The following is a 144179-nucleotide window of genomic DNA, read 5'->3' on the forward strand; positions in this document are numbered from 1 at the left end:
AATATATTTTTAAAAAAATATTATATTATATTATATTATATTATATTATATTATATTATATTATATTATATTATATTATATTATATTATATTATATTATATTATATTATATTATAAGAGGTAAAGAAGCAAGTGCAGGTTGGAATGGGTGGAGAAAGGTTTCGGGAGTTCTGTGTGATAGAAAAATATCAGCGAGAATCAAGGGGAAGGTGTACAAGACAGTGGTGAGACCGGCCATGCTGTATGGTTTAGAGGCAGTGTCACTGAGGAAGAGACAGGAGTCAGAGCTGGAGGTAGCAGAGCTGAAGATGTTGAGGTTCTCTTTGGGAGTGACACGGTTGGACAGGATTAGGAACGAGTACATCAGAGGGACGGCTCATGTTGGACGTTTGGGGGACAGAGTTAGGGAGGCCAGATTAAGATGGTTTGGACATGTCCAGAGGAGGGAGAGTGAGTATATTGGTAGGAGAATGTTGGACATGGAGCTGCCAGGAAGGAGGCCAAAGAGGAGGTATATGGATGTAATAAATGAGGATATGATGCTAGTGTTGAGGATGCAGAAGATCGGGATAGATGGAGAGAGATGATTCGCTGTGGACACCCCAGAAGGGAAAAGCCAAAAGAAGAAGAAGAAGAAGATAAAGCTAGTGGGTGCAAGTGTTGAGGAGGCAGAAGATCCAAAAAACCAAAAATCTATAAAGTCTTAAATCCCTGAGTGTCTTTTGCACGAGTCACTAACCACCACTGTGGAGTGAGACATGACAAAGACATTCAAATGCTGAACACTGACACAACAAAACAGATGGAAAATCCATTTTTGGGCCTCTAATTATAAAAAAGTTATATAAAAAATACATAATTATTACAATTATTCTTATCCCAAATCTTAACATGGGGTAATGAGAATATCTTACAGCATGAGATTTTTTAATTCTACAGAAAAATTCTACAAAGAGAAAAAGTAAACGTTTTAGCAGTGGATTTATTCATAAAGCTGAGTATTTAGTTTCTCCCTCTTTAGTATTTTCAATGTTTCTTCTTATTAATACAGACAATTGTATAAACGTGTTGTGTGTACTATTTAATACATTTCAATCTGGGATTTTTTGTTTCTGTTACCTCATTGTTTTCCTATTTTCATGATTAGGATGAACTTTGATATAACTCTCATGTGATAAATAAAATAAAATAAAATAAAATAAAATAAAATAAAATGCCGTATGAAAAACATACAAACAAATAAACAACAACAACAACAACAACAATGATAATTCAGAATAAACGAACAAGTAAATTGATTTCCAGGCCCATGATAAAACTGGATGAAAAACTTGTTTGTTTTTTTGTTTCGTTTTTGATAGTCCGGAGCGAATACTCATGAAACATGAATTATAAGAACATGAAACCCCACTCAAGTCAACACGGTCTAATTATTTACAGACTGATGTCATACAGTACACTTCATGTAACTTGATGAGACTGTGACCCCTGACACACATCCTGAATCCAGAGTTATCCTGTCTTATGTCAGCAGGGGAAATAACAGGCGTAACGTTAGTGTGTTAAATATGTTCGGCGTGCCGCTGGGATGAAAAGTGCTCAAGGCCAGATTGTGCTGTAGGCTCACAGACGCTGCTGTAATTACCTGGGGACAAAAGGATGGCATCTGTGAAGCGGCTAGTGGGGGTGGGGGGGGGGGGGCGACGGCGACGACGACGCTGTGTCGCATCGTGGGAGGAGCGCACGCATCTGTTTACGTCGGCATGTAGGAGGATGAGTGCGTCTTCTTCCGCCACTCACCTGTTATGGGAACAGTGCGAGTTGAAATGCAGCAACACTATCCTCAAAAGACTCTCTTCTCTCTCTCTTTTTTTTTTTTTTTTTTAATCCCTGCTTTCTTTGTCACATCGTTTTGTCCTCACTTGCCTTCATGGCTGGGTTATTTTTATGAGCAAAATACATAGCTGTACTGTTAATGAAATGGATGAGTGTTCATAATAACAAGATAGGAGGAAAAAATCGAACCAGTCAGCTGCACAGTGATTCAAATGCCTAAGAACAATATTAGTCTTAGTTCGCTCGAGATAATCCCTGCTGACAGTCCTGTTTGCAAATGCGTATTGGCTCCTGACATTTTTTGACGGATATAACGGGTTCCTGCAGTAATATCAGCATGGACCGGTTGTATTGATCTAGCTAAAGCCATCGGACTAACACATGGAGTGCTTTTGTTATCGACAGACATTTGCAAGTGCAAACCTAAAAGGCTAAGAAGCCTCGTTTGGCTAAACGGCTAAGGAGCACGATGCTTTCCGTCGTGATGTTGCCCTTTAAGTCAATCAGACAACTTTGCATCCTTGTGTAACATTTGTCACAATGATGGCTCTACCATAAATATCACCCATAAAGCACTGTAATAAACATGTGAGGTCTCACATGGATCCGAGATAAGACAATGACTTCGACATGATCCTAGATTCTACCTGCAGTTGCTAAGCAACATCCGCCTCCGGCCTCTCGCCCGGCCTTATTGGACGCCGTTTCCGACACGTCGGCCTCCTCATTGGCTGAGACAAAGTTAATAAACTTTAGTGAAGACCTCCCTTTTTCTGGAAAAAAAAACAAAAAAAAAAAAACAAAAGAGCTTCAGTGAAGAGATTCTCATCAACGACTAAGTGTGACAGAGCGATAGAGAGCAGAGAGAAGAGAGATGTGTGAGTGCTGTTCGAGCCTTGAAGCAGATGCACTCTGATGCAAAAGACAAGTTGTGAGACTTGCATCAAAATGTTGATATTTTCACTGCAGTGCTCAGCTCTGGAGATCGGTGCTTGAATAGAGATGGAGAACTGGCAGGCACGTGCACAAATGCGTGTTTAACATCACTCTTTTCTGATGTTAGACAGCAGGAAAATAAAAAAAAGTGACCCAGGAGATCAGACCGACGAGATCACGTTACTGTTTTGTCTACAATTCAGACTCCAACTCCACCAACCGATCAATAGGAACAGTGACGAATGTTATGTACAGTGAAACAAATCCTTTACATTCCTCCGTACGGTCTCACTCAGCTGTCCATGATGTCTTTTTCATTTATTCCTAACAAGGAAAAAAAGGGTTTAACATAAAAATGTTCACAGTAAACATAAACTGCTTTGCCATTGAGCTGAATGCATGGTGAAACCATAGAAACCCTGCAGATCAGAACATGTAAACAAGCTGCTGGTCCTCTTTTGTGCTGGACTCCTTTACTTTCTTTTCCTCCTTCTTGATGATTTTCTAATGACTTCCTGGACTTATGCACAGAGCTGATGTTCTGGCTCGTGCAGGCTTTATGAACTCTCAGAAACAGTTGTCTGATATGTTCTCAATCTGATATACACCACCAGTCAAAAGTTTGGACACACCTTTTAGTTCAATGTTTTTTGTTTAGGGATTTATTTTCTACATTCTAGAACAATACTGGAGATTTCAGAACTATGAAATAACACACATGGACTTAAGTAATCCATATGTAATGACAACAAGAAACAACTGTCAGTTGTTATTTTAAGACACGAAGGTCAGGTGTTCTGGAATAGTTCTTGCAAGAACAGTATTGTCGAGTGCATTTGCAAAACCCATCAGGCACCATGATGAAACTGGCTCACATGAAGACCATCCCAGTAAAGCAAGACCAAAACTGACCTCTGCTGCAGAGGAGAAGTTCATTTAGAGTGACCAGCCTCAGAAATCACCAATTAACAGCACCTCAGATTAGAGCCGTTATGAAGGCTTTACAGAGCATCAGTAGCAGACATATCTCAATATCAACTGTTCAAAGGACATTATTGTGTATTTCGGCCTTCAGCATTGTTTTACAATGTAGAAAGAAATAAACATCAGGAAAGACCATGGAATTAGAAGGTGTGCCCAAACCTGGTCCGGTAGTGTGTGTGTGTATATATATATATTTACTCAGTGATCAGAACTAATATAAGAGTGTTTTAATAATGTAAGAGTGTTTTAGCGGATCCCATCCTGTCCTATCCTCTAGTTTCCTACTAACTCACAGGACAGAGGCTTGTGAATTCACAGGTCAGTTCACCTGGAAAAAATCTGGTGCAGGTATCTGCTACCTGAAGCAAATAAACTCCCACATCATGACTGCGTTCAGTGAATTCACTTTGCTCTTAGGTTCAATTTATTAGCTTGGTAAATGTAAGTAAATGTAAATAAAGTAAATGTTGGCATATTCGTATAAAGCCAGTGTAGCTTCATTCAACATGAGATGGAAAAAAAATGCCTCAATGATATTTATAGTAGGTTTTGTTTTCAAAATGTGCTGAAGATCCATCAAGAAATACTGTAGTCCATTTGACCGACAATACAGATGACCAAGTACAAACTTTTAACTGCAACACCTCCGAAGTTTTAACATTTACACACGGGATTCTTCGCACTGTAAGTGAATATATCTTGTTCTGAAACACTAATAGTTTTGGATTGTTAAAACATTTTCTACATCTCACACCATATCAGATTAAAATCTTTAAGATCCTGAATCTTGCTGCCAGAAATGTGTACACAATATATGGCCTGTTAGCAGATCATCTGAGGTTGAGACTAGTAAACACGTAACGGCGTTTCCGTTTGCGTGCTGTAAAAACCACACCCAGTCTGATTACACCCATTAAAAGGAAGTGTTTGGGCAGAAGAAACCTGGCACAACTGGATTTATTGACCACATCGGAGCTTTTTTTTTTTTTTAGCACAGTGTTTAAAGGTGCCAAATTTACTTCAGGACATTTTCTAAGGATCTAACATTTCAAGAATGCTCGAATATCAGAATTATTATTATTAGATCATTACAAGCACTTCAGCTTCGTTAGGATGCCATAAAAATGTCACTCTCAGTAATGTCATTAACAATAAGTGGAATAAGTCCTGTAGATTTATTTGTATCGTTTGATAGAATCATATTCATCATCGTGCATGATTGTGAGCCGCTATTCCAAAATAAATCGACTGCACACGCAGAAAAAGAGTCCAGAGATATTTATTCCAACGTCTTGCCTTACAGGGGAGCTTTAATTGTTTAAAAAGGACAGAAAACAACTAAGCATCAGGAACTAAGAACAAAAATCATGGCAGGTTTCGTTAATTTTACTTGACACTAGGTTAAAACATTCTTTGTACAAAGTGATAATATTGTTAAGAAGCTGTACATTTAAAACAAATTCACTACATCAACACAGTCAAGATTAAACCCTTAGGACGTCTCGTATCTCCAAAGCGAATCGCAATATCCATAAAGCAGACGTGTGAAAGAGAGAGAGAGAGAGAGAGGGGGAACAGTGCATGAGGCTTTTAGAAGACTTGTGTTTAAGTGGTTATTCTGGAGACATTTCACATCCTCTTCGTGACTTTCTTGAACAGGGCAGCGGGGCCCAGAAATGATGATTTGGTCTTCCGAGTGCCGAGCTGATGAAGGTTTCCCTCTGATATGCTGCGCACCACTCTCCTGCTTGGCTCGTTCTCGGATGGTGCTGAAGAGTGGAAGGACATCATGAAAAGAAAAATAGGAAAACAATCAAACTGCTGTTCGAGGGTTGTAAATAAAAATTTTTTTTTAAAAAAGTGAGAAAACGAGATGGATCGATAGTAAGAAGATAGAGAGAGAGAGAGAGAGAGAGAGAGACCTCGAGAAGACGTAAGAGTCAGAGCGATTGGGAGGAGCCCATTTTTTTTGGCTGAGAGTTTAACAGCTGTCAGGTGGCCTAGCCCTAGCACTTCATTAGCACTTCGACAAACATAATAGATTATATAAAGCCTTAAAAAACCCCACAAGGGATGATCGTGCTTCACTAAAAATAAGGACAGAGCCCAAAGGGGTGTTTTCTGGACAGCTGGAACCTAACTCAGATTAAATGAAGTTGTCAGTGATGGGATTTGGTTAAAGGAGAAGCGCATGGGAAAGAAGTTGCAGGAAAAGACCACGCTTACCTCCAAAGCGTCGCACACGCAGTGGCTTTGTGGTATCGGCGGGATCCCGTTTTATACGTTTGGGCACTGCAGCACCCTGGGTAACGTCTGGGCCTATCTCCTTTCCAAAGCTGGAGGAGGGCACAAGCATGCACATAGGACTGTAAGTATTCCCGGCTTATGTAGGAGGGGTGAACACATCACCGGTACAGGCACCAGGGAAAAGATTCCCGTCATCGTCTATTGATATTTTATTCGTAGTTAATTGGAGGACACATAGATTTAAGTATAACTGACGATACATATGGTATAAACCTGCTGCACTACACACATCATCAGCTGCTCCACGACACGGTGGACCGTGGAGTGGTCTTAGTTAGGAGGGTTAATTAGTTTTCACTGGTTATGGACGATCTTTTCAGAATCAGGTAAACTATCATAATGCGGATAAACAGAGAAAATAAAGACTCTAGCTAGTACAAATATTTACTTAGTCTTTCATTAGATTACGATATAGTTCACTTAGTTAGGTTACAAGGGAACCAAAACATAGCACTTGGTTAAGCACACTAGAGCTCACATGTCTGGTGAGCTAGCTAAGGAAATTCCTTCGATTGGGTTTCATTTAAATAAAAAGCTACATATATAAACACTATTGTTTGTAATGAGCCAGGCAATATTTTTAAACAAATATAATAAAAAAAAGCCATGTTATTTAGTGGGTAATGACTGAACACTCACCAGTTGAGCTTGCGTTTGCCCTGTGCTGCTGATGTCATGGCCATGTAGGATGGTTTGGATCTTCGCAGTTCGAGAAGAGATGGAATCTCCAACCTACAAACCAACCGAATGATATTAACCTCTGACTTTCACATGAAACTTTCACTTCTGATGCATTAATAGTGATTGAAACTTTTCTCTTTAACCCTGTGTGATCTTGTATTTTGCACTACATCGACATGCCAGTGCTTTGTCTAATGTTCAAGTGATTCTCGTTCTCTACAGTCTCCTACCTTTTCAGGGCATCGTTGGCATTATTGGCTCGCAGGACACGGAGTTGGCTCAGGCTTGTACCTCCAGGAGGCTCGGGTGATTTGGGAGACAGGATTATTGTGCTGTTAATCGGGCTCGTCTCCTCCCCTTGTTCGTCTACGCCCACATCAAAGGTGGAATCAGGGTGGATGGAGACTGGAGTGTTGGAGGGCTTTGTCTCGGGCGTGTAGGACAGCGGGCAAATGCCCTCATGACGCAGCACCTCCTGCAGACCTGGAGGACAGAGCGACGGAGCGGCACCTTCACATCCCGAGCCAGGCTTCACGGGAGAAATGGGCAGCTTCCTCCTGATTGGCATTTTAGGCACGGTTTCAGATTCCTGCTCCTCTCCAGTAGTAGGGCCTGAAACAGAAATAAAATTGTTAAGCTAAAACAAGCAGATTATGTTGATGTAAAAGGAAATTTAAAAGTGAAAGAAGCCTCGAAAGCAGAAGAAACCTAAGTATAAAGCAAAGTTAGCCAAAACAGGCTGAACTTTCACGGCAGCCCCTCAAGATGGATGTTTTAATAAAATTGTTAGGTTTGTTGATTAGGCTATTTACCACCGGAGAACATTCAGGTTTAGCTAAAGGCAGACAGCTATGCATTAACCCCCGGTCCTGGCCTTTCAAAGGACGGATGTGCATGCACTCCTGAGCTCGGTGGAAAAAGCTCAATTTAGGTTTAAATTAGGAGGAAAGAAAGTCTGCCATATCAGCCAGTTCCAGGTCTGTTGGAAACTGATTTCCTAGTTAATTTTTTTTCCTACTTTATTTCTTTTTGTCAATTACCTGATAAACAGGAGCTGCGTATTTTCAGTGCAGTCCTTGCTATTTTTCTATCAGTAGAGAAAACCGAACGGATATTTAACCTTAAGAAATGCAGTTTCTCTGTGCGTGTCATACTGTAGTTAAAGTTTGTAAGCCTTTCTTAATCATTCTATCCTATGCCAGTCTTATGCATGCGCACTTCCAAATCCATGCCAGCTGTGACACACATGACTTATGCCCTTCAAAATGCAAATCCCGTACGTCGTGCTCTGTTTTTATCCTCGGTGCTTGTCGAGCGACATAGAAAGTCATGTCAAGCAGCCACACGAGCTATACAGTCAACGTAATATAAAATAATATACCATACCAGTGTTACAGCTATGTGCAAACAGGGTACTGATATAAGCTAGGGATTTTTTTTTTTCCCCAGAGGTTTCTAGTCCTGTTTTCCTTATGCAGATGTGTCACTATGCGTCACATTTAGCGTGAACTCGACGTCAAATTCGGCGGATGAAAAAGGCGCTGACAGTTTGAAAGGAATCACACACAAAAATCCTGATCAAGTTCCTCTCCCTTCACTTCTTAAAACAGTACACGGAGTACAGGCACACACCGGTAACGGAGGATGACTCACACATTCATTCATGCTACTCCCAGTCCCTCTTCAACCACGCTAGCACTCTATATTCCATATGTTCGGGTTTATTCACAGAGCCGACGCTCCCATCCCGAGTAGTTCTATATGCATCCACTACTGAATAATTTAGCTATTTTCGTCACCTGGTCAGATGAGTCAGTAGCAGTGCACCTGAGTGGAGAGGAACGTGGGAGAGAGAAGGAGTGAAGCGCAGGGTAGAAAGAGAATGAGAAAGAGAGAGCAGAAAAGGAAAATGTGTGTAAAAAAAAAAAAAAAACACAAGCTAAAAAAATCAGAGAAAGTGTTGTCCGGGCAAAAATGTTTAACAAACCCATCTGCCGAGGCTTTCATGGGGTGTGTATGCATAGGGAGGCTTCAGGATGCTGGGCACTGTCGGAGAGGTCCGACACCGAGTATCGAGCGCTGAAGTATGCTGGAACACGTCGTGTTCCTGCTGCACACTGACTCATGGACAGAGTCGGGGGGTGGGGATGGAGAGAACATGTGCAGATATACAAAGAGGAACTGTGATTGATAAAGACAGCAGCTGTATCCTTTAAGAGCTACTGTCACTCTCTAGAAGTCGGACTGCCTGAGAGGACAGCATGTCGCCGTGATGGCTAACGAGTGCATGCGCCCTGATGGAGGGATGTAGAGAGGAAAAAAAAAAGTTTCAGTGAAAATATATCAGAGATGAGCTCTTTGGGAGCCGAGCCCTAGTGTGCCCTGTTGGACGTTTTCTGATAGAAAACAGCACTCGTCTACGTCACCGCTGGGGCTGAATGACAACAACACACACTGGTCTCTGTGAGCGTGATGCGCACTAACACAAACACACCCTGCAGGATGATGTGCGGGGAACGCGGTGTAATAACACACAGGGTTGAAAGAGTGATGTTTGGGGTTGTGTGTGTACACGCCAGAGTGCTCTGGATGCCGTATTTCTGGATGACGGGATTAATACATGCATGAAGTTCTATTTCTGGAGGAGAGAACGGCTCGGATTAGGGTCGCCTGGCTGCTGCCTCCCTCCCTCTCGCCATGCTGATGATCCGGCTGCGTTTCACATCGTACGTGACTGAGCCCCTCGGCTCGCCGCCTGTCCCCTCCCCTTCCGCTCGGCAGCGATTTTATGAATGAGACTAGGAGAAGAGCAGGGGGAGTGGGGTGGGGCCGCGAGGGGGGGGGGGTGAGAAAACGAGAGGGAGGGAGGGGTAGACCGAGAGCTTCATCTCACAGTAGAGGAAAATGAGACTGCAAAGAAGGATGGACAAAAGAGACAACAAGCGAGACGGCAAAATAAATCACCGGAAGAAACGAAGAATGCATAAGCACTGATGTAATTAAGAATTATGTAAACACTGCTTAATGAAATGAAAACGGAGCGGGAGAAAGACGCAGAGATTATGAGAAAAGAGATTGCATTCTCTTAAAGCACCGTCCAGAACCGGATTCAGTTCACATGTTAAAAAACGGCCGCACACACGAGAGGAAACGGTCAGAGTACGTTTTAAAGGGCTCAAGCTTTCTTCAACCTATTCCTTTGTGACCGATAAAGCGGATTTTTCTTTTTCTTTTTTACAGATCTGATATTTTGAAATCTGAGAAATGTGGCACAATGGGGCCTGGCCAAGAGCAAAGCCTATTGATTGGAACAGAATAAATCCATTGGCCAAGGATTATGATTTATTCCTAATGCACTATTTAGAAGTCAGGCATATAAGGAATTTAATAGGTCTCAGTGCTGGAGATTATTTCTTTTCAGCATCATTTCTCAGCCACACAGGCTTTATGCTTTTCCCTCTCACCCAATGCGGAACCCCAACTGGGACCTGGCGTGTTCCTATATTTCCCCACAATGCGTCTCAATCAAATGAGTAACACCTGTTCTGCAGCAAATATCATTATGGCCAATTTACTGAGCCATAACTCATGCCGTCTACTATTCCCCAGAAGGTTTCCTCCCCTCTTTCTCCTATTTTCTATATACACAAAACCCTCGGTGGGTGTCAATTTATTAAGTCAGCTGTGCAAAGAAACCACGTATCAAATCCTGGTCTTTTCTCGGTGCGGATATTTGAGCATCGTAATCTCAGTGCTTGCTCTTTCTCTTTTCATTCGCGGTGTATTTCTTCGGGCACAGATTTTCGACGTCAGAATGAACTTCTCTTCCATGTTGATTACAGATCCGGTACAGCTGAAACCGAATCTCTGTTTAAAAAAAAAAAAAAAGTTGTAAGCGCTCAGGAGTGACATGCGAAGGTACAATCAACAAAAGTGTTTGGCACTGTGATGGATCTGTCTCCCTCTCTCTTACTCAAATACACACATCCGCAAGCGACATGAGTGATGCTCGTGTCACTGGAGACTGGATTAATGACTGGAGCTGAAGCATGCTGAAGCGGACTGTGGGCAAAACGGACGAGAGGATTGAAGGGACAAAGACAGAGCTGTGACACACTGCAAAAGAATCTGACAAAAAAAAAAAAACAAGCAGCGGTATAATACACTTTTTACGCAGTGCCATTCATGTGGAATATATCAGCACCAACAAAAAAAAAAATATCCATGACCTTTTTTCAAGTTCCGAAAGGATGGAAGATAAAATTTACGAATAAAGATCTAAAATAAAAATAAATCACTGCTTCACTTTTGTATTAAAAGTCCAATATTTTTGTGATCAGTTTCCCCAGCAGTGACTGAACATAAAGCTTCCAAGATGAAGATGTGAATAAATAGCTAGGCTTGAAGTGAGGATGAATAATAAGAAGCAGCAGAGTGATGGCACACATGCACGTTTACCTTTCGGTGAGCGAGACAGTTTGAGTCGCTGTGAGACACGGCGTGTGGGTTTCTCTCCACCTGTAGAGGGTTGAGACAGGATCATCATCAGCTAAGAGCACTTCACACACACACACACACACACACACACACAAATAGACAAATCTACAATTACAGCACCGGTAAACTCAAAAATCTACACTAAATCAGTCATCTTTCTTACCCTGTTCGTTCATGTCCCTGGACATAACATGACTCCTCTGTATTAAAACTGATATTTTCTGATGAAAATTTAATGGATTTTGTCTGTCTCTGAATGATGCATTATTTTTTGATTTGGGGAAAAATATGTTGTTTTTGAGCGATCATCGTGCGTTTCTCTCAGACATTTATGGAAGACGTGTGATGCATTTTTGTCTTTAAATAACTGAACAAACACACAGATTCAATGCATACTGACTTTAATCAATCCTGAAGTGCTATAATAACTATGCTGTAGCTGGCCTACAGAGGTTTTTTGCCGTTCGGTGAGCGCAATGTAAGAAGGCCACTTTGCACCACTCACTGCATGGCGTATTCTGGTGAGTGATGAGGTGAGAGAAAGACAGGAAGGGCTGGAGAGAGGTGTGCTCAGTGCATTCATTTTGTTCTGCCTTCTCTTCTGCGTTCTCCTGGTCGGCCCACACCACGCCCCGCTCTCTCTGCACCAGGTGCTCCAGCTCCTCCTGCTCCGTGTCGTCTGTGGACATGCCCGCGGCCTTCAGGGCCAGCCTCTGGCGACGGTAGGCAGGAAGTAGGGCATGAACCAGTCTGAGAGAGAGAGAGAGAGAGAGAGAGAGAGAGAACGAGAGAGAGAACGAGAGAGAGTGAGCTGCAAGGTTTTTAGAATAACCTTAGCAAAATGATCCCATGCTATAAATCATGCTAGTGGCAAATATTTAAAGAAGCACACCTGTATTAAAGGAACTCATGATATATATGCAAGACAGAATGTTAATAAAAACTTGGGGTATGTGGTATGAAAGAAAAAGAAAAAAAAAAAAAAAAAATCACACTGATACTCTATAATAAACAAATATATATCACAATCTATACCTATTCAATACTTTTTTTATTCAAAAAAAGTTATAAAATACTGACTACTGCGATTTCTAATCACACATATATAAAAAAAATAAAGTTTATTGACAATTTCATCATACTGATGTGATACTACTACTGAAAAATGACAAACTCGAATTTAAGTACACAAATACAAGACAGTATCATTAACACTGTTCATAATATAATGCTTATAGTAAGATTCGTAATGACCCACTGGTGTGTATCCTGCTGTGTTCTACTCTGCGGGCTCGGATACATACTTGCGTGTGTGTTTGTTTTCCTGGTCCTGCAAACCGATGAGATGGCGCATGTGCTCAATGTGCTGCTGCAGGTCAGCCACCTGCAGCTTCAGCCTGTGGCACTGCAGTTCCTTTTTAAGCTCCTACACACACACACAAAACAGTATTAGTATTAAACAGTTTCAATTTAAGTAGCTGTAGGCTGTATAGATACACAAAGCAAATAAATTGGCACACTGCTGATGATGTTCTGGTTTAAAATGTTCAGTGAAGATATTACTGATGCTCTTGTGTAAGGACACGAGTTGTTGTGACATCACTACATGACGTCAACATTGACTATTGGGTCATACTGTGCATCACTATCCCTCCACTGATATTTAAAGGAGAAAATACTCAACAGTGACATCACTGAAAAAGCTAATAAAAAGTCCAATATATAAACAATGGTCTAATTTTAACCAATGATCTAAGCAAAGCATTCAGTTATGTTTAATTAACAAATCGCGATTAAAATGCAATTAACTGTGAGAATATACATCAGCAATATCAACACGAAGAAAACAAAAACAGCCCAAGCACTCCATGGTAAGTGAATGGAGAAAACAAACAGCAGTACAAGTGAAGAGGGGGTAGTGCACTGACGTGAGTGAGTGGCTCAGACAAGAACAAGGAGACAGCAGGAAGAGGTTTCTGGGCCTAGAAGGGATCAAACTGTACTAATCCCTCATCTATACCGGGAAACCAGTAGAGAGAAGCGCTGGCACACAAACAATAGCGGCAGGTCTCGGCTCCACTGATTTGTTTCGGTGCAGCCTTTGTTTTTCACTTGCTCTCTGAGAATGTGCTTTCTGAGGAATCTGTTACTATCCTCTGACGCAGGGAGACGGAAACGCAAGCAGATCATGGAACATTGGACTGGCAGGTGCATCGCTACTATGCTTTACTTCTAGGAAAAGAGAGAGAGAGAGAGAACGGCAGGTAGAGGAAAAACTAGAGTGAGAAGATATATAGATTCAGTGGCAGAGAGAGAGAGAGAGAGAGAGAGAGAGAGAGAGAGAGAGAGAGAGAGAAGCAATGTTTTTCAGAATAACCTTTCCAAAATGATCCCATGCTCTGAATCATGGTAGCTTTAACGATTCAAAGAAACACACCCGTATCAAAGGAAAAGGCAGGCAAAGGGTGAATCGATCTCGGTTTTCCTATTTTTACCGAGTTATCTTTTGGTTTCTACTTAAGCAATTCAGAAAACACTTCAGGTATAAACCACAAAACAAAAATAAAACCCCTTTTTGCTGTTTCTACACAAAAGCAGCAGATCCAGTAAATATTATCCCTCATCCTGATGTGTATTTAAGAACAAATACTAAACAAAACACACTACTAGGAATGAATTATTATGAAAGGCCATGCAACATGTGATCTCTGACCATGGAACTGACCTCTGGTGTGTGTCCATCATGCCCAAGCAGTTTCATTTCGTTTTCGAGGCGATGGAGCCAACCTTCATTCTCCTGGAACTGCTTCCCTCTGTCCCCCAGCCGCCTCTGTAGGTGCTGCCGATGAGACTGCAGAGACGCCAGCTTACGCTCGTACTTACAGGTGGCCTAACACACACACACACAATGCAGGTTTTCCAATCACAATGTGTACATCACATCAGTTGATCATATGAGACAACATCATAACCTGACCTGACCAATTGAAAAATTTGTCCATGTACACCCCCCCCCACCCCTAAGTGACCCAACCACACCACCCCCGAACCTGTGAAAAAAAGAAACATGACACACGGACGACAGCTTGAGCTAATCGTTTGAAAACCAGTGATAAATTGTACAAACACAACATGACCTCGGGCAACCTCGTTTTTGTGCTCGGCAGCGTGTGTTAAATGGTGGAACTGGTACCTTCTCTGCTTTGTCGTCTGGGAAGAATAGCAGGCCCTGCTGGTGCCACTCCTCCCTGTGACTGAGCCTTAGCTGGTTCTCCTTTAGCTGCTTCTCGATGTCCAACTGCTCCTTACGCAGGAGCAGCCGTGCGGCAAACGCGCTGCGCAGAGACTCGGACATTCTGCGCGCACAGACACAAACACTGTTTAACAAGGGCTTCGATGCGAAAGCCTACCACTACAATGTATATTTGTATAACTTGTTATAATTATCGCTTGGATGTTTATGTCATACTACAGGACCATGTGGTTATATAAACAATGCCAGCATACCAAACAATAATAGTATTGTTGCGAATCCAAAAATTGCAGGGCGAAGCAGCATACACAAAGAAAAGAAATGTAAAACCTCAGTTGTCCTTGAAAATGGCGAGAGTACAATAGAGCTAGTTTATTTGAAGTCAACAGCTAACTCCCACATGAAGAGGGTGTGGAAGCCTGTGTAAACTGGTAGCATAGACAAACAGCATCTGGAGAAGGGCCATGTCAGAAGGTTCGGCATGGATTTACACCAGTGATGAGCATCCACGGTGTCTCGGAGAAGCTGAATAAGCTGGATGGGTTCAACAACCGGGATCTTTCACGGAATACAAGTTACACTAAACTTCAATGCTGTATCTACAGCACAGACCATTCGCTCCCACCACCTGATGCGTTACACATATCGGATCTGGTTGAAGAAGGATCCGTTCTAGGGAGATGCAATGGCGTGCGGAGATGATTCAATCAGGAACCAAACATTACAAAAATTTAACAGAATTGACTAGATTCTGAACAAAGCCGGTCATATATATCACATTTCATATCGATCAGAGGCTACGAAATCATATTGTATTGCAGTCGATCCAGATATAATCAAATAGGGAATTGTTGGATTGAAGTGTGGAAGCCTGAGGTTTACATCCTTACTAGTTAAATGTTCTGTAACATTAACTACCAAAAAAGTTAAAAGCGTATAGTTTTTACTTGTGTGGCGCAGATAAACATATGAAGCTATTCATTAAGTAACATCTATAATCGCTACCACTGTGCCTACTGGTTGAATAAAAAATTCAAGTTGTTAATGAGGTTTGCTTTTATTTAGCTACAGCCTCTCTAAAGCCAGCAGCGTCATGAAGCCCTTGGAAAGCCAGCGAGCAGAAACACATTCTGAATGTCACATACAGATGGATTTTATGTTGCCAGGCGTGAACCAGCACACAGAGGGTGTTGTGTTCTATTGCACATTGTTTGGCCTATTGATTGGGGTTTTGTGTCGAACGATTTCTCTAACGCTGAGCTGTCGCTGTTTGAAAGGAGCCTTTAATAACAGGAACGTGATGAGGAAAAACGGCTAGAGGCATCCCGTCAAAATATTTGCCATCGCTGCGCATTCGGCTAAGTGTGTTGTTTCCGGCGGCCACAGACATTTTGTGGATACTCGGTGCGAGTTTTCAGCTACGGTTGAAGCTGTTGGAATTGGACTTCATTCAATGTGGCTCAGTTAACACATGAGTGAGTGCCCTCCTTCTATCCGCAAAACGTACACACAACCCACACAGTCACCGCAGGAAGGTATTGGCGCGTAGGTGGGAGTTGAGAGTGTTAGGGGGGAAAATAAATGCTTTAAATGCAATAGAGAAGAGAGAGAAAGAGCAAGAGAGGTCATCGACGGTGTGACGTAGGTGCGGTGGTGCCACCGGCGACCTTCTGTGTTTGGAGCATTTTCAATGCAGGCAGGAGTGTGCCGCCATTCCTTCCTGCTCAACCCCTCCCTCCTGTCTCCCTCTCCTTCCTCCCAGTTGTGAATTCTAATGCTGGTGAATGAAAATGCGTAGGAGTAAGACTCATTCATTCCTCCCTCGCCGCCTACTCTCACCCCTCCCTCACCCGCTTTTCCCCACCTCTCTTTCTATCGCTGTCTCGCGGATGGCGCTGCAGCACTTGCTGACGAGAGGCTCACGACGAAGCCGGACGGGGAGATGTGATTGGCGAGGGACGAGCCGCTACACTATGATGAATCCCCATCTCTGAATACGTAGCTGGAGGGAAATAATTAAACATAAAGAAAGAGCGATCTTCCGGTCCCGCCGGGTCTGATGAAAAATGTAGAGAAACGGAGACCTCCACCTGCAATGACCTCAAGTCTTGTTCTGTGTAGTCTTACTCATCAATTATTGATGCGCATTAAAAGTTTTAAAGAGAAGCTACACGTTACACATGGCATAAAATAAACAACTAAACAAACAAAAACACTGGGCTCAAACACACACACACACACACACACTGCTGCGTGCAAACTATGCTTGGCATGCCCGCGTGACGGCAAAGACGTGCATGCACATGCAGGCGTACGGCTTACTTCTCGAATTCAGCTCTTTTCTGGCTGGAGATTGGATTGAGGGCAGGAGCCTCTGCCTTCCGTTCCTCGTACTCTCGCAGTTTCTGTTTCAGCTCCGTGATCTGCAAACACACACATACGCACACTTAGCCTGGTCTCGACTAACATGCATTTCATTCTAATTATCTTACCCATCTCACCTGTCAAGAGAAACAGACCATATTTACACATGTACACAGTATGGGCAATGAGAGTCGCGCTATACGTATTGCACTCGCAGGACGCACGATAGAGAGCAATTATGAAATGTAAACACGACCCTTCAAGAAAACAAACACGAAAACCCTTACCTCAGCCTTCTGTTTCTCGCATATGACCGCATACTGTCCAACATGACTGTCCACACTCACAACGTTACTTTTCAGCTGCGTGAGAGATAAGAGAGAAGTACTTAATTATTACATTTCAGATACACCCACCAACCCTTGTAAAAGCACTATAAACACCTCCTAATTTATACAAGTATCCAGGGGTGGAGGGTGGAACATGAGCTCAGTGAACTTTACTAGTTGTTGAGGGCATAGCGGCTGGTTTGAGTATTTCAGAAACTGCTGCTGAAAATCTCCGGGGATTTTTACAAACACAACAAAATCTAATGCTTACACAGAATGGTATAAAATAAAAAAACCCCAAAAGCAACCAGTGAGAGGCAGTTCTGCAGGTGGAAATGCAATGTTAATGAGAGAGGTCAGAGGAGAACAGCCAGACTGGTTCGAGCTGACAGGAAGGCTACAGTAACTCAAATATCCGCTCTTTACCACCATGGTGAGCAGAAAAACATCTCAAAATGCACTACAGCAGTAGCAAGCACACCGGGTTCCGCTCCTGTCAGCCAAGGCTACAGCGGCCTTGAGAAACAACCAGGTGATGTTTTTCTATCTGGTTTTGGTGCACCCTGTGTGTAGGGTAGCCTCAGGAACCCGTCTTGTGTTGTTGATCTAAAGGTCTATTTTCATCGTACTTGCACTGGCAATGTTCAGTCTTTGCGTCATCAAAACAGTCTCTTATAATATTCTAAGTAATGACAAGTAACTTGTTGCTTATAGCTTGCCTCTTGTGGGCATGTAGTGTCTCAAAGTTGCATATATATATATACACAACATTTTGTTTAGTCCTAATGAAAACAAATGGCTTCTATAACTAAACAGCTGAAAAACAAACCAAACAATGCACTGATCAGTGTGAAAATTGGTTGTGTGATTCGAGTTGTGTTCGGTTTCGTAGTAGTTTTGTGAGCTCCATATAAGCGTGAGACAATATGTAATACGATAAGAAAAAGCCAAGGTTGCACTTAAAGCCTTACTTAAAAGTTTTGCAGTGGGAACTAAAGCTTTGAGTGGGGAAGTGAAGAAATGTTGAACATGGATTGATTCGATTCAGTCAATAGTTTCGGACCTTGCTGTGCTTCATACCCAATTTGCATAGAATTGTAATTTCAGGCTGCTGTTTTGTTGCTTGCCAATGAAATTGAGGCTCTGTGTTGGCCACAGACATACATCATCAATGGTGTGTGTGTGTGTAAGAGGGAGAGACATGATCTTACTGTGGACTTGATCTCCTTGGCCCGGTTAGCATACTTAAGTGTGTTGTGTGTGTCCTCGTACGATAGCGATGACGGGCTAATGTTTGCAATCATCACGGTTCTACAGTTCCCGCCCAGCGAGTCCTTTAGCAACCGCGTCAACTTGCTGTCTCTGTAAGGGATGTGAGTCTTCTTACTCTAAACCAGGAGAGAGAGAAAAAAAAAATCAATCAAGTAAGCAATCAGTTAATCTACAAACAATATTAGATTTACAAGATATGGCTTAACAGACGCCTTTGTAAATTAAAAGAGCACGATTTTCTTTTACACCGGGGCTCAGATTCCGACCGAAACAGGAGGCTTGACACACTCATTAAAAGTGCACTGCTGAACACAGCCACAGTGGCAGCCTATTGATTTGAGCTGGCTAGTGCTGTATTGTAATACACGCTTAGAAAGGAGGTACATGTCTTTTTTTTTTTCTTCTTCTTTCCCCTCTGTGCATCTACGCAGAAGTGAGTCACATTTCACAGCAGCTGACCCAAGGCAATCTCAGGTTCTAAAATGCCAAGTGAAATCCCACAGCTCGGTTGAAAACTCAACAAGCATGAAGCTTTATGACCAAATTACTGCACAGCTGGGTGTGTTAAGGAAGCTGTCGGCCCTGCACACATATGGCAGCAGCTCCAGGTGGAAGGACTGGGTGATTCCAGTTCACAGGGAACTGATTCGGTACAACTACATGCTGCGTCTGGGGCTGGTGTGCGAGTCGACGGGTGTGTAATAAGTGTATAGAAAGAGAGAGAGATTTTACAGTTTACGTTATTTTACAGCTAATTAAATTTTCGCTGCAATCAGGAAAACATCGGGCTATAATTAAAAGAAACAAATTAAGACCACATTTTTCTCTCTAAAGCATGTAATAGAAAATTCCATAAACCCTTTAAACGGTTAAATAATTAACCCTTTAATAATTTCCATGGAATGCCTCAGGACAGATATACACTATTTTTTATTTATTTTGATTTATCAAGGGTTGGATTAATCCGATTAAATACTACTGACCAGTCAAGCAGGCCAATAAAAAAAAAAATTATCTTTAGGGATGTGGTTGCTTAGACGTTAAGGTGATGGCTTACGGATCAGAAGGTTGTGGGTTTGAAGCCCAGGTCCAACAAGCTGCCACTGCTGTGCCCTTGAGCAAGGCCCTTAACCCTCAATTGCTCAGATGTATAAAAAGAGATAAAATGTAAATCCCCCTGGATAAGGGCGTCTGCCAAATGGCATAAATGTAATGTAACAGTGGTTTGTTATTTCCACCACTGCAGCAAAATTGGGGTCTCAGGCCCTACTGTGAGAATTACAGGTCTACAGTGTCTTTAAAAGAATACAGGACACATATAATAAACTGAGATTTTCCATAACATCATCTTCAATTGTTCCAAATGAACGACTCGTATATTTAAACGCTAAAAAGAGCGGCATATTTTGTCACTGGTCTAAAGGGATCAGGCCTGTTTCAGGCGTGGGTAAGACGAGACGTCTGTCTGACATGTTAATGTATGCGGATGGCATGAAAACAATCCCCACGAACCCACACTACAGTGAGGCCCAGAGACAGGGACAAACCTGCTCACCTTACTCCCCTCCACTACTAACACTAACACACATCCCCCCCCCCCCAAAAGCCACCCATATCCCACCCACCAAGAAATATTATTTACAGTTGTGAGTTGAACTTATTAGTACATGTTCACTACGAACACTTTTGTTACCTTTAAGGCCAACCATGGTTCCAGCGTAAGCCTTCTTGGGAAAAGCTTTTTCATAAACTAACCACGGTACTGGACAAAAACAAACACTCTGGATGGAAAAAAAAGAAAGAAAGAAAGAAAGAAAGAAAAAAAAAAAAAATCCCCAACACACCAGCTAAGATTATAAGCGAGCCTTACAAGGCTCTGTGCTGTTCAGACAAATAAACAAAGCGAACAAACAAGAGAAAATGACTTGGACGTCGGCTTGGGAAAGCAAACTCAGAACTTTCAAAAGTCCTTCAGCCCGGTCCTCCAGACTCACCTAGGAGTGGAAAATTCTTTTTTCTTTTGGGTACACGAACATCTCAAAGAGTTTACCTGCTGCTAAAACGTTTACCCCACCCGGGGCGAAACTGCACCTCGACTCTCCGGCTGCATGAATTAGACCTGGCAAACAGATCTCAGGCTGATACGTGGTTCTGATCATTTACGGTGTAAATGGAGGGATCACCTGCTCCACACACCCACAGCCCTCGTCATATACTCTTTACTCAAAAAGAACTAAACAAACAACACAAATAAATACCACAGGGCTGCTTCTAATTATTATCTCAAACCATGGGTAAAGGTCAGAGATCGGCTGGACCAGATCTAATTACCACCAACTGATTTTTACCCTAAAAATAAAAGAAACATGAATAAAACCAGGACAACAGGATTGGAACAAACAAAAGCAACGTGGGTGGATTTGATTCGATTTCTAATGAGCTACTTGGTTTGATGTCATATCGTGACCCAGACCTCACCTACCTCTTTCTCCTCACGCAAGAACAAATGACCTGAATCCAGGTTTTTACGTCCATGTTGATTAATTAATTACACGGTGCTCATGTTAATCCGTGTGTAGTCCACATACAGGGCTAATAATTGGCTTTGGCATGTTATTACTTTTGCACATTCCTATTGCACAATACAAATGGCAAAGCGAATCTTGTAAAGCATGAATAAAACAATTATCTCCGTAATGCTATTGAGAAAAGGGCAAAAGAAAAACAATGTGTACTCGAGCTGAGCTGTGGCAAGTCCTCTAAAACAAACAGAAAAGCAGTTTATCACAGTTAATGACATGAAACACTTACAGGCAGATTTAACAGCATTTTGTGAGACTACAATCTATAGCAGTCACGCGCTAATGGGATCGGATATAAATTACTCTCCATCCCTTTCGGCGCGGGAAAATCCGGATACGGCTGAACACAGAGTGTGTGGCGGCGGCGCGTTGGAGCCAAAAGCAGTGCGCAGACAGGGATCCCACACAAACATGCGCGCACACACACACACACACACACAAACAGAGGCCCCTGAGGAGAGGGATTAGTGTAGACAATAGAGGCAAGGCTAAGAGAGGTGTAGCTCTCCCAGGGCAGATAGCATCAGTTCAACCCGAAAGGAGAAGTGGAGAGTTGGAGACTGATATCCTGGGAGCGGATGCCAGGAAGAGCGTGCCGTACTGGGACACAAACTCGACTGACCCCGGCCACCTGGGTGCCAAGGAATGTTTAGAGTGGCACACGGGAGTTCAAGTCCATTGTCTATTCCTATCGAAGCTTATTTTTTAACTAAATCGCTTATTAAAGACATGCACAACATTTTCTTCAAATGATTCTTGATTAAGAATACGTTACTGAGGATTTTATAATGAGGATTTATGGGATTTATTATAATGAGGATTTTCTGAATAAATCTAAATATCATTCAAAGCACAACATTCTCTTAATATCTGATACCGGCTCATTACGACGAGGATTTCCGCATTATACATCATTGCTGTGAACATTTTTTTTTTTTTTTAACTTATATTAATGATTATTTTAGTGATGCTTGACAAATGAGCTGAAAAGTCAGGGGAATAGCTTGATAAGAAAACGCTGAGTAAAATCTGTGATACAACAGGAGCTATAATGTGTGGGTGAACGTATAGAGCATATGCTGGAAATAATAAATAAGTATATGTAGTGTTACTCTCCTTGGCTCCTGACTTTTCAGACAACCTTTAATTAAAAAAAATATCTATTTGTTTTTCATGACATTAAAAAGCACACAGTTAGTCTTTAGAGTGTTACTGCCATTCATAAAAGCAAGAGATAAACACGAACCCTGAAGCATACTCATATCCTTTATTAATAATAATAATTACTATTAAAAGACATTGTGATGATTGGGTTTGACTAAACAATAATTACTGATCGATATTTGGTCATTTGGAAACAAACCAAATTTCGGCACAGTGTGGCTCAGATACAATAAAGTGAGGAGACAAACAGTGTCAGGATACTACAGCTATTGTGTGTGTTTCTGTCTGATTGTTACCTTCGGGTCAGCGAGCGTGTTGATGACATTGGCCAGGGCGAGAAGAGAGCGGTTGATGTTGGCTCCTTCCCGAAGACGAGCTCCTTTAGCGTTGGTGGCGCTGGCCCTCTCTGAACCAGCTAGGTCAATCAGGCTCATCTTGGCCACACGCACATTTGGATTCAGACAGGCTGTCTTATCCTGCTGCCTCAGGTAGATCTGCCCAGGAAGACAAGCGGAAAAGGATGAATGAGCAAGGTCAACCTGTATGAAAGACCTCTGTGATGTAAGAGATAACACACTTCAGACAGTGCAAGGTTATACAAAAATAATGGAGGCAAAGGGGAGGGTGTGCTGGGTATGCTGATGCAGTGTCCAAATGAAGTGATGCTACTCCATTATTTTTTGGAGTGGGTTATTTCGCTTATACCACAGTGACTGCAATATTTATAGTTAGATTTAAATGGCATGAAAAGCCTGAGAACCAGAAGCCCTGGTTCTCACCTACGTTCTGGCTGAGATTATCATACTCCATATCATACTATCTCCCTCTCTTTATCTTTAATTAGATCAAATCTCTCTCCCTCTTTGTTTTTCTCTCGCAAATTAGCATCCGGTCATTTTAGCAAGAAGCCTAAAGAGAGAAAACTCCTTTGTCCTGCGCTAGGTAACTCTGACTTGTACAAAGCACTTCCTCCCGTAAATGTTAAATAAATATCTCCTCATATCAACAATAATAGATTTTAAACAAGTCGTTTTTATCCATCCGTTTATTATTAGTCTTTTGCAATACAAAGACCCTGTATATATGAGCTGTTACTATAGAAACACTAACGCAATAGAAGGAGCACGTTTACATAAACCTATTGCTCGCGTTACAGCCGAAACTACCGCGTGAGCTGTCCAACAATACCAAAATAACGCGTGCCTCCTGACCAATCAGATTCGAGCGTTGCAGTCGCACTGTGGTACGATAAAAAGTAGACTGTAACTGTGTAGATTTCTCAAATATGATTGGTCAGCTAGGACAGTAATGGCGTAAACTTTATATTAATGTGCTTGTTGTAATGCATTTCAACAATTAGGGCTAATTCACAGGGATGTTCCACATCATGCATGGAAGACGTTCTATATGTATATATATAATGTAACAAAGAAACTGTCTAATTAATCAATGTCACGTGCTGTTTTACTAAACATCAGCATGGCTGTATTTTTTGTTTTATTTGCTTTGATGAAATGAAAATGATTCCCAAAGACGGAGAGACAGCCCATAATAAGTGTCGTAACAATGTAATTAATGTAATGCGATCTTTCAAGGTAACAAACTGGTGCCCGAGTTGGAATTTTATGAAGCGAGCGGCGCGATGCGAACAGTGAAGCGCGTCCTTGTGCCGTTACACTAAAATATCTACGACTTTGTGCAACGCTGCATGTCCAATCAAATTAGTGGGCTGGAACTAACTGCTGTTTAATCAGCGATATGCATTAAACATTAAATGTAAAAGCTAATGGATAAAAAGGATGTGATGTCTTGCTCAATAATGAATGAAAATTGTAATTGTCAGCGAAACTGCTGCACTGCAAGAGGAATATGATTTTCTAAAATGAAGACGTTATTAACTCCGCTTCACGTTACGTTTTATTCCTTACAAAACAACCGCCATTAACATGGATGTGAAATGGAGATGAAAAATACAGTGTGTCAGAAATACCAGTTCAAAACCAGAGGGAGAGGACATGAACAGAGTATTAGCAGACATGAGCAAAAAGAAAAAGAAATGTAGGGATTTGGGAAAATAAATGGAACGAAAAGAGGACAGTGAACTCGTCATAAAAACTTTTCTGTTCCATTATGTGAATGTGTTTGGTCTGGCGCTGTGGCTAGACGGCCATTTACCTGAAATACGGCATGAGACCGGGAAGACGAGGCGTTCACGTCAGTGGGATGCTGTGTTCTATTTCTGTTACCGTAATCCAGAGCTTCAAGGATGTGCTCAGCGGATTTGGGCTACAAAGCAGAGAGATCAACACAAAACACACACACACACACACCCCCCCCTCATCAGTGGCTGCTCTTAGTGGTCTGTGGTTAAGTCAATCAAGGTGAGAGAGTAAGCGGGCACAAGTACACACACACACACACACAAAAAAACCCCCCAAAAATAAAACCCCATGAATGTAAACCCATCTTTCCTGTAAACAATTAAAACGTCACAAATCCCATAGGTATCAGAACATCTATAGCCAAAAGCCTAATTTTCCACACCTTCCTACGATTTCTGCACTCCAAGATGACATTTTTCACATTTTAATAAAGGACACTTTGCTTTGCAGTACTAATTCAAGAGTGGAGGTTCGGGGAGTAAGACTAGAAGATTATCGAGGGTTCGGAGACCGAGAGTTGGAGATTAGCAAAGATTCAGAAACTGAGAGTGGGAGATTAGTCTAAAGGTTAGGACTTGCACGGTCTCTCTCATTTAAATTCACTGATTGTTATTGCAATGACAAAGAAAAGAGTATCACATGCGAAAGGATAAACAGCAGGCAAGTATATTTAGTATAAATAACTTGAGTGTGTGTGTGTGTGGTGGGGGTATATAACAACTGTGAAGAAAACCACACCAGTCATTTAAAACAACACATTAACATTCCTGACTCATCACTAACATTACGTGCGAACTTTGCGATTCCTCCTGAATCACATGGGTTATGCCTCATATCCGCTCCTCTCAAGAATGAATGCAAACATCGTTCTTTGTGATGAGGTTTAATCATATATCTGCAGAATGGACTGGACTGTCCGGCACCTGCTGTTTACCCAGAACTATTCTCAAAACCAACAAGCCCAACCCTGCACGGAAAACCCCGACAGTTATCAATCCCAACACTATATTAAGCCCATAAATGAGCAGCTACTTTGATTCTTTTTTCCTTGTTCAGAGACCAGGTCTAAGACTTTGTATTAATACCACAGCCTGACATTTCAGTATTCTGATTGGTCAGAAAGTTGTTGATTCATTTTCTCTAACAGCAAGCAGCTCTGACTGTACTCCAGGCTACAGGGCAAATCCGAGGGTAATATTAGTGTGCTTGTTCTAATTAAGGTTCCTAAACAGGGACGAACAATTTTTTTACCGTTGTTAAACTGTCCAACTCTAACTAACTTGAGAAAAATGCCTGGTGAGGGAATGTCTGTTTATAGCTGCTATAACGCAAGTGTTAACTCATTTCATTACATTTAGCATAACTATCAATGGATAAAAAAAAAAGTGTTATAAGAGGAATAAAACACTTCAGGATGCGAAGAAGCTCATTCATTTCATCAAGTGATTAAACAGTGATTCCCACGTACCTGATGAAGGGTCAGGCCTTGCACCACCACTCCTTTTGCAGCATCTTCTCTCACGGCTAGAGGAGGGGAGTTCGCCAGGAGGTCCCGAATCTGTTCGTTATAAACCTGTTGATTGAGGGACAAAGAGTGTTTCAGTACGCGTATCGCTATATTAAGGGTCATCGAATCCATTTTTAATAAGACACTGACAGAAATGTATTACCCGCCCCTTTTTAAACGAGATTTTCCCGAAAATTTAATTAAAGCATGATTAATCAGTAATTGTGATTTTGGAAATAACAAGAAAATGAGAATTTTTAATAGAATTCTAGGCCAATGCTGACAATCAGTATGACCTTTATAGACTGCTTATACATTAGATAAACTCTCATACTGATAGCAATAATAATACATATTCACATTAAACAATCAAAACAATAAAAATAATCCAATCAAATAACACATATTTACAAGAACAATAAATAACTCTAACAGATAGCAACTTCACAATAATGAACAAATAAAATAAAAAACAAAATAGTAAAATAAATTAAAATAAATAAAAAAAGAGGAAATAACACTAATTTAAAAAATAATAATATTAATAAAATAATAATAATAATGCACAAATTAATATTAGTGCCCTTCTGCGAGTAGGTCCCCTGATTACCTCTAGATAGGAGAAAGCCAAATCAAAGACTTTCTCCTCCTTGATGAGGTCCATTCTTTCGAAGAGCTCTTTCATGGTGAGGTACATCACACCCGGGTTTTCACTGCAGCCCAGCATTGTGTGAGTCTTCCCTGCTCCTGTAGCTCCATACGCAAACACTACGCAGACACAATGAATCAGAATGAAGCGATAATATTTAATTTCACTTACATGATTTCTGATGTGAAGAAAACCATCATGACTCTTCCCTTAAAATAAACCAAGGAGCCCAGATTCCCACTATATTCCACTCATCGCATTAACAGGAAACATAACTACCGCTAATCTAGGAATGTGATGAATCTATCTAACAAATCCTACTACTTAAGATTCCTCTGATAAGATATTGCCCGACATTTTCCCCACTAAACCTGAGATAAAGAGCTGAACAGGAATGTGCAACACATCAGCATTCAGAACAATCCTTTCTGTAGTTTATTGCTTAGCATTTCGCTCCCTCCAGCTCGCATACGCATGTAACACATGAATCAATGAAAGGCTCAGACAAGTGGGCTATCCGCTTTTCTACAGGGATTCCCAGTTAACCACGAATACTAAAATTAGTCTGCTGGATCTCGATGCAGTGACGATGGCGATCAATTAATGCTTGTCGATACGTGCACATGTGTGTGTTATTAGTCTGAATAAAGATGTGCGGATGCCAGATACCTGGAGTTAGATCATTTAAAACAGGAAGTCTTTCAATTTTTCGACAGTTTCACCAAACTGTAATGAAACTCATTATTCAGTTATACCCATGAATGTGGATTACAACCAAGACCCAGATGAAAACTTGTGAATCGATGTCGTATGCAGGAATCTTATTAGACATGTGCGAGTAAGAAAGAAAGAAAGAAAGAAAGAAAGAAAGAAAGAAAGAAAGAAAGAAAGAAAGAAAGCAGGCAGAATCCGAAGCATTTTCCTTTCAGAGTGAAACTAATCATGTAACAGGCACCCGGCTTTCATTTCACTCACTGTTTACACAGAACTACACTCGGCCAATCGATAGATTTCAATTATGATTTGATTTACAGATAAACAGTCCGCCTTTAGGTCAATATGCTAACGTGATTAATCATTAAACAAAAGGCTAAATCCGAAATAGCCTTCCGTTCACTGTACACACATGCCGTGATGAGATTACAGGTTTTATTACCGTGACCTGATACCGAAATGCTTCGTGGGGGTTTGTTGTAGTTTCCGATCCGTTGACGTAGATCTTATGTCATAAAACTGTCCACAGAACAGCTCTTACACAAACAAAAACAGGACGTAAATGATTTTCGGCCCTATTCGGATGGCGTTAGTTTGATCAGGTGGACATCGGGTAATTTCCCTTTTTAATTTTGAACACAATAAAACCTTAATCAAAGTATATGAGAAGCATCTTTCATCAAGCATTTTTTAATTGCAGGAAGGGTTCAAAATTAGGTGAAGGGTCATTGATACATTTGCTGCAAGCAACAACAGTCGAAGATCTTTTTTCCAACACGAGGTGAGAAAATGCATCCGGATGAGACTTACACCAAAAACCTCTAACGTCTCACAGGAAGAATGAAATATCAGCACAGCAAATATTCCAGTGTAAGTAGGTTTCCTTTAAAAGCGTACTCTTATCACACCTTGCACTAAAGGAAACACTAGATCTGGATGCCGGATGCACCTCTATCTGATATCACACAACACTTCGAGCTCTGATATTACAGAAAGTATTTGGACTCTTGTGTTTCCCTGCCTAAAGAAATATCTGAAGCTTTGCTGATCAATATTCATTATCCTGGACAGAACATAGTGTACTGAGTGCAAGCTATGACCTCTGTGTTTCTAACTGACCACTCGAGCATCACCACATTACACAATATATCTTTTCTTTTCAGTCTCGAGCTGAACTGGCCTCACCTGTGCAGTTGTAGCCGTTCAGGACCCCGTCGACTACTCCCTTGGTAGTGTTTTCGAACACTTCCATCTGAGTCGAATCCTCCCCGAAGACATGGTCGAACACGAACTTCAGGTCTTTATTCGCTCGTTTCCTCACATCCCTTTTCCCTGCTTTTTGGCCACTGAAAAATGATACCTCCTGCTCCTTGGGGTCAAAGATGAGCATGTGGTTATCCACGACACGGACTATATTCTTTAAGTTTCCGTCTCTTTCCCTGGCGTTTAAAGGGCGGACACGGACCACCACTTTTACGTGGCTGCACACTTGTCCTTCTGACATGATGGCTTTGGCTCGGACGCCCGCTCACTTCAACACTGGAAAACAGAAAAAGGTTTTTGAGACCAATAACAATAACGACTGGACACGATGCATGCACATGTAGTGGACAATCCTCAGCTCATGATATGGATGCCATGTTTTATTATCAGATACACCTCTTGTGCATTCTTGCCAGCAAATCCTTTACATAAAGCCTAAATGGGGCGGCGTGCAAAAGTTTGTGCACCCCTGCTTTATGTTTTAAGGAGGAAAGGGGGGTGTGGGCAAACTTTTGCATTTGATTTTCATGCATTTCTCCCCAAATTGCAGGTATGAGAGATGAATATAATGAAAATGAAATCTGACTGAATAATAATTACAGGTGCAATAATGAATAATTACTATTCACGGCAGTACCACTGTGCAGTTAGCCAGTTTCAGTGTCGGCTTTATATGAAGCTGCACAGTACTAAAGTCACTATATTTTTGCCTGGCAAAATTAGGTATAGTTTTTTTGTTCATATATGAAGTTTAAAAAACCCTTCTCATTTTGTTATGTAGGAAACAGACGCTCGTTCTTTCAGCATGGCCATTTTAGCGAGCTAGCTTGCCTTAGCGTAGCTTTACCCGTAGCTGGCTTCTAAGCTAATACAGCCCTAATACACACACACACCTACCAGCTATTATTACACGTTTACAGAATAACGTAGTAATTTACCTCTCCAAACAATATATATATATATCCACAGGACAGCGCAGAACTGGCTATTTAATACAAAACATATCACTTTCTATATCATGGAGCCTTTCAGTTGCGGATATCAGCGCGAAGATTTTCAAACACAAGCCACACGGCGGACTCGGCATCTGATTGGTTGATTGAGAGGACAGGCACGTCACGTGACGCCGCCGGAGTTTAGCCTGCGTCCGGAGAACGTGACGTCAGAGGCAGGCTTAACGTCAGAACAAATTTTATGCAAAAAAAAAAAAAAAAAGAAGTAAAAATTAAAATAAAAAATGTTTTTTTTAATGAGAAGTACAAATATATTCCATACAAGAGTTGGATTTAAATATACCGTAGTTGCTAATATGCAGTTGGCTTCAATGAGAAGTGAATGGCTTTAGAGCCTGATTAGACATATATAGGAATGACCCGTATGAATGTGGCAAAAACTTGATATGTCATTTTCTGTGTCATTTTAAACCTCTATAAAATCACGATATGAGTCACGATATAAAGAATAAAATAAAAAAAAAAATTCGCGGATGCGGTCGGAACGCGAATTCGCTGCACGTTGCAGCCGAGAACAATTCGAAGGTGCACCCCGTCAAAACACATGCCGCTGCAGCTTGCCGAGTGGTATGTGCTCTTCTGCTCAATGTTATGTGTCCATGCTATAATAGCTGTTTAGCTAGTGATTGCTGAATAAACAGCGCTTTATTATTATTATTATTATTATTATCATTATATAGTGTATACGTGTTTAGATAAACACTCTACGCTTGAAGTTATATCATTGGTTATTCATCATCAAAACAAACAAATCTTCAGGGACGCAATTCGTCATTGCAGTACCTGGGAGTTGAGAGAAGGAATAGAGGATATGAAAAGTCAGGCATTGCTTCAATTAAAGTTAGTTAAAGTGCCCTTCGTTGTAAGTTTATAAAAGCCCATAAAATCAATATTAGTGCTTTACCACGTTCCTTAGTCTTCTGGACTTACACAGGAACACTAAAATAGCTCTGGAAATCCATTACTTCCAGAAAGATTTTTTTCCCCCGTGACTCAACCTGTACTAGTCATGCATTTCTCCAATTAAATTCTCTCTAGAATGTGTTTGTCCCCGCCTCCCAGGATTCGCGTGACAGTAGCAGCTTGTTAGCAGTAAACATGTTCACTTGATTGAGGGGAAAAACAAAAATGGATGGAGTTTGTTTATTTTATTGAGGGTGAAATTTGTGCAAACTGGTAGCAAGCACTTTTTGGAGGAGAGTTTTAACCGCTGGATCGAGAATGTGTTTTTGTCTCTACACTCATTAGTATGTGTTATTATTTTATCTAGTATTCAGAGGCATCAGATGCCTCCTGGTAATGATGTGGTCTTCTGTGATTTTCGGGACCGCTGGCGGTTGACCTCGGCTTAATTATGTACGCAGTGTCTCCTAAAACTCAAGATATCTTCGGTACAGTCTACGTGCACGGGTGACGGATGAAAATGTATGTATGTAGCTTGTAGTTTGCTGAGATACAGGCTACACCCCCCCCCCCCCTGATTTCGCAGCATGTGGCATATTTCTATCATTAGCTGTTGTCACTTTGACATCCTTTTTCAAAACCCATTTAATAGGGACTATAAATACATATAAAGAAGGTTATCATACCCAGTAGCCTATTCTTCTGTGTGTTCAGCTGTATTTTATTCCTTGTGAAACAAAGCTTTAAAGTTTTCTCCTAAGAATGCCAAACCTTAAGACGTTTAAATGTCATGGGTTTCACTGTCATCCAGTGAAATCTGGAGCAGTGAAGGTGTCAAAGCACCGCATGCCATGTGCCAAAATATCTCTTTCATATTTCAACAGTGACAAATATCACCAGTAACGTATTGGTGAAATTTTTTTACGTTCATGGAAATCGAGTCAGGCTGAATGATGCTACAGGTGACAGCTACATGCTTTATTAATATTAGCACTTTTTGTCAGAGCAGCACGACATCATCATGAACTCGGGCCGTGGATTATTCGACTGATAGGCTTTCAAAATACGTGGCTGTGATCTGTGATAGGGATAAATAGTAACTTAACTTTAAACTTCATCATTTCTTTCTGTACTTCTGTAAAGCTGCTTCGAGACAATGTCCAAGTGCTATACAAATAAATCGAATTGATTTGAGTTGAAGATATCCAACAGTTAGAAATGAGAAAGCAGCAAAAATATATATCCTTCAGGGTGCAGTTTGTGCTTAGAGGTTTGCTGGTATAAATAAGAAATCGGAAATGCCAGTCAGTCAGTAGTAATTTTTAAAAATTGTTTGTTTTTTTGTCTTATAAATGGTTGTCTATGTTTATTTATTTATTTTTCTTTTATTCTCATTTTCCAGTAGGTTCACAGAGAGAAATCCACTTTTGGTAATGAGTCTCATGTAAATGGTAGCATATGGAAGTATAACTCATTGCCATATTGCTTGGTTAATTACTTGGCTGTCTCTTTCATGCACTCCTCTGGGTAGTCTTTTTTTTTTCCCTACAGCTGACCCATCAGTGATTACAATGTGATTACACATTACAGTTACACAAGCAGTGATTCCACATTTGTGTAATTACAATTATATCCAGTGACATGAAAAGAGCTTGACACAGGAGCAGGACAGCAATATTTTTTTCCACACTGTTCTTTCCATTCACGGTATAAAATAAAGAGCAGTGTGAAATGTATATTGCGTAACGTTCAATCAAATAATCTCATTTACTGTTCAGGGTTTTTATTTGTTTCGGTGTTTAGTAATATCTCATGTATTAAACGTGGAATAAAGTCTACACTGTGTTCTTTTATCTGCTGTAAAATATTAAAATATCATACACCGATCAGGCATAACATTATGAGCACTGACAGGTGAAGGGAATAACACTGATGATCTCCTCATCATGGCACCTGTTAGTGGGTGGGATATATTAGGCAGCAAGTGAACATTTTGTCCTCAAAGTTGATGTTAGAAGCAGGAAAAATGGGCAAGTGTAAGGATTTGAGCGAGTTTGACAAGGGCCAAATTGTGATGGTTAGACCACTGGATCAGAGCATCTCCAAAACTGCAGCTCTTGTGGGGTGTTCCCGGTCTGCAGTGGTCAGTGTCTATCAAAAGTGGTCGAAGGAAGGAACAGTGGTGAACCGGTGACAGGGTCATGGGTGGCCAGGGCTCATTGATGTATAAAGAGGGACCAACACAATATTAGGCAGGTGGTCATAATGTTATGCCTGGTGGGTGTACATCTCGAGAAAAATAAGGCAAAGTTGATAGATAGATAGATAGATAGATAGATAGATAGATAGATAGATAGATAGATAGATAGATAGATAGATAGATAGATAGATATAATGAAGGTATTATTAAAGGTTGATATCAGCAGATAAATTTTCTCAAATGTTTATGATTAGATGTTATTTTGTCATTATGCTGTTATTATTATTATTGGTAGTAGTAGTAGTATAACTAATAACTAAATGGTATTTTATAGAAATCTACAATTATGCAGATGATAAATCCAAACTTTGGATCTTTATCCATTTTTCAGTTTCCAGATGACATCCTTCAGTCATGGCTTGTTCTTGTCCCTGCGCTTGGCTTGTCGTGGAACGCGGAGAACGCACAAATGTGCATATAGCACTTCCTGGAGGAAGCCAAACCAGATTCAGCGCTTTTGCTCCAGTTCTTCTCCTTTCACACCAGACTGCCAGAGCAGAAGCACGGAGCATTCGTCTTTGTCCGCTGACCAAGAACCACACACTCCGGTCCTGCTGAAAGAGGTCCTGCAGTTCACGGACATTAAACCAGGCCAGGTTAGGATCTTCTGTTGCTTCTTCGTCACAATTATTTCTTAGTATTCAGAGAATTTAAGTGATGTTTACATGGCAATAGGGTCTGATATTAAAGCAGTGATACAGCACAATTCTAATAACTTTGTGACAATAACGTGGTGCTTACATTGTGCACTGTGTGATCAGTTTATTTCTATTTAAGATTCAGTCACAGAAACCTGATTTCAGATCTTATCTTACTTGCTTGGTAGATCACTGTTAGGATGGGTATTTTGTCCATTTCATATTAGAATAGCGAATGCACTTATTCAGACACCTCTTCCCACATCAGTGTGACTTGAAGTTTAAGAAGCACCTGGTTTGATGGACTCCCATAAGGCAACTAGTTCACATTATTAAAATACAAATAGTAGCATTTTGTTTTGCTCTTTGCTTCTTTACGCGGGAAATAACACTAATTAATTGTTAAGGGGTTTAAATGTGAATTCATGCATGTGGTAACACCACAAGACCTAATAAAATTACCAGGTTATTATTATGTGTGAATAGAAACGGATCCAAGAAAGACACACTGACACCTTTTTGAGGCAGCGTATTTAAAGCATCGGCACAGTGAAGTGCCAACTGGAGGGAAATAAAGACATTAAAAAGATGAAGAACAGACAAAATGTCATTCAGAAATAAAAGATTTGTGCTGAGGATGAATTGCTTTGTCAAACGAACGGCATAGTGGCCAATGGGATGTGTCATTACTAGTGAATCACCAGCAGACACCATAAACTCACCAATTCCCTAGTTCTGTATGGAAATATGGTTCTGTGAACCCCTGATAATATCACGAGGAGGAGAATCTCCTCGTAGAGAGGCATGTCACAGTAGGGGGTGGGCGTTCAGCCCGTCTATTGGCTGAGGTAACGATGGTCCACCACCTAGTGGGCAAGCCTCTGCTTAGACATGGGAGTTCTTTGTGTCTTTTCTCCATGAGGGTTGAACAGTTGGACTGAGAATTGGATGGCTGATCTAAATAATATTGTAGGGTGTGAATTTGGCACAGCAAGACATACACTGCAAGCGGGCCCTCGGGTTAAGGCTGACAGATTGATTCACAAGGTTGAGTGATATTACCTTGGGCAGAAATCCCAGAGTCGACCACCAAGTCACCCAAGAGTCACCTGGCCAACAAGGCAATGCTTGAACACTTCAGATATTTTTGTGGGCACGATTGCTACCCCAGTGGGAGGCTTAAAGACTCCTGTTGCAAGTGGGCATCCCGCACAAGGGGGTAGTTCTACACAGGGCTCCTAGGGTACAGTGGCAAGTGGTGCTGCTTTGCCCTATTTAGAAAGGCAGTAATACACTCATGGGACCCAAGACAGATGCCACTCATGGTGCTGTCCAGTGGTGCGGTGCAATCGTAACCACATGGTTGCCACACAGTGTAGGACCCTATCTAGTCTTCCTTGATGAAAATTTAGGAATATTCCTCTCCATTGGGCCACTGACTTCCAGGACTAATAGATAGGGTCAAGTCCTCATCTACACTAAAAGTGTATGTGTGGCTTGCCATCACAGTGCACCCCTTACACCTAGGGACTTGAGCCTAGCCTCGAGATCTGGTAGACCCTGAGTAATTGTCAAGATCCTTGGAGTCTGTGGTGATTATCCAACCCCCAAGCAGACCCCCTTCAAGCTGGTACTTGTGTTCATTTTGCTGAGAAAAGGACAGGGTTCTGTCTGTAAAATTTGCTCGTGGCTGTAGACCAGTTTCCCACTGCGGTAAAAATAACTTGCCACCTCACACCCTGTGAAGTAGACAGGTGACCATGACACACCAACGAACCACACAAAGTTCAGGCAGGAAGTTCTGGAGAGCATAGCCACATGGCACTGAGATAAATTGGAAGAGAAAAAGTCAGGCTCACAAATAAAAGGACATACGGAGGAAAAAACTCAGCTGTCAGATTGTTTTGGATAATAGAGAATGACAAGATTTCAATAGTGAATTATCATCATCATCCTTTTAATAGGTTCAGATTGTTTAGCAAAGCTTGTAAATAGATATCTATTATAAGAGAAGAATACACCGAAATTTTCTTGGAAGAGTACATGATGCATAATAATTAGTGTAGTGTAAATAATATCTTGTCCGGGGTGTGATTTTGTACTTCTGTGTTTGTGTAATCGTGTGCGCACGTGGGAGAACTCGGAGGCGGCTTGTTGACTTGTCATCTCCTTTAGTAACCACATGCAGTCGTGCTGCAAGGGAACTTGTTCATCACCAAAACTTTAAAGGCTTTCCGATCCACTCGGGCGAGGTAGCGTGGTGCTAGCAGGGACCTTGGCGTGCTCTTAACGTGCTAGCAGGCCAGATGGGCATGAGTCAAAAGGCCTTCTGCTGTGGCGAGCGGCTCAGCAAGGAGTTCTCCGGGTCCTACGATTAGAAGCATCGTCGGTGCAGGTGGAGGCCTCGGGTCAGCGAGTGAGTCAAGCGCTCAGCTCCTGACTAAAGTTTGCATCTCTCAACTTGACCATCATCCGCCCATGGGCCAACTGGTGCAGACAGAGCTTGCCAAAAGTGCCTGGATATAATCAGGCAATTAAATAAAGCCTAACCAGGCAGCTCACGCTTTTTGCTTGGAACCTGCAGCGTCACAGATGTGGTGTTCGTGTTTTGCTTGTCGGGCCAAGCGGCTGAGTGATTTTACCTGCTCTCAGTTCTGTGCTTTGGGTTTAAAGTAGCCTATATTTCCAGAGACGTCCTCATGTGCCCAGACAGAGCATGTTTTTTTTCTTTCCAGGTCAGTTTGATGGAACATCCATGTGGAGTTGCTTTAGGGAAAAAATAGGACAAGGCAATCTCTGTTTAACAGTTTAACCAATAAGTAAAGTCCCTGATGCTTCTTGTATCAAAGTATCTGTAATGTGTTTAACCAACCTGCTTTAGTAAAATCAACACAGTTTTAGAATGGATTTAACTGAGATACGGAAGGTAAAGCCGAAGCGTAACCAATAAAGCTTATGCGTAACCACCGCTTGTATTCAGTTTGAGGCAATTTAATAATTTGGGTAATTGATAGTTTAGAGGGGAATCATTTCTTCAACAGCTCACTGCAGTTAATGATCTGGAATAAACAGACCATCATTACTTTCACTGCCATTACAATGGGCCTCTTTTTTTTTCCACTCTTCTATTCATTCAGCCTTCTGTGTGTGTGTGTGCTGCTTGACGGACAACTTAATGATAGTGTTAGTCAAACACACTCTATGATCCCTGAGAGGAATCACTCTAATATTTTGATCTGCTATTGTAAAGCAATCAACCCCTGCGCGGAGGCTCTCGTCAGGCGAGGCGAAGCGGCATGAATGGAGCACTTAGGCGGGCCGAGAGTAAACGCCGCAATTATGCCAAAGTGGGTAAATGTAGGCTTTCAGCGGTCGAGCGCCTCCCACGCAGGTATCCAGTGCATGGAGAGCAGCACAGGTGGAGGATTCGCTTCCTTTTTACCCATCAGCTCGCTACACTGCGCCTGCAGAAATAGGGGATTCCACAAATGCGTGTAAACAGATTACATTGCTCTAATCTGCTTCCTCCTCAGACATTGAGGCATGAATGGAGAGAGTAGAAAGGCTATTAAGGGTTGCATGCCTCCTGTTTTACACTTCTGTAAGAGCTCTGTGCTTGTTTACTTGAAGGGATCTTGGATGTGATGCAGGATTCAGCATTTTTTTTTTAATTCAAGTAGCTTGCAACAAGAGGGACCTGTTTTATTGACCGAGTAGTGACACACCATCGGAATACTTGGCAAATGATAAATTTTTCATCTTTTAAGTTATATATTTCTTGCTGGTTGCTTGGAGTCTCTTTTCTCTGTTAAGTTCACCCAACGGAGCTGTTTCTTATGAAGTCAGTGTTCAGGGACTGCTATTGGAGATAAAAAGGTATCTTGATTTTTAAAGTTTCTCGCCCAAATCCAAATAATCGTCCTCAGGTGAGGTCACACCAAACACACATTGTGAGATGACTGGATCTAGAAAGTTTATTGTGCCGTCTACACTTTGGTGCAAAGTAGCCTTTATTTGTCACATATATATTACTGAGCAGTGAAATTCTTTCTTCGCATATCCTATCCTTGGATGGTTGGGGACAGAGAACAGAGGTCAGCCATGATGGAGTGCCTTTGGAGCATGGGTGGTGGGGAGGTGGTTGGGGGCCTTGCTCAAGGGCCCAACGGCGGCATCTTGGCAGTGCTGGGGCTTGACCCCCGATCTTCCGATCAACATCCCAGAGCCTTAACCACTCAAGGTGCCAAGGTACAGGTGTCATATATGAGAGAATATAATGTGCAAATATATACAGCATTGGTTAGATTCATGTAAATGCTAAGTGTGACCAAGCTATAGGTGCGATACCTTGTAGCTTTGTAGCATACTGTGTCAAACCAGTGAAGTAAAGTAAAGGGGCTACCTAGACATTACATTGATCAGTGGTGGTAAGTTTTGTCAAAGGCAAACATATACAAAAAGTATATAAAAGTGTTGTTTAAGTACGTCCTCTGTCTAGAAATAGAGCTGTCTTGAACGCAGGCGTCATGCCTCTGAAACTTTTGAGTCAGCAGAGTTACTAAAGTGTGTCATTATGGGATCTGGGATATGGGATACAGGTACATTCAGAGCTTTAAAAAGTATGGTATTTAAAAAAAGTTGGGAAATCCTATCAGAATGTCTACAGAAAATGAATATCAGCTGGGAAACGTGAATGGAAGCACTGTGAGAATTCTGTTCTTGGGCCTCGCTGTAATCCATATGTGTTTATTTTCACAGAGAAAAGTCTTGACATGGACATATTACAGAACATAGAAGTGGAAACTGGGACTAGGTGTAATGAAGCCTAGGAGTCTCCAGCTGTCTGTTAGTGAACCCCGATTTCCTTTCCTCCTTTCCTCTTATTTGTTCTATTACAGGGTGATTGGGCTGTGGGTTTTGTGTCAGTAATTCTATGACTAGAAAAAGAGAGAGAGAGAGAGAAAGAGAGAGAGAGAGAGACCTGCTAGTCCTCAGACTGGCGTCTGTTACTTAACCTGCACCCATAAATTACCCAAACTACAGCAGCTTCATTAGCTGCCAAATTAGCCTGAGAAAGATTACATTTGCCACAACTGGATATTATTCTATTCACCTTGAATTGCAGATCCACTTGGCCAGTGTGGATAACCATTTTACTCTAATTATCTTAGCCATCAGGATGCGTTTGTAGCATTTGGCTAATTGAATAATGGGCAGTACGAGGCAGCGGGCCGACGGTTTGATTACAGTGGTGTTGTGTGGGAGGAAGCCAAAGAGGAGGAGGAGGCGACGAAGACAAGGAAGGGGGGAGAGTTCCACATCAGAGAGAAAAAATAAAAGCTCTCCGTCCTGCAACAGACCTACAACCCCATCCACTGATTGAGGAACACTGAACTCATCCGTAGCGAGACGCAACGCCCATCTTGCCGCCTGCTGTTTGTGAATTAGCTCGGTACCAGTGCAAGTGTCTCATTCAGCGGCAGCGTTGTTTGTGAAAGATTTGCGCTAAATGAAAATGTAGTGAGGCAGATTTCATTTGCGATGTCATTTCATTCTGTCCTGTTTCTTTTTTGGCCCAATCTCCAAGTGCAGATGGAGCCTAACTGAGCGGAACAGATTCATATGGGGGAAGTTCACAGGTTCAGGTTTTTTCATTCCTTGCTGTTTCGGCCGAGTCATGAAACCAGATGTGACACAGTGGCAGTAATTTTCTCTCTGCCTTGTGCGGCACTGCAGCCAGTGTGCCAAAGGTTTTCAGGATGCACAAGTTCCAGAAGATTTTTCTTAGTTATTAGTGCACAGTGGTCTTTGCGTCATTTGAGGTCACTGGCTAAGGATTCTTACAATATCATCGGCGTCATCAGCATAGTCATCTTACTTTACTGTGGTCAGGGATAAAGTGCATCAGCAGGACACTGGGTGCACCGACACATCCATATCCACCGACTGACTCGCACGTAGAGAAAATTGAGTGCATATAATCCACCTGTTGGTTTGTTTTTGGTTGGTGGAAGGAACCTGGTAGTAACCTATATAGTAGAGAAAATTCTACTCTGACAATACATCAAGCTCAGGATAGAACATTTGAGTCAATCCTGGCTTGCTGGCGTTTAATAGGTTGGCTGTTATGAATGCATATTTGCTGACAGGCTTCTGCAGTCGTTTGAATCCCTGAGTCATGGAGTTCACCGGCTTTAAAGCGGTTGATGTTAGACTTGGTTTAAGAAAGCATTATAAATTCTGCAAGTCCTGTTATCCCAGGCTAAATCCCCACTCCTGTCATGATTCCTCTGCCGAATGTTAATCAGAGCTTTGCTTGCGTAAGTACATAGAGCAAATCAAAGTTCACATGACTTTCCTGACTCGTTGCTGTCCGCTCTCATTGCGATTTGTGGATATGTGGATGCACTGACTCACTAGCTATTGACCTCACCTTTTCATTATCAGGCAAACGTCTCTTCCTGATGCTTCTTCCCTGAGACTTATGGGGTGCCTACGTTTGTAGTCTCACATCTCAGCCACAGAGCTGTTTTTCACCCTGGCAGGTTCACCCACGTTCAGACTTTCCCGCTGTGATGGATTCCTTACTGCCGGCATCCCCCTAAAGTCTGCCCACGGACGATTAAAGGCGGGTGAGGCATTTCTTTCTGGTCGCATCTCGTTTAGTGACCTCACTTTCATGCACATGCATTCCCGCATGGCGGAGACACACCCTGGTGGAAAGAGATTTGCTTTTCCTGTTGGAATCTCCGGGACCCTTTCCCCGTGCCAGTGTTTTGTTTCAAGCAGGTGGTCCAGCGGGCACGTACATGGACAAGCGTGAGGGAACCCTCAGCCACCGGTGCTGGCTACCAGGCGCAGTGATGATTAACGAGCTGTCAATGGATGGCATGCATTACTGATCTGACGTCAGTTTTTCTTAGAATGGTGAAAGGGTGGATATGAGAAAGGAGATTCTGCTATATCAATCTTAAAGGGCAATGTCGTTCTAGTGTGACATGCAGCCTGGATGAAGGTCATGATCATTAACCCTCCAGCCTCGGTGTCTGAATGGCCTCTGAATCCATTTACATAAGTCTCTCCTGCTTGAATTGTTAACATGCTATTAGGGTAAATATTCTTTTAGATTAATTCGCTCTTCTTTGACATTATACATACAAATGGGTTGTTTTACAGAACGTCCGGCATCATCTGCATAACTTAATAACGAGGAAAATATCTTGCCATGATATATTAGAAGCTCCAGCAATGGATTGCTAAACATAAAAACTGAATTAGCTAAAGATCGGGATTTGAAGCCGCAGAGAAAACTAGTATGACACTTGCACTTGTTTCTGACTGTAGTGTTTAAATGAATGTTTTATTACCATTAAATTGTAAGTGTTCGTTGTTTTTTTTTTTTTGGGCCTCATCTGTGATGCAAGTTTATCATGCATAATAACTGTGAAGCCAAGTCTTAAGTAGGATTTAGTAAAAGTATAAGATCAACAGATATTTCAAGTTTCACACAAGTATAAACTGCAAAATGAGTCATTTTTGTCTTGTTGTTTGGATTGCTTTATTAATTAAGGATAATTAACTGCAGTATTGAGAAGATTAGCTAAAATAATATAGATATTTCTTCACTTTTCCTTTCCCTGCCTTTCCTCTTCTTCTTCTTCTTCTTCTTCTTCTTCTTCTTCTTCTTCTACTACTACTACTTCTGATTTCTACTCCTCTTCTCTCAGATTTTAGCTGCTTTGGTGAAGCTCTTTGGGTGTTTATTTAACTCGTGTTTTATTGGTATGTTATAGCTTTATTTTTTGCTGTTGCAAACTCCTTCCTAAATATGTTTTCTTATTATTGGAAACTAGATTATTATTATTATTATTATTATTATTATTATTATTATCAATCTGTCTTTGATTGTCATACATCCTTGATGCAAGTCACTGTAAATTAATATAGAGCTGCGGTTATATAAAATTAATCTTTACCTTTTGACCAACAGTGCTGTAAGGTATATGACATGTTTAATTTTTACCAGTTGGTTAAATCATCATAATTTTTTATTCAAGTATTATCACTCTCTAGGATTGGAAAAATCTGGCTAACTTTCCGAGCACACTTTCAGTTTTACTCTAGCTTGTAGACTCTCTGGCTATAAGGACAAAGGTTTCCCTAAACTGGACCTAAGAGGCTCAAACCTGTTCCAGCATGAGATGACAATGCCCCTGTGCACAAAGCGAGCTCCATGATGATACGGTGTGTCAAGGATGGAGTGGAAGAACTCAAGTGTTCTGCACAGAACCCTGACCTCAACCCCAATTGGATGGGGTTTGACCTTTGGGATGAACTGGAATGCTGACTATGTCTTCTCACATGATATTAAAGCCTGATCTCACTAATGACCTTGTAGTTAAACAAACACTAATCCCCACAGCAGCACACCAAAGTCTTCCCAGAAGAGCAGAGGTTATTATAACAGCAGTGAGTTTAGAATTTTCGTCAACCCACGATATCAACATTTGCCTTCAGCATGCGTTCAAAGGCTACGTGATTTTTCGGGCGTTATTTTGTTGACAGATTGCTGGCGTGGGTGGTCTGTTCTATTTTTAGCTTGTGCTTGGTGGCACGACTTCCTGTGAGGACCCTTGACCCTTGGAAATTGGTAATATAATAATAGTAATATATTTGGGTGTCTGGAACGGATTATCTACATTTCCATGATTTCTTATGGGAAAATTCGTTTCGCAAAACGAATTTTCGCTTTAAGAACTCGCCTCCAGAATGAATGAAATTTCAATGTACATGTTTTAGTCATTTTTACCTAATTGGTTTAACATATTTTGCTACTGTTGCTTGCAGATATTTATAATAATTACAGGATGTGATTCTTTGCTTTCATTATTTCGTCCTGCATACTTTATATTCTGCATTGTTATATGGATGTGAAAACATCTGAAATCTATTTCCACATCAGTGTGAAATGTGAAATATATCTCAAGCATTATATTGCTAGACTCCCACCCCACAACAGGTGGTGTCGAACATTCTCTGTTGCATCTTATACACGGTGCATAAAGTATTTATGAACACCGAGGCCATGCACGAAAGCCCCAGTGACAGCGACGCCAGGTGTTATTTTTTAACAGGCGATGACGTCAACAGGCCATCGTCTAACTCAAGACCGTACACAAGATATTTTCTAGCGATAATGTTCGCAGAACTGGGGAATTACACTTCCTCATCTTCATTATCCTGTGGGGCAAAGGCGATTTATATAGATCTCTGTGGTGTAAAGCTTTCTCTCCCGGGGACGTGAGCCCCGCTCATGGCCCGGAGGCATCTGCTTCTGCTTCTGCTCCATCCCCTTTGGCCTGGTGCTGTGTTATTTTGGAGGATTGTGTCCTGCTGAAAGAGGAGGCTGGTTAATAATTGATCCCTGTAATTAAACACTCCGGCGAGGGACGGCGGAGCTGATTGACTGTCAGATATTAAGCTCAAGCCTCGTAAGGTTGTGAGTTTGGTGTGGGGTTATCAGTGGCCACAAACGCTGCTCTCTCTCTCTCTCTCTCTCTCTCTCTCTCTCTCTTACAGTCTCTCTCTGATCCCCACTTCTCATTACCCTCATGAATAGAAAATCGTCAACGGCGGTGGAGGTGCGGCATGAAACAGAGTCCACGAGTTCATTAGCCAAATGTATTGCGCTCGTACCAGGTGGCTGTTCTGGCACAGAGGGGACTGCCTCCTAGCGTGAGCTCAGCAGGAGCCCTCGAGCGTTCCACATGGTAACATTCCAATTTCTGACTTCTCCGGGAAAAGCTTTCAGCACCTCCTGTTTGCAAAGGTAGTTTCTGAATAGCTTTCGAACTTTGCCGTAAATTTAACAGGAGTGGCCCTTTTTCTTTGTTTATGTATTTATTTTGTGTTTATTTCCCCCTGTCTGTATAGCAACAGTGAGGCTGGATTTTTTTTTTTTTTCTGTACGGGAAGAGTATAATTCAGGTGATGATGATTGGGACTGGAAGTCATGCTAACAGGCTTTTTTGCTGCTTATTGACAAGGGAATGAAAATTATGATGAATATTCATTCATTCATTCGTTCATTCATTCATGTGTCAGTAAACCGTTGATACTGGTGAGGGTGAGAGAAGGCAATCCACTCTGGTTGAGACACATACACAGAAAAAACATTCAGAAATCCACATGCACAGCAACCCGAGCTCAGGATCGAACCTGGGACCTGGGAACCGCTTGGCAATGTTGTGGCATGCTGTACCATTCCACCCTAATATGAAATTAAATTCAACTTCCTCCGAAAAAGGTCATTATCCAACCTTTTGTCTCCAAGGTGCTGAGATTCTCAAAGTTCATTAGATTAATTTGGCGCAAAGCTACATGACCCACTTCTAAGGCAGATTTCCTATTTCATCTCAGTAAATGTGCTCTTCAATATGGAACATTTCAATCCTGCATGGTCCAAATGACCACTACATATAATAACCCTTGTTATGTTTTTTGTTTTTTTTTGGCGAGGCCTTTATCACCACTTTTCCATCCCAAATTTCTACCTCCTGGCTGAGTCTCGCATATTCTTTGCCAGATCCCAAATCTGTAGGATCAGGGATTACTCATCATTTCTTTCAGACTTTTAATGTTCTTCGAGACAACTCGATTTCTGCTCATGCAACATCAGAGGGCAGCTGAACATGCTTGGAGGAGAGCCTTAACTGCCATGTTCTTTATACATCCCACACAGAAATATCATCATTCTCACACACAGAGCAGAACCAGTTATACTCTCCTGGACTCCTGGCTATGATTAGCAACTTGCAATCACCTGACTCATCACCTCCCATGTACAGGACAAATATCTCCAGTAGTCCACTTCTGGACCGTTAGCTTCTAGTACTAGAAATAGAGACATCCACTTTTTTTTCAGTAACCTTTTAACCATTTCTTGTTATATGATGCTCTGTGTATGCCTGCTAGTCTGAATGTGAAGCAAAACACACTCCTTTGATGCAAGCTCAATGTGCAATGATGTGAAGGATAATTACGCTAATGATGCGAGTGACTCCTCAGCACGGAAAAGGAGTTGAATAACGGTTTCTGGGAAAGTGCATCTGATGTGCGGCTTTATTAACAGTTACTTGAGCGTGCGCTCTCCATTACCAAGTATTTCTAAAAGCAAGGGTCTCGGATAAATCAAGCGAAGACTCACCAAGACGGGAACGACGTTATTACGGAGGGTTTATAACAATATTTACATTTGCGCCTACCGCGTGAGCGTGGGCTTGCTAATCAGATGTATGCCCTATGGACAGCTGGATCAGGCAATGACTCATCGAGTTGGATAGAGTGATGGCCTTGATTGGGGTTTGTACAAAAGCTCAAAAACCGCAGGCATGTTGTTATTTGAATTATCATGCTTCATAATTTATTGCAGAAGATTTGTGCTGAAGGCTCACCAGGAGATGCTCATCTGCCGGGTTTATCATGGGCGGAATGTTGTTATCTTTGGGTCGGTGGGTGTATGGGTCAGGGCAGTCGAAGAGCAGTGATGTATAATGTTGTTGTTTTTTTCTTCCTTCACGTTGTGGTCAAAGCTATCGAATGCTTCCATGAGGGAGAAAAATAAAAACACATTTAAGATTTTATTTTGTCTTTTTTTTTTGTCTTATTTGACCAAAAAACAATTTTTTTTTTTAACCAAGCTTGAATAATATACAAATCTGCCAAATCAGGCTGGATCTGGCTTTCCAACAGGTCAGCATTTGTCTTTCAGGACATTTGCCGCTCTTCTCCCTTTATTGTCAGCATTGATCTGTTACAGGAATGCCAGGGATCCCTGTTTCCATCGTTTGTTTTTCTGGTCTCTTTCTCTCCCTCTTCATGGGCCGATCTGTTCAGAGAGAAATTGGAGTGAAGACGGTGAGAGTGAGAAAGCAAGAGAAAATAAGTTTTTTTTTTTTTTTGCTTTATGACTCAGCTTCCTGACTCAGAGCTTTCTTGACCATCCGTGGCCTGGGCTGACTAATTGGAAACTGCCTCCGGTTTAATTAAAGTGCCACAGTTGGCCTCGAGCACCCGATTGAGAACTCTTAAATACGAACCCCACTGCTTTGTTTGTTGTACATGAATGTCGGAGGCACAGAAATGTGGGTATTGTTGGCCTTTTTGGGACCCTGGCTCACGCTCGCTTATTCTCCGACTAAGTGACAAACTCTTGTTGATTCCATTACGGATGGATTTACTTGTTATGGGCGGCCATTGCGGCTTTATGTGACAGGAATTATAATGTATGACGGTTTATTCCGCCAATGTGAAGCAGGTGTCTTGGGCGGTTATGGGTATCTGAAAGAAGGGGGGAATCGAGTCAGGGATGGAGCAGTGACTCAGAGCCTGAGGCAAAGACTTTTTTTATGATGGACCGCTACAAATAAAAGGCAAAGAGCGTTTCCTTGTGATTCTGGGCTCATTGCTTGCAGGGTTTTATTACACCGGCTAATACCTTGTCTTGTCGTGATAACCTGAATGGGCATGCAGGAGTAACATTTAATTCGTTTGTACATTCTACTTCCAGCTGAAGGACCAAACAGGAATATTCGTAGCTCGTGTTCATTTCCAGATCAGCTAAAACATGCACAGACACCATGGCTATGTACATGTACGTTACTATGCTCTTTGTCCTTGAGACATTTTACGAAGCTGTGCTGGACTCTGTTTAATGGCGCACCACGTTTAGCTTAATAAAGGTGCTTCAGGGTCATTACACAAGACTTTTATTTCTCTTAAACCACAGTCTCCTCGAGACAAGTTAGTTCCTGTTGTCATGAACATTCTAGCAGCAGTAATTGTCTGTTTCCTCTTCGGTCTCTCTGTTTCAGCTTTTGATGTTTATATAGGGAGTTCAATTTGTGTCAACACGTATTCAGACAACAGAAATGCCATTTAACCGGGAATCTGTCATGAAGACTTTCCAGAGGCGGAAAACTTATTGTCCTTTACACAGCGCTTACACTGGAGACTTCTTCCATGAATGCTTCCTTATAGGAAGCTCAACCATATCAGCAGCTGTTAGTTTTTCTTTCTTAAATAGCATTTGTTTAGCTATTTATGATGCACAGTGTCTGCCGTTCACGTGAACACAGACTATCTGTGCTTCAGTGAAGGATAACACACAGTAAAGCATGCTGTTATATGAATATAGTGCGTTATTTATGCATATACTGTTATTTTTTGTCTATAACAGTAAAGTGTTATTCCTCTTACACCACAGAGAGTTGTCAACAAATTCAACAACACGTTGCTCATTTTAATGGTTTATAGTTGGACTTAATGTTGTGGAATGTCTGCAAGACAAGTTAGTTCTTGTTTTCACTTATGTTATAGCTGTAATAAAGTCTTTCCCTCACCACTCTCTCTCTCTCTCTCTCTCTCTCTCTCTCTCTTAAAAACCCAGAAGTCTAAACTCCTCTGTCTTGCAGCTTTTTCCATGCTGAGAAACTAAAGCGCTTACGACCGAGACTCCTTCTTCAAATGTAAAATAAACATCCCTGAAAAAACACACACCTCATCAAAGATTATACAGTTTTTATTTTTACACAACACTCACACAAAAATGAGTTATTATTAATCTTAAATTATGTGAAGTCCAGTTGTATGAACTGCTACAGTAGAAACAATAACATATTAGAACACGAGCGTTAATAATAAGCTGTTGTTCATGCTAGAGCTGTAACTAGTGTCTGAGTCTTTATATTAAAATAATGCATCAATTCTTACTGGTCATAATGTGGTGTATTTCAACCAATCAGATTTGAGCTTTTAAGTGATTCTCTTATATGTATACTGATGTAAATATTATTATTAAATACTACACCTAATTTAACTAATTTAATGTGTGTATTTAAATAAATAAATAAATAAATAAATTATATTATATATTTATAAATATGTTAAATTATATATATATTTTTGTGCATATATATATATATATATATATATATATATATATATATATATATATATATATATAAATGCATGCACGCACAAAAATAGACTAGGAAGATAGAAGAAAAAGTGTAAAAAATGTAAATTTTAAATATAAAAGAAATGAAAGAAAAATTTGTTATAGATAGATAATTATTTTATTTTGCATTTTTTACTTTTTTATATTTTTGTGTGTGCATGTTGTATCTTGTTACTGACTAAAAAGTATATCTGTTTGTCTATCTATCTATCTATCTATCTATCTATCTATCTATCTATCTATCTATCTATCTATCTATTAGGTTTAAGTAACACTGTGATTAAAAGAATGGCATCTTTTAAAGAAGCATTGTAAAGACATCATTAGTCAAAAGTATTAGTCACATGACGTTCAAAATGTATTCACTTATTACATAAAAGCATATATTCACGTCTACTAGAAAATTCAGCGAGCGCCTGAGACGAGGACCTGCGTAGACTGTATCAGTGAATCTTCTAGCTCAACTACATACCACACACAGACTGCTGGTGATATATAATGGGCGAGCGATGGCTTGTAGAGTTACGTTGGGGTGTAGCTCTATCTTCTGCTCTAGCTCTTATACAGGTGGTGGATTGGATGCATTACCCCAAGCTGTACTGGGTTACACATAGTGGACTTAAAGTGAGGTTGGGAACAAAAGGGAGACAAAGATACGAAAGGCCTTTGCCTTCCTTTACTTGGAAATGGCGTCATGGTGGTAGGTTTGATTAGATCGGCGTTTTTCAACAGACCCGAAAGAAAACGTGATACTTTTGAAATTTGATCGCTATCGAGGTGGGGTTCAGGTAGGGGGTGCCAAAAATATGGTGATAAGTCATTTACAACCAAAATCATATGCATCGTAATAACAGCGTATTAATAACAGCAGAGCTGTGTTAAGATGGACTTTTATTCTTTAATAAAAAAAAAAATTGACCGAAAAATGGAATTAATGGAAGGAAATTATTGGAAGGAAACACCTATACAGCTGTTTATGTTCATGGTTCTTACAAAAGTGTCATATCATGCTCCAATATCAATATATTGTCATATCACATGGCTCTGGTTTGAGGTAATATTTTTATCGCCCTTAGGTTAATAGCGCAGACCAGAAGAATACTAGAAAAACGCAAGTATAAAATTTCAAATCGTTTTAAATCCATTAGTTCTTATCTGGTGTGTTATTCCCACTCTCCATGTATATAATTCTCACTTAGGGATATTGTCTCATGATAAACATGGCTTAAACATGGTTTCAGGCTTCACCTTTTCCCAATTTAGTTACTTTTGGTGTTGGGTATCAAAGAGCTCTGCTAGCTGACGCTACAAAGACGCGGCCTTGGTGTCAGGACACAGGCTGAAGAGCAGGTGAAACATCAGATCTGTTTCATTTCTAAAGGTGCTGTACAAGTCTATTGTCATGGAGCACTTAAGGAAAAGAGACTCCCAAATCCCACTGATGACAAGATCTTCGGATCAGCAGTAGAGGGAAAAAATTTTCCCTGAGATATCTATCTAAGGCCTGTATGGGACGGAAGAGTGATGCAGAACTGGGTTTAGTAGCAGTGAGCAAAAAAAAGGTCACTTCCAGCTATCTAGAAATGACCTGATGTTCTTATAATTATTAAATGAAACGATTTCACATATTGTTTTCCACACATCTGTTTCATTTGTTTTTAGAGTGCTCTCTAGGGGTGGGATGATAAACTCCATCTAACTGGCTGTACTGCAGCAGCAGTTTCATTCTCAATCCCACTCTGCTCCAGTTGGATTTTACAATAAATAAACTGTATATTTTTTTAAATTCAGGTTTTTTATTGTTCACTAAATCTGTGTAGCTAAATTGTACTCTTAGAAAATGGCTCTGAAGCAGTTCTGTTTTATGGGAAATTGAAAAGCTCTGTTGGTAAGGATTCCCTTAAAAGAGCTAATCTGAAAAAATATATATGTACTAGATTATTCAAGCATGTCCAAGGAAAACTATAGCTATGGAGGTACACTATTGAAGTTGTTTAGTTTGTAGACGTTAAGGGTTAAGTTCGTTTCCTTCAGAAAGTCTCTGGATGAATGTAATTAAAAAAAAATATTCCTTTCTCCATCCACTAAGCAAGGACTGTTCCAAATAGAACAATCTTTTATGAAATCTAAGGGTGCTTTCCCTTGAGAAACTCTTTCACTGAGTGTAAATAATTTATTACTAATCACAAAATGTCTACTTTGTACTTTTAGAGTTTTTAGGAGTGATTTTTGTAAAGAATTAGATCACTTGTATGCACTAAACTGTGTTTTCTGGTTAATCCTTTACTTCACAGGAAATAAAAAGATAATCCAGCTGGAAAATCCGTCCTGCCCACTCCCAAAGCCATTCCGACTAATCCCGCCTTTTCCCACAAAATGTTCCACCAATCCCGTCCCTTATTACGCTTAAATCTGTTTGTTTCCGACCACAATCTCTTCTAATGAACGTAGTTGGTTCCATTTCCCAAAATATCAACAAATTTAAATTATGGTGACCCTGACCAAGATAAAATAGTTAATGAAGATGTATGAAAATAAAATCCCATGATAATCAATGTGCCTGTGTCCCATGATCTTCATAGGTTAAAAATTGCATGCCCCCTGCAAGAGTCCTCTTACATTTACATTTACGGCGTCTGGCAGATGCCCTTATCCAAAGCGACTTACTTTATTATCTCATTTTATCCAACTGAGCAATTGAGGGTTAAGGGCCTTGATCAGGGGCCAGCAGTGGCATCTTGCTGGACCTGTGAATTGAACTCACAGCCTGTCCACAGAACCTTTAAGGATACAGTGTTGCAAGCTTAATGATGATTTAGACTCTTTTAGCAGCTGCCCAGCTCATGCCACTGGTGTTGGATATACAAGTTAAGAACACAGGTTCAGCTCACTCACCACCAGTGTGTAAAATTGGACTGAGTTGCATGTGTATGAGCCTGTTTTCTGACCAATCACTGATCACCATTGTTCCTAATGACCAATTACTGATCACCATTGTTCTTAATCACCAATCACTGATCACCATTCTTCTTAATGACCAATCACTCATTACAATTTTTCCCAACAGCTAATCACTGGTCACCATTGTTTCTAATGACCACTCACTGAGCACCAGTGTTCCTAATGACCAATCACTGATCACTGGTGTTCCTAATGACCACTCACTGATCACCGGTGTTTCTAATGACCAATCACAGATCACCGGTGTTTCCTAATGGCCAACCACTGTTCGCCAGTGTTGCTAATGACCAATCACTGATTACCATTGTTCCTAATGACCAATCACTGATCACTATTGTTCCTAATGACCAATCACAGATCACCGGTGTTTCCTAATGACCAACCACTGACCACCGTTGTTCCTAATGACCACTCACTGATCACCATTGTTCCCAATGACTAATCACTGATCGCCAGTGTTCCTAATGACCAATCACTGATCACCATTGTTCCCAATGACCAATCACTGATCACATTGTTCCTAATGACCAATCACTGACCACCATTGTTCCTAATAACCAATCACTGATCACCATTGTTCCTAATGACCACTCACTGATCACTATTGTCCCTAATGACCAATCACAGATCACCGGTGTTTCCTAATGACCAACCACTGATCACCATTGGTACAAACCATAAATCACTAATCATCATTGTTCCCAATCACCAACACACATCACCATTGTCCTCATAAACAATCACTGAATTGTCTTCAGCAAATCTTCAAGTATTATGTTTTAATATGCAGTTTGTAATGACAATTGAATGAATAAGCAATTAATCTGTGATGTCATCTGGTGACTTCTAGTGACATTTTGAGTATACAGTAGCTACTTTCCCCTGAAAAGAGTTGGCAACAGTGTAAAGATGCTATTGTCTGTTAATGCAGAGAATCAAGTATATCACGTAAACATGACTGGAAGTGACCTTAGCTGACAGGAAGTGTGAAGACCATCTTGGTGACTGACGGTGTAGGGCTCAGACATGTTAGAGCACAAAATAAAAATACATTTCACCAATCCTGGTCCACTCCAAATCTCATTTTCAGTTAAGCCACTACCTCCAGATCCACCCAGCATTGGCTTTGCACAGGCTGTCTCTCAACAACAGGAGCTCGCAGGGTATTGTGGAGCAGCCAGGTCAACTGTTGACATTGTATTAGTGTCATGGTGTGCTTGAACTCTGATGATTTCAGTGCAAACACTCCCAGGTGAATGGCAGATATTTGCCTGTGGCTGCAGGCAGCAGGCTTTCCGCTGTCCCCTGTAGGTTAACACACCGTGTTATTGTGCGCTGAATGGGAGAACGTAGAAGAGATACAGGTGTGATGGCAAAGAGAAGCCAGCCACACACACTCGCACACTGAATAGCATTGTGCTGTTAGTTCTGCAGGTTACTATAATACATGGTCACGTGGAACACGTATAGTCTTGTGAAGATTACCTAGCAACTTTGAAATATATTCAGGTTCATTGGCGTTTAATGCTTGTGTGTTTTGGCAGATGATCTTACAAAGAGGGAATACAAAGAGCAATTCTATACAGCTTTGCTGCTAGGTTTGTTCCTAGTTCTGGAATGTTTTTGTTGTATATAAACATGCTTTTGAAAATTGTTCATAATAATCAGTGCAATGTATGGTTCTAGTGTTGTTTGTTATGTTTCTACACAGAACCATAATGATTTTCATAGTAGGACCAACTATGATTTGTGTATCCCTTTAAAGCTTTAGAGACATGTTCCAAAAAGTTGAAACTAGAATCGTAAAGCATTCTTCGGCTTGTTTTTCTGGAGGTTCTTGGCGACCATTACAGATTTAAAGAGGGTTGCCAGTCAACTGTTACTGAAAAACCCATCGGAGCGAAAAATTGTATGCATTTGTAAATGAATGTAAAAAGAACGGTCATATATATCAACATTGACAAATTAAGATGAGATCCCATACAATCTGTCCTCTTCTGCATACACAAGCTCACAGAAGCCCGTGATTGGCTCGTGGCACTGTGATTGACAGGGCAGAGAGAGTACTCCATCCCTCAGATACAGCCAGAGTACTGTCAGTTTTGTTCCCATGGCCCCTGGAGACAAATAATACTCTGGCACCACAAAAAGGAAGTTGTTGTGAGAACCCAAGCTGTTATCAGTCAGTGTAATAGTCAGTAAAAGTATACTACCGACAATGCTTGCAATATTGTGTGTCATTTACAAAAATATTGATATTATAGCGTATTTTTCCCCCTCCCCTGTGTTACTGGTGGATGATGTAAATGACCGTTTCCAATGCAAGATCTAGATAAACACTAAGTTGTGAAAGTAAAAATGTCCCACATCTCTTGCCCTGTTTCAACAATTCCTCACCAAGCAGTAAGCAATATCTCCTACGGAGAAGGAACACAATAGCTAAATATGTTTAGTATGCTAATGATTTCCCTCCTGCCCCTATTGTTCGCCTGTCAATGTCAAGAGTGCAGCCTTGTGTATTGGGCAAAGAAACAGTCTAACGCTTGTTTTACATGGTTTGCTACTGTCTTTAGAGGATGCCAGCATGTCATGGTAGAGGTGCTTGCCATAATTTATTTATATGGGCTGACGTGACATTAATGAAATAAACATAAAGGTTGTCGGTCGTTAAAAATGCGTCACATGGCTCCGTCTTGCCATTACACAACATAATTATCTGACATTAGTGCTATCCCTGTAATTGATTTGGCTGTCAAGAGCTAGTAAAGCTTCAGAAGTGTGTAGATATGCCTATTTGTTGGTGTCTTGTCTACTGGGGTGTCTGGGTTCAGGGTGGGAATGACAGGTTGACATAGTGTGACAGTTTGAGTCGTCTATCCCCAGCCTCCTCCTTCCTACGCGGGTGTTGTGCAGCCCCGTAAAGCGATACCAGGGGATACTGCTTACCTCCGAGACAAAGAGCCTTGTCGAAAACTGTCTGGCTCAGCCGCCCATCCTTTATCCACAACGGATCTGCCGTTGACCAAACACTCATCGCTGCGCCAATGTTTGCTCTTCTTCATAAAGCTAAAGCAGAGAAAGGTGCTCAAGGTTAGGTTTAGGGTTATCTGGACAGGACTATAGGTAGTAACTTCCAGCTGACCTGGTTAACTGAAAATTCTCATAGGCGTGATGCAGTGTTTGTTTTTAGGGGAACTCTAAGGCGTGTGAGTGTGTTGTTTATATATGTGCTTCTGGCCAGCTCAGTAAATAGGTTGCTTTGCTGTCCAGTGCCTTTCCCTCGTTCAGTGGGTTTTTCTGTATAAAATCCTCCATGAGTTGCTAATTCTATAGCGTTAAAGCATGGTGCCCAAGGCCTGCTTCAGACAAACCTCTTCTCCTCTACACCCCCACATGCTTTCTATCCATCCTTCGTTATCTATTCATCTATGTCTCTTTCTTTTATGTTCTGTTATTAAGCGACCGGAAGCAACTTCTCATCGTGACTTCTGCTTGGGGTTTCTGTCCCCCTTCTCTCTTTCTCTCTCTCTCTCTCTCTCTCTTTCTCTCTCTACCCATCATCACTCTGAAACAGGCATGTCTTCATTTAGCTCGGCTCTTTGTCACATCCTAATGGCCTAATCAGTAGCCACTTCTTTGTCCACATCTACTGACATGAAATTCCCTTCAGCAGGGGACATCCATGTTTTTTTTGTTTTTTTTCCCCTCTCTTTCTTTCTTCCCCCCTTTAAATTTCTGTATGTAGTTCAAGGCTTTAAAACACCCTCTCTCCCATCATTAGAGTTTAAATATAGAACGCATTGTTTACTGCAGGCGATAGCGTGGCACTACTTGCTCCTGCATAGCCTTTGAAAGGAGCCAGCAGTCGACCGTGTCCTGCTGAATAGATTGTGTTAGATCAGATTTGACCCTTTTTCTTTTGTTTGTTTGCATTAAAGTAGGATACGTGGCATGGGCAAGACTTGCTTTGAAACGTTACGGAGAGTATCCGGTATCAGGATGAAAGCATCGCTTGTCAATATCAGCTGCAGTACGTAGTATATTGGAAGACGCTAGTGATGCAAATCCCCATGTAAGCTGTTACTATAGAAATGATGTCGCATTCGAATTAAGCGCAGTAATACACATTTATTGCCTGGAAATTATTATTTGAGATAACAAAGCCGGTTAATTAAAAACCCCACAGGAAATGTATCATAAACCTTAGAGATTGGTCTGAAAGCTCATAAAAGACAGTAAACAATCTGTCACAGGAATCTGTGATTTCAGCGTCACAGGGTATTATTATCAGTATAGTGTTGAAACTGCTGCTCATGGTGCTTCACAGGGCAATGTAACACTCATGCAGGAAAGGACATCTGTCGTCTTCTGCATACACGAGCTCACAGATGCCTGCGATTGGCTTGTTTAACTGTTATTGACAGGGTAGAGAGTACTCCGTCCCTCAGATACAGCCAGAGTACTGTCAGTTTTGTTCCTTTGCCAGAGTACTGTCAGTTTGGCCCCTGGACACAAATAACAGCTTGTGATCTCACAACGACTTGCTTTCTGCTTTCGGGAACTTCAGTTTTTTCATTTTTGTTAAAGAACTGTTACCAAACCCTGATCCTAATCCAGTGTGTGTGTGTTAGTCTATAGCACATACATCCACAATGGTTATAATATCTATCTATCTATCTATCTATCTATCTATCTATCTATCTATCTATCTATCTATCTATCTATCTATCTATCTATCTATCTATCTATCTATCTATCTATCTATCTATAGTGTGTTATGTTTAAATTCTAAAACTGTTCATATTAATGCGTCATTGTTGCTATAGTAACAGCTTACCTCGTAAAAGCGTGTTGATATGGTAAAGCTTGTATGTTGATATTTTTCTATTGTTTTGTAACATTAAGAGTTTAAAGGTCTAAGTTTTCTGGTACAGGAAAATGCCCCCCCCCAATATGACAAGCTGGTATTTTTTTATTTTTTATTTTTATTTTATTTTATTTTTTGGTGAGAGTGGATTTTCCGCAATAACTATGCACAGGTAAAAATGTGACATGTATCCGTTTAGTGTTTGCGATTTGCTGGGGTATAAGAGGAATAAAACACTTTAGATTGTGCTGTTATTGGAAAATTGCAACTTTACTTGCTATATTTAACATAATTAATAACTCATTCACATTGTGATCTGTTATCTAAAACAATTATAATTATTTTTTAATTAAAAAAAAAAATTTGTTTTGCGTCTTACGTCTAATCCGACACCAATCCTGAGATATATTCGATAGTGACATTTTCTACAATATCAGAATGGCACACCCCCTAATATGCTGTAAACTACTATTATAATAGCTACTGATACCGATACGAATAAAATTAAATAAAGTTTCGATTTCTGATCCGAAGAAACAAACAAAATGGCATGAGAAGTCAGGAAAAATCTCCAAAACAATCTAAATCTTTTTAGGGAAAATAAGGAATTAGTTCAAGAATTATTTTTCAGAAAAGTATTATTAGTATTTCAGAAAATACATTTCTTTACATTTCAGATTTGACGCGCGTCGTCATCGTGGGTCGGCTGTTTGTCTTCCTAAACATGCGTTCTTCTTCGTTCCACGGTACGGATCCTTTCTTCCTTTTCAAACCGCAGAAGGCGCATACGCTCCCTAGCAAAAACACGACTACATGGTTAAACGCAGCGAGAAATTGTGGCTGCAGGGAATAACATTTAAATGCAGGGTATTATCTATTCAGGCACTGCTCCACGTTCTTGCCTCATTTTTGATGAAGATGATGACAAAGGATGGTACTGGCATGCCATGCTCATTATGGGTGCTTAGAAGAAGTTATTCGTGAGTTCCTACTCTGGAGAGGGAGAAAGTGAGAGCGGTGGAGTTATAATTCATGGGATGGGGATATGAGTTTCTTTCACTTCACCTTCATATCAAAACATCTCATTATCAGCCGTCATTCATCGCTGCCAGACAGGTCCACAACTGCACAGCTGCTTTAAAACTATTCAGCATTACCCAGTGTCACTCTGATGGCCTCAGGAAGGTGTGTGTTTGTGCTCGGATCCTCAGATCATTGCTTTATGTTTTACGTCTGGCTGTATTATCATGGTTATTGTCTGCAGGTATGTTTAGATGTTTTTCCTTTCACCGCATTGCTCTGGGAATACTATGACTCCGTGCATAAGAGGATTGCGGGTTTCAATCCCGGTTGACATGACTGACGTGTCGACGTCCTGAATGCCACCGCTTTGACCCCCCCCCCCTCTTTTAACATCGCAGTTGTGCCCCGGAACAAAGGTGTTTAAGCCTAGAACGCTCAAAGAATGCAACCAAATGCCATCCAGTCCCCGCTTTCCCGCAACCCCCTGAATAACCAAAAGAACTAATTTGTTTGCTCATATTTCTCAACATAATGCATAACCTTTCTAATGGTGCAGGCTAGAAGGCAAAGGTTTGCCGCTTTAGCAAACACAGACTCGTATTGTGTGCTCTATTTTGTGTCAAGGATCAATTTTATTTTTTTAAAAAGCATGACTCTATAATTATACTAAGCTTTTAGCCGGGTTCCGGGTCGTCGTGACGGTGCACGTGTAACAACCTGCGTGTTGCAGAGAAATTTTTGCCCCTGAAGGAAAGTTACAAGAGCGTATTATGTTAATTAGTGTCGACTCTAAGACGTACACGCATGCTCACATGCTGGCGTTCTCGGGCCTCTCACGCACACACACTTTTACAAATGAGGTCTCTCTTCCTTAAACATGCACTCGCACTTGAAGTCCAAATGAGATCTCTATCCTTTGTAGACACGCACCCTGACACACACACACACACACTCTCAATCCTGACTATGCTCTCTCGTCTATAGAGAACGTGTGTAGGTGAGCCAGTCCTCTCTGACAGGCCCTGACTTAGGACGGAGGTGGATACGCGCTGTAGATGTCATTGCTAACACCTGGTGACATGCGCGGGGGCGCCAACCCCAACATAAATCCCTTCCTCAGCCTTTCCTTACCTCCTCCTTTTTCTTCTACTCCTCCTCCTCCTCCTCCTCCTCCTCCTCTACTTCCTCTCTGTCTCTAAGGACAGGGCTATTCTTCAACCCGTCCTCCATCCCCCTGTCTCAACATTAGGCAGCAGCCTCCAGTTTATCAGCGTATGAGTGATCACAGGCCCTTAAAAAGAATTTACAGCCCTGACGAGGCAGTTAACCACCTGTGAAAACAAGACGGTCAATAGTGCCAATTTATTTTCGTTTTTAAGTTATGTCTTTCTGGCCTTCTGGAATCCTCTCTGTCTGATGTCCAAACCAAAACTAAACAATACACGCAGCTTGTACCAGAAACTTTCTATCTACACTTGCTGAGGAGAAATTGCTAGGCTGCTCCTGGGTTAGTTTTGATTTTCTGACAAAGTAAAACCCCTGTGCTGTGCTCTCTCTCTCTCTCTCTCTCTCTCTCTCTCTCTATACCTGAGAGTTACTAGAATATTCTTTCCCATATAAGTTTGAATAAGACGTGGCCTGCGAAAGCCAAGAGCACAGTGTTAGAGTTCCCTGGAGGAAGAAAAAAATAAAAATAAAAAAAATAAACAAACTACCATTTATTCATTTCTTCTTGCTGCTGATCATTTGGGTTGTGCCAAGTGGAATCAGACCAGCTTCTGTGTACCACATCACTCATTTATGGCCCTGAAGCTGCCAGGAAAAGATGAATACAGTCTAAAGCAGACAACAAACACATTCATGGACTCTACTTGGCTCTGTTTGAATGAAAGATAATTACAGCTCCAGTCTGAGGTTTTTATATAATGTGTATACATGGACAATGGAAACGTTTACCATTATGACAAAAATAAGGACAAAGAATAGTTATTTATAGCACCGAGACATTTCGTGTGTTCACAGATGTTCCCGTAGTGTGTAAGTTACCGCAATAAAAAATGATGTTTGAATTGATACAGATATTCTCTAGTAACTTAAATGACCCTCCTTTGCTTCTCTGTTATAGTAGGGTGTAATACAGTAGGGTAATACTGTAATACAGTAGGGTTTATACTGATATATCTGTTTGCACGTTAACAGATTCTGCAGCAAATCTTTTCTTTTTCTGTTTGTTAGAATTCTTCCAGATGTTATATACTGTCTTTGAATACAGCCACATATTTTTTTAAAATAACTAAATCTATAATTATTTTATTTTATTTTATTTTATTTTATTTTATTTTATTTTATTTTATTTTATTTTATTTTATTTTATTTTATTTTATTTTATTTATTTATTTATTTAATTTCCTTTCTGTCTTGCAGACTTTTGCACCGAATTGTCCACTGTACATTTGTCTCTGAACTGATTCATAATCCTGATCTCAGCCTTCTATTTCGATCGACTCCCCCCCCCCCCCCCCCGAATGGCTTACATGCTCCTAGAAACTTCTTAGTTATGGCAAAAAAAAAAAAAAAATGCTGCTCTTTCACAGAGTGTACCCAGTACAGTATCTGTCAAGACGTCCAACTGTGTCTAACAGCGGCTTCGTGAGTGCGAGGTGATCTGACACTCAGACTGGATGGACTCCAATGGATGGAAAGTTATAGGACCGCGTGTGTAGCAGGCAGCACACATTCACACCGCAGAAACTCAGGGCCGCACCTGGAAGTGATGACCGTCACAGGTGCCGCTTACGATTTTTTTATAGCCTTGTTAAGTTTTAGAGTCAAATGACCCCCTGTTTTCTTCCTGCTTGACTTGGAGCGAGCATGCACACACACGAACACACACACACGTACGTATATGCATACTGACATTCATTTGCATGCCACACGTAAAGTCACAAGTCAGTCTTCATTCACACCCACAGTGAGATGTTCTTCAAGCACAAGCATCTCTGCTGCCAGTCTTCAGCACGTGAAGGTGTTGTTTTGTCTGGAGCACCCGAGCCACGCTCTCCACAGGCTTAGTGTTCGCTGCGAGGGTTTTAGCCCTCTACATAGTGACTCACACGTCCATAACTGAGGAATGCGGTGCGTTTTGTCACCCCGTTATCACACAAAAGACTGAGCTGCTTGACTAAAAAAGCTTCACGACGGTAAAGCCGTTTTTTTTCTTTCTTGTAAGGATTTTTCAACAAATCCGTTACGCATGTAGTAATGGTGCCACGGTTCAGTCTTTCAGGAGTGAATATTAACCTCACTGGTGTTCGTCTGTAGAACTTCTCAGATCCCATCCAAACAAACGGTCAAGGGCAAGAGAGCACATGCTCCTTGGCGGCCTACATCAGTGGTTACAGTCAACAACACTATTACAACTTGGCAAAGCAATTGCCAGAAGCTTTTCCTGTATTTTGGCAGGCAAAACACCTTTTTGGCTGTCTAGCCTTCACTCTTTCTCTCTCTCTTTGACTCTATGTTTACAGAGTGCTACGTTTGGCAACCATCCAATTGCTAGCATTAAAGGTTTTTGGGTCAGGCTTTTGTGTGATTGAACATCGTCGCGATTGCGTACATCCACCTAGTTAACATTCATCAGTCAAATATTTCATCTGTCAAGCCTCTTTCTGGAGGCCATCTTGGATTCTGCTGGGACTTGTACAGCAATTGCATTGAAGAGGTAATGTTTTTTTTTTTGTTTGTTTTTTTTATGAATCATTCAATAAAATGAACTAATAAAAAGTAAATAAATCATTAAATATACAGAAGGTTTTTAGGTTGTGAATAAAATGCACTTGGGCCAGTGTGAATGCTCTTTTCCATGATGTTCAATTTTACTTTACACCACAGTACTGTTGAATTCTTAATTCTGATCAGTCAGAAGACATTTTCCAGGACAGCGTGCCTCGGACGTTATTTCGGACTTCAGGGTTTTCTGCTAACGTGCTTGTGGCACTGGCGTGGCTGAGCGTCAGCTGTGGATGGAGAGAAGACGTCTTAAGGTGTTTTTATTAGAGAGAGTTTAGTTGTATGTGTCTGTCTGTGCCTTTGAGGGAATGAGAGAAAGAGAGAGAGAGAATGAGAGCGAGAGAGAATGAGTAATAATTGAAAAAGTAATAAATTTTCAAAAAATGAATCCGTTAAGTTTGCCTCCCATCTCCTCATTCCCAACCCGATCCACTTCTATAGCAACAGCTTACATATGGACCCAAAAGACTGAATAAAACCCTGTGATTTAATAAAATTGGGATGATTTCTCTAAGGAGTCATTTATGAAAGGAGTCTCCAGTGTCAGGGTTCCAGTGTCACCTTGTCAGATTATAACGGAGGTCTTTGTGCCTTGACCAAAAATAAAAAAAAAACTGCAAGAGAAGTTAAGTGATAGAATGTAATGGTCTATAGCTGTTATATATGTAAGCGTTATCAGATACAAGTTTGTTTTAGAGATGTTTCACATCGTTAAATGTAAGGCAATTAATAACTAAAAAAAAAAACATGCATTGACGAATTGCTGAGGTTTAAAACACTTAGGAAAATATCCGAGCGGTAACAGACGGCGCCGCATCAAACCACCCTGTCATTCATTATTTTTCTATGACAGCACGCGCTGTCGCTTTGTATTCCTTAGTTGTTTCATTTATTTAGAAATTGATTGAGGACAGCTGTTTACAACAAGGCGCAATCACCAAACCTCAAATCAAATAACGCGCACTTTCACTAGCTAAACGCGACTCTGCCTCGTACCTGAAGGTACAGCGGTGTTATGTACTTCCTAAGAAACGTTTCCATCACACTCACTGGAGATGTAAACAGTAGACGAATGGAGATGAGCATCGATACGCTTCTTTGACTTTCATCACACATGATGTATATATCTGTCACCAGGCACTCCTTATTTCCCAGCAGTTTTGTTTTTGGCAAGAAATATCTTGCTCTACTAGTTGTTTTACTTGAGACGTTTACAAGCGTTATCTTTGGCATGAAGTACCAAGGCAAGCCATCTTGCTGTTTGCATTGAGAACCCCTTTCTCTTTTAACGCTTCTTCATGGTGAAGCACGCTTCCCTGTAAATGCCAGACTCTGAGCGACTATGCAACCGTAAATCTGCAACCATCACCCTCTGAATATAAACGAACGCTCTTTTACCACCAGTTTGCAAAACAGGCTTCCCGCGCACTATTGACACAGCTACACAATTACGCGTAAACTGAATAATGTGCTGAACTCCTAATGAGGATGGAAGAAAAAAAGGAACGAGGCACCCTTTCCACTCCTGTCCACTTTGTGCCATGGCAACCGAGTAACGAGGAAAAGCGATCTTGTTCCAGGCAATCTCTTTCCTTAATGGTGCGTTAGTTAGTGTAAGGAGATATTTTCTAAAGTCCCCCATTGACATTTTAGACCCCCACACTGTAACTGAACTGGACAGGAGAGCCACAGGTAGAAGTACTGTCTCTCATGTTCCCTACCTCCTTCGCTTATCGCTGTGTGCAAATGAGAGACGAGCGGATTAAAACATCTCCCTCTCATCCTCCCTCTCATCCTCCCTCTCCTTTTCTCTCTCTCCGTCTCAGTCTCTCTCTCTGTCTATCAAAAGGTCTTGTAATTGGCTTCAACACCAATGAAGGATTCTACCTTATCATGAGCTACAGTATCAAGGGACATTGATTTTTTTTTTTTTTGGCATGGCTTTCTTTTTGTTTAGGTTTTGCCATTTTGTTCTAAGCTGTAGAGCACCGAAGAGGTCAAGTTGGTACATGGAGGCTTTTTCATGTCTAGTGTTCATGCCGCCTGGTGAATGAGAGCCACTCCTGACTCTCCTGTTCCCTCTGCTGGTAAAGGCAGTAACTACAAACCAAAGAGGCCACAGTTCCTCATCTGAACCACGAGCGTTAAAATGCCTAAGTCACAACTGAACGCCAATGATTTTTGCCTTAAAATTGAATTATACTACATCTCTCGACGGCATACACAACGAGACATCTCCTGTCCTAAGACCGGAGGCATCCCAGTTTTCTGGTGGAATTTTTCTCCTCCCGCCTCTTGCTCACCTTTTCCCTGCTTTCTCTGCGCCGCATTGGTCCTGGAGGACCCAGGAAGCGCAGCTCCCAATGCCGCTCAGCATGAAATATCAATGCAGATGACTCACTTCGACTTCAGTGTAAATCACCATTGCAAATGCCAAGCCCATTATAGCCAAATCCTTCAGGGAGTTGTTACGTCCATCTCTGCCAGTAGAGAAAGGAGGTTTCTTAAAGGGCCAGAATGAGTTTTTAACAATGCCGCCTTAGGTTGCTACAGGAAGTGTTCATTTTTTTAATGTTTAGTGCAAAAAAAAAAAAAGAAGAAGAGAGAAACACTATGGGGAGCTGGTTTTATAAAGTAAGTCGATCCCATCCTTACTTCAAAAGGTGCTCCCATGAAACCGAGTTGCTATTTTGGGTCTGTTCAGTAATGTTGAGGCAGGCACAGGTTGTTGCGTTTGATGCTGTGATGTTGCCTTTCGTGTCACCATGGGTTGAAAAAAGGTACAAACTGTTTCAGACATCTCAAGGTTGTGTTAGAGGGTATTTCAGTTTGATACCGCACTGCAGAATCTCATTTCTCTTTAATCATCATACTTCTTTCTTTAGACTTGCTGGTTTGAATGGAAAATGCTGTGCCCTTCTTACTATTGTAGCATTTAGAGGCTAAAATAAAAGAGCTATTTGCAGAATATTACACAGACACAGGGGTGAAGGGATTTGCCCCTGGCCTCCAGGTTACTCCAGTGGAACATTGGTACATGGAAGAGTGCCTAGTCATGCTGAGAAGCTCAGGTATGGCTTGCCCAGGTGATGCAAGTGTAAGCAGATCTTTTCAAATGTGCCCCAGTGACATTTTAGACCTCAAGCTGTAATTGAACTCGGTTGGAGAGCCATGGGTAGAATTTATGCTGTCTCTCAGGTTCCCAGCCCTCCTTCATTTTACTGTGCACTCCTTCACAATGGAGATGATGGGTTGAAGCTGGTCGGATATTAATAGAATGCAGACCCACTATAAACTAACAAAAAAAACCTCACCAAAACCAGAAGCACTACAGAGTCGATGAGAAACCTTTTTCGTGTTTCCGACCATTGCAAGAACTGAACTCCACAGACTGACCCTAAAGGGATGTGTTAGCTTTGTGGTGATGGTGTTGGATTACTGTTCGGAAGGTTGTAAGTTTGAATCCCAGGTCCACCACTGCTAAGCCCTTGAGCAAGGCCCTTAACCCTCAATTGCTCAGTTGTATAAAATGAGTTCAAATTGTATAAGGGCGTCTGCCAAATGCCAGAAATGTAAACGCCTCTGTGTCCAGCTTCTGGTCAGTTTCATCCTAGATCAGATGGACATCACAAAGACTTTGGGTGGTGAGATTTACGTACGTGAAAGACGTTTTGATTGATACCAGCCACCCCAGATATCTTCATTAAAAAAGTAGAAAGAAAAACAATCTATTTCCTAAGGGTCTCTTCATCTTGCAGTCTGTTCGTCCGTCCGAGATTATCTTTAGCACAGTGTTTCAGAAACAGTTGGTCAAACGTCTGTAGGATTTGTCTGGGATTATCATTGTAACCAGCAGATGAAAATGTTTCCCCTTTACTTTGGTGGTCTGGAAAATTCAGGTACAAATCTGATTTCCTGCATTAAAATGTCTTTTGTATTAAGGATTGTATGTACATGAAAATCTGACCTTTTCTGAATCCCACCTGAGCTACGTTTATATGTTGTCCAAGATGGGATACATTTCTGTTAAGTGGCCATATGACATAAATGACAACTGTCAGATCTTTTGGCTTTTGTTGGCTTTTGTTGGCTTTTTCCCAACACACATGCGCATCACCATCATCCATCATCATCATCCAGGGTCAGCAAGGCGGCACAGCAGTGATTCACTAGCTATTTGATGATCAAGCAAAACTGGAAGGGACTGAAAGGGACCAATGTTTGAATTTCCCAAGAATATAGGATGGGAAGGGATCACCTGCAGTTATAAATGTAACCTATCAAAGATATTTACAATCTAAGCAAAAAAAATGCAAAGCAGCTTGTAATGTGAACCTAGACAAACTAGTCTGAGCAGTAGTGGTTCAGCAATTAATGCTCTGGGATATTGATCGGAAGGTTAGCGGTTCAGATCCTGGAGCTGCCACTGATGGATCCCTGAGCCAGACCCTTAACCTTGATCGGCTCAGCTCAATTGTAAGTCGATTTGGATAAAAGCGTCTGCTAAGTGTGTAAAAATAAACACGACTGTGAGAATCGAGGATTTCAACCAAGCATGTAGTTAGCCCTGTTTTGTATTATGGTTTTCTTATTTATCCCTTTTATCTTATATTCATATTCTTCTGTGGTATTGAATGGAGCGTCAGGCGTGCTGATGGCACTGGTTGTGACTCATCATGCTGGCCCACTCTCCCTCCCCATCTGCTGCCTGAGTCTCAGACACGAGAGGGAGACTCAGCCTGCCATCGATCACCTCCTCAACCAGCTTGCACACACACATGCACAAACACCACACACACACATGCGCACACACTTCTCCACCGACGTCACTATCGATCTCCATGCTTCTTAACATCTAGTTGCTAAAAGAAAAAACTTTAACTGTAGCAGTGTGGAAGATGGTGGAAGAAGCCAAAGTCACATTGTTGGTGTCTAAAGCGAAAAGATGAAAACATCCCTAAACCTGAATGTGCGTCATCTCTTCCATGGTGCAAAGACGTTTATTTTGATGTATTTCTTATGTGTAATGACACTTGAATCAACAGCCCTTAACTGAGTCATCAATTGGACAATAAGATTGTGGCATTCAAGCACAGACGGCACAGGCAGAAATTGTGTTATCAAAAAGCAGGCAGAGGAAAACTACTAGGAAATCTTTTCTAAAATCTTAGACCGGCCTACGATGTGCCAGTTATATTTTTAATCCATCCAGTCTTTTATAGATGTTTAGAGATTGATTGTAATTTCCTGTTGGCAAAGCATCAGAAATGATCATTCATCACTTTGTACGTCTGTCTATTCATCCATTCATTCATTAATTCATTTAGATCCGGAGCCAATCCTGGGAATTATGGCTGGGTGATATGATGATATAATATCAATATTGTGATAAATAAAATAAAATAAAATGAAAACATTTCAACATTAAATCATTGTATATATTTCTTTATAAATATACGTTTTAATAAATATTAAAAATAAAAGAATTGTATTTTTGTAGACATCATAAACAGGTACTTTTTAATGCAGCACTATTGAATTACTGGGAGTTCATTAGCAACCTGGATATCATGATACATATTGTGTATCATTCAAAAAAAAAAAATTCTTCAATACAATATCACCATCTCCTACTGGGAACACTGGAAACAACCCGAACGAGCTGCCGTTCCATTGCTGGGCAGCAGTTTTAAAGAAATATAATATAGAATGTTGAGCACTGTTGTTGTTTGAGTGACCACTTTGAGAGTCTTCATTAAAACTCCAAGTGTTTTGTTTAAAAGTCAAAAAAAAAGAAAAAAAGCTGTTCATAAAAATGTTCTGATGTGGTCATAACGAAGCGAGGCGAAGGGTGTGACAGCTTCATGGTTGCTATGGACACTGCGCTGTAAGGGCAGTCTGACCTCACGTAGGGAAGCATAATGAACAGCGGGCATGTTTACTGCATCATCCGGCTCTGAAAGTTAGTTCATTCGGGAGACGAGAGAAAAGTGGAGCAGGGATCAAGGAAACGAAATGAGGAACATCTATCAGAGCCGTATCCTCTGGTTTTCGAGTGCCAAGAATTTAACTTCCTCAGATGTTTGTTTAACAGCTGCAAATGAAAGCACGAGCAGCTCACACATACACACAGAGATGCAGACAAATTCGTACACACACGGCTCGGTTCACATCTTCCCCCGGAAAATTTTTTTTGAGTGCAATTAAATTAGAAGTCATGCCTCTTTTACAACGTCCCTGCAGTGTGTACACAACAATGTAAGGACATGTATCCATTAGAAGCGACTAATTACGCCGTCTTTGGAGTGGAACTCTGGGTCCGTGCCGGGCTGCCTGGAAGGATTTTACCCGTTTCAGAAATTAATCACCGTATGATTACGAGCGAGCTCAAAGATAGCTTTGTAGTTCTTGATTGTTTTCTCTGAACAGCAGCCCTGCTGAATGGAATCGCTGCTACAAGGGAAGTTAGCAGTTATTAGAATGTATTAATGGATTAAACGTCTGAATCCATAAAGAGCAGGAGATGGCTATCTTAGCAGGTGTTTGATACGGGGGGGGGGGGGTGTAGTTCACATCTCAGAAGAAGATGATTAGAACCTTTTCTAGGTTCTTTTACTCTAAAAGGGGGAAGTGCTATTTGATTGGGTGGACTGAAGGGTGTCATTTCTCTGCTTATGATATAATACTGATATTGGAGCTCTGAATATTGACAAATTCTGATCTGATCTTATCAGAAGCCGATTTTAGACGGACAAAGTAAACACAAACTCAAGTCTGATCTGGTATTAAATCTATTTAACCGACAAAATATCAGCGTCTATGATCTGCTGGATAGATGGATTTCCACCAGTTGTGTTCATGGGTCCTGAATGCAGTGATCCAGTTATTACTAGGGGTGTGTGCAGGTATTTGAATACCTACGTAACCACTTGTTTTCAAATACCAAAGCCATTATTTGGATATTCGTTATGGTCCAAGTCTGCAGGAAGTCAGAGAGAAAATATAAATATATATATAGGAGGAGTTGTGGATGATCTCACAGTCACACTTTAGTGGATAAGATCTTATATCTTTTACGAACTGCTGCTGTAATCATGAATAATGTCTTGTGCTCATCCCAGGACTCTTGCTCACAATGTACTCATACTGAACATGAACACATTTCAACACACTCGGTACCTTTTTGACTTTTTGACTGTACTGGTATATACAGACTTTGGAGTCTGGTTCCTTTTGAGGTTTCTTTCTCACGACTTCTCAGGCAGTTTTTCCTTCATATTGTTGCATCGGGCTTTTTCACTAGGGACTCAAATTCACATCTATATTTCTGTAAAGCTGCTTTTTGACAATAAAATTGAATTGAATTCAAATGTATGCTTTGATTAGCATTGTTGTGCTGGTCAAGGTGGTCAGATATGAAGCTTGGTGGACTCTCATGAAGATTGAATTTTAAGTGAAACTAATTTGAACTAAAAATGAACATTTAAAGGATTGATTTAGACCTCGATGCAAGAGCATTGAGTAGATTTATCTATCCAACAACTTGACCAGAGTGTGGGATTCATGTATGGAAATCTCACATATTTAGTTTTAGACATCTTTAAGCAATTGTTTTTTTTCCGACATGATTATTTAACTAGCTCCTTACCCAGCATGGCAGAAAGCTATAAAGTGGGAACTTTATTGTCATTCTAGACGGTTAGCACTGTTGCCTCACAGTTAGAAGGATCTGGGTTTGAATCCTGGGCTCGAACAGGCAGGGGCCTTTCTGTGTGGAGTTTGCATGTTCTCCCCGTGCCTGCGTGGGTTCACTCAAGGTACTCCGGTTTCCGCCCACAGTACATTAGGTTGATTGGTAATTCTAAATTGCCCATAGGAGTGAGCGTGAGTGCGTTTGGTTGTCTGACTATATGTGTGGCACTGTGATGGACTGGCGACCTGTCCAGGGTGTACCCCTGCCTTTCGCCCAATGTGTGCAAGTGGATCCAGTGCAATAATATGACATATACTATTATGGGTTCTTCCCCAAAGTGTCTTCCACAAAGAGCACAACTGTATTAAATGTCCTTGTATGCTGTAGTATTACATTTTCCCTGTTAACTTAAGAGTCAACTGTCATTTCAAACATATATAGCTGAAGCAGTACAAAGTGAAATGAGACAATGTTTTTTTCTAGGACAATGGTGCTACATAAAACAACACAGAACTACATAAAACAAAAAAAATAACACAGAGTTTAGGACCAAGTTGTCCTAACCATCTAAAGTCTGCACAAAGTGAGCTTCATGAAGACATGGTATGTTAAGGTTGATCTGGAAGGATTCGAGTGTCCTGCACAGATCCCTGACTCTGACTCAACCCCACTGAACACCTTTGGGATGTCCTAGAACACTGACTACACCCCAGACCTCCTCATAAAACATCAGTGCCTGATCTCACTTATACTCTTGTAGCTGAATTAACACAAATCCCCACAGCTACGCTCCAGCATCTAGTGGAAAACCTTCTCCGAAGTGTAGAGGTGATTATATGAGCAAAGGAGGACTCTCCTTACCCTAACCCTAACCCTAGGGGATGTTCAGCAAGCACATATGTTGTCCATATAGTTTTAACCATATTGTTATGTTTCAGACAGAATCAGTTCTTATGTCTTTATTGGGTGTTTGCCAGAATTCAGCCACAGCGACATCCAATGGGTTTTCCCAGACTGACACATGTGACAATAAAGGCTAAAGCTGACATTTACTTTAACCTTTGCAGTTCCCAATACTGCATACCAAACACATAACAACGTAGGCCATCAACAGGAACAAAATTTAATTGTAGTGGCACTTGATTGACTTTTTTCCCCCCTCCCTTTTCCCTCTCCTAGCAATTAATCCAGCTATTCATTAATTAACTCTTTCTCAAATATTAATAGTAGGCAGAAGGCACGTCCTTAGAGTGATTAACTACTACACATTAGATTTATTCGTTATTTGTTTGTTCTTAAATAACTCGTATTTGTTAGAGTAGTTTTAATCAGGATACATTCTTATGTTGCTTGAGTGAAGCTTTAATTTTGGGAAGGTTTGTGGCTACTCTACCCTGATTCCTGGCATTTCATCAGGACACATTAGTGTTCTCACTCCAGATGTTATGCGACCAATGCACGACCATCTCCGAAAACGGTTTGATTAATCTGATTACAGCGTGTCTCCAAGACACGTTTGACCCACGTTCACTTGCGCTAAGTGGCGTCCATCTGTATTTGGATCACTCAAGACAATTGTTATGATTTGAGCTTGGGACAGGGCTCTCTTGGAGCCACTGTTGCCAAGTTATGCAAAACATGATGCAAAATCGGCATGATGGCAGTGCATTTGGGACAATTTGTTCCCGTAGATTATCCCCAACGTGTCGGTCACTACCTGATGAGATCCGGACAACCTGACCAGGACCTCAGTTAAAGGCTTCGGTTACAGACACCTCACTAACCGATAAGCGCCTCAGTAATCAGCTCTCAGTCCAGGTTTAGCCAAGTGAGACATCAGGAGTCTGGAGAGCAACCGAGCCTATTGTAAATATTTGTTCCTCTGCAGGGATTTAACTTTTCAGTGTCATTATATTTGCTCGGAGCGTCTATGCGGTATGAGGCTTACGGGTAGTGCAAACGCATACAGGAGTATCTCTTAAAACCCACCGAAGCTTTTTCAGCAGGAGAGACCATGACTCATACATTGACTTTTTCGGAGGAGAAAAGAGGACAGCGTGTCTGGAGTGTTTGAGTGCTAGAGAAAAAGCGATAAAATGGGTAAATGCACAAATGCAGTTTGTAACCTTTTAGAGTGAGCTTTTCACACTGGTGTCCACAGCACCGAGCTAGTCATCTTCACATTTCAGATCAGTTGAGAGATCAGAGCGAGACACATCTCTGAAGAAGAACTTTGCCGATATTTCAACAAATTGCTAAATGATATTCAGTACTACAGACATTTCATATATTTTCAGTATTTCAATTCAGTCCTCATTTCACTTTCTTTGAGCATGATTACTCGCACAGAAGTTAACCAGTGGGGTTATGTCCACTTTACCAGAATGGAACTGACTAAATCAAATTCAAAATCAACACAGCGATCAATAAAAGCCAATAGCTATTAAAGACACTAAACACTCGGATTGCTTCCTCACTAATGACATGCCTTTGTCTGTGATACCTCTCAATCTATTCTCGGTGCCTGAAATATGGCTAGTTAATAGGCAACAAAGTGTGTTGGAGAGATACGCGAGTATTTGTCAGTAAGACAAGCTGTAAAGTAGGAGAAGGCACCTGGAGGAATGAGACAGCATTATTATTGCTGCATAATGCAATCTATACTGCACATCAGACAACCTCAAGATTTCATATATAGCTTATTATTTTAATGCACCAATTCTACTTTATGGATATGATACTGATACTGAGAGTGTCAGCTGATACTGACACTGACATCCTCAACGGAACTTTCTTCAAGCTTCTGTTACCAAAGTTGTGACAAGCCTCAGAAGCATAATCAAACATCTCATCTTTCTATACTATATGGCCAAATTATGTAGATGCTTGACCACTCATGAGTCTGGGTCCAAACCTAGCATGTCAGTGTCCCTGTGCACAAAGTGAACTTCAAGCAAGGATGGAAGAACATCAGTGGCCTGCTCAGAGCCCTGGCCTCAACCCCATTCAACACATTTGAAGAAGAAGAAGAACTGAAGGCAAGAAGCTTTTATTATCGCAACACATACATCACAGCACAGTGGAATGCTTTTCTTAACATATCCCAGCTGAGGAAGTTGTGGTCAGAGCACAGGGGCAGCCAGGATACAGTGCCCCTGGAGCAAGGAGGGTTAATCGCCTTGCTCATTTGCCCAACAGTGGAGCTTAGCTGTGCTGGGGCCTGATCCTGAATCCCGATCCTACGATCAACAACCCAGAGCCCCAACCACCTCTGCCCCATTTGTTTGGGATAAATTAAAATACTAACTGCACACCAGGTTTACTTGTGGTAGCTTAGTGGTTAAGGTGTTAGAAAACTGATTGAAAGGTTGTGTGTTCGAATCCCAGGTCCACCAAACTGCCACTGCTGGGCCCCTGAGTATGGCCCTTAACCCTCAATTGCTCAGATGTATTAGAAAGTTAGATGAATTGTAAGTCACTCTGGATAAGGGTGTCTGCCAAATGCCAGAAATGTAATGTAAATGTTGTCTTCCATCAGTATCTGATTTCATCAAAGCTATTCTGAGGGAATGCCCAAAAATCCTCATAGCCATGTTCCAAAATATACACCGATCAGGCATAATAATTATGAGCACTGCCAGGTGAAGTGAATAACACTGATGATCTCCTCTTCATGGCACCTGTTAGTGGGTGAGATATATTAGGCAGCAAGTGAACATTTTGTCCTCAAAGTTGATGTGTTAGAAGCAGGACAAATGGGCAAGCGTAAGGATTTGAGAGAGTTTGTTAAGGGCCAAATTGTGATGGCTAGACGACTGGATCGGAGCATCTCCAAAACTGCAGCTCTTGTGGGGTGTTCCCGGTCTGCAGTGGTCAGTATCTATCAAAAGTAGTCCAAGGAAGGAACAGTGGTGAACTGGCAACATGGTCATGGGCGGCCAAGGCTCAATGATGCACATGGGGAGCGAAGGCTGGCCCGTGTGATCCGATCCAACAGACAGTCTACTGTTGCTCAAATTGCTGAAGAAGTTAATGCTGGTTCTGATAGAAAGGTGTCAGAATACACAGTGCAGGACGGGTCACATGGTTGTTATGGATAGAGGTTAGGGTTAGAGAACTTCCGGTGATATAGTGTATGTTCATGTTGAAAGTCTTAGTCATTACATTCATATGCATTCAAAGCAGACCAGCACACCACAATAAAGTGATTTCTAAAAAAGATAAATGAATGTCATTGAACTGCAATGATGATTTGCATTCTACTTCCTGTTAAAGAAACACAATAAATATGTTGATATCAACCTTTTTGATGTCTTCGTTATTCTGTCGGCTGTATTATCATTATTCCTGTGTGATTAGTCTGGTTAGTAGCCTACACAGATTGCAAATGAGATGATGCTGATGGCGATATTAGCAGGATAGCTTTGGAAGCTGATCTGTTTGTGCACAGATGAGTAGGTAAGAGGGCTAGACAGACTAAAGGAATAAAGCCCTGCTGCATCACTCTCAGTAAGTCAAAATAAACCATTGTTCAGTTTTTATCACAGAAGTTTAAGTCACTGATTGATGATCATAGAGTTGGCCCTATCAATACTCCACATTACATTTCACTGATGATTTTCATTTCCTGGAAACAGGTCGTCTTAGATATGACGTTCGGTGGTGGAGGTCACAGCAAGGCCATCCTGAGGTCTGTGCCAGGTGTGACCTTGGTGGCTGTGGATCGTGATCCTGTGGCGTTCGGCTTTGCGCAGCAGCTTGCAGAGGAATACCCGTGAGTTCTATTTCTTTTCCTTCCTTTCTTTCTTTTTTTTTTTTTCCTTCCTCTCATTAAAAAGTTTTACTTGCCATCTTCTCTTATACTTTGGTGTCTTAATGAAGCTACAATGCCAATTTAAATGTCATCTTTTCGACAAATCTGTAATTTTTGCAGCAAACCGTATTGGGAATGGCCCTAATTATTAAATATTTCGTATCGATTGCGTTTCCCTTCGTTATATCCTTTCCGTGCTAAACAAATCACTAGGCTGCAAGATTGATAGCTTTAGATAATTCTGCTAGTTTGAGGCTGCTGAGGTCTTGATTAAAAGCAAAGCAGTAAGGACGGAGCTGCTGTTTGTGTATTCATCATTGGCATTGCATTTATCTTCTTTACCGAAGATAGACGGACCATAAGTCTTTTTCCTGTCTTCACACCCACCCAAAGTCTTCTTCCATCTTCTGTGTGTATCACTTAACTAGCAGCCAGGGTTGCTGTGTTTGCAGAGATTCAGAAACCCCACTCACACCCACGCTCGGCAGAGAAGCCCCGATGCCTCATTTGTCAATGTGGGCCTAAGGCTTCAGTGACAGGGAGAGACGCTGCCACCCACGCAGGTTCTCCCTGCTTTCAGCTCGGGGGAGAGGAGGAGGAGGATGATGAGAGAGAATGAGAAAGAGAAAGAGAGAGCGAGAGGATGGGAAGAGAGCTGGCAAGAGAGAAATAGTGGTTAATAAAGGGGAGACAAGAAAGGAAGGCGTTCAGCCTCGTGCGAGCGAGGGAGTATATGAGGGTGGATGGAAATGAGATGTTCCTGATTCTGCAGCGTGGGTAGAGAGCCTTCTCTTACGTCGATGCTGGGGAAACCTGTCTCAGGGGAACTGCTGCAGCTACAGGAACACGTGAAACAAGCATGAGGGAGGGGGAGAGATGAGAGAATATTATGACAAGGTGTTCCATCAGCAGCTATGTATACTGTGACAATTGGGCCTCAGACTCCCACTCATGCAAGAAGTGAGAGGAGCTGAAGAAAAGTAGCAACTAGCAAATGTACGCAGGCCTGTGTTACACAGCCCACACACCCCAGTCTTCTCTTCTCTTCTCTTCTCTTCTCTTCTCTTCTCTTCTCTTCTCTTCTCTTCTCTTCTCTTCTCTTCTCTTCTCTTCTCTTCTCTTCTCTTCTCTTCTCTTCTCTTCTCTTTCCACTTCTCCTCCGATTGCTTCCATTCTTATTCATTTTTCATTCTATTTCCTCTTGTCTTTCCCTTTCCTTTCCTTTCCTTTCCTTTCCTTTCCTTTCCTTTCCTACTCCCCCTGCACCTTCACATTCTTCCCTTTCTCAATGCTTTCCTTTCCTCTTTTTCACTGTTTCATGCATTTTTAGTTAGTTACACAGCCCACACACCCCAGTCTTCCCATCGTCTTCTCTTCTCTTCTCTTCTCTTCTCTTCTCTTCTCTTCTCTTCTCTTCTCTTCTCTTCTCTTCTCTTCTCTTCTCTTCTCTTCTCTTCTCTTCTCTTTCCACTTCTCCTCCGATTGCTTCCATTCTTATTCATTTTTCATTCTATTTCCTCTTGTCTTTCCCTTTCCTTTCCTTTCCTTTCCTTTCCTTTCCTTTCCTTTCCTTTCCTTTCCTTTCCTTTCCTTTCCTTTCCTACTCCCCCTGCACCTTCACATTCTTCCCTTTCTCATTGCTTTCCTTTCCTCTTTTTCACTGTTTCATGCATTTTCCCCCTTCTCTTCTCTTCTCTTCTCTTCTCTTCTCTTCTCTTCTCTTCTCTTCTCTTCTCTTCTCTTCTCTTCTCTTCTCTTCTCTTCTCTTCTCTTCTCTTCTCTTCTCTTCCCTTCCCTTCCCTTCCCTTCCCTTCCCTTCCCTTCCCTTCCCTTCCCTTCCCTTCCCTTCCCTTCCCTTCCCTTCCCTTCTCACTGATTTCCACTCTTCTCTTTCCACTGATTACTTCCATTCTTTTTCATCTTTCATTTTCTTTCCCTTTATCATTCTCTTCTCTTCTTTTCCTTTCCAACCTCCTCACATACCCTTTTATATTTTCCTTTCCTTTCCTTTCCTTTCCTACTCTCCCTGCACCTTCACATTCTTCCCTTTCTCATTCTTTCCTTTTTCCCCTCTTCTCTTCTCTTCTCTTCTCTTCTCTTCTCTTCTCTTCTCTTCTCTTCTCTTCTCTTCTCTTCTCTTCTCTTCTCTTCTCTTCTCTTCTCTTCTCTTCTCTTTCCACTTCTCTTCTGATTGCTTCCATTCTTTTTCATCTTTTGTTTTATTTCCGCTTTCCTCTTCTGTATCATTCTCTTCTCTTCTTTTCCTTTCCAACCTCTTCACATCATATTCCTTTCCTTTTCCTTTTCCTTTTCCTTTTCCTTTTCCTTTTCCTTTTCCTTTTCCTTTTCCTTTTCCTTTTCCTTTCCTACTCCCCCTACACCTTCACATCCTTCCCTTTCTTGTTTCTTTTCCCTTTCCCATTACTTTTCTTTCCTTTCCCTTTCCCACTTCCCTCCACTTTTCCTTCACCTTCCTCTTCTTCCCCATTTCATGCTTTTTCCCCTTTTCCTTTTTTCCCCCTCTTATCTTTCTCTTCCAATTTCCATTAGCTTGTTTTTTTTTTCCCTTTCCTTTTTGCCCCTTTTCCTTTTCTCTCCTTATTCATTTATATTTTTATTTGCATCATAATTTGGATTTGCTCTATACACAGCTTGCCACTTTTTTAAAACATCCTGTCAACTTAATTAGAATCAAAAACAGTACACACTCACATGCACACAGACACATATACTGGCACACGTCAACTAAAACAACCCACGTCAGAGATGACAGCAGTACCTTCTGTCCTGAGCCACTTCAGCAGTATATGTTTTTGTGTGTGTGTGTGTGTGCGCGCGTACTGAAGGGCCATGTAATGTTTTTATATGTGATAAATACCAAATGGTCCAAATCACATGGCACATGCACAACATATCATATGCAGCTTCCAAATAAATACAGCTACAAGGCTCATACAAGTGCTTTCTTGCCGTTCTACAAATAAAACCCTTTTTCCAGTAGCGCAGTTTTTCAAGGTCGGGAGGAAAAAAGAAAGAAAGAAACTTGTTAGAGTTTAATCTTCCAGTGGCAGACATGCTCTCTTTAAAGGCAGAGCACCCTATAGTCCTTTGTGTATGGCTTTGAGCGTGTGTGCTTGCTTGGGATTGTGTGTGTTGGGATTGTGTGTGTGTGCCTGACAGGACTTGTTCTGTAGTTATTTTTCGCCAGCATTCCCCTGTTGAAAGCAGTCAATCGGCATCTTGTCTTTGACCGCGGTGACGTAGGCCGGTGTCCGAACAGGGCTGGGGGAAGAGAGGCTTCATGCTTGATTTGCTTAGGGAACAGCACGTCTCTCACTCTCGACACACACACTAATGGATAAAGCTACATGGCACTATCTATCCAGCATGGCCGTTTGATAAGTTGCTACGGACAGCATCAGCGAGAGGGCAATTTCTACTTTTCAGTAGGATGCACATATTTTATTAATGAGTAATAATCCTACAGCAGGCTTGGTGCATGGAGTGTACACATAACATTTTCAGCATGTCCTCTACAAGCAAACATCTCTAATCCCTCTCTGTTTGGGATCTCTCGCTCACTGGCGGGCGAGATGAGAAATGAATTTGAGGACAACATTTATAGATTGGTGCTGTTGAGGCGGTCAGGGGTCACGTTATATTATGCTAGCAGGAAATTGTTGCTTTTCGATTATTCAGAGTGGACACTCAAGCATGCATCCGGCTTAACAGCTTACACGGAAAGGCTCCTGTCATTTATTTTTCATGCAAACCTGGACTTATTCTCAGGTTTGTTTCAGGCAACAAGTTACTCCTTTGAGGTGTGCATCTTTTATTTCCGCCAAAATTGTTCGTTAGCATTAATTCGACTCTAAATCACACCACTTTGCACATGTTTTTCCACAACTTTCGGCTAATAACAAGAAATTATGCTTTCTTTAAATAAATCTGACTTTACAGAAATGCAGAAATGTTTCCTTATATAATCATTTATCAAGAGGATACACTGAGTCCATTCTGATCACGCATTTTACAGCATGTGCTACTGACAGCAGGGAATATTGTATTTTATTTTATTTTTTTGACTTTGAGAACATACTATTTCTGAGCTAAGAGCATTTACACAATTGCTTGAGGTTGGGGGGGGGGGGGAATGGAAGCTCACAGTATGTTAGTGCATGTACGGATAAAAAAAAAGAAAAGCTCTCAGTTTCTGAAAAGTGCCCAGGAGAGGTATATGGTTACTGCTTCATTTATTCTAAAAGTGGATATATGACCTAGATCTGGGTCGTCAACTGGTCCAGATGCGGAAGGATTCTTAAAAATAATAGTGCAGAACCAATCGGCGTTTTATACACGTGAACCATTCAACCTATTGTAGCAGATTCTTTGTTGTTGAAGAAAGTAGAGAAATACTTTTGTTTAGTGTAGGCAGGAATCACAGTCGTAGTTTGATGTAAGACACATTGAAGAGTTTCCATGCAAGGAAAATCTGAATTTTGAACAAGGGAACAACAGGCTACAAACCGAAACGCAGAGAGATACAATGGAACTTCGACATACGAATGCCCTCCCTTATCAAATTTCGCCTTGAGAATTGAAATTTTGCAAGAAATTTGCATCGGCATGCGAAGCATTTTCGGCATACGAATTAACCGAACCGATATGTCCAGGAGCCGTTCAAAACTTGTTTGCGTCAATGGAAAGCCAAACGAAGCCAACTGAAGTGAGTTTACGAACTTTACTAATTTTTTTCAGTCAGCGAAAACTATTTTGTAAGAGTCAACCCACGATACCAACGTTGCCTTCGGCATGCATTCGAAAGCTAGATAATTTTTCAGCCATTTCTATGCTGACGGATTGGTGGCGTGGGTGAACTGTTTCTATTTGTAGCCCAAGCTTGGTGGCACGACTTCCTGTGAGGACCCTTGACATGGAATGCGTGGCATGGGTCAGTTCTTTGTAAGCAGCCGTGCAGCTTCGCAGTGGAAATACTGTTGTTGTTGTTCCTTTGGCTGCTTCCTGTTTGGGGTCTCCACAGTGGATCATTGGGTCTGCATGTTTCGATTTGGTTACAGGTTTTACGCCAGATGCCCTTCCTGACGCCCCCCTCCCATTTAATCCGGGCTTGGGACCGGCACTTAGAGTTAACTCTTCAGCCCCTATCCGGGAATCGAACCCAGGGCCACGGCAATGAGAGCATGGGATCCTGCAGCTGGACCACAAAGAAACATGCTTTGTATTGGTAATATTTTTGGGTGGCTGCAACGAATTATCTAGATTTACATTATTTCTTATGGGAAAATTTGTTTCGCAATACAAATTTTCGCCTCCAGAATGCCGAGGTTCCACTATGTAACCAGCGACTGAACTCTGTACAGGTGCACACATGTGGTAGAAGAACAAACCACTGATAAGGAACCAAAACAAATGCACCTGGCTATAACAAAGAAAACAATCGAGAGCCGTGTGATCTGCGCTTGCGAAGGAAATCCATGACTCTTACAGTCATATGCAATTATAGACCTGAATCAACCATAACAACCATACACAAACAGTGAAATGCATGGTCCATGACCAAAATACAAATAGAAAAAAAAAAAGAAAAAAGAAGGAGCATAGAATTTGCAGTCTAGAATTTACTTACTGTCTATAACCATATTTAATTTATCCATCTATGTATCTAGATGAATATTTTCACTACATTTTTCTATCCTTTAGATATTTTCTCGACATTTTTATATAGATAAAAAAATAAGAAAACCATGTGTTTAAGGATAAATGTTTGTTTAAAACATCACCAGTGTGAAACTAAATATACAGTAATACCTCGCAGATCCGCGTCTCACTGATCCGCGAAATTTTCTTTGGAACCTAACTAATTTGCGAAACGTCGCCGATATCACGTACATACTGTACAGCCATTACGACACAATATTGGCTGGAAAGCTTGGAAGTAGCCAATCACAAAGCATTAACAGTTTTACCTAGCTGCTGATTGGCTGGTAGCTATGATGCTTTGTATGCGTGATGTCGCAGTTCATCTCCCCGCCCCTTGTGCTTGGATCAACACGCGCGTATATTCCGTGAATAAGTGATCTCCGTGATTTTTTTCCTTGGTTTTTATACAGGCGATACTGTACTCTATTTTTATGTCAAACATTTTTGTTTTTTAAGGGTAATGTAACTTTTAAATGAAATTAAAGTGTTTTGGGAGCACGACTGGGGTCCTGTTTAGGGTTTAAACTCTAACAATAAGCATTTACAGAACAGTGTTAGCATTTTTAGTGACTCCACCGCACATCCGCAAAACCTCGTCATTCGCAATGGGTCCTGGAATGTAACCTCGCGGATGTGTGAGGTATTACTGTATTCATTTCAAATGCATGTTTTCTCTAAAGCCTCGAACTTATCACTACTGCACAGACAAGAAAAGGGAGCTGTTGACTCTTCAGTTCAAGTTTCTTTTCCGTCACCGTAACCAAGGAATTCACAAATTTTAGTCGAATTCTCCGAACCTGGGATATTACAGAAAAGTTAAATACGATTAAGAATACTGCACAGAAATAAGAACCACAAAAGCACAACACATACAAACAGGACCCTGTAAATCTGCTTATCATGTGCTTCTTGTTTTGAGTTTTCGCTGTGGGAAACTATTCTGCAATAATGTCACAGACTTCCAGTCCAGATCTCCTGAGACGCTCATACAGTTCAAATGGACGTTTCATACTCAGAGGTTCTAAACCTCCCAGATCCTAGGTCCCTTGATATTTACCGCAACCATTAGCCCCTTTAACTCTAGCGACGTTTTCCGGTGGAAAGTTTCTGAGAGAGAGCCAACTTGATCTCAGTCTGCAAAGACTCACTGCATTTTCTCTCGGCAGAACCGAGTGGGATCGAATCAGGCAAGATGCATGCTGTTCTTACAGCGCACCTTTTTCTTTAAATGACATCAGCATCGTGGGTTGCACAAATATAAATAGACCGGTCCTTTAAAGCAATTAAAAAGCTTTATTTGGAGCACATGTGCATGCATCGGCATATGTTCTGTCAAACATGTATTCTAGTCCTCCGGCGATACGTGCATGCTTACGTGAATCACTTAAATCAAGAAGTTTTTATGCAAGGGCTTTGCATATTTCTGACGGCCGTATGAATTACCAGGGCTGTAGACACGCTGGCGGTGAACCTGACACTGAGCGCGAGATAGAGAGAGAGAAAACGAAAAGAAAACAATTTAACTGTAGGAAAGCCGCAGAAGTATAGATGCTGAAAGGATTCTTAAGAGGCTTCAGTGACCTTTGCTTGTCGCACTATCAGTGACGCACGAGTTTTAATGTTGATAATAGATGCGTTCTGGATGAATGAAGTGAAAGTCATGCTCTAGAAGCCAGCAGGTTTGCTCCCGATGATTACATGTGCGTCATTTACTCATTCGGAGAGAGTTTCAGTCAGAGTTTGGGCTCGCAGGTGTTTTTGATGTTTGGGTAGCAGACAAAAGCGGCCATTGCCGTGCTGCCCACTCTCTCTGTACCACTGTGAGTTGTGACATGCTGCCTCCCACTCCTGCTGGGTTGCTAGGCACTCTTGTCATTCCCAGGTATTGCGCAAAGCATTGATACCCAACTGGATCTATAAAGAGCTGCAGGATCTGCACGTATATCTGTCAATGAGCTGACTTTCTCAATAAGAAGGCAGGAAGCTCCTGAAAACTCTCGGAAAGTTCTGCAGCGAGTCGTAGTAGTTCAACGCGCCAGCTACAGTGTCGGCTCGGATGAAGGCAAAACTTTTAACCGTGAAAGGATGGAAATGTAAATAATACTTATTCTAATAATATCTCCCGCAATCCCTGCTTTATGTCACATAAATAGATGAACGACTTTCAGCTTTTGAAGGCTCTCTGAGCCCCTAGATCTCAGTTTAATCCCTGATCACAATGTTGCAGCCCTAAGGGTGGATATGATGGAAGTCATGTAGGCTGTTATGCTGTTATTTACCTTCATATTATTCACTCAAATCTCAGCATGTTTCTATATTGTATTTGGAAAATGTAACAGGTTTTGAAGTTTTCTGTATTCAGAGTCAGGTGCTCTTCTCGTATTTTTGCGCCACAGCAACTTAAAATCACAGAATTGTCAGGTAGAAAATGCTGTGATTTTAATAGGTGCGTGGATATTGAGGGACAGATGTGCTGGTTTGAGTATTTCATAAGCTGCTGATCTCCTGGGAACTTCACAAACAATAGTCTCTAGAGTTTACACAGAAGGTTGCAAAAAAAATAAAAATAAAAATAACAAGCTAAAAGAAATGTGAGTGACAGTACTGTGGGTGGAATTTCTGTGGGCCAGATTTGTTTGAGCTGCCAGGAAGGATATAGTACCTCATATAGTCACTCTTTACAACCGTGCTGAGCAGGAAAGCATCTCAGCATGAACAAAACATCCAAAGTGAGCAGCAGAAGACCACATCAAGTTCCACTCCTGTCAGCCAAGAACAGGGATCTGAGGCTACTATGAGCACAGACACCGGACATAAAACTGTCTTATACAGGTATTCCTAATAAAGTGCACGGTTTGCATGCATGTGATCATTGATTTAAACGTTGCAGCTGAATATATTGTGGTGACATCCTATCCATAATTCTGTGATTTCAGATATCCTTCGCATCACGTTCATGTGTAAACACACCTGAATAAATCGGACATACTGAACTAATAATTTAAGAAATATCACACTACCTCGTCACATGTTGCCATGGTCACTAGGACAGTGAGAAATTCTGGGTTTTATGACTGCTGACTGTTATCATATGATGGTGTGTGTGTGTCCACGCATGCATATGTGCACGTTTCAGTGGCCTCTCACATTGTCAAATTAATTACTTCAAGCCATTTATCAAACATCTCACACGATATAATTTGACATAGTGCCCGCATAGATGTGTCATAAACACCAGGCTTTACCAGCCATGACAGTGTGTGTCACGACAAGCTGTGTCAGTGTCATCAGACATTTAGATACCGTCATCTCCGATCAGTGTTTTTAAGCCGGACAAACTTATTTGCTCTTCTAGTTTACTTTAAAATAACTCTCGCGTAGTACAGTGCAGAATTTCATCTCTAATGAACAATTTTTTTTTATTCAATTCAGTAATTAAATAAATTCTAGTTCATCAGTTTACGGTAATTGAGTTGTATGACCACTTGCGTGATACTTTTATCATTAGCGTGAATGTGTAGTGTTTATGAGGGAAAAGCTTAGAGACGGGTGCAAGCCGATGGGGCAGGATGCCCGTCCGGGGATTCTCTTTTTCTTCCAATTTAATCTGTGTGTGTGTGTGTGTGTGTGTGTGTGTGTTTTTTCCTCAGTTATTGATCGTCCAGTTGCACAGGTTTCCTTCCACATGTAAAATGAGCAATGCATGGCAGTTGATTTTTATGTGATTTATTTATTTCTCCACAACATCTTTCTTTCAACTTTCAGAGCACTGAAACAGACCTCTGGTGGAATATTTTTCTTTTGTTTACACGGAATAAGAGTTATTAGGTCTGAATAGTGCTTTAATATACAGATATTAGGTCTGAATAGTGCTTTAATATATAGATATTAGGTCTGAATAGTGCTTTAATATATAGATATTAGGTCTGAATAGTACTTTAATATATAGATATTAGGTCTGAATGGTGCTTTAATATACAGATATTAGGTCTGAATAGTGCTTTAATATATAGATATTAGGTCTGAATAGTACTTTAATATATAGATATTAGGTCTGAATAGTACTTTAATATATAGATATTAGGTCTGAATAGTGCTTTAATATATAGATATTAGGTCTGAATGGTGCTTTAATATACAGATATTAGGTCTGAATAGTGCTTTAATATATAGATATTAGGTCTGAATAGTACTTTAATATATAGATATTAGGTCTGAATAGTACTTTAATATATAGATATTAGGTCTGAATAGTGCTTTAATATATAGATATTAGGTCTGAATAGTGCTTTAATATATAGATATTAGGTCTGAATGGTGCTTTAATATACAGATATTAGGTCTGAATAGTGCTTTAATATATAGATATTAGGTCTGAATAGTGCTTTAATATACAGATATTAGGTCTGAATAGTGCTTTAATATACAGATATTAGGTCTGAATAGTGCTTTAATATATAGATATTAGGTCTGAATGATGCTTTAATATGCAGATATTTGGTCGAATAGTGCTTTAATATATAGATATTAGGTCTGAATGATGCTTTAATATGCAGATATTAGGTCTGAATGGTGCTTTAATATATAGATATTAGGTCTGAATAGTACTTTAATATACAGATATTAGGTCTGAATGGTGCTTTAATATATAGATATTAGGTCTGAATAGTGCTTTAATATATAGATATTCGGTCTGAATGGTGCTTTAATATATAGATATTAGGTCTGAATAGTACTTTAATATACAGATATTAGGTCTGAATAGTGCTTTAATATATAGATATTAGGTCTGAATAGTGCTTTAATATATAGATATTAGGTCTGAATGGTGCTTTAATATACAGATATTAGGTCTGAATGGTGCTTTAATATATAGATATTAGGTCTGAATAGTGCTTTAATATACAGATATTAGGTCTGAATGGTGCTTTAATATATAGATATTAGGTCTGAATAGTACTTTAATGTACAGATATTAGGTCTGAATGGTGCTTTAATATATAGATATTAGGTCTGAATAGTGCTTTAATATATAGATATTAGGTCTGAATGGTGCTTTAATATACAGATATTAGGTCTGAATAGTACTTTAATATACAGATATTAGGTCTGAATGGTGCTTTAATATATAGATATTAGGTCTGAATGGTGCTTTAATATACAGATATTAGGTCTGAATGGTGCTTTAATATATAGATATTAGGTCTGAATGGTGCTTTAATATATAGATATTAGGTCTGAATGGTGCTTTAATATATAGATATTAGGTCTGAATAGTGCTTTAATATATAGATATTAGGTCTGAATAGTGCTTTAATATATAGATATTAGGTCTGAATAGTGCTTTAATATATAGATATTAGGTCTGAATAGTGCTTTAATATATAGATATTAGGTCTGAATAGTGCTTTAATATGCAGATATTAGGTCTGAATAGTGCTTTAATATACAGATATTAGGTCTGAATAGTGCTTTAATATACAGATATTAGGTCTGAATAGTGCTTTAATATACAGATATTAGGTCTGAATAGTGCTTTAATATACAGATATTAGGTCTGAATAGTGCTTTAATATATAGATATTAGGTCTGAATGGTGCTTTAATATACAGATATTTGGTCGAATAGTGCTTTAATATATAGATATTAGGTCTGAATGGTGCTTTAATATACAGATATTTGGTCGAATAGTGCTTTAATATATAGATATTAGGTCTGAATGGTGCTTTAATATACAGATATTTGGTCGAATAGTGCTTTAATATATAGATATTAGGTCTGAATGGTGCTTTAATATACAGATATTTGGTCGAATAGTGCTTTAATATATAGATATTAGGTCTGAATAGTGCTTTAATATATAGATATTAGGTCTGAATGGTGCTTTAATATACAGATATTTGGTCGAATAGTGCTTTAATATATAGATATTAGGTCTGAATAGTGCTTTAATATATAGATATTAGGTCTGAATAGTGCTTTAATATATAGATATTAGGTCTGAATAGTACTTTAATATATAGATATTAGGTCTGAATAGTGCTTTAATATATAGATATTAGGTCTGAATAGTGCTTTAATATATAGATATTAGGTCTGAATAGTGCTTTAATATATAGATATTAGGTCTGAATAGTGCTTTAATATGCAGATATTAGGTCTGAATAGTGCTTTAATATGCAGATATTAGGTCTGAATAGTGCTTTAATATACAGATATTAGGTCTGAATAGTGCTTTAATATACAGATATTAGGTCTGAATGGTGCTTTAATATATAGATATTAGGTCTGAATAGTGCTTTAATATACAGATATTAGGTCTGAATGGTGCTTTAATATATAGATATTAGGTCTGAATAGTGCTTTAATATACAGATATTAGGTCTGAATAGTGCTTTAATATATAGATATTAGGTCTGAATAGTGCTTTAATATATAGATATTAGGTCTGAATAGTGCTTTAATATACAGATATTAGGTCTGAATGGTGCTTTAATATATAGATATTAGGTCTGAATAGTGCTTTAATTTACAGATATTAGGTCGAATAGTGCTTTAATATATAGATATTAGGTCTGAATAGTGCTTTAATATATAGATATTAGGTCTGAATAGTGCTTTAATATACAGATATTAGGTCTGAATGGTGCTTTAATATATAGATATTAGGTCTGAATAGTGCTTTAATATACAGATATTAGGTCGAATAGTGCTTTAATATATAGATATTAGGTCTGAATAGTGCTTTAATATACAGATATTAGGTCTGAATAGTGCTTTAATATACAGATATTAGGTCTGAATAGTGCTTTAATATATAGATATTAGGTCTGAATGTTGCTTTAATATACAGATATTTGGTCGAATAGTGCTTTAATATATAGATATTAGGTCTGAATGGTGCTTTAATATACAGATATTTGGTCGAATAGTGCTTTAATATATAGATATTAGGTCTGAATTTTGCTTTAATATACAGATATTTGGTCGAATAGTGCTTTAATATATAGATATTAGGTCTGAATGGTGCTTTAATATACAGATATTTGGTCGAATAGTGCTTTAATATATAGATATTAGGTCTGAATGGTGCTTTAATATACAGATATTTGGTCGAATAGTGCTTTAATATATAGATATTAGGTCTGAATAGTGCTTTAATATATAGATATTAGGTCTGAATGGTGCTTTAATATACAGATATTTGGTCGAATAGTGCTTTAATATATAGATATTAGGTCTGAATAGTGCTTTAATATATAGATATTAGGTCTGAATAGTGCTTTAATATATAGATATTAGGTCTGAATAGTGCTTTAATATATAGATATTAGGTCTGAATGGTGCTTTAATATACAGATATTTGGTCGAATAGTGCTTTAATATATAGATATTAGGTCTGAATAGTGCTTTAATATATAGATATTAGGTCTGAATGGTGCTTTAATATACAGATATTTGGTCGAATAGTGCTTTAATATATAGATATTAGGTCTGAATAGTGCTTTAATATATAGATATTAGGTCTGAATGGTGCTTTAATATATAGATATTAGGTCTGAATAGTGCTTTAATATATAGATATTAGGTCTGAATGGTGCTTTAATATACAGATATTAGGTCTGAATGGTACTTTAATATACAGATATTAGGTCGAATAGTGCTTTAATATATAGATATTCGGTCTGAATAGTGCTTTAATATATAGATATTAGGTCTGAATGGTGCTTTAATATACAGATATTTGGTCGAATAGTGCTTTAATATATAGATATTAGGTCTGAATAGTGCTTTAATATATAGATATTAGGTCTGAATGGTGCTTTAATATATAGATATTAGGTCTGAATAGTGCTTTAATATATAGATATTAGGTCTGAATGGTGCTTTAATATACAGATATTAGGTCTGAATGGTACTTTAATATACAGATATTTGGTCGAATAGTGCTTTAATATATAGATATTCGGTCTGAATAGTGCTTTAATATATAGATATTAGGTCTGAATAGTGCTTTAATATACAGATATTAGGTCTGAATAGTGCTTTAATATATAGATATTAGGTCTGAATAGTACTTTAATATATAGATATTAGGTCTGAATGGTGCTTTAATATACAGATATTTGGTCGAATAGTGCTTTAATATATAGATATTAGGTCTGAATAGTGCTTTAATATATAGATATTAGGTCTGAATAGTGCTTTAATATATAGATATTAGGTCTGAATAGTGCTTTAATATACAGATATTAGGTCTGAATGGTGCTTTAATATATAGATATTAGGTCTGAATAGTGCTTTAATATACAGATATTAGGTCTGAATGGTGCTTTAATATATAGATATTAGGTCTGAATAGTGCTTTAATATATAGATATTAGGTCTGAATAGTGCTTTAATATACAGATATTAGGTCTGAATGGTGCTTTAATATATAGATATTAGGTCTGAATAGTGCTTTAATATATAGATATTAGGTCTGAATAGTGCTTTAATATATAGATATTAGGTCTGAATAGTGCTTTAATATACAGATATTAGGTCTGAATAGTGCTTTAATATACAGATATTAGGTCTGAATAGTGCTTTAATATACAGATATTAGGTCTGAATGGTGCTTTAATATACAGATATTTGGTCGAATAGTGCTTTAATATATAGATATTAGGTCTGAATGGTGCTTTAATATACAGATATTTGGTCGAATAGTGCTTTAATATATAGATATTAGGTCTGAATGGTGCTTTAATATACAGATATTTGGTCGAATAGTGCTTTAATATATAGATATTAGGTCTGAATGGTGCTTTAATATACAGATATTAGGTCTGAATAGTGCTTTAATATACAGATATTAGGTCTGAATGGTGCTTTAATATACAGATATTTGGTCGAATAGTGCTTTAATATATAGATATTAGGTCTGAATAGTGCTTTAATATATAGATATTAGGTCTGAATAGTGCTTTAATATATAGATATTAGGTCTGAATAGTACTTTAATATATAGATATTAGGTCTGAATGGTGCTTTAATATACAGATATTTGGTCGAATAGTGCTTTAATATATAGATATTCGGTCTGAATAGTGCTTTAATATACAGATATTAGGTCTGAATAGTGCTTTAATATACAGATATTAGGTCTGAATAGTGCTTTAATATACAGATATTAGGTCTGAATAGTACTTTAATATACAGATATTAGGTCTGAATGGTGCTTTAATATACAGATATTTGGTCGAATAGTGCTTTAATATATAGATATTAGGTCTGAATAGTGCTTTAATATATAGATATTAGGTCTGAATAGTGCTTTAATATATAGATATTAGGTCTGAATAGTGCTTTAATATACAGATATTAGGTCTGAATGGTGCTTTAATATATAGATATTAGGTCTGAATAGTGCTTTAATATACAGATATTAGGTCTGAATGGTGCTTTAATATATAGATATTAGGTCTGAATAGTGCTTTAATATACAGATATTAGGTCTGAATGGTGCTTTAATATATAGATATTAGGTCTGAATGGTGCTTTAATATACAGATATTTGGTCGAATAGTGCTTTAATATATAGATATTAGGTCTGAATAGTGCTTTAATATATAGATATTAGGTCTGAATGGTGCTTTAATATACAGATATTTGGTCGAATAGTGCTTTAATATATAGATATTAGGTCTGAATGGTGCTTTAATATACAGATATTTGGTCGAATACTGCTTTAATATATAGATATTAGGTCTGAATGGTGCTTTAATATATAGATATTATGTCTGAATGGTGCTTTAATATATAGATATTAGGTCTGAATGGTGCTTTAATATATAGATATTAGGTCTGAATGGTGCTTTAATATATAGATATTAGGTCTGAATGGTGCTTAAATACACTATATTGCCAAAAGTATTCGCTCACCCATCCAAATAATCAGAATCAGGTGTTCCAATCACTTCCATGGCCACAGGTGTATAAAATCAAGCACCTAGGCATGCAGACTGTTTTTACAAACATTTGTGAAAGAATGGGTCGCTCTCAGGAGCTCGGTGAATTCCAGCGTGGAACTGTGATAGGATGCCACCTGTGCAACAAATCCAGTCGTGAAATTTCCTCGCTCCTAAATATTCCACAGTCAACTGTCAGCTGTATTATAAGAACGTGGAAGTGTTTGGGAACGACAGCAACTCAGCCACAAAGTGGTAGGCCACGTAAACTGACGGAGCGGGGTCAGAGGATGCTGAGGCGCATAGTGCGAAGAGGTCGCCAACTTTCTGCAGAGTCAATCGCTACAGACCTCCAAACTTCATGTGGCCTTCAGATTAGCTCAAGAACAGTGCGCAGAGAGCTTCATGGAATGGGTTTCCATGGCCGAACAGCTGCATCCAAGCCATACATCACCAAGTGCAATGCAAAGCTTCGGATGCAGTGGTGTAAAGCACGCCGCCACTGGACTCTAGAGCAGTGGAGACGCGTTCTCTGGAGTGACGAATCGCGCTTCTCCATCTGGCAATCTGATGGACGAGTCTGGGTTTGTCGGTTGCCAGGAGAACGGTACTTGTCTGACTGTATTGTGCCAAGTGTAAAGTTTGGTGGAGGGGGGATTATGGTGTGGGGTTGTTTTTCAGGAGCTGGGCTTGGCCCCTTAGTTCCAGTGAAAGGAACTCTGAATGCTTCAGCATACCAAGACATTTTGGACAATTCCATGCTCCCAACTTTGTGGGAACAGTTTGGAGCTGGCCCCTTCCTCTTCCAACATGACTGTGCACCAGTGCACAAAGCGAGGTCCATAAAGACATGGATGACAGAGTCTGGTGTGGAGGAACTTGACTGGCCTGCACAGAGTCCTGACCTCAACCCGATAGAACACCTTTGGGATGAATTAGAGCGGAGACTGAGAGCCAGGCCTTCTCGTCCAACATCAGTGTGTGACCTCACAAATGCGCTTCTGGAAGAATGGTCAAAAATTCCCATTAACACACTCCTAAACCTTGTGGACAGCCTTCCCAGAAGAGTTGAAGCTGTTATAGCTGCAAAGGGTGGACCGACGTCATATTGAACCCTATGGATTAGGAATGGGGTGTCACTTAAGTTCATATGCGAGTCAAGGCAGGTGAGCGAATACTTTTGGCAATATAGTGTATATAGATATTAGGTCTGAATGGTGCTTAAATATATAGATATTAGGTCTGAGTGCTTTAGTGTATAGTTATACTGCAAGGTTTGTTATATTTCCTGGTTTGACTTCAGAGTACTGTTAATGGACAGATGTGGGATCAAATCTGCCGTGACATGCGTTATGTAGAAATAGTTTTCCTAAAATGAACTTTGTTACAGACAGCACAAATTTCTGCATGGCTTGTATTAAATATTATTATTTATATTCATAGAAATATATACAGTGAGTGAGCCTAACATTTAAATATTAGTTATTATTTTAATATTACTATATAATAATAATAATAAGACGAATGACACAGATTAGAGATTCCAGGACAAGTATTTTCTTATAGAGAAATTGTGAAGAAAAACAACTAAACAAACTATGGCTAATTTGACAAACATGGCTTCAAACTAACCGTAGCTATTATTGATCGTTAATATACATCTCGGCGTCATGAAAACCCTTCTGCATTTAGTTGCAAATCCACTATCAGTTCTTATGTATTGCACAGATGTGTTTTTGAGGAGAACATCATAACGCTCTGTCAAACAAAGACAATGTGCTCAAATTGAAAAGTTGACTGTTTTTAGATTGCAGCACTACTGACGTGCCTGGCTTTGTCCACTGAGGCTTCAGAGTTTACATATCTATGATCAAAAACACCTAAAGTACCAGTCTGTGCTTTGTGCTTCAGATGGGGCACTACAGGTGTTTGGGTGATTACCAATTTGTATTAAGAAATGGAAATCTTTTAAATTTATTTCTTTTTTGTTTGAGCCGTTTGAAGTGGTCTGTCTGAAGGCATGCCACAATGCGTCCGTTTTCCAATAAATCGTTCAAGCAAAGCATTTGTAAAGGTTCCATTGCTCACTGACATTTTCAATCTATTATTATCAAAGTTCAAAGTTCTAGTAGGCTTCAAGAAAACCGCTACTGGTCTTCTGTTGTGTCATGCTGAAGTGATTACCCACTCCACATCATTTGAGAATTTTCCCAGACACCAGAAGCTATCTATCTAATAGAGGTTAGAACCTTGGGAGTCTTTTTGCTTCGACCTCAGGTCTTGGTGGAAATCCTAAAAACTGTATCATGATAATCTCATAACCCTCGTCACTGAAAGTAACGTCTAAGCCTAGCCTAGCCTCTTATTTTGTGACCACTTGTGGCTTTGTTTTACTCAAAGAGATAAAAACCTGGTGAAGAAAAAGCCATTAAAGCTATCAGATCTGCGGCTTAAGATGCAGGGAGAAGCTTGGCACCTCTGAGGCTTTAAATTGTCTGTGTATTGTCACTGAAAAGGGTAGAGGTGGCTGCCCAAACACTTGTTTTCTATCTCTCCAAACCCACTGATCCATGGTGGGTCCCGTCGTGAGCGTGTGTGGGCGAGCAGGAAAATGCCTCGCTATAGATTCTCTGACAAATTAATGAGAGAAATGGTGGGAGAGAGGAGCGAGGGAAGCCCTGGCTGTGGGTGTAGTTTGCCCTTGATCTTTCAAGCTGGCTCGTGGGCACAGGCGCTGTATGGCCTGATGGGTAGAGCCCCCAGATAAAGTGTGTGGGAGAGAAAGAGGACTTTTGCTCATGTAGAACAGGGAGCAGGTTTCTTTCCTCTGACAATTTCCACTTTTTCCCTGCGTTATGGTCGAACGTTTGGCAAGAAGGCAGAGGATCTCCTGATGTTTGTATGTGATGGGGAGCATAAAAACAAAAAACATATATAACAATATAAAAACATATTGGCCTTAAGGTAAGACATCATTCCTGCCCCATGACTAGTTTTGTATATAGATTCTTCTTCTGCTTGTCCTGCTTTGCTAATTTATGTGACCTGTAGCTGCTTACCTGGGTCATGCTTCATTTGCACACCAACCTACAAAAGGTCACATGAAAAATGTATGGCTCCTCATCAGTCGGGCAGGGCTTTGGCAAAAGGGAGTGACAGAGAAAGAGGAGGAGAAATCACAATGCAGCGAATATTGTGTCTTAGACGGCGAGACTCGGACCACTCGCTGGAGGATATTTCTTAATCAACCTGCTGGAAGTTCACAAGGAAGTAAGCAGAAGAAATTTGCACCATAACAGTCTGAATAATTAAAGATGCCTTCTAATTTATACACCTGCTTCAAAAATGAAAGCATTTCTGGCAACATTCATGTTAAAGTGTATACATGCATTGATGGATAATCTGACTGCGTGTTGGCGTGTGCCGAATTAACTTGGATGCTGCAGCAGTTCTCTTTCCCCACCCCATCTCTCTTTTTCTCAGTGTCTCCAAGGTGATAAACAAATGGAATGTTACCTTCCCTGTGGGATGCATATTATTTGGTTTTATTTGGTTTGGTATCTCTCTCTCTCTCTCTCTCCATAGTTTATGAACTGCAGTAGTCAGACGCCCACTAAGACCTTAGCAACTGGGTAACCATCTCCACACTATAGCAGAAGCACACTTGTCACAGTTTGATTTCCATCCTGACTCCATGAGACTGCAGGCAGCAGGAGGCGAGAGTTTCCCCTGAATTTAGTGCAGAGATCCGTAATAACAGAAATAAAAGTATAATATGCATAACAGCGAGGAACTCAGGTTAGCAGTCCCCTCAAAGAATAAAAAGAGGACAGACGAACACAAGACCAGCTGCAGAGGGTGCTTCTACATCAATATATAAGCAATTTTGAAAGAGCTGAGTCTTCAGTCATTTCAGGTTTGGGAGAGAATCTGCAGAGCAAACATGCAAAAGCTGGACAAGTTATTTCACCATTGTGGAGCTATGGTCCTAACTCTTTTAGGGAATTTTGATTAAGATTTTGATAAGGACTAGAAGTCATTAAGATGAAGAAGACCATAACTTGCACATTTTGCTCAGATCCACTGTTGCATCTTGGATCATTTGTCAAATTTAGCAGTGCAATTCCCTTGTTCAACCAGTCCTGAAATGTTGAGTGTCTGGACAAGGAAAGTTACTCCAAATCAAAAGGATCTTCCATATGTTTTTGTGAGAGCATTAGGTAGCTGGTTAACATGGCCTTAATTGATATCCTCTGAACTATGTTGTGACTGAGACTTTTTCATGAGCTACAGTACTGGTTGGTCTAGCCGGCCATCTTTGTAAGAAATAAAGAAATTTGAAGTGCTTTTTCTCAGCAATGTGTGGCTAGACTAAGGCATACTGTGGAGTTCTGAGGTGGGAAGGACAGGTGAAGTTGGATATCATCAACATACAAGTGGTAGAACTTGTTTAGTTCACTGGTCTCAGTGATGTGGTGTATGGTGTTAAGAGAGAGGGCCAAGTTGTTGCCTGAGGTGACTCTTTTCGCCTCCATGAAACCACACTGAAGGATCTTTGTGATGAGTAAGAATGCCATGGTTTCATTGAGTCAAAAGCTTGGGGATAGATCCAACAGAGTGCAAACTGATGACTTGCCAGCGGCTCTTGCACAATTCTGGGTGCCCACAAAAAAGTCCATAGAAGAGTTTTAGGGGAGTGGCTCCTATTAAAACCATTGGCTGGGGATCTAGCAGGTCATTGAGCACATTCAAGAGATCTTTGACTCATTTTGTTATTTTCTCTTTGAAGGGGCCAGGTCAAGCCTGTTCTTGGGCGTTTCAGTGAATTAAAGGACCTGCTCGTCGGGCTTGGACTGGGAAACAGAAGTGTGGATGCTGCCTTGTTGGATGCTGGCTGCTCATCAATGCAGATGGACATGGCAGAGAGGGGCTTTTCTCTCAGGAAGGATGGACCACTGGACATGAGAATGGATGGAGACAGGTGCTTTATTTATATATATATATATATATATATATATATATATATATATTCCATATTTCTACATTTCTGACTAGCAGTGTTTTATTTTAGTTTATGTGCTTTTCCTGTTACAGTTCCTACATCTGGCGTCTTTCCTGTTATTGAGAACAGTTTTTCTGGGTTCTAGGTTCCAAAGGGTTCTGAGGGAAATCTTACCTGTTGAATGTATATATGAAACCTTACAGCAGAGTATCCAAGGTTTCCGAGTCGAACCCTTTGAAGAACTTCTGACCATTCAACTGACCCTTTAGAAACCCTTAATAATTATTATAAGAATACTGCAAAGAATTTAATTGAACTTTATCGAAAGGGAAAGTTTTTCATCCGATTACATACAGTGCAAGATCATTACTTCTGTATATTTTCTACTTTTGCCTACATCTGTTTACTCCTGCCTCAAATCAGCAAAAAATTTTGCACAGGAAGGAATTAACTAATTAAATTTTGATGTGATACATAGATGACTAAGTACTCCAGAGAGACGTACTTAGGAACACAGGACTCTGGAGTCCTCGTGAGTTTGGCAGCTGTTCTTAATAACAGGATAGCACAAGGATTCAGGACTAGATAGAAATACCTGTTAAACCATGCATGAGAGACATTGCTAAGCCATTCGCTTTAAGGGCATCCCCTCGAGTACATAAGAAACGGGATAGGAGGAAGACGGGAAAGATAGGGATGCTGGGAGAAAGAGAAAGCGAGAGAGTGTGAAATGGGTATTTACAAGCTAGAGTGTGGGCGAGTAGGTGTGTGAGTATGATGGTAATCTCCCCTCATTTAAGCTGTAAGGCTGTTTCAAGATGAATCAGCCACCCACACGCTGGAAGCTTTCTCTAATGGAGAGATAACACCCTTACAAAAAAAAAAATGATCCCGACATTCTCAAGCTCCAGTCCTGAGAAAAAAACTGTTTATGCAAACATGAAGAGAAGCCAGAAGAATAGGATATAAGTCAACTTGATGAGCAACAAGTTTTTCCCAAGTACACAATCTAAAATTACCTCCTATGAGCATATCATTTTACATAATTTGGTGAAAAATGTGACTGTGTGAAAATGCGCCAGCTCAAAGCACCACGCTCTGTCTCCATGCATAGACAATGTTAAACCAGCTAAAATCTGCAAAGTAAAACCGTTTGCCATTGCTAATAGCAGCCATTTGCTTTGTTTACATGTGGGTTCTTTTACATGCCAGAATGAAAATCTATCCCCCCCCCCCATTATCTACCCATTTAATCTCCCCCTCGTCATTTTGAAAAATGGACACAACTTTGCAGAGAAGTTTGCCGCATGGTAATGAACTGGATAAAACACCCACTATGACTGAGTCTTGAATTATTCTTGGGGCAAGATGGAGTGGAGAGAGTGAGAGAAAGACAGGGAGATAGAGAGATACAAAGACAGCGAGAGAGAAAGAGAGCGAGAGAGAAGAAAAGTTTTGAGGCAGGTTGAGTGAAACCCAGCCCACAGAGTCTGTAAATGCTAATCCTTCTCTTCTCATCGCCCAACACTACCAACAGCAACTAAACTTTAAGGCCACGTGATGCACTCATTCAACTCCCACTGACCTTGAAAGGGAAGAAAAGGCGGTTTATGCTCTTTTCCCTTCACGTCTGAGTAATGCTTCCACCGCTATGTATTGTGCCCACGTAAGTAAAAAATAAAAAATAAAAAAAAACACATCACCACTAAAGCCACCGTAGATGTCCTCGTGTTCTGGGAAAGAAGAATCATGATTGGTTTTTGATAGCGAAAAGGCCAAGGCGGTGCCTACATCTCAAGGCCCCCCTGCCAATTACAGAAGAGTATTGTGTGACTGGCTTCCCCCCTCAAGGGACGTCTGTAGAGGATGAGCATTTTGCAGTGGACATTCAACATCTATATATAGGATTAGTGGAGTTCGGAGAGGTACGTTAAGCATTCTCGCCAAAAACGTGCAGGGGGAAAAAAAAAAAGGTTGTGTTTACCGTTTTTAGCTCGCCCACATGCTCACCTACTGTAATGCGCCACTTATGAGCACATAGTTTACATAATTTTGGTGTGCCTTCAAGTCATACACTCTGGTTCCATGCATAGCTGCCGGTGTTACGTCATGCCAAAGATTCACAAAGCGTTTGCTCGTTTAGTTCAATGAAGCAAATTCAGTTCCCAGTGCCGTTACCTCTGATTTCAGATTTGCTTCCCTGTTCACTCTGCAGGTGAAATTATTACATTAGATTGCATTAGGGGTCTCTTTTTCACCCCCTTGTGAAATGCTTTAAAATGCATCGATTATCTCTGTAATGGTGAATGATGTGAGCGAAAGGGGCGGAGCCTGAGAGCGAGCCTTCGTTTGGTTGTTAATTTCTTTTTTTGGTAAAGACTTGGCATTTTATTTTAATGATGTGGATATATGCTCTCTCTCTCTCTCTCTCTCTCTCTCTCTCTCTTCCTTCACTTGTTTCCCACAGTTTGGAGATGTAGGTGCCTTTCATGGAGAACTCCATCATTCATAGCTCAAAGACAAATGAATTGTGGGATTATTTTAGACATTGGGGTTGAGATCCATATATTTGCTATCTACCACCTCTTCTTTCCTTTCTCTCTCACGCACACACATACACACACATGCTCTTTTTATAGATCTTGAGCCCACATCTCCCAGAGTGGGAAGGGGAAGAAAAGAGGAGGAGGGAGTGAGGGAGGTGTTTTTTTTTTTTCTTCTTCTTCTTTCTTTCTTTCTTTCTTTGCGCTGTTGTCGAAGAGCCATCAGCCTTTGCTCCTGTCGGCGAGGAACTCGTGACGTCAAGTGGCTTAATTGGGCTCCTGTTTGTGCGTAGGTACCCCGGCATGCCCTGCGCGGCTGACGCCGTCAGCGCTTTAGATCAGCGGGCGCTTGCGTGTGTGCTGGCTGCGTACGGGGAGGAGCAACACGCCAAGAAAATCGCGGCGGCCATCGTGCAGGCACGCAGCCTGTATCCCATCAGCCGGACGCAGCAACTGGCCAGCATTGTCGCAGGTACCCCCCGAAAATTAATTCAACACACCATCTCGCTTAATTAAAAAAAACAAAAAAAACAACGATACACAAAGAGAGGCAGAGAAAGGGAAATATTAATCTGAAGTCTCCCTTAGGGATCTATTTATCCTGGATCGAGGGAGGCTGAGAGCAAGAAGTACAGAACAATGCCGGTTGTAATGCGAAATTCTTGTCCTCCTTCCAGTTGGCTCCTATTTGACTTTCTTATTAATAGAGTCTTATTAATAATAAAGGTGAGAGCATCATACAGATAGCGAGGCATAGATAAATCTGAATGGCGTTCTTTTTTTTTTTTCTTCTTTTTTTTTGGTATTTACACTTGCACCTCCCCTTCGTCTCCCCCTTTCTTTGTTCTCCATATTTTATATTTATGTCTGTTTTGTCCCTTTTCCCTCCTCTCATTTGTCTTTTGTTGCAACATGCCCCCCCCCCCCCCCCCGTACCCCACCCCCCCCCCCACCAGCTCATATAAGCCTCAACATGTACACAAACCACATTGCAGCAGCTTCATGACTATATTCGTATATTATATTTATCAACTTGCTTTAGTTGCGCCATCGCCGTTTTTATAGCCCTATACTGCTGGTAGGTAGGCGAAAAAAAAAAGAGGGAGGGAGTGAAAGAGAGAGAGAGAAAGAAGGGCGGTTCGGTGGATGACGGTGGTGTCGGAGCAAGCACGTGCGTCACAACGGGAGAACAGGTGTGAGTGAGGGCAGTTGTTTCATCTTTTTTAAAGTGCCGAATGAGTCAACACCAGTGTTTATTCCAATTAATCCAAAAGGTCCTGACTGCCATAGGTCCCTTGGGAGCCTCGCCAATGCCCAGGGAAGCAAGCACTGTGGTAGAGAGAGGAAAGGGAAAGAGGAAAGGATGCCACATCAACCATGATGATCGGTATCATGGGAGTTCTTGCTCTCTTCATTTTTGTTAACTTATGCAGATGAATCTACACAATGCCATAATGCCATTTTGCCCCTGCATTTGGGGTTCAGCCAGCCTCTGTATCCTCATACAAAAATTGGAATTAATTTTTTCCCCCCCGTCTTATCCAGCATCCCCCTCCCTTCCTCTCTCTCTCCCTTTCCCTCCTTCCCTCCCTCCCTCCTTCCTTCATACCAGAGATTGATCTCTGCTGTTGCTTGCAGTATGCAGCAGGTTTTTCATCGTCCCTTTCCCTCCTAATTGTTATCAGCCATGAAATTTCTAAACAAAGCTATGTATTTTTTCATGGTTTTTCTCTCTGGCAGGCCCATATACTTTTATTAGTATCTGCTACTGCTTAATGGAACATATCAGAGAGGAGCTAGGTCTACACAGCTTTAATATTCTCATCAATATGGGCCCAGCTGGTGTGACAGGAGATTACACACAGTCCCACCGGAGAGAGATCCCTCACCCCCTGAGCTCAGCTCCGTGGTTTTGTGCGTGTTGGCCCAGGCTGAATGATAATGAGCTCCAGCCCAAATGCTGGCTCTGGGCCCACAGCTTGTTCACACTCTCAGTGACACCAACCAATAGCAAATACCCCCCCCCCTCCAACCACCACCACAGACTTATATCTCATACCCTTCCCCCAAAATGCCCCGTTATCATTCATCTCAATCAATACACTTCTTGTTTTTGCTAATTGAATTTTGACACCTGTCATGTTAAAAAAAAATAATTTTATCTATCTATCTATCTATCTATCTATCTATCTATCTATCTATCTATCTAGATAATACATAGATAATACATAGAAACTTTTATAATTACATAGGAATTTTTGTCTATTATTATTATTATTATTATTATTATTATTATTATTATATTTTTATTTATTTATTTATTTATTTATTTAATTTTATTTTTTACGTTGAGTTCATAAAGCATTACTAGACAACACAAACTATCACAGACTACCTCACACATTTACAAGAAGCCCAGACTGGATGAATATGCAAATTAGGAACCCCCCCCCACTCCATTTGCACCAACTACCATCAATAATTAAGAGTGGACGATGTAACAAAAAAAAAAAAGGGTTTATCACAATTCTCGAAGACATTTCCACAGAACACGATACGCATCACATTGTATAGGTATGCTGATACATTTACCAGCACTAGAGTAATATTTCCTAAAGAAAATCCTGTTTTATAGTTTATTTTCAACGAAAAATACATATATTTGTATTTTTTACATTTAGAAATATTTTTATTGTATCTAAAGAGCCCTTGAGGAAATCGGTTCAAGTATATTTGTATGTATGACACAAATATATACGTAAGTTTTAACCAGAAATGATTAACAAAGTTATGACCAGTCATTTGACCTAAAGTTTTCTGGATTCAGAAATCAGACAAAAGGAAACGTTAATGTATGATTAAAATTATGATCTGATATATATATATATATATATATATATATATATATATATATATATATATATATATATATATATATATATATACTGTACTTGACGGCCTTATTCATAAACCTTATGCATCTGCGCTTTCCACTTTTCCACTTACACTGCAAAAAAATGTACAGTGGTCCAAAAACAAAAACCTAAAGCTGATTAATTTGGCAAGGGCTGGACCTTCCAGGCGAGTGGTTAGGAAAAGGTTTGGCTCTCCGCTCCTGTTAATATGAGTGTGGGACGCTAATCAGCACAGTATTGATCACTGGCTGGAGTGTAGCCTTGTTGTAATTCTGATGAAAATTGATCTTTCAACTTTCTCCCTCGATGTTTTTTTTGGCCCCTGGTTATTCTCACAGCCTGTGTAAGCAGAACCTTCTCCAAGACCATGCCTTTACCGGTGCGTTTGAAAAGAATCTTAATTTTGGGTTTGTATTGTTTTCTATTCCAGCTTCATCTTAAAAACTGCTGTCTAAAAAACTGCTCTGGTAATAAAATACAGAGCTGAATTATTGGTTTGTTTATTGGTAAGCTTGTGCAGGAATGTTTTTTCCCGGAGAGGTTTTGATTACTTTGGCTACCTTGGTGGCATTTAGCTCATCTTCTGTGGATCATTTGTGCAACATTAGCTGAAGAAAAAGCTTCATGGTGTTTAATCCACTTACACTTGCCCATCAAGATGACATACAAAAAAGCCCTGCTCCTTTGAGATTGGATCACCAGCGACAGCACGCATTCCCAGCTCTGGACAGTATTTCTAATGTACTGTGTTCCTACATGGCTAGTTGCATTTATAAAACGGGATTTATGAGCTAATAATGAAGTATTATTGCTCACCAACATTGTGCATAAAACTGCCTAATGCTTCTGCGACACATTGGCTGTGCCAGTCGGTAATGGTCCTTATAGGGTTTTCAAGGGAAGCGGTATCAATCGGAGCTGTCGAAAGTTATTAGATCCTCCATGTTCTGTCTCACAGGCAAAAGCCGGGCTCATCCCCGATTGGAAGATAATGTACAAATTTGAGCTAGCTGCACAGAGTAAATGAGAAGATGGAGGGCCTTCATTTTGTCGCTCTGTATCATTTTTCTTTTTTCATCCCCAGAGAGAAACCGGCAGAAATATGTTAGGTTTGTCCATGAGATGCAGTCAGCACAGATGGCTCATCAGTTTGTTGTCATAGCAAGGGATTCAGTCCTGCATTAAAAATATGCAGGCCTCCTATCGATGTCATTTCAAAACCGGAATGGACTAGACTTGTAGTTCAGTTTCCTCCGAATTCTTTTTTAAAGTTGACTCAAATAAGTGGTTTAAGTGATTTACTGGAAACGATTAGTCAAGACACTAATATGAAAGCATGCGTGCCTCAAAATGAAATGCTTGTTCCATCTCCGGCCCCCAAGGCATTTGGTGTCTTTTCTAGACTTATCTGGACATATGCTTCAGAATCCGGAAAGTAGAAATCTGTTGAAATTTGTGCTACTGTCCTCTGTATATGCAATTCCATGCACCAGTCTATGATGGGAAAACAGTTGAATAGACTTGAGATGAGTTTTCAGAGCAAGATATAATTGCTGAATTACCCCTGCCCTCCCCACACACACACCCCAATTAATAAAAATCCCAGACATTTCGTCCTTAGCCAGTAAAAGCTTGAAATCTGACTTGGAAGTCTTGCCTCTTGAAGTCTGGCCTGAAGTCTGGCCTGGAGTCTGGCCTGGAGTCTGGCCTACAAGAATGACTGACTCCAAATCTGACATCTGTACATTTAAAGTCCTGGAAAGATTCTGTTTATATATATCCTAAATAACTTAATTAGGACCATTTTAGACACCGTGACCCTGACCAGGCAGGCTCACTAAGGCTGAATGAAAGAATGCATCATTCGTTGTAATAAATGTGTAATAAATGTCAGTCCTGTAAGCTTTATCTGTCTCTTAACGTGAGAACTTCTAACAAAGTGTCTATTAAACGAAAAGAAAAGTCCATCTTCTGTTCGTATCTGTATTTGTATCTGTTTAAACACTGTTCATTCTGAATAACATACTCATATTCAGTTACAATCCCAAGTGTAGAAGAGTGCAAAGACTGTGGATTGTGTGTTATAACAGTCCCTCGGTGTAAGGCTGCTGAAATAGGATTACTTCCTGTCTAATGCATGTACAAGGAGGATCAGCGGCGTAACTCCGAGACTGTGGGATCTCGTTCCTGTAGCCCATCTACAGTAACACTGCTGTCTGTAGAAATAACAGGAACATTTGGACCCAGGATTAGCAGGTGGCTTTTATTCGTTCTCATTTTCAGTTTTGTAAATTTTATACTCGCTTATCCTCCCAAGCCATGTTTCAGTTTTTAACACATTTATGGGCCATAATGAATTTTCTTAATTGAAGAGACTTGATTTAAGAGCTTTATGATTTAAAGGGGCTTTTTTAAAGACTTTTTTTCCCCTCTCCTGTAAATCAAAATGACTTTATTATTTATTATTATTTTTTTCTCTCTCTGAAGCATTTAATGAAAGCCTATGAAAACTACAATCCTAATATTTTAAACCAGGAATTTCATGCTAGCAGTTGAACACAACAAGAACACAATCAGTTCAGCAACCTGATAATGTGTCCATGTGCACAAGCTCTAAGAACACAAGGCTAATTATGGCCACAGTAATGTAGCCTTGAATTTCAAATGGGCTTTTTGACTGTAGGGGCAAGAGGGGGCCATTAATAATAAAAGAGTATTACAAAAGGAAGGTCGTCATTCAGTCCACAGGTTCGATTAAGAATTAGCCTCCTATTCAGGCTAAAATGTGTGAGGGCAGAGCCTTGTTCAAGAGTGCCCTCTCTCTACGGGACAGGCGGGTGTCGCACAATATAAAGACAGCCTCAAGCTAGACGGAGTGCCAATTATCCAGTACTCAAGCAGCTGGGTGTTACCCGATAATCACTCTCTTCTTCCCCTCTCAATGAGGACAGCTCCATATAACTGACACGCTCCCTTACGCCTTTCTTCCTGTATCTCATGTGCAACCCCCAAGCAATAGAATTACCAGTCTAATATATATATATATATATATAAAATATATTATATATATATTTTTTTTTTTAATTGAAGAAGTACAATTTTGAAACTGAATGAATAAAGACATAAAATTTATGTAGAATTTATATAGAATAATGTATTTATACTTATAGATATATACACTATACAGGTGACTTTAAGTCACACATATATATATCAGAAAAATAACTCTTAAGATGACTCTTGAGTTAATGACTCTTAAGTTGTTCGGAGATTCTTGTAGAAGTTTTTGTAGATAACTCTCTCTGCAGGTAAAATCCCAGAAATCCTTGATGACCCCTGTTACCTAATGGTGTATTATTTGCTAAAATGCTAAATAAACAAACAAATAAGCAAATATATAAGTAAAATTAAAAGAAAGAAACAAAAAAAAAATAAATTTAATTAAATTGAAATGAAATAAATAAATAAATAAAGTTAATAAAATTTTTTCCTATACAGATGTACACTTAATTTAGGCATAAAATAAACAAGAAGTCTTCAGTGTCTTGCAGAGTACCATATACTGTACCTCACTGTATGAACCTGGATCACATTTTCTCTTCTTTATGTTTTACGTCTGTATGAATTATTAGAGGGGGGAAAAAATGTACATCACAAAATAAACCATGTTTTCATTACTTTGTCTGGGATTCTGCATATTATTCTGCTTTTGATATAGCGCTATAAACTATCCAGGAAAAAATAAAACCCTTCAAAACCTTTAGACTGAAACCTTACAGAATACACCACCACGAAATCATCGAATCACTCAAATCTTCTCGGGATTTCATTTAGAAAAAGATTTTCCCTTTCTGTTACTGGAAATTTCGTCTTGCACTACCGGATCTAAAAACGATGCCGTCACTGTCCTTTAACTAACTTTTTAGTGTACTTCACCGTTTAGTGTACTTCCGTGTTGTAGCATTGTTTGCCAAAGTTGAGCTTCTGTTTGTTTGTTTATTTGTTTGTGTACTCATGCCCATGTACTCTCTTTTGGTCACATTTGCAAGTTAGCACCATCTGTTCCAGCGTGGCATCCTCTGCTCCTACAGCTTTTTCTTTTCTTTTTTTTCTCCTCTCTTTCATTTTCATTCTTACCCACACCCTGTATCCTACGAGCCATTAACTAGTTCTTCGTTTTACACCTTTCACTCTTTCACACCCTTCCGGTCTGGATTATTCCTTTTACTCTCTCCATATGTTATGTTCATTCACCTGTTTTTCTTCGTCTTCACCCCCTCTCCCTTCTTTTCATCCTCTTTTCCTTTTTTTTTGTTAGTAAAAATAAGTCTAGAAGCTGTAGCTTGGGCTAGGGCATGTGCTTTTATTGATTGGTTCATGACTCACCCTTAAGGCCAGAAGTGTGAGACTTGAAAAAAGGTGATGCTAGATCTCTCGCTCCTTATTTGCCATTTCTCCTTTTATTTCTTTCCCTGGTGATAAAGTATCGTTTTTCGAAATGTATATTGATTGTGCCGTATATTAACAAGGTTGTGAAAAATTATAAAATTATAAATGTAAAATTATACAACAGTAGTACAGGCTTTTATTCCTTACACTTACGGAAAGACCTTTACCGGAAATCTTTATTTGAATGTTAAGGATAATTACACCCCAGCACTTTGCATTCTGATTGGTCAGAAAGGTGTTAATTAATTTCCTATAACAGCAGCTCTGACAGTAGCGTAGTGCCAGCTGTAATTCATATCACAGCTTTATATGAATGTTTTAATAAGCTGCTGTATCTATAGTAACGGCTCATTCACAGGGACTTCGAGAGCCAGATGCTTTACATAATCTAAGCTTTATAATAAACTGATGTGAAAAATGTACGCTCATTGATACGGTGAAGTTTTCTGTAAGGAGCCGTTTGAGTACCATTTACGGAAGGAGTCCCTAGTGTCGGCTCGGTTTTAGTGCGGATTTCACGTAACCAGATTTTCATGCGAGTTTCTGACTAAATGTGAAAGCACATTCTAGAATGAAAGCACCCTTAGCCTTCATCCTCACCAGCTGCTAGCTGGCATATGATAGGGAGAGCTGGCCAGTGGGTGGGAGCTGGCAGGTGACCAAATTGGTCAGAAAATGTTGAAAAACATTTTTTGTTGTTTTTACGACAAATCTTTCTTTCTTTCGAAAGAACTGAACCACGTTTGAGTTTATATACACCATTGCTCTCGGTTTGTACTTATTTTCTTAAATGTTGCCATGGGAAACATTGTGTTCTCAGTGTTTTGATTGACTCACCAAAGCTGAATTGTGCTTCAAGACCAGCAAGAAACTGACAACGTTGGAAATAAACCCTTTTTTTTTTTTTTTTTGCTCTGGTAGAGAGGCAGGGGGAAAAAAAAAGCCTCTGTAATCTTAAATCTAAAGCCTGTTGTGAGGCTTTGCTGTTGTTTGGAGGTTTATAGCATACGATGGCCTCTGAGCCATGCTCATTGTGCCTAAGCTTTGTGAGTACATCAGTCATCGTGTTTGCAGATTCGTGGCTGTATAACCCATGCTGAGCCGTGATAATACTGAAAATGTGCTCTCAGAAGTTCAGACTTGGATATGCACGGATTTTCTATTTGGCATTTTTAATATCTTAAGCCCTGATGGTTATAAATCATAGGCTTTCAAGCACATACTGTGCTGCTGTTAATGTCCATTAGTTCTGCTTTTATAGTAATAAGGTCCAAATGAGTGACAGTAGCCCTTAGCAAATAGACATCTGTTGCAGGAGATTAATCACGTTGCGTTTAAATGAGGTAAAGCTATTTATTTCCCGTATGATAAATGTTCAGGAAGTGTTGAGAAGTTGATCGGGGACAAGTGAATTAGAACCCAGTTTAGGGATTTATTTCTGTCATTTGTATGTAGGCTTAAGATCGAACAGACTCTTTTAAAAAGAAAAAAATCTCAACAGTATATCAACAATAAATCTAATGAAAGACATATTATTTATAATAAGCCGTTATTAAGCTTATTTCGATTTTTAGCATTTAAATGTAAAATTATTGGAAATATTTAGTAGGGCTCGCAGATTTAATAATATAATATTGATGATATGATAAATTGTTATGCTACGTTTTTTTAATTAAATATTGCAAGTATTGTTTTGACATGCTAAAACTTTTCAAATAAAATTAAAATAAAATGCAATAATGTGATGAAATACAATATGAAATGTTTTTAAAAAAATATAGAAATATAAAATAAAGTAATAACTTATACCTTTTTAATAAAACGTACACTTTAATAAAATAGCAAGAAATTATTTGAATTGTATTTATATGAGTTAAATGAATTGTAACGGTTTAGAATTTTCTAAACGTAATTTTACTTGGGGCTGGCAAATTTAATAATATAATATTGATATAGTGATAAAATTCTACTGTACCCTTTTTTAATGAATTGAACAGGTTTTTTGGACATACTTTTATGTCATAATTTTTACACTGAAACTTTAAAAGCGGTTAAAATAAAATAAACAAAATTCTAAATATGAGACAAAATATAACATATTTTATAAATGTTAGATACGTTAATAAATTGTAATTACTTTATAAAACTTAAAGTTAAATAAAATAGCATAAATTGTTTGAATTTTAACATTTTAGAATTTTCTAAAAGTAATAAGTAAATAAGTTATTTTAGTCATTTATCTTTAGTTTTGTATTTTTATATTTTCTATATGCCAACATGTATATATTGATTTTATTTTTATTACTTATTAAAATTTATTTTTATTTTTATTTATTTTTATTTTTTATTTTTATTTATTATTTTATGAGATATTGTAGACTTTACATTTATATCAAACAGAAAATCCTGAATTCATTCCTCAGGGTCAGGGTCCTGCTTGATCTTCCCACACAGTATGCATGTGACAGGAAAACCGCTGGGATGGGATGTCAGTCCATCTCAGAGCATCATGCATGCACTAATTCACACTTATGACCAATATAGAGCAGTCACTCAACCTCCTGGCATGTTTTCAGGGGGTGGGGGAAAACCAGAGAACCCAGAGGAAACCCAGAGGGACCCCAGTGACATCACAAACCCGGACCTCTCCGAAGCTGAATCTTGAGCTCTGAGATGGCGATGCTTCCTCCTGATACAGAAAGAAGGAAATATTTCATTGTCTACCACAGTTTGAGGTCCCTAGAAATTCTCTTCTACTTCGCGGCATTGGTTTGAGCAAGAAAGTGGGGTTGAGATGAAAAATACAGTTTGTAACCTGTAATATACATAAAGTGCCTAACTTCTGGTACCAGTTCCTGAATGTAGTTGGAGAATAGATTTTTCATTATCATTATAAGATATTTTTCATTCTTGCTCTCTTTCTCTGCAGGTGCGTTCCCAGCTAGCGCCCTTTACGCCCGCCGTGATCGCCTGCAGAGACCCTCGCATGTGGCCACTAAAACCTTCCAGGCGCTGCGTATTTTTGTGAACGACGAACTGAACGAGCTTGTAGCGGGACTCCAGGCGGCTCAGGACCTCCTCCGGCCTGGCGGTCGCCTCTGCGTCCTCACATTCCACTCGCTAGAGGACCGCATCGCTAAGCGCTTCCTCAGAGGAGAGGATCTCAGCGCCCCGCCTCGCCGCAGCATCCGCCAGAGGGCGCGCGCCCACCTCCAGAGGAAACTAGAGGAAGAGGATGACGACGATGCAGAGGAAGAGGAAGGAGGCAGGGAGAGCGTCCACTGGGTCAGACTGCAGAGGAAAGTCGTGCTTCCCAGTAAGGAGGAGGTCGAGGAGAATCCGAGAGGAAGATCGGCTAAGCTTAGAGCAGCCGTGAGGCGATAGGCAGAGCTTCTGATCCTGAACTTTGACAGAAAAGAGAGGCTTTCACTGAGATTACCATCAGTGATTATAGAGTACATAGAGTGCAGAGTACAAACTAGTCTGCTCTTGACAGCAGCCAAACTCTTCAAAGGTCTTCAGAGTGAAATGGATTTTTGCCTGGTAGAAAAATTCAATGGTTAAATAATTGTAATTTATGGTGAATTAGTGTGTTATGTAAATACAATTGACACTTTTTATAGTGTGTGTGGGGACGAAAGGTATGACGTGCTGAGCAGTAAGCTTTTATAAGACCTGCCATTATTGTAATTGCAGTAACATAGGTTCAGATCAAACACACTATATTCTTTTCAGCTCAATGCCATATTATATAAATGGATCTCTTTTGTCCAGGCGCAAGGGTAATTTGCTGATATAACACCTGTGTATTGCTTACTTGGCTCTGCGGTTATGCTTAGTTGCCTTTTTTCATTTGGTATTTCCAAATTGGACTCAGGACCCGGACTCACAGACTGCATTGCTGCACTCGGGCTTGTTTTCTACGTAACAAACACAAACAGGCTACCAAACGTGAACAAGGCGTACACTACGTGATGCGTCTGAATAGCAGCGGGTTATTTCTACCGCTAAATTATTGATGCGAGATCTATGATCGTATGTCATTATGGAGACGTCACTGTCCTGCGTGAGAGCGGTGATATGATGCACGCTCAGTTTGATAATGAATAAGAAGAGGGTATTCGATGCGAGGTCACAGCAGCACATCTAGGCATGTGCATGAGCGAAATGAAATTACCGTCACGAAAATACAGACGTGGACAACCTGCTCATTCATGTGGTCTTTGTGTTGGCACCAGAAACTGCTGATTCCATGTGTTTTTCAGGCACAACAGGTTCTAGAGTTCACACAGAGTAGAGGTCACATTCAGTGTTTTACAGGAATGCTATAGTAGCTCTATACAGCCGTGTTGAGCAGAAAAGCATCTCAGAATGCACAGCAAACCTTGAGGTAAACAGCAGAAGGACACCATCAGGTTCCACTCTCAGAAGCCCAAAACAGGAAACTGAGGCTGAGAGTGGACATATTTCCCGTCTGTAACTGTCCAGTTTGACCATTTTCTACATCAAATTGATGAAATATGTTCATGGCAAAATATATAGAACCCAATTTTGGCCATCTGTTTTCCTTTTTCTCATGTTTTCTACCCTATTACATCCCTCCCTTCAGTTCATTTCAGCATGACTAGGTGTTCCAGTCAAATTGATTCTCACACTTTTTTTTTTTTTTTTAATAAACAGGATCTTTCAATATCACTGTTGTCTATTTTTTTTTCCTCCCACACCATGGCTACACCCTTCACCACACTCTAATAAAACCCTACCAGGGGCATGTATATTTCAGGAAGAAGATTTGACGTCAATGATTTGCCCGAACGGTTATTTTTGTTATATATTTCTTTTCACATGTGAAAGTGATAGCAGCGCTTATGTGTGTGCGCTTGACAGAGCGAGACACACTAATCTGTGTTAAAAATCTAGGTGATGTTAGAGCATTATAATCTTATAGAGTTACTGCACCGTGAGCAAGAGTGAGTTTGTGAATGGGTGCGTGGCTGAGCGGTGCGTCCACGTTGGAAGTTGGCGGTATGACATGTGTCACACAGAGAGGAAGAGAGGAAGAGGAAGGAAGAGAGAGAGAGAGAGATGCGGAGATTGTGTCTGCGGCATCCTCTGTCTCTTTGTGGAGCTGATGGGTGAGTCACACACCTGCAGGACGCGGGTGGGACTTTGGCTGCCATGGTGATGCACTGCGCCTTGTGCACTGTACTCACTCTCTCGCTCTCACTCTCGCTCTCGTTCGCTCAAACTCTGAGTCACATCAGATCTGATTAACTTTGCATAAACACCGCATTTCAAGACACCAAACACCTCTCTGTTTGTGTGGAATAACAGCGAAATGAAAGTGCCATGATTAATATGAATATAATCCTTTTGGGCCCTGGTTAGATTTGGGCATTTGGGTTGTCGGCCAAGTTACATGACACACACACACACACACGTATTCCATAAATGCATTGTTTCCAAAAGTTATCAGAGTACAGATGTTCCAGATGTTATCGGTACTAATATAAAAAATCCGGTGTGATAAATCTGACTCTGATTCACTTGATTAGCCTCTCAGCTTTTCTGCCGTGTGCCAGGACTCAATTTGCCGCCTCCTCTTCAATCTGGTTAGCATTCGACGTCTGAAAAATACAATCTGCCAGAATCCTAACTAAGTAATAAACTCCGGATCAAATGTCCACTCGAGGGAGCTGACCGGCGCTATGTTCTTGTGACGTTCATGAGCTCTTCGCAAGTGCTAAGATGACATTTAGAAGTGGGAGAAGGAAGCAATAAAAAAATAAAATAAAAACACGTTGCCCGGCTTTGGTTCGTACTGTTCTGCTTGGCATGAATCAGTAGCGTGCCGATGCTTTAAATACTCAGTGACTCAAAACATGGCAGCGTCTCTGCAGGAGTCTGTGACTAGTGATGAGTGGTTTGCAAACAAATCGATTCTTTCCTAACAACTCTTTTAATTAGGTTGGACAGATTGATTCACGAGAAAGATCGAACACCAAAAAACTTGCCTCTGTTGGGCTTTGTTTTCGTCTCTATCAATCTTTGATTGTAAATGTGGCCATGCTCCTGGAGTCTCACAAACGAATGCGCTTTATTGGCTGTAAATATGAGCTGATAAATAAGCAGCGTTTCTGGATGGTGCTGTGTCAAAATGAATCGAAAGAGTCGATTCAGTAAAATGACTCAATGAACATCAGTATCTGCAAATTAGACTCTCCCTATGGTCTCGTCTCAGTCTCTGCTTCCTATTTGCACCATTTTTTTTGAATTTCTCCCACGCTATTTCTTTTTCTCACCTCCCCCCCCCCCACCGCCCATGTGTCCGCAGGCTCTAAAGCAGAGGTGCACGACTTAAGAAACCACCAAACTGTGCTGGACTGCATTTGGACACCCCTTGCTCCAAATATCCTTCGCCCCGTGGTTGCCATGGAAACTAAACACTACCAATAACATTGAACTTGATAGCATTTAAAAGTGTTTTTTTTTTTTATTTTTTATTATTTCTTCCCCCAATTTCAGGGGCCACTGTGATCTCCGGTGCCACAGCCCCTACCTTTCTTCTCACAACCACGCCCCTTATCCATCCCCCCTCCTCACTGACGTCACAGGCTCTCGCGCAAGCTGCCTGCATGCTAACAGGAGACTGGCACGAAGCGCTCGAGCCGCCGTTTTGAAATGCGAGCGTGATGCACGAGAGACACCCTGCACCACGGGAGTTCTGCTCATTTAAACGTTAATTCTATCTCATCTTGAACAACGTCCACCTTTTTTTTTGTCTGAGGGGATTCATTTGGATTAAGGAGACAAATAGCATATTATAGAAGGAGTTAAAGAGGTGGTTGTCAGATAGCTAACGTATGAGACGTGAAATGATGATGTGCAACATCATGCAATTATTTCATGCCAACGGATAATAACAATTCATATAACGATATATATAAATTCCTAATGGAAAATTTTCCCTCCTGTATGATTGATTGCTCTGGACCGTTTCTCTTAATTTTGTCTTCTAAAAAAATATTTGTGTTTATTTCAAATTACTTCAGTAATGCTATCAGAGGGAGAAAGAGAGACGCAGTGTGTGTGTGTGTGTGTGTGTGTTGGCTTGTTTCTTGGCACTGGTGCAGGTTTATTTCTGGCTCTGCCTCTCCTCATGGCGTGAGAGTTGGCTCTGTGTGGTAGTCATGTAAACGTGACTAACCAACAAAGTTTCTTATATTTCTGATGAATATTCTTAGCTCCTTGATGACTTAATCATCAGGTTTTACGCACTAAAAGCAAAAGCATTGCATCCAAAAAGAATATGCATCCTACTGCGTCTCATCCGGTTGTTCAAGCTCACTGCAGTTCCAAGAAAAAAAGAAAGTTGGACAATCGATCTTTTTTTTTTTTTTTTTTTTTTTTTTTTATCCGAGTCATGATGCTAGCAATTTCGGTTCGACTTCACAATTCCTCGTTCTCCTTACGAATCTGTTTTCGGACGTAATCCGAAACAGGTGTATGCCATTACGTGGGCGTGATGGATTCCCGTTGGTTTCTTCTCTAACGTTCGCTATGTAGACTGTTCTTCAAACCTCAATTAATATGGTCATCCCTACCCAGCACCACACTGGCTCCCTTGCCATGTACTAATTAAAAATATGAGTCAACAGAATCCTGGGGCAGGTAATGAGATCTACACTTGCATTCCTGCTAATTAGCTATAATTAAAGCCTTTTTTCATCCATTATGTGAAATCCACCTTGGACGGTGGGAAAGGCTTGCTCGGTAGGGGGTGTTGGCTGTTTGTGGAGGTGGAGTCACCTTGGAATAAGGGAGCTTCTGTTTGAAGTGTGAATGAGGCGTTTCGGAAAACCACCGGAGGAGCGTAGGAATAAATGATAAGGGATAAAAGACAATGGCTGCTGTTAGCGGCTAATAATAATACACGATGAGGTGGTGTGGTGCCACCCTGAAGCGATTTATTCCTCTTGTAGCACTGCAAATTGGAAGGTTTTTTAGAAAAGTATGCATTATTATTCGCTTATTTTTCAGCAGTTTTGCTTGGTTTTCTCTTTCTGTAAATTAAAAAAGAAAAAATTCATTTTTAAAAAATTTCTTTTACCTTTTCCAGCATTGACGCTGGAGACTCCATTCACAAATAAATAATTAAAATATATATATATTTTATAGAAAACCTCACTACTTATGTTGTTCTTTGTTAAATAACATTTTTAATTAATTAATTTATTTATTTATTTGAGTTACAGTATTAGCCTTGGATTATGTATATCGTTTGCCGTACAAGTAAAGGAGTTGTTACTATGGAAACACTACTGTACGACATGCGTATCGATTTATACCCGTGATTTTGAAACTACTGTCAGAGCCTCGTTTACAAGAAAACGAAGCCGCGACTTCTGATCAATCATATCCTGGAATTCAGGAGCGCTGTGGTATAATGGCAGTTAAACGGCACAGATAACGCGTTCAGGCGTAGAAACGACAACATCCATAAAATTCCCGTATTTCTTTCCGAACGTCCTACTGAATCTCTGTGTGTGAAAACCTGCTCTGCCAATTTTCTTGTGTACAGTCACGCCTGGATAGGCCAATTGGTACAAGGAACGTGACGAATTGTGTGTGTGTACACCCTCTGTGCGGAGAATCACCCGGCTGCATGAATCTGTCAAAATAAGTGAGCGTAACGGTGTTGGAAGCAGCTAATGGGTTTTAATGCACTCGTGTTGTCCCCCTTCCCTCCTCTCACACTGCGCCTGATTAGTGCCACCTCATCTGTCTTCCAGTAGCCTGAGTGTGTCAGAAAGCACCCTGAAACGTACACACACAATTTCCTCACTCATGCCAATGCCAACTTACTCCTGTTTAAATCCCATATCCTGGCTCCAGTCACGTTCACAACCTCGAATCTCAAGGCCCAATTGAAATTTTCATTTCAGATCTGATATTTCATATTACGTTCATATTCCTTTCATACGCGCTGTCCTTAACTCAGTTGGTGGAAGTTGACCTTCTGTAATCCCCATCATGACCCTACTTACTCAATAAAACCATAAACGTCAGTCACAGACTACACGGTGGGTGATGGGGTAAAAATAGTCATGTTATGTGATTGAAAACATTTACACTCAACTGTTCTGTATACATTTATATGTATATATGATGTAGGAAAAATTTGCATCTCCAACAGTATTTGGGTGATTCATGAAAAAAATCATGTTTTGTGTTATAATTTGTCTACAGAAAAATGAAAGAAAAAAAAAAAGATTCATGCAAAACGAATATTAAATTTGAGGATATTAAAGAGGCTGGAGGCAAAATATGTTACAAGAGTTATTAGACAATAATCTCATTCAGACTGAGAAATAAACAATATTTTTTCAAATAATTTTGTTTTGAAACAAAAAGGTGAACTAAATCTGAAAAGGGAGGTTTAACGATCACATGCGGCTGTGATGGTCAGGTGTCCACATACTTTTGGCTTTATAGTGTATTATAAGATCCGTCCATCCATCCATATGTCCATCCATCCCTCTCCACCTATTCATCTATTTTTCCATCCATCCATCCATCCATCCATCCATCCATCCATCCATCCATCTGTTGATCAGTCCATCAGATCTCTCTGTAAATCTCTCTTTTCATCCATTCATCCATCAGTCCATTCATCCATCCATCCAGTCATCCATCAGTCCATCCGTCCATCCATCCCTCTGTCCGTCCATCCATCCATCCATACGTCCATCCATCCCTCTCTACCTATTCATCTATTTTTCCATCCATCCATCCATCTGTTGATCAGTCCATCAGATCTCTCTATCCATCTCTCTGTCCATCCATCCATCTGTCCATCCGTCCATCATTCCATCCATCAGTCCATCCATCCATCCATCCATTTAATCATTCATTCTTTATCTTTAAATTGGAGGAATACTATATTATTATGGGAAAAATATGCAAAATGTAATATAAACAATAATCTGAGCTCAGGTTCAAACCAGGGCAACCCACCAGAGCAACCAGCTGCACCTCTGTGCAGTCCTTATCTATATATCTACAGTTCTGTCTGTCTGTCTGTCTATCTATCTATCTATCTATCTATCTATCTATCTATCTATCTATCTATCTATCTATCTATCTATCTATCTATCTATCTATCTATCTATTTCATTTATTTTCTTTTTCTTTTTTTTTAAGACCTGTATGTCTCACTTTTGGTAAATCAGATGATATATAAACAATATTTCCTGTACGCACAGTCATTATCACTCAGCCTGAGCAAATGTGTTGCCGGTTTGTGTGCTGTATCTGTGAATGAGCTTGTGTGTCAGTGATGAGCTCTGTGTTTGCAGAGCATGCTGTGCCTCCTGACCAATCTCTCACCATCCCCGAGCTTTGACGTCGTTAATTTCAGCCAACCAAACTTCTGCAAGTTTGGCTCACGCCTTCACACCCATCATTCATTACACAGTCACTTCTACGGTCCAATCACGGGCCTCGTCAGGTGAGGACAGGTGTGGGAGCCAATCGGCCCTGGATGACGCAGTGAGGCCGGAGAGAGTCTCTCATCAGGTACTTTATAAGCAGTTCTTCACACTCTCTTAGAGACACACACACACACACACACACACACAAACACCTCCCCTCCCTCTTCCCCCAGCCCGCTGCTCTCAGCACACATCCCTTCCATGGTACAGTCCTAGCTATAAAAAGATTTCTGAATGAAGGCGAGGCTTTGAGGTTGCAGCAATTTGAATGAATTTTGTGAATGATGCAGAGCCCTGCGGCCTCATGGGAAGCAGATGAAACCTTGAGGAAGAGACAGCCATGTTGAGAGCTCAGCTGGGAGCCCATCTACCTTATACTGACATCCAATTATATTTTTTGCTGATAACCAAGCAGGAGAAGTCTGTAGAAGAGTAGAAACTAAATGGAGCTAAATAAAACAGTGCATACTTTCCTCTGCATTCCTGTTTGTGATCTTGTATTGAACAAAAATCATGCAGCAGCGAGTGATGGAGAGAGAGAGAGAGAATTAAGCAGTGTTCAGAATGTCATGTCGTATTAAATACCTGCTGCTGTCACTCTCTCTGTCATTATTAAACAGAATATGCTGAATTTAAGTCTTATAGGCGCAGTAAAGACTCATGCAACTGTGTCATCTCGGCTTTGGTCTTAGGAAAATAAAACAAACGCCTAAAGATGAAGAGTCATGCTCTGTCGATTTCGGTGTTTTTGCATCATCACAGGTGCACTTCATGCATCTTTTCATCATTAATCAGGAGATCTGGCAGTTTTCAGGCAGCGGGTGTTTTTCTAGTCTCTCTCTGGCCGTAGGAAGGAGTCAAGTGAAGTGCTGGTGCTAATTAAGCACGATAACCAAGATGGACCACACTGACACACTGCTGGTGCTGATGAGTGATGATTTTTTTTTTTTGAAGGTCTTTAGCATGTGTCAAAATTCTTTCATCTGTGAAATCCAGATTGAAACTAAAACTGTTATTGTTGCTAAAGATTTGTGCTAATTTCCAAATGTGCTAAATGCTAATGTGAATCTGCTGCTACATACTGCACTGACACTGCAGACTGGCCACAGGCACAAACACACACACACACACACACAGGATGGGTCCACCTCTAGAGGATGTAGCCGCAGGGACTCCCAGAGTGACATCAGAGGAAGGCCTCTGTTTGTGTGTGTGTGTGTTTTCTATCAACATAGAGGTTCCAGTTTCCATCTGTATTAGCTGCATAGATGCTGAGAGACTATGTAATAATAATGTATTAATTAATATCACATCACACTTATTATTCATTTATAATGACTTTAATGTTATGAATCATTGGCAAACAATTACCTCCTGTAATCATTTGCATTATAGCCGCCTGCCTCTCTTTTTTTCCTGCCTTGAAATTAAGGAGACAAAACTAACACAATGTGATACTTCACAGAAATCTTGCAAAATGCAAGTCATCTGTCCTATGATGGAAAAACCTAATGAGAGTTCCAAAGCGCTGGCACTGGAGACTCCTTTCCTAAATGTCAAATAAGCATCTGCTTACAGAAAGCTTCACCATATGAGTGATTATCAGAGGTTTTATTTATTAATAAGCTTGGATTATGTGAAGTGTCTGCCATACAGTTCTTTATGAATGAGCTGTTGCTATAGAAACAATAACGCTTTAGATAATCCTGTGCTCTGACCAATAATATGAATATAGAAAGGTGCCATTGAGCGACATTGGTATTCTTGTATGTGTGTGATTCAGGGACAGAGATGAAGGAAATGCTAGAGTGGACACTAAAGCACTCTAAAAACCAGACAGTGAGACGGTAAACACCACTGGCGGGTGGCTGAGGGCTTCAGCGAGCCAGATCGGAATCATCTCCCTCACGGCGGGAGCTTTGCTTGCCTTCCATTATCCACCTCTAAGAAAATTACCCACCGTCTACTAGGGCCTGTGTTATTCACAGCATCTCTCTCAGTCCCCTGAAGCCCCACCCCGCCCCACCCCCTTTTCAAGCCATGCAGGGAGCTGAGAGTATAGCTGTTCAGGGGTGAATTGGAAAAACACGGGGCGCAGCCATAACGAGTGCCCTCGGGTAATGACAGGTTTGGCTGGGCTGCAATTTACTCCTCATGTCGAGCTCGTTCAACCGTGGAAGAGAACAGACCACGCCAATGAAGCTGTTTCTCTCTGCGCCGTCGCTTTCCCCCCTACCATCAGCAGAACTGGGCCTCGCTTTGTCATCCAGCTTACTAACAGGGCCAACGCGTGAGCTTGTCGACTGCCTGTAATGGTTATCATGCCTGTCTCTCATGGTTTGCTTGGTTAAACACTAATGTAATTTGGAAACGGGGCGGGCAGGAAGTGTTCTGTCTGAGCCTGAATAACGATGGAGTCGTTGCTGATAGACCAGTAGGGAGAGTATGAGACTGAATTCTGTGTGACACAGGTCATAGATTATGGACTTGTGTATGTATATGAAACAGCTGATTTTCACACTACTAGTCTAGTTACAGAGTGGAAGATTTGACTATTGAGCCTATTTCAGGATGACACAACTGCTTCTGACTTCAACATCAAAGCCATCATTATATTGTTGGTGTCAGCTTTTTCTACTTTTTTTGTGCGTTTTTGCTGACAGTGTTATTCTTAACAGCTCTGCTTCCATCCTTTAATGATGACAATAATAGTTTTGGGCAACAGGGCATTAGAAACATATCAATAGCTATCAATAGTTTACTTAAGGGTAGCATTCATATGGCTGTTGTCATTTGCTGTCAGTTAGACCGAACACCTAGGGCAAGTAAAATTGAGTTTTGCTCAACATCAGGCTGTTAGTTACGTTGGACTTAAATTAAAGCTGACTTGCTTAGATCAGTGATTCCCAAAGCGGGGTTCATAAGGAACAGCCAGATAGGCCATAATTTGTTTAAATTCATTCCAAATCACAATCAAGCATTATCAAGGCTTTTTATTTATTATTGAGTAATTAGAATTATTCACGTATAGACTGTTTAATTCACTAGAATAGCTTTAATCCTATAAATAATGTCAACTTGGACCTAATAAATTATGCTGGTAGACAGTTCAGGTATTAAATGCCCTGTATGTCCAATAAATAAGCCCAAGGATTACTGTACACCATGCCTAGTATTTAAATAGTTGGATTATGTCAATAAAATATATCTGTATTGTACCGTAGGTCCCTGACTTGGTAGAATAGTGTATGTCTGGTATGTCAGAAACACACAATAATGAGAACAATTAAAAAACATCCTTTCACAAATCATTGTGATTCCTTTATCAGTGTTTATGTGGATTGGAATCAGTTGTCACAAAGCACTTATGTCGGTGTTATGTAGCCCTATGAACAGCACCTGTAATAGTCATAATAGTTACAGTTGTCAGAGCTTATAGTCATCCTTCCCGTGTCTTCTGCTATGTTCTCGCACTCGTTTGTTCATTGTAATTCTGTAAGCTCTCATGGACAACCCAGAGACTCATTTACAATGTGTGTGTGTTCTACACTAGTGCATTAAAGCAGTGCAGACAAGGGACAAGCAAGAGGACACTGGCAGAAGCGCTGGCCAGTTCTTACTGGCTGTCGGCCAGAGGGGTTTCTAATGGCTGACCTGGCCCCTCATTACTGCCTGTTAAACCCCTGACCCTCATCTGACACCTTTCCTCCCCCGCTTCTTCTTCCCTACTCAGAAAGACATAGTTCTTGGCAGCCATGCAAGGTCCATCCAATCAATTCCTCTTAATAGGTGTGTGATTGTCTGCTTGTGCTGTATATTAATCTGGGGAACACCCTGTAAATTGGTCATAAATCACACTGTGCTAGGAAAAACACAGCAGATTCTAGGCAAAGGAATGGATGGACAGTTGGGCGGAACCTCCGTGATGGATGAGTTGCTTGACCTCTTTAGGTATAAAGGCCAAAATGCTGGCTAGGATGACCAGAGTGGTGGCAGGCCAAAGAGTTTGGATGTGCTTAAAATAAACAAAAGCTAGGATGTCCCAGTGGATGACCATGTCAGAGAGGACAGATGGCAAGCTGACCTGAGATCAGGGTTGGCCTGAATTGCTGCATAATGGAGCAGCTGTCCAACCGGACGTAAGCCACACACTAAATTCTGGCACTTGTTCCTTCTTCTCTCGATCATATCCTTCACTCTCTCTCTCTCTCTCTCTCTCTCTCTCTCATTCTCTTTTCTGCCTGTTTTCTCTCTCCAAGCTCTTTCTGCCTGTCTTTATCCAATTCTAATCAGGAGGAAATTTGTGAGTTAAATCAAATCCAAATATCAGGAGGCCCTAAATAAACTCCCCCGCTATCTGATCATCCAATGAGAAGTGTGTGCACAGGAGCACTATTACCATAAAGTGTTGAAGAACCTTGACAAACTACAGTAGGTTAAAGCACTTTAGGTCTACACTTACTTACTCTCATAGCTTCAGCGCTATTTCTCATTATTCACTGCCACTCCAGAATTATTGGCATTCTTAGATGTGTTACACATTTTTCCTCTTACAAAAATAAATGTTCTGTAAACTGAGTAGAATCGACACCCATAAATAACACTTCGAATAAATGCAAGCAAATGATCATGCATGCATTTTTAAATTGATGTAGTAAGCTGGTTCCTGCATGTTTAGTCCAGATTCTAGAGGAAAAAAATCTTGTGTCTTACTTGTAAAACTGCTGGTTCCGATATATATAAATATAGTATTGAACACGTATTGAACACCTCACCATTGTTCTCAGTGAATTTATTTCTAAAGGTTCTATTGACCTTAAAATTTCACCAGATGTTGGTAACAACCCATGAAATCCACACATGCAAAGAAATCAAACCATAGATGTACATAAATTAAAAGTAAAAATCATTTATTTTACCAACATCTGGTGAAAATCTCATGTCAATAGCACCTTTAGAACTATATTTACTGAGAAAAATGGTGACGTGTTCAATAATTCTCTACCCATGTATTTATATGTATATTGAAATGGAATGTAATGGTTGCTAAAACACCAAATCAGTGTTCTATAATGGTCATCTTATCTCTTTTTTTGTTGTTTTTGTTTTTAAATCAATGAGATCAGTGTGTTTTCATGAAGACTGCTAATAATTACCCAGGAATCGGCTAATATTTTGTTCAAGAGGGCCAAAAGGTGACAAATGGAAAAAGGAAAAACCCAACAAAGTGTCTTAGTAATGTTACCATAATGAGTCACCGGAGAAATACTCTGACTCTGAGGCTACAATGGGCACAGAATGACCAAAACTGGAGAGGTGAGGATTTAGAAAAAGACCAGATGATGTATATATGGAGCCTTCTAGACTGATTCTTGATAATGAGCATCAATTAATATTAACCACAAGTATACACTCAGGGTTAAGCTAAATGATGTCAGTGTCACGATGAGATACCATTATACGCTAGTGAATTTATTTTTGAATAATTTTCCGACAGACAGAGGTGCAGATATAGATATATCTGTTCTTCTTGTCGAAGTAAAACATTGATATGTGTACCGCGCCCCCCTCCTCTTTCTCAGCCCACCGGCAGGACTGAGCCGCCCCTATCAATTATTAACAAACACAATTACCATCCAGTCAGCCAGTCGGTTATTTCACCTCATGGTTGACATTTGGAAGCTGAGAGAGAGCCAATCGAAAGAGAGGCAGAGAGATGTATGTGTGAAAGGGAAATTGCAGCGAAGGCAGCACCAGAGAAGGGGATGGAATGAGTCAGAGTCGGAGAGCGGCTGTGTTATCGAGCCCCGGTTCTCTAGGTATGAATAGTGTTCAGTCACAGCTCCCCATCAATCCTCGCTAATGTACCTGTTCTTGAAGCTCAATTGCACAATAGGATTGAGTCAATAAATAAAAATGTTTATTATGGCCTTGACTCTCGAAATTACATCTAATAACTCTACCTCTTCATTTTTTATCCCGTCTGATTATTGCGAAGATATTAAAGAACAAATGAGCCGTGTCGACTTAATTGTATACGAAATCACCAATTAGCTGTTCAGCATTTTAGTGAACCTCAGGCGTATTTGTTGTAAAATAAACATGTAATCAGATCGGTTAGCACCCCCTCAGTTCCTACAGCTGTCGGCGGAAGAGCTTTCCTCATTGCCTCAGTAAGGAATTGCAGTGTTTGTTGGGGAAAAAAATGGCTTTCTAGGGTGAGCTGAATCCACACACCTTGAGGCTGATCAGCTGTTACAACAAATGTTCCCGTCATCCTAATCATGAGATTTATTCTTATTCCTGGAATCACCTTTAGACTCGGGCCAGGAATTTATGCAAATATGAGCATTGGATTGTAAGAAAAAAAAAATGAAAGCACAATGGTGTTGAATTCTCGAATCAAAAAGTGTGGATTATTTTAACAGCAGCTCTGACTAACCGTAGTTCTTTCTGTATGGCTTATATTAATTGGTTTCTTCTCATACGATATTGTTTCTATAGTAACAGCTCATACGCTAGGACTTATAAGGCAGAAGCTCCACTTAATCTCAGTGGAATAATAAGCAGGGTTGTAAAAAAAAAGCTTTGACATTGTGATAATAGCTGAAGTATTGTGTAAGGAGAAGTTTACCTTGTATGTAAGTAACATCTAGGGTTGAAGTCTGTACGTTTTCCTGCATTGGAAAGGCTTCAGGACAGACAACTTTGCACATTCTGATTTCTCTGTAACATGACAAGCTGTGTTTTTTGTTTGTCATAATTACTTATTCATATTTCCTTCTACATACTTTACAAAAGAGAAAAAGAATTATAATTATACTGTATGGCTATAACGTAATAACAGGGTTCGTTTTGTTGCCATGCATTAAATGTAACTATAAATGGATAAAAAGCATGATATTTGTTAAAAAGTAAAATCATTGAATCATACTGAGGTATCACCATTGATTTATTTATTGATTTATTTTATTTTATTTTATTTTATTTTATTTTATTTTATTTTATTTTATTTTTATTTTTATATTTAAATTTTTTTTTTTAAATCTCTAACAGCATGGTCCATTGTGTGTTATTCCTTATTAAACTTTTTCTAATAATAAATACATTAAATTATTAACGTTTATAATAAATATATTATATATTTATAGTTTTTTAAGTTGTATATTTTGGCTGCAATCACCGGGACCTCAGTATTCAGTTTTCGTTCCCTTTCATGTACCGCATGTTCTGGAATGACATTAAACATTTCTTCATCCTTGATCCTATAATTAGTTCCTATAAAAAGATTTTAATGCTAAAGGGTTCATTCTGACTCTAAAACCTGGCTTTAGAGTCTTTAGAATGGCACTTTTCTTATGTGCTTTTTTTTTATTGCGTTTATTTGAGCAAAGAATTATTTTATTTTTTTTTTTACTAAATTCAAAGACGTTCAAATTCAATGCATCCACGATCAAACATGGGCAAACACGTACCTCAAGCACTCTTCCCTGGGCATGTGCACATTCTCGAAAATAAGTCACAAGTGCCGCTGCAATTAACTCTAATTGGTAATTGCACAGGCGGGATAATTATATACCATTTTGATGTCTGAAGGGGACCACTTATTGAATTTGATAATAATACTGCCACTGAACTTGGTGCACCCGGTGCTCTGCTCATTGCGATCAGGCTTTGTTAACTGAGTGCATTTTTGAAAGGCTATGATACTATGATATCTGACTCAAACACACAACATGGGAGCACTTGACCTGCTCTGTTTACACTCGATTCCACAGCCCTCCTGACCACAACACTTCTGATAGCGTTATGATTCTGAATGATTGCACTTTCATGAAGGACCCACTTAGTTACTCATTAGCCTATATGCAAATGAACAGCAGCCATTGCAGGCCTTGCACCACACCACAACACAACACACCATAATGCACCAACACAACACAATGCACCATACCGTAGCATATCACATCACAACACAACACCGTAATGCACCATACCATACCATACCATACCATGTCATACCACAACACAACATGATGCACCATACTGTAGTATATCACATCACAACACAACACCATAATGCACCATACCATACCATACTATACCATACTATACCATACCATACTATACCATGCCATGCCATACCACAACACAACATGATGCACCATACTGTAGTATATCACATCACAACACAACACAACACCATAATGCACCATACCATACCATACTATACCATACCATACTATACCATACCATAATGCACCATACCATACCATGCCACAACACATGATGCACCATACCATAGCACAACACAACAACATAATGCACCATACCATACCATACCATGCCATACCATACCATACCATGCCAGACCACAACACAACATGATGCACCATACCATAGCACAACACAAGAACATAATGCACCATACCATACCATACCATACCATACCATACCATGCCAGACCACAACACAACATGATGCACCATACCATAGCACAACACAAGAACATAATGCACCATACCATACCATACCATACCATACCATACCATACCATACCATACCATACCATGCCATACCACAACACAACATGATGCACCATACCATAGCACAACACAAGAACATAATGCACCATACCATACCATACCATACCATGCCATACCACAACACAACATGATGCACCATACCATAGCACAACACAAGAACATAATGCACCATACCATACCATACCATACCATACCATGCCATACCACAACACAACATGATGCACCATACCATAGCACAACACAAGAACATAATGCACCATACCATACCATGCCATACCACAACACAACATGATGCACCATACCATAGCACAACACAACAACATAATGCACCATACCATACCATACCATACCATGCCATACCATACCATACCATGCCAGACCACAACACAACATGATGCACCATACCATAGCACAACACAACAACATAATGCACCATACCATACCATACCATACCATACCATACCATACCATACCATGCCATACCACAACACAACATGATGCACCATACCATAGCACAACACAACAACATAATGCACCATACCATACCATACCATACCATACCATGCCAGACCACAACACAACATGATGCACCATACCATAGCACAACACAAGAACATAATGCACCATACCATACCATACCATACCATACCATGCCATACCACAACACAACATGATGCACCATACCATATCACAACACAACACAATGCAGCATACCGTAGTATATCACATCACAACACAACACCGTAATGCACCATACCATACCATACCATGCCACAAGACAACATGATGTACCATACCATACCATACCGTAGCACAACACAACAACATAATGCACCATACCATACCATACTATACCATACCATACCATGCCATACCACAACACAACATGATGCACCATACCGTAACACAACACAACACAATACAGCATACCGTAGTATATCACATCACAACACAACACCATAATGCACCATACCATGCCACAAGACAAAATGATGCACCATACCATAGCACAACACAACACAATGCAACATATTATACCATACCATGCTAAAACCCAACACAGCACAACACAACACAATGCACCATACCATACCATATCACAACACAACACAATGCACCATACCATATTGTACCATACCATACCATGCCATACCATAGCATATCATAGCATACCATAGCATACCACAACATAACATAAAACAACATATATTTCAGTGAGCTTACCATTGTGTTAGAACAGTTGACAGCTGTAACAGTCTGCAGGCTGATGTTACAGCTCACTCACAGCTTTTAACCTTTAACCTCTAATATTTTAAAGAATATTTCTGAAAAGCTTTAACAAATCTATGTAGTGACAGGTTAAGTATAATTTTCAAATCGGTGTAATTATTATTAGATTTTTATGAAAACATGTCAATGACACTGTAATAAACAAAAACTACAATAGCAGCACTATACTCTTAATATATTTTTGGTGTTTGGCAGCTGCTGTACTGTATATTAATCCTTTGTATTATGTATGTGTCATGTAGCCTTATGAACCCTTCCTGTAAAGTAAGCTAGTACGTACAATTATTATGCTTAATGATTAGTCTCTCATGCACATTGAGTCAGAATGAAGGGAATCACTGTGCAAGATAATGGATGTGTATTTCTTTTCTCTCAATAGCAGTGCATTTAACTCGTAGCTTTTAATCTGCTTCAAGCCTGTAAAACACTTATCAATGGGAACATCATGTGTAACTGATAACACTCGGGCTGCTAGTGATAAAAATCGCAGTCTTTAGAGATTCCCTCTCAGTGATCTCCAGAGCACAGAGCTATTGAATGCACATTAATGAGAATGTGAAAGGCTTCGGGGTCAGACAGAGTGTGTAGCCTAACGCTGCAGTCAGTGGATCACCCAGAGCTCTAATCAAGCATACTGAACACTAATGTTTCGCTGCCTCATTATCACACTGTTTACCTGTCATGGCCAGCCATTTTGCTTCTGAGTGATCTAGCAGAGGTTGAGGGATATTAATGTGAGCCTGGTTAATGGAGGAGAGTGTGAGTGTAGGAGGAAGGCAGGCAGGGTGGAGATTACCGCCTTGGATACTGTGGCTATGCAAAGCTAAACCACGGAGTCTTATCTCGTTAGTGTGGAGGCTTAATGTATATTAACTATTCACTATTATTCATACAAAGCCTATTTTTGTTATTAGTTTAGCTTATTTTAATACTACTTCACTGCTTTCATCAGACAGCTTCAGCATTTACTCCAAGCCATTACAGAAAAGACATATGTAAATTATCACATGATTTATTTATGCATGTGATAGAAGACTTTTTACATAGATACAAGATGTGTCTTTATTTTCATACATTCATCTGTTCATCTCCGGGTTTGTTTTGCGCATACAGAAAATAAGGTTTCAGTTTTCAGAGTATGATTAATTCTTTTGCACATGATGTTGTCGTGAAGATGGAGACTGAGAGCAATTGGTTTCACTTTTAATGAGAAGTGTGCAGAATAATTTAAATCAGTTCAAGGTCAGAGGACAGGATATGATCAGCAATCATTATTGAGCAACAAACAGGACAAAACTGCGGAAAGGTAAACACAGGCTTGGTTACAAAAGTACAGGACAAACTAAATGTATACTTAACACACTGTGGGTTAGTGAAAGTGTATGTATGAGATTACGAACTGGTATGCTCAATCAAAAGTCTGGTGAATTTGAATGAGGTACTGTGTGTGAGCTGTGGGGAATGTGGTTCAAAGCAGCCATGTTTTTAGGCCTCGGTGTGTGTGGGAGTTGGAGTTCGCTGACTGACTTGACCTGACAGATGTCACATATTTACATGAGCTCACATGTGCGATTTTAAGAACATAACCCTCAGGTCATTTTGGATGTTTTTGAATTTTTTTTTATTTATTAGTTATATGCAGGACTTATATACAGCAGATTTAAAAAGTTAGGACTGCGGGGTTTTTTGATGCATTGTGAACAAGTCAGATGTTTTTCCCCTTTAAAAAGGTTTGTGCCCATGCATACACTACCAAGGACTGAATGCACTCACCGTCTGATATCCCTATCCACTTCCTCTGGTACTGGCAGCTCTTGAACAACTTTAACAACTTTCAACAACAGCTCTTTCCAAGCCTTTATCAATGATGTACAATATTTAAGGACTTGTTGGACATATAGATGATATATTGATATACTCCCCCACCTATCAGGAACATTGTCCACACTGTATTCGCTCGCTTGCTACAACACCAACTTTTTGTCAAGGCTGAGAAATGTGAGTTTCACCAGGACACCATCACATTTTTGGGGTACGTGATTTCCCGGGGGGAGTGGTTAAAAAGCTATTTTGGACTGGCCTGAACCCACTACGATAAAGGATTTACAGTGCTTCTTGGGATTTGCTAACTTTTATTGACATCGTCGCAAGCCCCCTCACCTCCCTTTTGAGTCCCTATTTGAGTCTAGCTGCGCTAGAAGCATGGCGGCACTGGTTAGAAGGAGCACAGCACCCCTTTGTTGTACTGACTGATCACTGTAACTTGGAATATTTGTGTAGCACCAAAAGACTGAACCCTCGTCAGGCCCGCTGGGCTTTGTTTTTTGTAACCTACCACCCTGGCACTAAGAATGGAAAAGCTGATGCTCTCGCCATCTCCCTGTTCTCTGGGATTTAATGGAGGATGTTTGTCAACACACCGAGGAACCGCCCCTGCCAGCCTGCCCACCTTCCAAAGTCTACGTGCCCTCATCACTTCATCAACGTGTCCTAGAGTGGGTACATGAAGTTCCCAGTTCAGGCCATCCTGGCACCTGCTGCACCATTGCTCTGCTACGGGATAAGTTCTGGTGGCCCTCCCTAGCCCCTGATGCTGATGCCTACATCCAAGCCTGCACCACCTGCGCTCAATCCCAGACCAGCCATCAGCTCCCTGCTGACCTGCTCATGACCACTGCCCATGCGCAATCAACATCGCGATCAATTTTGTCACGGATTTACCCAGCTCGGGTGATTATAACACCATTCTTGTGGTCATTGACTGGTTCTCCAAGGCCTGCAAACTGGTGCTGCTAAAAGGTCTACCCACTGCTATGGAAACAGCCATGACTTTGTTTCATCAGGTTTTCAGGGACTATGGTCTACCAGAGCACATAGTGTCCGACTGGGGCTCTCAGTTCTCCTCCCGAGTGTGGCGGGCCTTCTGTGACCATCTGGGGATTAATGTGAGCTTGAGCTCAGGCTATCACCCCCAAATGAACGGGCAGATGGAACGTCTCAATCAAGAGCTTGTAAGGTATCTCAGGGTGTACTGCAGTTGGAGTGAGTTTCTGCTGTGGGCAGAATACGCCCAAAATTCTCTCATCCACTCCTCCACTGGTTTTAAGCCATTTCAGTGCACCTTGGGGTTCCAGCTGCCATTATTCCCCTGGTCCAGTGAACCCTCAGATGTCCCCGCCATCGATGATTGGGCCCGGTGTAGCCAGGAGGTCTGGGAGTGAGTTCATGTTCGGCTGCAGAGTGCCATCCGTCGCCAAAGACTTTAGGCCAATCGCCGTAGATCCCCACACCCAAATTATCAGGTGGGACAATGGGTCTGGCTGTCTACGCAAAACTTGAAACTCAGGCTTCCATGTCGTAAGCTCAGTTCCCAGTTCTTGTCGAATTGAGTGCCAAATCAACCCCGTCACCTACTGCCTACAGCTCTCCACCATGTATCGCATCTCACCCTCGTTTCATGTGTCTCTCCTTAAGCCCACACCCCACCTAGCACCAAAGGCCCCAGTGTGGAACCACTGCCACCAATGGAAATTGACGGGGCCTCAGAGGCCAGCTACAGTATCTAGCGGACTGGGAAGGATATGGCCCGGAGGAACGGTCCTGGGTCAATGCCCATGATATCTTGGACCCTTCTCTAATAGAAGAATTCCAGTTACACCCAGATTGACCAGCTCCTCGCCCTCCTCGTAGAACCCCTAAGTTCAAGGAACAATACATTGCGTTATGGTGTCACGAACACGTTTAAGCAGCGTATTCGTGACACCACAACGAGACGTTTTGTTCCTAGAACTTACCAAGCCTTATTGGATTATTGCCACGTTTTTGGATTATACTTTGGTATGGACAGTATGGAAACCTTGCCTATGTGATTGATCATTATTTTTTATTTAATTAGACTATATCAACCAAATTAACCTAAAAATACAGAACCATAAAAAACACAGGACTTAGAATGTTAGGTTTCGTCTTTATTTAAAACCATAGAGAAAGAATATACAAAAATAAAACAGCTTTCTTGGGCCAGTTGAACAACCTTACATGAAATCATTTTCTAGCAACTTTATCTTTCTTTATTTCTATGTTGTCCTTCAACTTTCATGCCTGGCCCTTTGAAATAAGTTGTAATGCTTTGAATGGCATCATTATTTTTGCGACACTGAAGTTACGTGACTGAACGATGTGGGTGTTTTTTTTTTTTTGTTGACCTTAAAAAGATGCGCAACATGTTGAAATGCTCCTTTACATGTTTTTTTGCTACATACGATTCATATCTGAAAAATTTGTGAAATATATGTGATGTTCCGTAAGGGTTAGTCCCGAACACAATCCTTAAAGAGCCCTAGCCTGTGCATAATTCTGTACCGCTTCAGCCGTCACGATCTGAACTCTGTTCACTCATTTACATATTCAGACTTAAATGAAGCAGGGTTCAGCCTGGACGAGTGTAATTAGAAGTGAGGAAATAAGGGAAGGGACAGTGAACTAAATCCATGCAAGTGTCCTTGTGTAAGTGTGTGTGTGTGTGCATGTGTTCGACTGTGTGTCTGTGTATGCGTTTGTGTGTATCTGTGTACGTGCGTAGTTCTGAGGCTCATGCTGCCATGCAGCAGAGCCGGCGTGACGTCAGTACGGGGGTCCCTTGAGAGCAAAGCTGAGTCAGAGGCAGGGCTGTGGCCTTACTGCTCTATCTCTTTTCTTTCAGACATTCTTCTGCATCTGTGTGTGTGTGTGTGTGTGTGTGTGTTTATTCCCGCTCCATCACTGCTTTAATAATGCGGTTTCAGCCCAACTACACACACACACACACACACACATTATTCTATGTACTAGTGCAGTATTGGACTCTGTTCAAGGCCAGTTTGCTTTCACTTCATCCCAGTTATCTAGCTGCTGAATGGATTTTATTTATTTACTTATTTTATTTTTTTCCATGAATGTGCAGTAGAATGAAACTGCTTCCCTGCAGTGGTCAAAATAGACGTCCTGAATATCTCTGCTGCAATCAGGATGCGAAGAAATGATCATAAGGTTCCCGGCATTTTTGTTTGTCCTCCCCAATTCAGTGTTATTGAACAGTGTTATTGCAAGGCATTAATGACTAATAAGCAGAAGCAAAGAAGGGATAGAGGAAAGATGATGTGGGTGGGAGAGGTACAGAGGCCTTGCCAACTGGTTATTAGGGCTGCCATCTGGCTGAGTTCTGCAAGATTTTGTTCTGCCTCTTGGTTCTTACTCTCACAGGAAATCTGTATTCTTTTGCCAGACATGAGGATGGAAATGTAAAGAAAATGAGAAGGAGTGATGAATTTGAGAGCTATGTTTCAGCATTTGTTGCTACATGAATAATAATAATGCTTATCATCACTGCTTGTGATTTTATTTTAGCTGATTTGAGGTATTAGACTAACACAAGTCTGAGGTCAGCTGTCATGCTGCGTTCAAGAAGTCCTGGGAAGTTTGTATTTATGAGTTGGAAAGTTGTAATTACATTTACATTTCTGGCAGATGCTCTTATCCAGAGCGACGTAAAAAGTGCTTTAAAGTCTTGATCAATGAATACATTAACACTGGTTCAATAGGTCACGGACTTGGGATACCATCAGCCTAAAAACTTAGGCTGATGGTATATTAAAAAAATGTATTTTTAAAAAAAATATATACGTACAACATACTACAATACATAAAATAAACAGGGAAAAATAAGAGCTAGTTTAAGTGCTTCAGGAAAAGGTAGGTCTTCATCTGTCACTATATGGACATGTAGGGGAAGTTCATTCCACCGCCTCAGTGCCAGAACAGAGAAGAGACTAGATGTATACCTACCTCTTACCCTGAGAGATGCTGGAACCAGTTGAACAGTGCTAGTGGATCTGAGGGAGTGAGGTGCAGTCTAAGGAGTAATAAGAGCTTTGAGATAAGAGTAAGCTGCTCCATTCTTGGCTTTATAGGCAAGCTTCAATGTTTTGAATCTGATATGTTCAGCTACAGAAACCCAGTGGAGGGAACGCAGCAGTGGGTTGGTGTGGGAGAACATGGACAGGATGAAAACAAGTCACGCAGCTGCATTTCGGATCATTTGCAGTGGACGAATTGCATTCAGAGGTAGACTTGCCAATAGATAGTTGCAGTAGTCCAGTTTCCAAATGACAGGAGACTGAACAAGCACCTGGGCAGCCTGTGTGGATAGAAATGGCCGATTCCTTCTGATGTTGTACAGAAGAGCGTGTGACATTAGTAACATGGGAGGAAAAGGACAGTTGATTGTCCAGGGTTACCCCAAGGTTATGAGCTGCGGCTGAAGGGGAGATCACGGAGTTGTTCAGAGATACCGCAAGATCCTGGGCTGGGGATGAATCACCTGGGATGACCAGCAGTTCAGTTTTGCTAGGATTAAATTTCAGCTGTCATCCAAGATGAAATGTCAACCAGACACGCTGAGATCCGAGCAGAAGTCATGGTATCTGAAAGAGGGAAGGAGAAGATAGCTTGGGTGTCATCGGCATAGCCGTGGTATGAGAACTGAATCATGTGCATTAAAATCACTATGGCCAGAGCAAGATAGAGGTGTACCTTCTGTTAATTAACTACATACAATTTTAACCAATTTATGAAGCCAATGTAAACTTTATTGTTGCATATTACATAATAAATGGACAAAACACATCAAAGCTCAACTAGGCTTCACAATGCAGTTTGTAATCTTTAGGAATTACCCAATTTGCTTGTGTTTTTTAATCATGTGCTGCATTAACCAAACACATAATAAATGAAAATAGGTGACATCAACTTCTAAGCCAAGTAAACATTCAAATTCAATAAATTTACCATCCTCTACAGATGCTATTTTGTGTATTTGTCGTGTAGTGTATTGTTTGTTTGCACTCTGTTTGCCTCTTGTCTTTTATCGTGAACTGTTCGCACAAGTTTGCCCTTAGTTCTGTGTTGTCTTATGTATATTTATGCAGCACCAGGGTCCTAGAGGAGCGTTGTTTCCTTTCATGATGTACTGCATCAGCTATATATAGTTGAATTGACAATTCAAGCTACTTGACTTGTTAAATCTGTTGATTCCCCTGTGTTTTCTTATTGACTCAGAGAAACTCAGATCTCTAAAAAAAATCACACTTGTAATTACGACTTTATGGTGACGTTTGTATGCGTTCAACTCGGAAATATGATTTTTACCGACATGGCTCGAATTTCAATTTGCATAGCTTACAAACCACTATATATTCATTGCAGTGTGCTTTCAAATGTCAAATATAGCTATGGGTGTTTTATAGTCTTTATAGTTTAGAAACTGAACTAGAACAATGTGATTTGTTTGAGTTGGGAAGAAAGAAAATGTTGAACAGGTTTTGTGTTTTCTTTTGGGAAAAAAATTGAAAAGTGAAAAATGATGTTGTTTTGAGAAAAGCTCATTTAATACCACACTACAAAAAAAAAAGAAGCTAGTATCAGAATATCATTTTCCCTGGGTTTTTCCATCCGTATTAAGAATTTATCACACTGAGCTTCCTGTATGCAGTCTTTCAGGATATCTACTGTACATATCTACACGGTACTGTCTTTGATTGATCCCTCCCTGAACTGTACCACTGCCCATGTATAAAATATCAAAGCTCAAATGGTGGAAGTACATTAATCCACTTCATCAGCCCCTCATCATTCGGTCCTCTAGGGCAGAATGTATCAAAAGGGTCCTGGCATCTCCATCTCAGTGTCAGGAGAGCTTCAAAGATATCTATCGGAAAACCTCAGATGTAACTAACCTGCTAGTTCTACTTAATTAGCTAGCTATTCAGTCATTCAGCAAAATGCTACTGCCAGATCTTAAGGTATGCCAATAAACTAGCAGCTAGCAAGTTTTTTTTCAGGTTAAAATGCTGCATGAAGTAGAAGGTAACTTGCCTACAGCAACTGCCTCAAGAATAGATTAAAGAGGAGGGGATAGTTAGCGCTAGAATAAAATAAATAGCTGTATTCTTGCATTTCTCACACTCCAGGGTTTGTTCCTTGTCCTTTGTCCCAAGAGCAAGCGTGTTGTTATACTGAATATCGGTAAGACTGTGATTTGCCATAGGCACGAGCCTGCAGGGAGAGTGCAGTAGGTTCTATAAACAAGAAAATAAATATTGAGTAACAGACGTTTCAGGCACAATATGGACAAATCTTTTGTTTTTACTCCGCTAGCGGCTCTCACCGTGCGTTCAAGTCCTCCTGGGAAGTTCGTATTTATGAGTTTGGGAAGTTTTTTGGTTAGAGATAGATAGCTAGGTGTTTTTTCTCTTAATTAATTGCAAACAAAAAAACGCAGTAAGGTTTTTTTTTCTTCACTCTGCTCCTAGAAAATGAAGAACAAAGAACGTGCATCAGGTAGGAATCAATTCATGAAGCCACTGTAAACTTTATCGTCACATATTATATAGTAATTATACAAAACACCACACTGAAATCAGCTTCTTTGAACAAATTTCCTATCTACAGATGTTGAGTCCATTAATTCCATTGTTTTATTTTTTCCTGACTCAACTCTAGAACTCTGAGCTCATTCCCACTCGTAATTACGACTTTGCGTATTTATGAGTTTGTGTTCAACTCATAAATACGATCATTCCGACATGACTTGAACATGCCCTTAGTTCAGCGAGCCCATTTGCCTATGGAAGTAGATACCCAGAGTATCAAAAGTTAGTCGTTCATGAGTAATGATTGATTTTCTGAGAGCTATATGACAAGACGTTGAGGGTTCCGACTAAGTAAAGCTAAGTAGACCGCTGTGAGTTCTTTTTGTTCTATAGTGTATTCATGCTCTAAAGGATTTCACATGGTAAAGTAGATACTGGTTTAATAGTAGCATTGTGCTACTGTAGACATGCCATTGTGGTTGCTCAGGACTGCATCGCAAAAGCTCATACAGGGCTTTATGTGAAAGCAGACTATTACAGATAACAGCCTGTGCCTCCGACATCTCTCTCTCTCTCTCTCTCTCTCTCTCTAGCCCTCCCTCTGCAGCAGACAATCTTCTGATAAAAGTGTGGCATCGTGGGACAAATTGCCCCAATGGCTCAATGATCCTGTCAGCATTGTGTGCAGGGGCTCTTGCCCCAGCGACAGAGGCTATTACTCACAAATAGGTATCTCAATAAAGCTGGCCCAGCTTGCTGAATGGCGCATTCAACCTTTTTTTCTGCTAAACAGGAAGAGGAGAGTGGAAAAGATGAAAGGGTGATGGGAAAAAATGCTGCACAAACAAAATAAATATAAATAACAACCTTGGCATTGTGCCTCTCGAGGGGCTCCTTACAGCGATAGAGCTCGAGCCTTGAGAGAAGAAAAAAACAAAAGAAGAAGACTCAAATAATTTCATTCATGCTTGTGGTTGTGTACTTATTTAGAAGGTTTATGCTCTATAATTCTTTGTAATATTACTATTATTTGTAGTAGGGATGCATGAGGAACTTTTTTTTCCCAGACATTTTCGGTACTAATAGATACTGATACTGGAATATCAGTAGCTCCTGAATCACAACTGCTCAAAAACATAATGTATGAAGGTGCTTTTTGTTTATATTCATAAATATTAACTCTGTTTATTGCTGGCGGTTGCTTTAGTGTGCTTTTAGCAATGAACTTTTATGTTTAAGATGTTCTAACTTTCAGTAGATACCTGATACTGATACTGCTCTGTGTGATCAGGTTTGCTGCCCTTGTTCACACATCATGATGTTTTATCAGGTGACTTGCTGTAGTAATTCCTCTTAATATTTCTTAATCATTTTTGAGCACAGCTTTGTTCTGACTGTCTGATTGCTGATGTTCATAGCAGCTAATGGTTCAGTTTTATTTTTCTGACCTACTGTATAGATATTGACTGACACCTGTCAAAAAAAAAAATCTGAAAACAAAATAAAATTCTGAAAACAAAAAAACAAAAACAAATCTGAAAACAAAATAACAAACCTAATAAAACAACAACAATAACATGGTTTATTTTGTTTTTGGATTTGTTATAGTGTTTCTGGATTTGTTATTGTTTTTTCTTATTTGTTTTTTTTTGTGTTCAGGTTTGTTATTTTTTTTCTTATTTGTTATTGTTTTTTCTGATTTTTTATTTTGTTTTCAGGTTTGGTATTTTTTTTATTTGTTATTATTTTTTCAGATTTTTTATTTTGTTTTCAGGTTTGGTATTTTTTGTTTCTTATTTGTTATAATTTTTTCTGATTTGTTATTTTTTTCTGATTTGTTATTATTTTTTCTGATTTGTTATTGTTTTTCTGATTTGTTATTGTTCTTCTGATTTGTTATTGTTTTTTTCTTATTTGTTATTGTTTTTTCTTATTTGTTATTACTTTTTTCTGTTTTTGTTTGCTATTCTGTTTTGTTATTTTGTTTTGTACTTCTCAGCCACCCTACATCTTTGTTTGTAGGACACAAATGGTCTGAAGGCGTGCAACAATCATGTCTAATATTCTAAAAAACGATCAGAATAGCTTGCAGAGAGTTGGCTTGGTTCCTAAGAGGATGTGAAATCAGGATTGATTAACTGCTAAAACGTCAAGCTCTGATTAGCCTTTGTGTTATTATTATTATTATTATTATTATTATTATTATTATTATTATTATTATTATTATTATAAAGAACTTGGAAAAAGAGGAAGAAAAGCTAGGATTAACGGCCTTTTCTTTGAGTTCAGCTTTAGAGACATGACTCATACATCCTTACCAATTACATTTTAATTGTTCACTGGCCTCCTGTTGCTTCACAGCTGGTGGTGTCATCCGTTCATGCTAAAAGCCAAATGAAACGCATTCAGCCTGCTTTCGAGGCGCTGCTTCTACACTGCGATTTTCGCAACCTGTCCTCACCGACTTGACTTCTTCTCGAGAACTTATAACACTTAGATCACACAGGTTTGGAGTTATGTTAAGCCACTCACTTCTTACTCACAAACACCAGCTCATGTGTGGTGGATATGGCGTGTTTGGTGTTTAGCAGATTTGAAATGACGTGGCTGGACTGGCAGGACCTGGGGCCTTGTTTGGATCTACTCGAGCAGTTTTTAACAACTGAATGAACTGTACATTTTCTAGTAGTCACCCTTTCATGATCTGAATTGATCATTTGATGTCAGGTCGATGTAACACCGGAGATGTGAGTTAGATTTTTGTTCATTGGTGATATAATACTTTATGAATAATCTGACACTTGAGATTTTTAACGCTGTATGCTTCTACTATGTCATAATGGTGACATGACATAGCTTCCCTACTGAGGTTAATTGGGAAAGTTACACTTTCCGAAGAAGCTCAGTAGATTCTCATGTATTATTAGAAACAATCTGTGCTACAAAGTCAGGTGTTATAACACTCTAAAGCACTGTAGATAGCACAGTATGATCATCATGATGCAACCTTATGTCAATAAAAAGGTGGTGGTAGCTCAGGTGGTTAAGGCTCTGGGTTCTTGATCGAGGTTCAAACCCCAGCATTGCCGAAGCTGCCACTATTGGGTCCTTGAGCAAGGTCCCCCCCTCTGCTCCATAATGGGCTTATTTAGGTGTCAAGTTGCCCTATGAACAGTGTATTTATGTAAAGTCATACCATATTTAAAGTACTGAAATTAGGCAAACAAAAATCTTTTATGAATGGCTTATGATGATGTTCTAGTTCTAGTGACCACTGTCCTTAAGTGAAGTGTTTATTTGTATGTTGTCTCTTATCAGTTCTCCAAAGTGCTGATGCAGGTGCTTTGTAGCCTTATGAACACAGTATTTAAGAGCTTATTAGAAGTCATCTTGTGGCCCTGTTATTCAGGAAATTACCTTTTTATTTGCCTTTAGTCTCCAGAAAAGTTATGATTATGAACCGTATGGAGACTGTGATTAGTAAAGTAATGTCAAACCTGTGGGTTTTGCATATAGTCTGTTCAGCCTCCCCTTCTGCTAGTGAGTGTGAAAGTCCTGTGCACGAAGATCTCTCAATCCGAGCCGTGCTTGGCAGAGATTTGAAACATTTTAGAAGCATTTTAAGTGAGAAATTGAGAAAAGGCAGTGGAAGTAAGTATGCAGGAAATTGCTGTGGATAATTCATTTTATAGTTCGTTTTGGCTTTTCATCAAAAAGAAGGCTTGAACAGTGCTTTGGCCCTAATCAGTGTGTCAGTGGAATCTTCCGCTGTTATCAATGCCTCAGTGTCCTGTGCCATCTATGGCGTATGGTAAATAACGAGGACACGTTTTATCCGCCTTTGCCATAAAACTGTAGATGAACTTTCTGAAGATTGCAATAATTCTTCATTATTGAGAAGGGCGAAACCCATTAGTGTGCCCTCAGGTCTGGCTGCTTGCGTCATCGCTAGCCCACGGCTAACTGGTTTCCTCATAACGTCCAGCTGAATTATACGCCATCCAAACGCCTCCGCTAAATATAATGTGAATGAAGCTATTTGGCCAACAATTAAGCAATTGTTTCATCAGAGATGTGACTTGGTTGAGACACTGAGCTCTTTAGGCACACTTTGGATTAAAGGGAAATGGGGAGGGGGGGGGCAGATGAGTGAGGATGGGAAGGGAGGCTTTATGAGTCAGCCTGGATTAGCATAAATGTTAACATTTTCAGAATCTTCCAGAAGGAGAAGATGCATCAGAACCTTTGTTACAAACTCACAGCATCATAACTCAGGAGATGTTGATTATCCATAAGAAATAAAACACAGGACACACTATAGAGACAGAGGATTTGACTGCAATTCATGACAATATGCTCTTCAAAAAAAAGAGAAAAAGATCTATATAAAGCTCATGTTCATTAATCAGCTTATAGACTTTATAGAAATAAAGTCATAAAGCTTTAATAATGTTCCATAAATGATTCCTTAAAGTTATAACTATTCATTATCGTGCCGTATGTTGAACTACACAACCTAATAATGAAGTGAATAATTATACAAATGTAATTTCTATCAGCAATGTTGTAAACTTTATGCTTTTTATAATTATAAAAAACATGACGAATATCTAAAATGTCATCTGCAATGAGTGTTTCCATAATAACCAGAAACACACACCTGACAGTTTCCTGTCACTCTTGTCAAGGTCAATTCGGTTTGTTTTAGAACAAAAACCCCTATTATTTTAGAAAGTTAGTTTTGTTTTTATAATGAACTTTTGTTATTTTTTGACAATAATGCTTTCAAGCTTATTAATTAATCTGGATCCATTGAAAAAGTTTTTTATTTTTCTCTACAAAAAAAAATGAAGTTACTTTAACATTACCTTAACATTTCTAATGAGGAACCAACTTCAAACCCTCGGAGATGGTCCTGTGATGGTTTTTAAAATTGAAAAGATTTCTGATTAGTCACAGAAATGACGTGGTTTACCGTATGACATTATAAAGGATAGTTACACTCGCATTACAGCGTGTTTATGTGATCAGGGAGTAATTTACAGCACATTATACAACAGTTAGTAAAAGGTGCCTATGTTTATTAGTGTAGCAGCACCGGGACGGTTTGTATCGATCTGCTTCCACATAGTATTCCATTTCTAGTGATAGTCTGAAAAGAAAACACTAGAATAAGGGATATAGTCAGTGGAAATGCATTTTACACTAATGTAACTTAAGACTTACAATTTGAAACCTTGTTAGATTAAGAGGAGGGAAGGATAGCAATTTCACTGTGAACTAGACGATGGGCTATAAAATGTAGAAAGAACTCTCTCTCTCTCTCTCTTTCCCTCCTAAATATATATATATTGTTCATGGGGGGTGTTTTTTTCTGCAGAAGTAAGAAGGAAGTGAAGTGGAGCTCTTATCTTTTAAAGGTAGGATAAGAAAACCTTTAGCAAAGTGACCAGGCCATTAAGATAAGGCACAGCTCAATAGAGTTTCTCTCCATGTGATGCTCTGAGCCTTTTACACAAAGCTCATTCATCCTGCCGGGAAAGAAGTATAGCCACTATCAAGCATAAATTAATCCACATATAACTAATAACATTTTAACTGTGTGTTTCTTTCTGAGCTGGATCACTTTAGTACCATTTGCGTACAGGGTTCATTGAAGTACATGACAATATAATTAAGATGCTAAAACAAATATTATTTCAAGGAGTCATAACGAGGGCAGGTTCGGTGAGAACTAATTTGGTATTTCGTGTGGGTTTAATATATTTAACACGTATGTATTCATGAAATTGTAAAATAGTCATAGTAGTCAGCGTACGTATCTCTTTTCCACTCAAGAGGTTTGCATTCTTGTTCATGATGCTGTTACAGTGGAACCTCGCTTCCTCCCTTACGAATTTTCGCCTTAAGAATTAACATTTTGCAACAAATTTGCATCGGCATACGAAGCGTTTTCAGCAGGTCGAACAAACCGAAACGATCCAAATGGTGGCTAAGTTGGGCGTAGGTCCGGGAGCCGTTCAGAACTTGTTAGCATCAGTGGAAAGCCAAGTGAAGCCAACCAAACAATTTTACAAAGCTGTTTGGATAGAGTCAACCCATGATACCAACGTTGCCTTTCGCATGCATTCGAAATCTATGTCATTTTATGGGTATTTTTTGGTTTACAGATTGGTGGTGTGGGTGGTCTGTTCTATTTTTAGCCCAAGCTTAGTGGTACGACTTCCTGTGAGGAGCCTTGACATGGAATGCTTGGCTTGGGTCAGTTCTTCGTAAGCAGCCATACAGTTTACATACGCTTCCTATTGGTAATTCTGGTCATATTTTTGGGTGGTTGGAACGGATTATCTGCATTTACATGGTTTCTTATGTGGGAAATTTGTTTCGCAATACAAATTTTCACCTTGAGAACTCACCTCCAGGACAAATTAAATCCGTATGCCGAGGTTCCGCTTTATATAGGTCAGCTTGGAAAGTGTCATGATGGTCTTATGTCAACCTTGACGACTGAATCGTTGTACTCTTTTATCATGCCATCTGATGCCTGTTTGTACAATGATTTTCTATTTTGTCTTTTTTCCTTACAGTTTTTTGTATCAGTGGGAGGTTTCCAGCTTAATGGTCAGACGTTAAAGCAAATTCACTGAAGGGGAAAGGCCGTGGGTCATAAAAGACCTGCACTTGCTTCTGGGAATGGTTCATTTCATTTCACACTGATTTGTCTCTAGCTGAACTTCGACCTCTGATTTCATAAGCCTTGGTCTTGTGAGCGAATAGAAAAAAAAATAAAATAAGGCAGGACTGGGGTGTTTTCGGTCATAAACAGTAATAAATAATGGAGGATCTGTTTAGTATTAAGTAGCAGCTATCCCAGACTTTTGCTTTGCTGTTTGCGTACTTTTGCTTAATGCACATCTGGGAAATTTTTTCTTCTCTGCCTGCTAGAATTTTCTTCTGAGCAATGTTGACACTTCTGACACCACTCTTAAGGTGTTTTCATGCTTGGCTTGAATACTTCAGCCCAGGGGACTGCAATCCCGGGCTAATATGGGGGGCATGTTTGCTTTAACATGACAAGAATTCCTTCCGGATCAATTGTCACATTTTCAGTCTGTAGACATTAGGTTCATATAAGGCGTATTGTTTCCTTGCCACAAGGCATGAAGACAGGAAGTTTGTGAATCCTGAGATTGAAGGGGATGGTCATTCTGATGCATCACTTCTGTTTGGAACCTCGTTTACCTGAAAATAGGACGCTGCAGTTGGTTGAACTTTAATTTGATGAAAGAGAAAACTCAAATTTAATACTCAACTTAAAGCTAATACTCAGCTTCCTTTAAACACAATAAGGACGGCTTGACTTTGGTGTATAAAGCTAATGTGAAGAGAAATGATGGATGAGGATGGGTTAACTGTTCAGTCTGGTTCTTTTTAAGCTTCTTCTACTCGTTATCTCAGGGAGGTTTTCTTTGCCACTGTTGCTTCTGGTTTGCTCATCAGAAATAAATTAAATGAACATTTCTGTAACGTTCCTGTATCTTTTATGACCTGTTTATTATAAAATAAAGAAAAACAAAACAAAATAAAAGTAAAATTGCACATGACTGCAGAGTGCACACTGCATGCACATTCACACATAGGCACTTTATTCATATCCATCACCATATTCATATTCATCTCATCAGTCATAGCACTGTATCTATATCATGTTTTTATTTTTATTTATTTATTTATTTATTTATTTATTTATTTATTTATTTATTTATTTATTATATTTTCCCCCTATTTATTTTTTCTCTGTTTTGCACAGCTAATTTAATTTAATTTAATTTAATTTAATTTAATTTAATTTAATTTAATTTTTTTTGAATTTTTGGTCTCATTTTATTGTATTTTACTTTGCTTATAAGTTACATTTTTGATTGTATTTTTATTTCAATTCACTTTTTTAGAACACAAACACTCATAAAAAAGCATTTCACTGCATGTGCCATTGTGCATGATTGAGTATGTGACCAGTAAAGAATGTGTACATTTGAATTTGATTAATTTGATTAATTTGATTTAATTAAATTGAGTGATGTGGCCCTGTGATGGACTGGTGACCTGTCCAGGGTGTACCCCTGCCTTTCGCCCCATTTGTGTGCTAGGATAGGCTCCAGCAGACCCCCGTGACCCTAATCAGGAATAAGCGGGTAGAGACAATGGATAGATGGATGGATAAATTGAGTGAATGCAGCACTCCGGGTGCACAGCTTCCACATATGATGCCGTGTGCCCCAGACCACTGTGTCCAGAAGCCATAGAGTCTCTGGACCTCTCCTGGGTTTAAGAAAACAGCTGATAGTGATAGTGTGAAAACAAGCTGAAGTAAATTGATTACTTTTATATATCATAGCGCAAATACACTATATTGCCAAAAGTATTCGCTCACCCATCCAAATAATCAGAATCAGGTGTTCCAATCACTTCCATGGCCACAGGTGTATAAAATCAAGCACCTAGGCATGCAGACTGTTTTTACAAACATTTGTGAAAGAATGGGTCGCTCTCAGGAGCTCAGTGAATTCCAGCGTGGAACTGTGATAGGATGCCACCTGTGCAACAAATCCAGTCGTGAAATTTCCTCGCTCCTAAATATTCCACAGTCAACTGTCAGCTGTATTATAAGAACGTGGAAGTGTTTGGGAACGACAGCAACTCAGCCACGAAGTGGTAGGCCACGTAAACTGACGGAGCGGGGTCAGCGGATGCTGAGGCACATAGTGCGAAGAGGTCGCCAACTTTCTGCAGAGTCAATCGCTACAGACCTCCAAAGTTCATGTGGCCTTCAGATTAGCTCAAGAACAGTGCGCAGAGAGCTTCATGGAATGGGTTTCCATGGCCGAGCAGCTGCATCCAAGCCATACATCACCAAGTGCAATGCAAAGCGTCGGATGCAGTGGTGTAAAACACGCCGCCACTGGACTCTAGAGCAGTGGAGACGCGTTCTCTGGAGTGACGAATCGCGCTTCTCCATCTGGCAATCTGATGGACGAGTCTGGGTTTGGTGGTTGCCCGGAGAACGGTACTTGTCTGACTGCATTGTGCCAAGTGTAAAGTTTGGTGGAGGGGGGATTATGGTGTGGGGTTGTTTTTCAGGGGTTGGGCTTGGCCCCTTAGTTCCAGTGAAAGGAACTCTGAATGCTTCAGCATACCAAGACATTTTGGACAATTCCATGCTCCCAACTTTGTGGGAACAGTTTGGAGCTGGCCCCTTCCTCTTCCAACATGACTGTGCACCAGTGCACAAACAAGGTCCATAAAGACATGGATGACAGAGTCTGGTGTGGATGAACTTGACTGGCCTGCACAGTGTCCTGACCTCAACCCGACAGAACACCTTTGGGATGAATTAGAGCGGAGACTGAGAGCCAGGCCTTCTCGTCCAACATCAGTGTGTGACCTCACAAATGCTTCTGGAAGAATGGTCAAAAATTCCCATAAACACACTCCTAAACCTTGTGGACAGCCTTCCCAGAAGAGTTGAAGCTGTTATAGCTGCAAAGGGTGGACCGACGTCATATTGAACCCTATGGATTAGGAATGGGATGTCACTTAAGTTCATATGCGAGTTAAGGCAGGTGAGCGAATACTTTTGGCAATATAGTGTATGAGCCCAATCTGTTGATCTAGGAGTAATTGCTGATCTAATTGCTGAGTGAATCACTTTCTCAAGATAAATAATCAAAGAAATATGCTGCATATCACTGGTTATGAAGAGCGAGCTGGAGCTTTGCTTCTACTGATAATCATTTGGATGGAGCGGTGATGTTAACAAATCAGGGTTGAGTTATTTTCGAAAAAATTAAGCGGTGCGTGTACATGGACTCGAGCTTGACCCTGCTTTTACTTTTATTCTATTTCATATCTTCGATGACTTGATGGTTTATGAGAGTAATTTATGGTTGCAATGGAGACACCATGCTGGGTTAAATCAGTAGCCTATGTCGTGTCTTCTGTATAGTCTCCGGTAAATTTCACATGATTACCCGGCCGAGTCAGACGGCATGACTGAAGAAATAAAAAGAGAAGGAGAGTGATCATGGCTGCCTGTGGAGTTTTTTTTTTTTTTAGCACCGATAATCAACACCACACTTCACAGGGGTAGAATTTCGCACCACACAGGTTGAAGCTCACGCTTTCATCGCATTCAGAAATCTTGACTGGTCTACTGTTATTCAGGTTCTGTATTATTTGTATTCATTGTTGTCTTTTTTGATTGAAATTTGTCATGCATGCTGCTTCTGAGGTTGATCTGTTGAACTTGTGGGATAAATAATAGGTTTCTAGCAACAATAGAAATTGAAATTGCATACAGTATTTGGTGTGTAATAAAGGACGTCACTATGTAATAAAGGAAGAAGCAAAATATTATAGATTTAAATGCAGATTTTTTATTTAGCCCAGGACTGAACTCGATGCTTAATTACCTCATGCATGCAATATTTATTACATGGCCCATTTGTTACACAGTGTTGTAACAGGTTTTCAACATGGTTCGTTTTGTTTGTTCTTTCTTTCTTTCTTTCTTTCTTTCTTTCTTTCTTTCTTTCTTTCTACAAGTTTTACAACACTGTTTTTTTTTTTATCTTAACGGTAATGCACATTTCTGATCATATTTACCGTTGGTCTGTTATTTCAGCAGTTATGATAATTTGTGGTCATGTAACTCTTCTATTATCTTTGTGCTCATATAATATTGACAAGCCACAGCTGCACCAGCACACACTCTCAGAGCTGCAGGATTCGGATTATCAGACAATCACAACTCAGAATCTGAAACTGAAGCTCAGAATGAATTAGTTATAAGTATCAAACATTCCATCCTTCCTTCCTTCCTTCCTCCTTCCCTCCCTCCCTCCCTCCCTCCTTCCTTCCTTCCTTCCTTCCTTCCTTCCTTCCTCCCTCCCTCCCTCCCTCCCTCCCTCCCACCTTCCTTCCTTCCTCCCTCCCTCCCTCCCTCCCTCCCTCCCACCTTCCTTCCTTCCTTCCTTCCTTCCTTCCTTCCTTCCTTCCTTCCTTCCAGCATTCCGTTCTTCCATTCCTTCCTGCCTTCCTCCTTCCCTCCCTCCCTCCCTTCCTTCCTACCTTCCTTCCTTACTTACTTACTTCCTTCCAGCATTCTGTTCTTCCACTCTTCCATTCTACCTTCCTTCCTTCCTGCCTGCCTTCCTTCCTTCCTCCTTCCTTCCTTCCTTCCTTCCTTCCTTCCCTCCCTCCCTCCCTCCCTCCCTCCCTCCTTCCTTCCTTCCTTCCTTCCTTCCTTCCTTCCAGCATTCTGTTCTTCCACTCTTCCATTCTACCTTCCATCCCTTCCTTCCTTCCATTCCTTCCTTCCTTCCTTCCTTCCTCCCTCCCTCCCTCCCTCCCTCCCTCCCTCCCTCCCTCCCGCCTTCCTTCCTTCCTCCCTCCCTCCTTCCTCCCTCCCTTCCTTCCTTCCTTCCTTCCTTCTCTCCTAACAGGAGTCTGAGCATGAAACTATGTACTTGACCTAGACGTCTCAATGATTCCATAATCCATGCCCTTGCTGGCATTTCTGAAGAGTGAGCAGGTGGGCATGGCACAGCTGGGTGTAAAACTTCATCTGGAGTGACACACGCATCAAAAAGTAAAGCCCTTGTGCTTTGTGAAATCTCTCATAACAGATGCAAATGTAAAACAGAGTATTCAGTGCTGTGGGATTCATTGCACCATCCAACTCTACTCAGGCTGCTGCCAACTGCAAAAGACTATCACTGGGGTTTGTGGACAGCTGACCATCATGCATATATGTGCTTATTAAACTTCTCATTCCAGATTTAGTCCTCCTTTTTGCTCTTATAATAACCTCCTTACTTCTGGGAAGACAATCAAATACACTATGAAACGTGGCTGTGGAGATTCGTGTTCATTCAGCTACAAGATCATTAATGAGATCAGACTCTGATGTCATGTGAGGAGGTCTGGGGTTCAGTCAGTGTTCCAGTTCATCCCAAAGGTGTTCAGTGGGGTCGAGTCAGAGTCAGGGCTCTGTGCAGGAAGTTCTTCCACTCCATCCTTGGCAAACCATGCCTTCATGGAGTTTGCTTTGTGCACAGGGGCATTGTCATGCTGGAGCAGTTTTAAGCCTCTTACATCCAGTGAAGGGAAACTGTAACGCTTCATCATACTAAGACATTCTATGCAATCGTGTGCTTCCATTTACATCTCTGGCATTTGGCAGAAGCTGTTATCTAGAGAGACTTACAACGTATCTCATTTTTTTATACAACTGAACAATTGACGGTTAAGGGCCTTTCTCTGGGGCCCAGCAGTGGCAGCTTGGAGGACCACATCTCCACACACCAGATCCACATGATAGG

At 40.2% G+C, this 144179-nt stretch overlaps 2 protein-coding genes across 4 annotated transcripts; one reads left to right on the plus strand and one right to left on the minus strand.

The window, feature by feature from the left end:
• Nucleotides 1-5018: 5018 nt before the first annotated feature.
• kif18a (kinesin family member 18A) lies at nt 5019-29576 on the minus strand. The gene is made up of 18 exons (XM_058382336.1): nt 29438-29576; nt 28422-28775; nt 26484-26641; nt 25835-25939; nt 24380-24490; nt 22501-22698; nt 18398-18574; nt 17145-17219; nt 16816-16916; nt 14434-14596; nt 13966-14130; nt 12545-12666; nt 11746-11990; nt 11202-11261; nt 6974-7355; nt 6702-6794; nt 5982-6091; nt 5019-5524 (listed from the first exon to the last, which is right to left on the minus strand). The coding sequence occupies exons 2-18, from the start codon at nt 28738-28740 to the stop codon at nt 5385-5387; spliced, it is 2724 nt and encodes a 907-aa protein (XP_058238319.1). The 5' UTR covers nt 28741-28775; nt 29438-29576; the 3' UTR covers nt 5019-5384.
• A 462-nt stretch (nt 29577-30038) lies between these two features.
• Nucleotides 30039-107745, plus strand: mettl15 (methyltransferase 15, mitochondrial 12S rRNA N4-cytidine). 3 transcript variants are annotated; one of them, XM_058382333.1, is made up of 6 exons: nt 30039-30079; nt 33007-33271; nt 72301-72437; nt 92940-93131; nt 95989-96167; nt 105989-107745. In XM_058382333.1, the coding sequence occupies exons 1-6, from the start codon at nt 30057-30059 to the stop codon at nt 106441-106443; spliced, it is 1251 nt and encodes a 416-aa protein (XP_058238316.1). In that variant the 5' UTR covers nt 30039-30056; the 3' UTR covers nt 106444-107745. The 3 variants fall into 3 exon arrangements, with proteins under 3 accessions (XP_058238316.1, XP_058238317.1, XP_058238318.1); XM_058382334.1 differs by lacking the exon at nt 92940-93131; XM_058382335.1 differs by lacking the exons at nt 30039-30079; nt 33007-33271 and adding an exon at nt 62498-62604.
• The last annotated feature ends 36434 nt before the right edge of the window (nt 107746-144179 follow it).

Source organism: Hemibagrus wyckioides, linkage group LG27 (assembly GCF_019097595.1).
Source record: "Hemibagrus wyckioides isolate EC202008001 linkage group LG27, SWU_Hwy_1.0, whole genome shotgun sequence".
NCBI classification, from domain to species: domain Eukaryota; kingdom Metazoa; phylum Chordata; class Actinopteri; order Siluriformes; family Bagridae; genus Hemibagrus; species Hemibagrus wyckioides.

Coding starts and splice junctions, on each gene's coding strand:
- kif18a (XM_058382336.1), bottom strand. CDS start 28,740: ATGTCAGAAGGACAAGTGTGCAGCCACGTAAAAGTGGTGGTCCGTGTC. Junction 24,491..25,834: donor AAGGCCTGACCCTTCATCAG/GTACGTGGGAAT, acceptor TCTGCTTTGTAG/CCCAAATCCGCTGAGCACAT. Junction 6,795..6,973: donor GCCAACGATGCCCTGAAAAG/GTAGGAGACTGT, acceptor GTTGGTTTGTAG/GTTGGAGATTCCATCTCTTC.
- mettl15 (XM_058382333.1), top strand. CDS start 30,057: ATGCCGCTGCAGCTTGCCGAGTG. Junction 30,080..33,006: donor CCGCTGCAGCTTGCCGAGTG/GTATGTGCTCTT, acceptor TCCATTTTTCAG/TTTCCAGATGACATCCTTCA. Junction 72,438..92,939: donor CAGCTTGCAGAGGAATACCC/GTGAGTTCTATT, acceptor TTCTCTTTGAAG/GGGCCAGGTCAAGCCTGTTC.